Genomic DNA, 144,179 nt, shown 5'->3' on the forward strand with positions numbered 1-144,179 from the left:
TGTTTTCTTTTGAGAGGTATCTATATAAGTTGTTTCCCCATTTCTTAACTGTTTTTTTTTTTCTTGCTGTGTAGTTGTTCAAGTTTCTTAAATATTTTGGATATTCACCTTTTATCAGATGTATGACTTGCAAATATTTTCTCTCAATCTGTAGGTTGTTTCCTTTGCTGTGCAGAGCTTTTTAGTTTGATGCAATCCCATTTGCGTATTTTTGCTATTATTGCCTATGCTTTTGGGGTTAAATTAAAAACTCATTGACCAGATTAATGTCATGTAGGTTTTCCCCTATGTTTTCTTCTAGGAGTTTCACAGTTTCTCATCTTACTTTTAAGTCTTTAATCCATTTGAGGTGACTTTTTGTATATGGTGTGAGATAAGGGTCCAATTTCATATTCAGTTTTCTAAACACCATTTATTGAAGAGATTAACCTTTCTCCATTGTAAATTCTTGGCACTTTTGCCAAAAATCAATTGACCACAGATGTGTGAGATAATTTCTGGACTCTCAATTCTACTCCATTAGTCTAAGTGTCTTGATTTTTGCCAGTACCATGCTGTTTTAATTACTATAGCTTTTTGGTATGGTTTGAAATCAGAGAGTGTGCTGCCTCCAGCTTTGTTCTTTTTGCTCATAACCTATTCAGGTTTTTTGTGGTTCCATATGAAGTTTAGCATTTTTTTTTATTTCTATGAAAAATGACATTGGAATCTGGATAGGGACTACATTGAATCTATAGATTACTTAGCTTTATATTCAGGCAAGGTAAAACAATGGAACAGAGTAGATCATTCTCAAACTCACTCACAAATGAACACGATTTATGACAAGGGTGGTACTGTAGAACAGTGGGAAGAGGAGTGTCTTTCCAAAAAATAAACCTGGGACAATTGGAAACCCAAATGGAAAAAAAAAAAACTTGACCAGAATCTTCTGTCCAATAAAATGCCTATTCCAGGAGACTAGGCCTAAATGCAAAAGGCAAAACAATAAAGCTTTGAGAGGTAATATAGGACAATGTCTTCCCTCAGGGTAGGGAAATAGTTTTTAAATAAGATACAAAACAAAAATCATAAGAGTTATACATTGGGTTTCATAAAAATTAAGAATCCCTGTTCATAAAGAGACACCAATTAAGCAAATGAAAAACAAGCCTTGACTGAAGGAATATATCTCAACATACGTAACTAATAAAGGCCTCTTAACCAGAATGTATAAAGAATGAGTACAAATAACTAAGAAAAAGGCAGACCTTGGGAAATTGGCCAACAGACTTGAATAAGTAATTCTCAAAAGAGGATATCTATGTAGCCAAGAAATATATGGGAAGTGTTTGACTTCACTAGTAACTAAGAAAATGCCAACGAAAACACCATGAAGTATCCTGACCCCACCCATCAGAATGACAAAAATGAAACTGGCTGACAATACCAACTTTTGCAGAAGATAAGGAGCAAAGGGAACCATCACTTAGTCTTGATGAGAGGGTAAACTGTTATATTTCCCTTTGGAACGCATTTAGTCATTATTTACTGAAGTTGAAGGTATGTGAAACCTAAGATCCATGAATTACAAATACATGCAAAATGTCCCCAAAGTCGTAATGTACAGGATCCCATTTATGGGTCTCCCCAGATCGCTCTGGACATTGTCAAGTCCCCAGATCTTGATTGTATAACAACAAAGAAGCCTGCGCTCCTGTCCTAGGAGGAAACATTTCATGTGTAGTTACTGATAAGCAAGACCTTAAGATAACTTAGTCTTCTTTCCGTTCCTGGATTCATTCCCAGACAAAGGTGTTGCCAGGCTCGTACTGTGCGCTAAATTCCCACAGCCCAGCGGCTCTGACTTTTTCGGTAACATTTGTAGGCGGAAGATAGCGTGCGTTTTTCATTTGGTACTCGCCCTTCAGAGAGGACCTAACTGTTCAGGATGCCGCTGGTCTTGTTTCGTAACAACGCTAGATGGAGCTCCTTCTTTTCGTTCCTTCTTGACTCTCGCCAGCAGCGTGGGCCCTGCCGTTTCTCACAACCCTGAGCGGGTGCCCTTGCACTTCCCACAGGACAAGGACGTCGCCGTCCACCACCCAGGAATTAATTCGCGATGTCTTTACTGTGGGGGAGGGTGCAGTGCTCCTTTCCCTCAGGACAGCTAAGAGGCTTAAGGGGTGTTCTAGTCAGCTTCATTCTTCTGCTTCTAGGCAAGCGTGAGATCAAATAATTTCAAACCTACAGTTCACTGCCTTTTCCTTAGAGACCGGAGGGAAGTGGCATCCATGAACTCCCACTTCAGCGACAACCTTGATTATAACCTTCTGAGTAGCAAATATCTCCCCCTAGCATACAAAGAAGAACTCAATACATTTTTATTGTTCACTGAAAAAATAACATTACATCATCGTAGGGAAAAGGAAGAGAATTAGCAGGAGGAATGAGTAAATGATTGGTCTGTAATCCACATGTACTGGGGTCACTCTGCTCCTGACCAGCCTGCACCTCCACCCCCACAAAGCTGATAGTAAATTTCTGATGGGAATAGTCTCCGCTTCAGTGCTGCCTCTGCAAGGCAACCATTCATTCTCAAGTACAGCCTCTATTCATCATCATATCCTCTGCTTTATTTTTCTCATCTATTTATCTGTTCAGTTATTTTCTGTCACTCCACTAGATTGTGAGTTCCCATGCACTTTGTCTATCTAGTTCCAAGCATGGTCCTCATGCCCTGGAATAGTCCTAGGCACATATCGGGTGCTCAGTGTTTGTGGAGTGAATGGTCCTGGGATTCCAAGCTCCATCTGGATCCATTTTGTTTATGGGTCTTCTCCTGCCTGTATATGCTGTCTGCGTTCCACAGTTTGTCAACTTGTCTGTGGAACTGTAGCCCTTCCTTAGGTGCCCCTGAAAAACCTCCCATAGAAGGTGTCTTTGATGTGAAAACCTCCACTGAAAATTTGGGTAGACAGGGAGAGCTACATAGAGGCGACCACATAGTCTAAAGCTCAACATTCCTGTTTCCTGGATGTAACAGTCTCATCTCCCTCCCCATCACTGAGACCATCCATAATGCCCCATCCCGTGGACCCCTCTGGCATCTGAGGGTCTTGCTGTCACCTCTCTCTTTTCATGTCTTTTCCTTTTTTCAACTCTCTTCATGCTTTTATGCTGAATAACTCAATTCAACTCTTCCTAGATCCTTCCCTGAGCCGAGGTTTGCCCATCTAAAACCCAACAATGTACTAGTCAAATGAAAGAGCAGCCTCCCTTAGAAAATCTAAAGTTCAGAGATAGAACAGTGTTTTCTTATAATAGCGCCCCCTTTTCTTTACAACTAAGATGTTCACCAGTTTATCTGATTCTGTTACTTTACCTTTCTGTCCCCCAAAATAATTAGAATAAATACTCAGTGTCCTTCCTATCCTCCAACATTTTTAGCTAGAATAAAAGTGATTTAAAAGATGACAGATGGAGACCTTGAGGTAGATAAATAAACCACTAAAAGTCTGGAGCCTAAGGCTAAGTGTAGAAGTGGAGAGAGACAGGGAAATTTGCCCTTACCTTGCCTTGACGATTGCCTAAGACGTAGGTGGGGTGTCTGTATTTATCAGACTAAGATCTTTATTCATAGGTGGGAGGAGTTGAAAAGAGTCATCATGTAGATTCTTGAATTTTCTTTGCTTCCCATAAGCCTCCTCTGGCCTTTTATATGTGTTAAGTAAAACTAGCTGCTGAAACAGATACACCTAGAATCTCAGAGATTTAATAAGGTTTATTTTCTATTCACATCAGAGTCCAAGATACATTGTATGGCCTTCCATGTGAACATTCAGAGGCCCAGGCCCCTTCTACCTTGTGGTTCCTCTTCCTCTTCATCCTCTCAGTAGTGGGCAGTTAGGGAAAGAGACCGTGGGAAATACATCTGCTTCTTACCCACTTGGCCATTTACAAAGCTCTTCTGCTTACATTTTATTGGATGAACCAATTAATTGGCCCATATATGTGTAAAGGTTGATAAAGTTGGGAAATGTAGCCCCTGACTGGCTAGGAAGACAATGGCAGTCAGATAGCTATGTCTGTCACACCCCTGAAGGCAAATTTTCATCTGGAGATTAGTCTCACCTCATCGGACTTCTTACCTTTTCTAGCATCATTTTTCATTGTTTTAAGCGTGAGACCTCTCTCCATCCCGTATAAACCCCCCAAATGCTTTCCTTTCTCCCAGACTTGCACCCCACTTAACACCTTTCTTCTCCCTGAAAAAGTTCATTTATTTGTAGGGGGACGTCTATACATTGACCTGTTTCTGGACTCTAGTCTTTCTCTCATTGGCCAAGACTGTGTCTCTCTGTTTCTGACGCCTCTTCATGAATGCACTGTCGCAGTCTCAGGAGTCCTCAGGACTCAGAGAATCCTGATTCCCCCCGCTCAGTCAGGGGCTACATTTCCCAGCCTCCCCTATCCATACACCCACTTATGGCTAGTTGGGCGATGTGACTGATTCTTACCAATGGAATGTGAGCAGAAGAGTTCTGTAAAAACCCACATAGTTATGAAGCAGATGTGGCTGGACGCAGTGGCTTACACCTGTAATCCCAGCACTTTGGGAGGCCGAGGCGGGCGGATCACCTGAGGCCAGGAGTTTGAGACCAGCCTGGCCAACGCGGTGAAACCCCGTCTCTACAAAAAATACAAAAATTAGCCAGGCGTGGTGGCGCATGCCTGTAGTCCCAGCTACTCATGAGGCTGAGGCGGAAGAATCGCTTGATCCCAGAGGCGGAAGAATCTCTTGAACCGAGGAGGTGGAAGAAACGCTTGAACCGAGGGGGCGGAGGTTGCAGTGAGCTGAGATCGCGCTACTGCCCTCCAGCTTGGGCGACAGAGGGAGACTCGGTCTCAAAAAAAAAAAAAAAAAAAAAAAAAAGGACAGAAGGAGATGTACCTTCTCCATAGTCACTTTCCCATCTTCCAGCCGCTGTGAGGAAGAAGCCGCTAGGTAGAAGGGCGGGGGTCTGAATGGTCACATGGGCCATGCTAGAGCCATGGCCTGCTGCCCCACTTTCACCAGGGTGGCTTCACAGAATGGCATCGGATATAAGAAAGTTAGCCTCTGACACCACCTCATCTCCTTTCTGACTTCTGCTCTCTCATCTGGCCACTGTCCCCTGTTTTTCTAGATTAACCACTAAAACCTTAAGATATGAGCCTTTCAAAATTGTTTCTTTAATAAAAGACTTGAAATTGGAAAAGACTTCAAAACTCATTCATGATATGGAATTATAGGCACTGGGATAGGGAGGAAGATAAAAATATTTTTGAAAAAGGTACTGGCCATAGCCTCTTAAATCTCCTACAGTGATCAATATCTATCATTTATTGACATTACCATACACTATGCTAAGTACTACTACATGCTTTAATTGAATTTTTTTCTACAAACTTATAAGGTTGATTTAATGTTTGTCTTCTCTAACCTTTGGACATCTGAAATGAGTATTATTGCTGGGAAATCTGCCAAGCTGCCTCTCTCTTCTTTCTTTACTTGGTTTAAGACATCTGCTTATTTTCCTCAGGCATCATAGTTGCATTCTTTTCTCTCCATTCCACTGAACTATAAACTAGTGTTTGAGAACATCTCTGTCTGCCACCTATCTGCCTACCTATCTAGTTCTCTGTTCATGTTCAAAGGGATTTGAGGCAGTCTTCTTATACATATTTATAAATCCCACAGAATTTAACTGAGCCACTTTTCCATAGAATATGCTTAATAACCATATATTTGAATAATGGATGAATTCCAATTTTCTAAGTTTTACATTCAAACTACTCCTGTAGTTACTAAACCTAACTGGGTATCAGAATCAAGTAGGAGAATTTATTGCTATATCAAGATTTCTGAGGTTGGGTTTTAGAAATCTTTATTTTTAACTACCACCCCAAGAGATTCTGAAGCAGCCAGCTTGTTTCCAGCCTGCAGACTGGCATTTGAAAACCAATGGACCACTTTATCGTTCCTCACCCCAGAATCCTATAATATCTCTTCTTCCCTCCAGTATCCATCCTGCCCTAGACTTCTCTTAGCAACCAAAAACCAGTAACTGAATCGGTTTATCCCGAGATTCTCACCATGAAACAAAGATATGTTCCCAAAGTCTTCAGTAAATAGCTCTACTGGACATCAAAATGTTCCCCTACCAATCAGTTCTTACCTGCAAACAGGTGACTATTTCTACAACTCAAATAAAAACCTGAGATCTATTTCCAGGATACTTTTCACCATATTGCTTGTTTTGCCCAGTGAGAGACTCTTTCAAGTCCCCACACTGAGCTTTGCCTCTAAGCTATCCTTCATATCTACTTAGTGTTTGGGAATCCCACATTCTCAGATGACCTGATTCTGCTGTTTTCTCATGCTGATCCCACCTGCAACATACTCTTCTGGGGAGCTTTTTGTAAAGAAGCTTTTAAAGTAGAACAAGCAGATTCAAGAAAACTGCCATCTGGTTTCCACACTGCAGATGCCCACATGAGCCTGGAAAAATCTAGCTGGGGAGGAGGTGGAAGATCCTGTGGGCTGGCTGGTAAAGGAAGAAATGAGAAGGGGACTTTTTTCTCCCTTCATGTTCCTACAGTTGGACCTAATCACCATAATTTGAGAGAGAGAGAGAGAGAGAGAATGATCACTATTAGGTGAAGAGTGTGGAACATCTAAAGGCTTAAGACAACAACCTTATTTTTATATTCTATAGTCTAGAGACACACATTGTATGGCCACCTTCATAGCTCTTTAGAGATCCCCAAGAATGGAATTCTTATCTAATCATTCCCATTTTTTTTTCCCTCTTGCTTTTGCTTTCTGGCCAAACTCCTGGTGTGACTAAAGGAACAAGATTTTCCAGTTATATGTATGCATGTATATACCATTTTAATTATATATATATATGTATATATGAAATATGGGATTATTTTCTACATTTGCAAAGACAAAGTAGAAGTTAGACGATTAAAACTTAGTTTGATTTCTAAAATTTAGAGTTTTAGAGGTAAATGAAATCCTAGCGATTATCCAATCCAGCCAGGCCTTTTGTAGGGGATAAAGTTGAAACTCAGAGAGACGAGTACATACTTGTTAGGTAGGATTTGATACGTGGTGGCCTCAGTGATGGGCCCCTCAGATCTCTCTTAAAGTAGGAAGATCGTTGCTCTGCCACTGCGAGGGCAGTTGGCAGACAACGTTCAACTGTCAGCCTCCTTAGGGTTCGCCTCAGCTGCAGAGAGTAGCCTCGCCCAGGATCAGGCGCTCCCTGGGGTAGTCCATACACAACAACTGATTGAGGTGAGAGTATAAAGGCCCAACATTTTGACCTAATGAGGGACACCTTTATGGGCCTTTCTATCTCCCAAGCTCCCTGTGGGGTTGGCTGAGGCTATCAGGCAGTCAGTGGGCCTGCTTCGTGGCTTGACTTCTCCCTGTGCTTTCCTCCCTAACCCCCACCCAGTGTTGATTGCAAGAGCACTACTCAATAAACTACTTGCACACCAACCTTTATCTTAGAGAGTGCTTCCCAAGGAACCCAACCTGGAATAAGAACCAAAATAAAAATTGTGTCTCCTAGCTTCTGCTAAAATGTTCGTGCTAGAAGTATGTGTGTGTGTGTGTGTGTATGTGTGTGTGGGTGTATACATATTCGTGTGTTTGTATGACTTTGTGTCTGCATGCATTCCCTGTCTCCATATTTCCCAAGAAACTTCCCATTTTGGGGGTGGAACTATATCTCTTATTTTTCTCCATCATTCACTGCTAGGCTTTTGCCTCTCTAGCAAGATGGTGGTCATCTGGTCTAAACGAATGATTCCTGTTGCTTAGCTCAGCTTGTACAAGATTAATAGCCACCTCACATCCTAGCAGTGAATGAGTGACTCATTGAGAAAGCAGAGATCACAAGAAGAGAACTGTAAGGATCCCTGTAGTCTTCTAGCTCATCTGCTGACAGTGACCCCAGAAAACTAGTGGATGGTCACCCTCATTGTAGCCAGAATACTCCATCAGACTTCATAAAAAATGCTATATATCTTTATGTTTTCCCCACCTCTACCTCCTTCACGGTTTTGAAATTGCCTGTCCTCTCTATGAGCTAAGGCAGCAGTAGGAAAGCCGTCACTCCTTTGTGCCATCTCAGCTACCAGCCTCTCTCCTGGTTCCTTAACTGCCCCTTGCCTCACCCCAAACAAGCTTGACTATGAGTCAAGGACAATTGCCCCCACACCCCACCAGCTAACCCTGGGCAATACTTCTTACTTTTTCTTTATGCCTTTCCCATTTCACTGAGTATCATTGACTAGCTGAATGATCTCAGATAGTTTGCTTAAGTTCTCTGACCCTCAGTATCCTCATCTGGAAATGTGAATCATGGTACTACCTTGCAGGGTTGCTGTGAGGGCTAAACAAGATCATGGTGTGAAAGGTCAGGGCCCAAAGCTTTGGCCACAGTGGACGTCCAACTCCCGCAGCTCTTCCTTACTGGCAGGGAGTCTCCTGATCCAGTGTGTCTATGCCGTTAAACGTCCTTTCTCAAACACTGTCCTACCCTCTTCCAAACACCCCCTCTTAGCAAAGGAGGAATAATATTCATAATGCTTTCTCCGTTTTCCTAAGTTCAGAAGAAATGCCCAGGTTATATGATCAACTGGAAAATAAACATACATGTACAGCACATTACTTCAAAAAGACCCAAAGTTATCCAGAATTCTATTGTTCTTAAGGGTATCTGTATCAATTATGCACATATAAAATAGCCACACATTTAAAAAATATTCTCACAAATGTGAAAAGGAATTCTAAATGTTTACCACATTTTTAACCACTTTGCTAATTACTTAGCTATTTTCACCTCTGTCTGCTCTTGCTGTTTATTTCCCATAAACATTACATCGAAAGTATATTGACACACAGACATTTTGAAGTCTTCTCATTTTAAGCCATTCTTCCTTGAAGATTTCTCACCACCATCCCCTGTCTACTCCTCTTAAGAATGAAAATATCAGAGGGATAAGGGAGCAAATCATGCAGCTAAAAAGAAAGTTACATATTTGATGAACAAATAGCATTGCTGGGTTATGGAAAAGACAAACTACTACTTTCAAATATGTGGCTGTATTCTATCTCTAGAAGGCCCTGAATCTGTTTTTCAACTGAGAATAATGATGGAAAAGAAGAAAGAGAAAAATACTGAAGAATGAAACTAGAGGGAAATATTTTAAAATTTGCTATGTATTTTTGGAGTAAAATCATAAAACTGAAAGTTGATAAATATGTCAGAGAAGAAAAAGAGCATATTATGAAAGATTTTCCTATGGCCTTGGTAATGCCATCTGCCTTATCAAACATATTTTAATACTGGGACACTTTTATTTTTATTTCTAAGTTATTATCATTATATTATATGTTGGAGAATTTATTTAACAATATCACAGTTATTTTGGATCAAATCCTATCCTCCAAATTTCTAACAGGAACATCAGAAAATAAAGAAATACGATGGTTTTGACAAAATCCACACAATGAGAATATAGGACATCCTTTTCCTATACTACAGAGTTTCAATGCATTTGCTAAGAGGAATGAACATTTATGGAACACTAACTCTGTGCTGAGCACTGTTCTAAGAACTTGCACATATTAGCTCATTTATTTTTCACAAAATTCTTGTGAGCTGGGTACTTCACTTTACAGTTGCCTTACATTTTGTACATTATAGCTTTTCACTTGACAGTAGAAGAAACTGAGGTAGAGATGACTCTGATCTGGCAGGCAGCCATCTCTGCTTCTGTTTTTGACTCTGCCATGACTTGAAACATGACTTTGAGCCTCACAGTTCTGGACTGTTATTTTCTCATCTGTAAGACGGAAATACTTCATCGAATCATCTCAAAGAACTCCTCTTCCTTGAAAACACCCTGATTTGGGGCTTCTGTGTTTTGTTCCTAGAAAACTACATTTTGGAATTCCTAAAACATTTTTTGTTTTTTTCTTTTAATGAAAAATTAAGACTATTGTATTAAAACCTCAGCATTTGTCAAGGTACAGAATGGTGTTGCCTGCAGAGTTTGTCTTGGGAATGATGAATTAATTTGTTTGTTTATTTTGCCCTATTCTACTATCCAACATTATAATTTACAACTTCTGGGACACTAACTGTATGTTTTTTTTCCCCATAAGTTACTGGGGTACAAGTGGTGTTTGTTTACATGAGTAAGTTCTTTAGTGGTGGTTTGTGAGATTTTGGTGCATCCATCACCGGAGCAGTATACACCGCACCATATTTGTAGTCTTTTATCCCTCGCCTCTCTCCCACTCTTCCCCTCAAGTCCCCAAGGTTCATTGTATCATTCTTATGCCTTTGTATCCTAATAGCTTAGCTCCCACATATCAGTGAGAACATATGATCTTTGGTTTTCCATTCCGGAGTTACGTCACTTAGAATAATAGTCTACAATCTCATCCAAGTCAATGTAAATACTGTTAATTCATTCCTCTTAATGGCTACATAGTATTCCATCATATGTATGTGTATATATATATATATATTCTTTATCCACTCATTGATTTCACAGTTTCTTTATCCACTTGTTGATTGATGGGCATTTGGGTTGGTTCCATGATTTTGCAATTGTGAATTGTGCTGTTATAAACATGCGTGTCCGAGTATCTTTTTCGAATAATGACTTATTTTCCTCTAGATAGATAGCCAGTAGCAGGATTTTGGGATCAAATGGTAGTTCTACTTTTAGTTCTTTAAGGAATCTCCACACTGTTTTCCATAGTGGCTGTACTAGTTTAAATTCCCACCAGGAGTGTAGAAGTGTTCCCTGTTCACCGCATCCACGCCAACATCTACTATTTTTTGATTTTTTGATTGTGGCCATTCTTGCAGCAGTAAGGCAATATCGCATTGTGGTTTTGATTTGCATTTCCCTGATCATTTGTGATTTGAGCATTTTTTCATTTGCTTGTTGGCCATTTGTGTATCTTCTTTTGAGAAATGTCTATTCATGTCCTTATCCCACTAAGGGCTAAGGGATTTTTTTTTTTTTCTTACTGATTTATTTGAGTTTGTTGTAGATTCTGGATATTAGTCCTTTGTCAGATGTATAGATTGTGAAGATTTTCTCCCACTGTGGGTTGTCTGTTTACTCTGTTGACTGTTCCTTTTGCCATGCAAAAGCTCTTTAATTAGGTCCCAGCTATTTATCTTTGTTCCTACTGCATTTGCTTTTGGGTTCTTGGTCATAAAATCCTTGCTTAAGCCAATGTCTAGAAAGGTTTTTTCAATGTTATCTTCTAGAATTTTTATAGTTTCAGGTCTTAGGTTTAAGTCCTTAATCCAGGAAATGATGAATTTATATTTCAAGCAGGAAAGAATAAGAAATTGGGTCAATGTACTTCAAAAGGGAAAATATATATAAAATCTTAGAAGAGGGTGGGAGGTGGAAAATATTTCAAAGATAGGTAAGTGAGGGATAAGGGAGGGGAGTTGAACACCACAACATATTTTTCCTTTGAGAAGACCATCTGCTGAAATTCTGAACATGAGAACAAAGTGGGATTTGAAGGATCTGGAATAAATGAAGTGAAAGAAATGCTGAGAAATCTTTAGACTGAGCAATTTCTAGACAAGTGAAGGGGAGTCATGTGACTTATCCTGCTGGTCCACCCAAAGTATGTGAGTTCTTAGACAGCGAACTATGCTGAGAGCTCTCTGAATGAAAGGATATGATCCAAGGACCACAGCAACAGAGAGCCCCACAGCAAGGGGCTTGGATGGATGTTGAGGAGTGTAGGCATTTGGCACGTAGGAACTGAAATAGGAGCAAAGAGTGTGGATTATATTACACAGAATGAAGCAGCATTTTGTACGAGTAAACTATAGAACATTGAAACTCCTGAAATCCTATACGTCATTTACTTCTCCTGCTTCCTCTCACAGATGAGAACACTGAGGCCCAATAAAGTGAAGGGACTTTACAAAGATTATTGTCCTTGAAACCGATGTATTGAGGATAAAAAGCGGCATGAATTTTAGGAACAGATTTAACGTTCAAAAAATACTCTCTTTTACTCTCTTAAATATAGGAATACATTTTTCTCAAAGAATACACTAAGTAGTAATCCTTGGACCCTTCAGCAATCATTTTGAAGGTTATAGTATTAATTTATCATGTCTTCTAAACTGCCAATGTGTTTTCCTTATGTAAGGAATTATGAATCAGCTTAATTAACAAGCTTATCTTTATTGTTTTTATAATGCCTAATTTAGGGTAACAGTAAAAACAAAACTATTTTAAAACACAAGAATTAAAGCAACAGAAAAACATTTATTTTAAAAATCTACCAAACACAAAAACCTTCCCTAGAAGAAAGCAGCAATGATACAAGGGCCTGAGAAGCTGAAGAAAAGGAAAAGAAAATCTACCAATGGTTATTTTTAGCAGTTGTAGTTTTAAAATTTTATGTGGCTAAAGTTAAAAAGTAATCCATCAGAATGGAAATTGATTAATCACCAAAAAATAAAGAATGAAATGGTTTGTGTTTTCAGTGACTTAAAGAATGTTTTAATCTAGCTGCCAGATCTACAACCTACTATAGTTCTTCACGTCTCATGTTTTCAAAAATGGCCAAATCTGTAAAGAGAAGAATAAAAAATGCTTTGAAAGCATTTTTTTATAATCAGAAAGTTAGATCTCAAGCGAGGCCCCAGAGTCTATCTCCAATAGCCAGTGTAGAGTCTATGACATGGGTCTAAGGGATGGAGCTGGGGCGTCTTTCATTTCCTCTTCTATCTTAAATCAGACTGTCTCTAACATTTGGTCCTTGCCTTTGCAAGAGGAGCCAGTTTCCATCCCTGGTTTTTGGCTCCTGATTCTTCATGAGGGCTCTTGAAATTACATGCTCCAGGCACTGTAAGAAGGCCAGGAATGAAGGGCTTTGGAACAGAAAAGGGGCCTTTGTGTTTGCCTTAGTTTGTTCCTGCTGCTGTAACAAAATACCCGAGACTGGATAATTCATAAACAGCAGATATTTATTTCCCATGGTTTTGAAGGCTGGAAGTCCAGAATCAAGTGCCAGCAGGTTCCATGTCTGCAGAGAGTCTGGTCTCTGCTTCTAAGATGGCGTCTTAATGCCACATCCTCTGCAGGGAATAAACACTGTGTCCTCACAGGGCAGAAGGGATAGAAAGGCAAAAAGTACTAAACACTGTGTGAAGCCTCCTTTCATAAAGACCTTAATTCCATTAACAACTGAGGAGTCCTCATGACCTAATCTCTTCCTAAATGCTCCACCTCTTAATACTATGGCTTTGGGGGATTAAGTTTCTACATGAATTTTGGAGGAGACAGAAACATTCAAACAACAGCAGCCTTCTTTCCCTTTGATTGAAGAAAGAAACTAGCAGTCCAGTGGCCTCTGGCATGCAGAGCCTGTGGGCAGCATCTGCTCCCGTGGAGAGGAGAGGAGGGAAGATGTCATGGCTGACATTCTTTTTGTCCCTTGAGGCTGCTCTTCACTGCGCTGATATTTCCCCTGGTCAGGCCAAAAGCAAAGAGCTGACCACAGTCAGCTGAACAATGGAAGGAGGTCTCTCCTGATGGCTTTGAGGACCCAAGTGGAATGAGTATCATAGGCAAATGCTCTAAGTTGGGATTTGGGCCATTTCAGAGAATCAGCTACCTCTTGCACATATCCTTTTTGAGAGCGGCCTTAAGTGCCACGTTACCCCATCTGTAGCTGCCCAGTGGCTCTTGGGGCCATTCAGACAACAGCTATCCCTGCAGTCAAACTCTTTCCTATTTGAGAAGAGGGTCCAGACATACTGAAGAGTAGTTTTGAGTTTATCCTTTGCAGGGCTTACTGAGAATGTCAAAATTATTTGGGAACTGGCCTGGAGAGTTTACAGCTAAGAGTTTTAGTAAAGATTTCTCCTTCAAATTCATCTCTTTGTCTCTACCATAGGTTTTTTCAGCTACCAGTGTTTCTCCTCTGGATTACTGTGACACTCTTAATTATCTTATTGCCTCAAAGCCCTTCTCTTCTGTACCACCTGAAGAATGTTCTGGAATCACAGATCTGCCTCCTGCGCTCATAGTCTTGCACTTCCTACCCCTTGTTTTCTGCTCAGCATCAATGCCCTCTAGAATCTGGCTCTCTTCATCACCTCCTGTTCCTACTTCTCACCTCGCCACATGGGCCAGCCTTTCCCCATTTGATTTTCTGGCACATAGTGCAGACTTGTTTTCAGATGTTAGGCCTGATGTCACCTCCTGTGGGACAACTGACTCCCTCCATCTGGGTTGAGCATCCCTTTCCAGTAGACTTCGCTGTGCGCACGTTCATTTCCCTCACCAGAGTGTGAGCTCCTGGAGGCCAAGCGCTGTGTCTTACTCTCAAGTCCCCAGAGCCTGGTCCAAGACTTGACACTTGCAACAGCTCAACCCATGTTTGGGGAATGAATGAAGGGTGTCAGTGACTCTGACAACCAGAGAGGAAGAACTGCCTGCCACTCGTAGCTAGATCTTGCTGCTTCTTCCATTTTCCTTTCTTCGCTGAGGTTGAATATGCCAAGATTCCCCAGTACCCCTCGGCAGCCAGGAGGAGGGTGAGGAGAGGGGAGCTTTTGTTCCTCCTCCAGATGGCTGAAGCTGGGATGGAGCCCAGCAGCTGTGTTTGGGTGGAAGGCGAGAGGGCAGATGGCCTGGTGTCTGTCTGCAGACAGCCTGAGAGGCTACAGCCCTGGTGCAAGGCACTCTTTGCGGTGAACTCCACAGGGCAGTGGTGGCATAGAGCAAACGCCAGGGCAGGGCACTGTGCTAGCATTCACCGATCAACAATGGCTGGTGTGATCTTGAGGCAGCAAAAAGAGAATCCTTTATGCGCGAGACCCTCATGTTTCTGGTGGTGGCTTTTAACGTTTCAATCTAAACAAAGCCTTTTCTATATGAAAACTCTCTTAATTACTATCATTTAAACATTGGTTTAATACAAGCAAGCCTCATTAGGTTTCGATTTTGTTTTCTGCAAATTTTGGCAGCTGTTGAATTATTCACCCAACCAATGCTGGTGGTGGTGGGGGCAGCTGGCAGAGGAGGGAGGGGTCTTCATGCATTGCTGAAAATATTTAGAACCAGAATATGATAACGGGCCTAATAATTTGTACTAGGACAGTAGTCACATGCTTAGACCCCAAGGTGCTCACTGATGTCCTCCTATCATCGGGAAATTCTTTCTCTTTTTTCTTTCTTTCTTTTTTTTTTTTTTTTTTTTAAAAAAAAACAAGATCCTTGGAGGACCAGAGTGAGAGCTAGAATCAACATTGCTACCACCTTTCTGACTGCTCCTTCTCTCTTGATCCAAAGCCAGTCATTCCAAAAGGCAAGGCACAATGTCATACCTGTGTTCTGAGGATATATGGGTGGCTCCTTAAGATGACAATTTGTAATGAACACATTTATGAAATAAATTCCAAATCCAAGATTCTGTAATCATTCATTTTGATAATCTTTTTCCTAAACATTCAAGCTAAAATGTGACTTAAAATCACATTTTAGTTTCTGCACATACTAAAATCGAGCATTTGAAAGATGTGATGTCATGGTGCTGTCACATTGCATAGGTATAAACTATCTTCCCCCCAAAATGATTTTTTTTATTATCATACTTTAAGTTCTGGGGTACATGTGCACAACATGCAGGTTTGTTACATAGGTATACATGGAATATTATGCAACCATAAAAAGGGATGAGTTTACGTCCTTTGCAGGGACATGGATGAAACTGGAAACCATCATTCTCAGCAAAGTAACACAAGAAGAGAACACCAACAACAATTCTTAACAACAATAAGAAATTAAAATCTATTGAGAATTCACTGGGGGCATCCTGGTGAGGAAAGTGGAATTGTCTTCTTTCCTGCCCTCTCCCCCAAAATACACATTCCCACATATCACGGGGAGAGAACCCCAGCATTAGAATATTCCTGATTCTTTAAGACATCTGTTAACAAAACAGTTGTGGCCAGAGGGTTCCTGGATTTCCTTCTTGTGCCTGACACGTTGGCATCCCCTCACCAAGGGTTCCTGGCTGCCAGGTAGGCTTTGCCTGAATTGACCAACATGGCAGCCAGGAGCCACATGAGGTGACTAAAATAAAAATGCAAACTAAGTAAAATTAAATATGTTAAATTTTCAGTGCCTCAGGCACACTAGTCACATTTCAAGTCACATTTCATGCGCCTCTCAGGAGGCGCAAGCGGCTACCGGCTACTGTATCAGACAGCACACATATAGAGCATTTTCATTATCACAGAAAGTTCTATCAGACAGCGCCGCTTAAGACTCACTAGGCAATTCACTCCAGTATCAATTCAGGCTTGGTTGATTTTATGATTAAATTGATTCGTTGTTTGAATTTATTAATCAGTTCAGTTGGAATAACTGTGCACTTAGGCAGCTGTTGAGATGACAGAAGTGATTTGTTCCATAAAATGTTAATGGCAAGAGTGCAAGTATGAACAATAGTAATAGCTGACATTTATTGAGCACTTATGCTTCAGGCACTGTGCTAAAGACTTAACCTGCGTTATCTCACAATCTTGGCAACAACTTTATTATTATCCCAACTTAACAGGAGGGAAAAATTAATAGCAGAGGTTGAAAGGGTCTTTAGCATTTATCTCTTTGACCATCTCAGTTGACAAAGCTCAGACTCTGAAATCAGAGTGCCTGAATTTGATTGAGTGGCCTTGGGCAAGTAACTTAATCTCGTTGTGCCTCAGTTTTCTCATCTGTAAACAGAGAAAATAGTAGGCCCTAGCCGATAGATTATGGTGAAGTTTCAACATGAACAGTTCATGTCAAGTACTAAGAACACAGTGAGTGTTAACTGCTTTGATGATTTATTATAGGTGAGGAAAATCCAAGGAGATTAATGCCCAAGGTCACATAGTCAATAAAAGCGCAGTACTCTTTCCATTATACAAACTCTTCTTGCATATAAGTCACATTGTGCCCTCCTTCCTTATCTCCACAAGCTTTCACTAGCTTGGCCCCTTTTATCTTAATCACTTGGCAGCCAACTGCTAGTATGATGAGTGACATCAGCACTTTTGCCTTGGCAAAGTCTGCGATGATTGTCCCATGGAGGCAGCCAATTTCCAGAGCTTTCTGGCTTGGTGACATGTGGAGAATAACCTAGATGATCTCCAAGGTCCCTGTCACTCCCAACATTCTCAGATGATTTAAACTAAGAAAGCAAAAGCAGGTTTCCCTATTAGGTAAAAGAGAACACATCTTTTGACCCAGTTGTCTGGATCTTAAGCTTTTTGTTTTATTTTTTCTTTCTTTTTTTTTTCTTCTTTTTTAGGAGAAAAATAGTTGAGAAAAAAAAAATTAGTTCACTAGACTAGCAATATCATGGTGGTCACTTACACAGCACTTTTTATTTGTATGGAGCCTCAGTTACCCACATGTGGGTTAGGGTGGTCCTGATGCCAGGCACTGCCTGAGATACTCTTTTTTGGTTCACCCTTGTGCTGACCCAAGGTGCTCACATTAGAGTACTTGGTTTTCTTAAGAGGATGTCAACTCACTGAGGGTTCATGTGATTGGATCTGTCTGTTCCTACCTGAAAATTTGAGGACTGAAGAGAAAAATTCTCTTTAATCTCAGCACCAGGAATGGCTGCACAACTCTTGAGCAGCTGATTGGTTTTTATCTTACAGACACTGAATACATAATTCATAGTATTTTTCTGATCTTGTTGGCTGCTATAGCCAAATTTGCAACCTGTTTCTAGCAATATGGCACGTATTTGGTACACAACACCTACCCCTGGTAGCTTTTTCATATTTTTTCCTATCGTCATTTCAATTCTTCAATTATTTTCAGCACTACGCAGGATATAGGATATAAATAATAAAGGTAATCTTTGGTCCCATTTCAGGACCTGGAAAAAGCCCCAGGCATCCCAGTCTATTCATTTTTCTCCAAAGGGCTTAGGTCTTCTCATTTTTTAATTGCACAAAAAAATATAAATTGTGGACACCACAGATGCTATTGTTTCCTGTGGTGTGGTGAAGTGTTGCACATCACGTTGTTCTATAGGAGAGGGGTAAGACAAAAAGGTACTGGTTATAAAAAAGAAAAAGGCAAAAGGGGGATCCAAAATATAAAGGAAAGAATTAGAATTGAGGGGGTTAGCTTGGAGACACTGGAGATAAATTTGCCTGCATGACTGTTTTTCCATGAGCCAATCTTCAGCACTCATCAGCTCCATCTGGCACAGGTACCCAGGGAGGCCTTCTGCAGTGCAAGTTTTAAAATCTACTTTAAGCTTCTATGGCAGTAATTCTCAAGCTATTTGCATACAGATCACTGTAATTCTTATCAAAATTATTTCAATTCGGTAGATCTTGGATGGGGCCTAAGATTCTGCATTTTTAACAAAGTTCCAGGTGATGGAGATGCTATCAGTTCAAGATCCACACTTTGAATATCAAGAATCTACAGGTCTTATATGGCAGCAGTTGGCAATTGGGGATTTCTGGACTCACAATCTTCTGGGTCCAAGCCATCTTTTCCAGTCTTGCTAGTGAAGATCTTGAGGCTTAAAGTCAGCATTACTTGGATTTCCATACATAGATGATCATAATGTAAAATAGTGCAGCCACTTTGGAAAACAGCCTGCCAGTTCCTCAGAATGTTAAACATAGAGCTATCATATGACCCAGCAGTTCTACTCCTAGGTATATACCTAGGAGTAATGAAAGCATATGTTTCTGAATACACCTGTACACAAATGCTTATAGCCGCATTAATTCATAATAGCTCAAAAGTGGGAATAGCCCAAATGTCCACAAACCGATGAATGGATAAAACTATGGGTTATCCATACCAGAGAATATTTTTCAACGATAAAAAGGAATGAATTACTGATAGATGCCACAACATGGATGAATCCTGAAAACACTATGCTAAGCCAAAGAAGCCAGTCATAAACAGCCAGGTGTTATATGATTCAATTTATGTGAAATACCCAGAACAGGCAAATCTATAGAGACAGAAAGGAAATTAATGGTTGCCAGGGGCTTGAGGGAGGTGGAATGGGGAGTGACTGCAAATGTGTACAAGGTTTTTTTTCGGGATGATGAGAATGTTCTAAAATTAGATTGTAGTGATGGTTGCACACCTCTATAAATATTAAAAACCACTGAATTGTACACTTAAAGTGGGTGAATTTTATGTGTGAATTATATCTCAAAGCTGGTAAAAGTCTTATAGAGGTAGAGGGGTACAGAGCATATCTTAAGAAAGCCCTGCATCCACTGCCTTCTATCCAAGCAGTAGTTCTCTGCCCTATCTGGGGGTTCATGCTTCCCCTTCTTGTTGGGAAACCCTATGCCTCATTATATGCTCTCTCAGGTCTTGGTGATGTATCTATATTTAAAGCAATCTCACCCAGATTTTTTGAGTGTGCTAGAATATTGGGTTATTAAAAATAGGCTGTGAAACCTCAGAAAAATTTGAAAATTTTAATGTTCTAATTTTAATTTCTAATTAAATGAACACTTCATCTGATGTTGCAACAGAGTGCACCCTTCGTACTGTCAGTAGTGTTGTGACAACAAGACTGAGTTAGAAAAGTTATGGAAGCTCAGGTCAATTGACTTTTCCTGTTTTGCTTATAAGACCTCAGTTCCCACTTAAAGCCCATAAATATCTGCAAAACCAAACCAGCGAGAACATTGCTCAAACTTTGCTTTTAGAAGAACAATAATTTTCTTTCATGTAATAAATACGGGCATTTCCTCTTCTGTATCTGTTCTCAAAAAGCTGATGCTATATTATTTACTGATAAATAAAATTTGGAAATCTGCATCAGACCTAGTGGATATCAATACCATTAATTTAAAGGTGGATTTTCTGTCATAAATATACATTTTAAAATGTAAATAAAATTAATAATTTGTGCTTGCACTTTAATGGATTTACCACAATACAAAAATATCCTCAGCTGATGGGGATTTTTTTGACAATGCTAGCTCTGCATGTGAATGGAGAAGCTCATTTCTTACAGGGTGTGATTGGCAACTGGCCAATTGCCCTCTCCTTTCCCATCTTCTGCCCACCCTTTCCCAACAGTCTCCATGGACCATGACTGAAGTTACACAGTTAAAGGTTGAGTTATTTCGCTGGCTTAGTTATTCCTCTACTGATCTTTTTAAAAAATACAAACATCCTTGGGAGAAGCATATTTAACACTTTTGAACCACCAATACCTTGGCTAAATAGATTCCTTATCAGATATTTTCACCGTGGTAACTCAGAGCAGCACTTAGCAAAAAGGGAACCAGAGGCCTGGCACATCCCCCAGGGTCATCATTACTTAGTTCAGAGCCTTAGTTTCTTTATTTACAAAAAGAGAACAATGGGCCAGGCTCAGAGGCTCATGTCTGTAATACCAGGACTTTGGGAAGCTGAAGGAGAAGGATCATTTGAGCCTAGGAATTTGAGACCAGCCTGGGCAACATAGTAAGACCCTGTCTCTACAAAACAAATCTTTAAAAAATGAGCTGGGTGTGGTGATGTACACCCATAGTCCTAGTTATTTAGGTGGCTGAGGCAGGAGAATCACTTGAGCCCAGAAGTTCTCTAGGCTGCAGTCAGTCATGATCGTGCCATTGTACTCCAGCCTGGGTGACAGAGCAAGGCTCTGTCTCAAACAAAACAAAACAAAAAACCCGGATATAAAAATGTTTAATAAAATTTAAGCACATCCAATTTGACATTATATAAAAAGAGTAGTACTTTATAACAAAGTCAGGCTTACAAGCGGCTTACTCTCTAAAAACAGCCTTCTTCCTTCCCGATAGATTGTAAGTCTGTGTTTGTAAAGTCATGATTCTCTACTCTTGGTTACTACTGCATCTATCAACTTGGGGAGAAATGTGTTAGAGACAAAATAAAATGGTTTTAATCTTAAAAGAAAAGAGAGAACAATGGTGGTGGTAACATCTGCCTTGCCAGCCTCCCAGGTAGAATCACAGGTGGTGAGTCAGACGACTGTGAGTTTACAAACATGCAACACAGCAGCATTTGATGAACCTTCATGATGTGCTGGATGCTGTTTAGGGACCCAAATAGACCATTTCACTGCAACTGCATGCAGATCTGAAAGCTCCTGTTTTCTACATGCTTCCTGTGGAAAACACAAAATGGGTTAGATTTTTTCCCCAATCTCTTGTAAAAAATTTTCAATCGGATATAGAAGTTGAAAGAAATTGACAGTGGGGCCGGGCGCGGTGGCTCAAGCCTGTAATCCCAGCACTTTGGGAGGCCAAGACGGGCGGATCACAAGGTCAGGAGATCGAGACCATCCTGGCTAACACGGTGAAACCCCGTCTCTACTAAAAAAATACAAAAAAACTAGCCGGGTGAGGTGGCAGGCGCCTGTAGTCCCAGCTACTCGGGAGGCTGAGGCAGGAGAATGGCCTAAACCCGGGAGGCGGAGCTGGCAGTGAGCTGGGTTCCGGCCACTGCACTCCAGCCTGGGTGACAGAGAGAGACTCCGTCTCAAAAAAAAAAAAAAAAAGAAATTGACAGTGAGCACACCTATATCTACCACCTAGATTCTACAATTAACATCTTATAATATTTGTTTTATCATGCTTCTCTCCATCTATTTAGGATTTAAAAAATTGTTTTTCATCTTTTTGCCTTATGTGATACTTATTAAGATAATTTATTCAACATCAACATGTTCAAAGAAGGAAACCAAATAAGGTTTTTTGCATTGGTGAGGGCATCCCACTTGGGTCTATTATGTCTAATAAAAACCTTAACTGCCAATTCTCCTCACCATCTTCCAAAAAAAAAAAAAAATGTACAGTTTCATATTTAGGTAAGAACCCAAAGGAAGGAAACAGGAGGATTATTTTTGCTTTTGTTTTTGTTTAAGCACCATTGACATGAACAGACAGGGAGAATGTACTTTTTTTTTTTCAAAAAAAAAGAAAAAGGAAAGAGAAAGACTGGGTTGTTATTAAATAAGATAGGCTGGGCGCAGTGGCTTACGCCTGTAATCCCAGCACTTTGGGAGGCCGAGGCGGGCAGATCACCTGAGGTTGGGAGTTCGAGACCAGCCTGACCAACATGGAGAAACCCTGTCTCTACTAAAAATATAAAATTAGCCAGGCGTGGTGGCATCTGCCTGTAATCCCAGCTACTTGGGAGGCTGAGGCAGGAGAATTGCTTAAACCTGGGAGGTGGAGGTTGCGGTGAGCCAAGATCATGCCATTGTACTCCAGCCTGGGCAACAAGAGTGAAACTCCAACTCCAAATAAATAAATAAAATAAAAGTAAAAAATAAAAGCCGTAAGATAAAACAAATACTACAAAAAAAAGTTTAAACAGCTCTCATTGCTGGTTTCAGTTGTGTGCTCTATACCTGAAGAAATGCCCAAGGAAAAAAATATGATCTTAAAACCAAATAAAGATTCATCTCCCTGAGGGGCCAAAGGTTTCTGTATCAAAGGCAGAGAAGGCACTGGAATACTATAATCTGGAACAGAAGCTTTTTGGAAGATAATAATAAACACCTTGCAATAGTACTGAATTGCATGTTCCAAATGTAGTCATTCAAGTCTCCTTTCACTGTACTTGCCTCAGCATATTAATAGTTTTCTTTAAACTAACTTGTCTTTTACTTAGATACATATATTTTAAAAAGAGATCTTATATCATGAGTAGAAAACCAGGAGTATTTGCCATAAACAGAAACTAACTTTGAAAATTAGTGCCATGCAAACCAAACAATGTTGTTAACTTTTAGCTCCATCCTGGGGCTTGACAAAAGCTCTGAACCTGGGCCTGTTCTCTGCTTAAAAAAGAAAAATAGCAAGATAGGCAAGAATTAGAGAACTGTTAAAACATTCAAGTGGAAACTCTTCTTGATTTAAGTAGAAGGACTGAAAGATAATTTAAAATAATAAGTTTCTTAGTATGTGATTCAGGGTAATATAAAATCAAGTCCTTGTACTATTTTGTGTACCATCATGGTATACAACCCAGACCGGGTTTCCGTCTCAAGAAACAAGAAAAAGAAATACAAATGAAACAGACTAAAAAACAAAAAGACTGGAAATAAAGAAAAAAAGAAAAATCGATGAAATAGAAATGGAGGTAGAAACAAAATAGGAATAACAAAAAAAATTGTTTTAGTGGAAAGATGAATAAAATTGATAAATTCTGACTACACAATTAAGAAAAAAAACCACAAATTACCTATATCAGGAACTTTAAAAGAGGTATAACTACAGATCCTAAATTTTGAAAACAAAATGTCAAATAATTTTACAACATTGTTGAAATGAACAAATTCCTTAAGAAATGCAAATTATTTAAACTGATGCAAGAGGAAATAGGAAAAATAAGTAATCCTATATTGATTTTAAAACTGAATCGGTAATTAAAAGCCTGCCCCACCCCAGAAAACAGAACAAAACTGTACGCTTGGATGGCTTTGTTGATAAATTTTTCTGAATACTTAAGGGAAAATTAATATACTTTTCAAGAAGGACGAGGAAACAATTCAAAATTTGGGGGGTTTATGAGGCCAGCATAATTCTAATATCAAAAACTGCCAAGGACATTCTAAGAAAGGACTATTATAGGCCACTATGTTTTAAAAGTAAAGACATTACCATCCCAAACAAGATAACATTAATACATGGAATCTATTGATAAAGAAATGAGATTATACATTGACCAAGTGAAGTTTTAAGAAACTACAAGACTTATTTATTATTCAAAAATTGATCAAAGTAATTCACCAAATTAACAAAATAAGAGAGAAAAATCATAGTATCACTTCAATAAATGCAGAAAAAACATTTGACAAAATTCAAGTTATACATGATAAAAGCTCTTAGTAAACTAGGATAAGACGGGAACTTCCTTAATCTGATCAAGAGTACCTGTAAAATTCTTAAGGTTAACATTACATAAATGGTAAAATATTGATCTCCTTACCCCCAAGGCCAGAAATAAGACAAGAATGCCCACTATCACCACTGGTATTAAGCATTATGTCGGAGGAAATAGCTAGTTCATTAAGGCAAGAAAAATATACATATAAAGGTTGGAAATGAAGAAGTGACACTGTTTTTAATCAGACAATATAGTGGAATGTACATAGATTTATCGAGTAACCTTGCTAAATTGAATTATTCAATAGTGTGAAGATGTCAATTCTTCCCAAATTGACCTACAGATTCAATGAAATTCCAATCACAATTCTAGTAGATTTTTTTGTGGAAATTCATAATATTTTTATGGAAATGCAAATAATTAAGACAACCCTGAAGAAAAACACAAAGTTGAAGGATTTACACAACCAAATTTCAAGATTTGCTATAAAGCTACAGTGATTCATACAGTGGTACTGGCCTGAGGACAGGCAAATACATCAACAAAATAAACTAGAAAGCCTAGAAATATACCCACATACATACAGTTACTTGATATGTGATAACAACACAAAGGCAAAAAATGAATCTTTTCAGTAATGGTTTCATAGCAATTGTATATCCATATAGAAAAAAAACACTTTGCCTTCTACATCAGACACAAAATATTATTTTAAGAATGATAGTAAAAATCACATGTGAAGGACGACAAAATAAAGCTTCTAGAAGAAACACAGAATAATATCTTCATGAACTTGGATTAAGCAGAGATTAAATAGGACCCAAAAAGCACTAACTGTAAAATGTTAATTAATTGGACATCACTAAAATTAAGAACTTCTACTCATCAAAAGTCAGACACCATTAAAGGAGTGAAAAGGCAAACCATAGCCTGAGAGAAAATATTTGGAATACATGCATCCAACAAAAGACTTACATCCAGAATGTATGAAGAATTCCTATAAATCGATAAGAAAAAAGACCAACACCTAAATAATAAATGAGCAAATAAATTAGTTGGTGTGGTGGCACACAAGCACCTGTAGTTCTAGCTACTCGGGAGTCAGAAGCAAGAGGATCACTTGAGCCAGGAGTTTTAGGCTGTAGTGAGCTATGACTGTTCCACTGCACTCCAGCCTGGGCAACAGAGTAAGATCCTGTCTCTAAAAATGAAGAAACAAGAAAGGTCAAAAGACATGAAGAGACACATGGCAAAGGAGGATATTCAAATACCTAACTGTCTAACAAAGCTATGGGAAAGTGCTTAACATTATTACTCATAAGGGAAATAGAAATTAAAACCACAATGAAATAACACTATATACTCATCAGAATGGCTAAATTTAAAGACTGATGATACAAACTACTGATTAAGATATCAAGCAACTGAAACTCTCATATTGATGGTGACAGTATAAATGCCTACAAGTCCTGGGAAGTTATTTGGCATTATATAGCAATGTTAATACATAACTATCTTTTGACCCTGCGATCCCACTCTTAAGTGTATATCCAAGAGAAATGAAGCCTGTGTCTACTAGAAGACATGTACAAGAATGTTCATAGCAGCTTTCTTTGTAATAACCAAAAATTGGGAACAATTCAAATGTCCACCAACAGAAAAACAGGTAAATAAATCCTGGCCTATTTATACAATGAAGTACTACACAGTAATGAAAAATACACAGAATGACATATGTGACTCTCACAAATATTAAACTTAGCAAAAGAACCCAGACACAATAGAGTACATACTCTATGATGTCATTTATGTGAAAGTCAAGAAGAGGAAAATGGTGTACTTCATTTCATCACAATTCATCTCAAATGTACACAAAAGTTACATGTATAGAGTACATAAAAATAAGAGAATCTCTGTTCTTTTAGTAAATAGACATTATCAAAAGGATCAATTCCATTAACCCTTCTGAATGCCTGTCTTATAATCTAATCACTGTTTAGCTGGGAAGACTGGGTAGGAGCATGATGTTCTTGGAAATTTATAAAAAGCCAAAAAAAAAAAAAAAAAAAAAAGGGGGCCCTCAGCAGTACATTACATATCAGATCCCTGTTGTGAAATAATGTTTTAAGATAACCACTGGGTGCCCACCCCAAACCAGGATTTTCCTGCAGCTCTTCCTCCCACTCCAGCTTGTGGGGAGTTCAGTGCACTTTGTCTCAGGGTAGGAACTACACAGCAGAGAGGGAGAGAAGCTGTTTTAGGTCTAAATGCCTTAAGCCACAGCAGGGACCAGAAAGAGCACAGGATACAGGACAAAAGATTTCAAAGAACACATAATGGCTCAGAGCCAGTTTTACCCACCCTCCAAACTAGCTCTACGTAATTCCTGGATTAATGGCAGAAGAGGACTGGAGAGAAGTATAAAAAGCTGGGCCCCTGAAGAGGTCCCCCTACCATTCTCCCACCTCCCACACTCTCTCCCTCTCACCCCTTCCCTGCCTTCCGTGGGGGTGGAAGGAGGAGTGACAGAAACCCAACTAGGTTTGAGGAATCCACGTGCAGAGGGCATCTATTCTTGCTTTCCAAGCAGAATCTGGGGGGTGGTAAGATTCCCCGGTTGATCCTGCACTAGCAGGACACAGGGGTGACCAGTAAAGATGGTTCTATGGGGTGTCCCAGATGAGGGGCCTAAAGCAGCCTCATAGAATTCCCGCATACTCACAAGCAGAGATGGGAGATACATGGAAAAGTAGACAAAAAAGTTGGCTGAGAGAATAAAAAAGAGCCACACTTGGGGAGGCCCAGATGTCCGAAGTGGGGATGGATAACAGCACACCTATGGACTGAACAGGAGAGAAAATGCTGTGAATCTTAGCAGATGCCAGCCTCACAGATGATTCCCAAGAGCCAGATGTCCTTTCCCAAAGCTGTGACATAAGCCTCCTGGAACCTAGCCACAAACTCAGGGAGAAAAGGGAACCCTGAATTGGCTGAGATTAAGTTTCTGCCACCAGGCAGGATGAAAGCTAAAATATGAATTCAGTTGTCAAAGAAAAACAAAGAAAAGTATTTCTTCCGCAATCGGGAATGTATCCTGGGGTTTCTACACCTTATGCTTTTCTAGAGTGTGAGTGTTTGGGCTGTGGGTACTCCAATCGTCTGCTCATTCTGCTCTCATAAGCAGCACAACAAGGCTATATGGAGACTCTGGATTTCCCTGTGCAAAACCCATTCTACTTCTAGCTATAAGGCAGTGTGAAGCAGCAGAAGAATGGGGGAGGTGGCCTCATTCACTTTTAGAATATGTGACAAAAAATTTATATACATATGCACATTCTCAGATTTCCTCTCCAAGTCCGTTCAAGTGGATTCTGCCTTTGCCCGTTCAATATTAACCATTTTAGTGCCACCCGTAAGAGAATTCTGCCTTTGCCAGAGAGGGTCTCCTGAGGTTTGTCTACAGAAGTATTGAGAGGGCCAGGGAAAAGGTAGAAGATGAAGGAAGTACCATTATAGTCTTGGGAAAGAGAGTTGGGGGTGGGAGGGTTATATGTGTTCAAGGTGTGAATGAAGTACCCAAACACTGATGGCTGCAATTTCAATTCATAGAGTTTTTAATAGTAAGCAATAGCACACCATCCACTCTGGTGGATTTAAACTGAACTGTCAAAAGGGTTTTGAGTAGCTCACAGGAATGGCAAGAAAGCAAGAGAACTGGGTTTGGAGCGATCTATGTCCAGAATGATCCTAAAACCTCACCCCAGGACTTCTCTGGGAAGGATGCTGCCAGTACTGCCGCTTGGCCCACTGAGTCACAAGATTATCACAGGGCTTCTCTCAGGTCTGCTGCTTTCCTTCACTAACTTTGGTTCCAAGTGTGGGGCAGGTGTGTCTGAGAGGCTAAGCCTAGGTCATTTACCTGAGATCTGGGAACATGTGTGATTGTTATTTTTCAGCTCTGTGGTGTGTGGTGGTGTAAGATACAAAAGAAGGGAGAATGTCCCCAAACATCAGATGAGGTCATGGGCAAGAAAGCCAGAAAGATGGCTCTTGTCTATTACTGAGGCTAATAGCCTCATAAACCTGTGGGCACAAGTTTGTTCTTTAGTATTTGTTGAATACAGATTCCATGTTCCTTTTCCTGCACTACTGAATCGCAATCTAGGAGAACGGGGTCCTGAAACTGGCATTTTAAAAACCAGCACTTCAAATGATTTTTATGTGCCTCAAGCTTTTATATACACCATCATCAGCCCATGGGTATAGCTAACAATCACTCTAAAAATCACCATATTTTGAAAGCATTCACATCCTGGGAAATAAAGTATAACTCTCTACAGGTGGTTGTAGAGTCTATGGCTTTAGAGTGTAACAGGCATTGGATTAGTTCCAATTTTACCCTGTATCAAGTTCTGCAATTTTAGAAAAGTTGCTTTTTCTCTGATATGGCTTGAATCTATCTCCTAAAGTTCATGTGTTGGAAATTTAACCTCCAATGCAACAGTGTTGGGAAGTGGGACCTTTAAGAGGTGATTAGGTCATGAAGGCTCTGTGCTCATGAATGGATTAATATCGTTATCTAAGGAGTGGGTTTGTTATCATAAGAGTGAGTGTTATAAAAGTGAGTTAATTCTTGCTTTCTCTCTTTCTCTTTCGCCCTGTCTCACCCTCTTTCATTTTGCCATGGGATGATGCAGCAAGAAGGCCCTCACCAGATGCCAGTACTGTGATCGTGGACTTTTCCACTTCCAAAATTGTGAGAAATAAAGTTATTTCCTTTATAAATTACCCAGTCTGTGATATTCTATTACAGCAATACAAAACAGACTAAGACAATCTGAACCTTAGTTACACCACCTGTAAAATGGGATAACAATAATATAAACCAATTAAGGAAGGATAGGCTATGCTGCTGAAACAAACAGCTTGACGTCTTGATGGCTTAACATAGTAAAGGTTTATCTCTTTTTAATAAATTGTTTTTAGAGTAGCTTTAGGTTCAAAGCAAAATTTAGTAGAAGGTACAGAGGTTTCCTAACAACCCTGGCCCTGAACATGTATAGTCTTCCCAATTATCAACATCTCACTAGAATGGTACCTTTATTACAATTGATAAACCTACATTAACACATCATTATCGCCCAGAGTCCATAGTTTACAATATAATTAATTTTTGCTTTAGTACATTCTATGTGTTTGGACAAATGTATAATGACATATACCTACCACTATAGTATCATACAGAGCAGTTTCACTGCCCTAAATACCCTCTGTGGTCCACATGTTTATCTCTCCCTGCTCCCTAACCACTAGCAACCACTGATTTTTTCACTGTCTCCATAGTTTTGCCTTTTCCAGAATGTCTTATAGCTGGAATTATACAGTATACAGCCATTTTGGATTGACTTCTTTTCACTTAATAATGTGCATTTAAGTTTCCTTCATGTTTTTTCATGGCTCACATCCTTTTAGCACTGAATAATATTCCATCATTTGGATGTACCACAGTTTATCCTTTCACGTACTGAAGGACATCTTTGTTGCTTCCACATTGGCAATTATGTATAAAGCTGCTATAAATATCCATGTACAGGTTCTTGAAGGGATATAAACTTTCATTTCCTTTGGGTAGATACCAAGCAGCATGATTGCTGGATCATACGGTAACAGTATGTTTAGTTTTGTAAGAAACTGCTAAACTGTCTTCTAATGTGGCTGTGCCATTTTGCATTTCCAGGAGCAATGAATGAGGTTCCTGTGGCTCTACATCCTTGCCAGCATTTGGTGTTATCAATTGTCTGGACTTTGCCCATTCTAATAGGTGCATAGTGGTATTTAATTATTGTTTTAATTTGTATTTTTCTAATGATATATGATGTATAGCATTTTGTCATATGCTTATTTGGCCTCTGTATATCTTCTTTGGTGACATGTCTGTTAAGGTCTTTGACCCATTTTGTAATTGGGTTGTTTGAGTTCTGATGTTGAGTTTTAAGAGTTCTTTTACATTTTGGATGATAGTCTTTTATCTGTCTTTTGCAAGTATAGTCTCCTAGTTTGAGGCTTATCTTCTCATTTTCTTCAATTGTCTTTCACAGAGCAGAAGTTTCAAATGTTAACAATGTCCAGCTTATCTAATTCTTTATTTCATGAATTTTGCCTTTGGTGTTGCAAAGTCATTACCGTATCCAAATTCATCTAGATTTTCACCTACATTACCTTCTAGGAGTTTTTTATTTTTGCATTTTATATTTAGGTCTATAATTCATTTTCTGTTAATTTTTATAAGAGTGTAAGGTTTTTGTCTAGATTTTTTGCATGTGGATGTCCAATTATTTGAACATCATTTGTTGAAAAGACTGTCTTTTCTCCATTGTATTGTCTTCGCTCCTTTTTCAAAGATCAGTTGACTACATTTATGTGGATCTATCTTTGAGTTCTCCATTCTGTTTTATTGATCTGTTTGTCTATTCTTTGCTAATACCACGTTGTCTTGATCACTGTAGCTTTACAATAAGTATTAAAGTCAGTATCATTTCTCTGACTTTGTTTTTTTCCTTCAATATTGAATTGGCTATTTGGAATCTGTTGCTTCTCAATGTAAATTTTAGAATTAGTTTGTCAATATCCACAAAATAACTTGCTGGGATTTTTATTTCAATCGTGCTGAATCTATGGATCAAGTTGGAAAGAACTGACATCAACATTTTTACAATATTGAGTTTTCCTAGCCATGAACATGAAATATTTCTACATTTACTTAATTCCTCCTTGATTTCTTTCATCAAAGCTTTGCAGTTTTTCTCATATAAGCTTTTCACATATTTTATTAGATTTAAACCTAAGTATTTCATTTTGGGGGGTGCTAATATAAATGGTAGTGTGTTTTAGCTTCAAATTCCACTTGTTCATTGTTATTATATAGAAAAACTATTGACTTTTGTCTATTAACCTTGTATTCAGCAAAACTGCTATACTCATTTTTTAGTTCCAGGAGATTTTTTTGTTGATCCTTTAAATTTTCTACATAGCAAATTACATAATCTGTAAACAAAGACAGTTTTATTTCTTTCTTCGTAGTCTTTATACCTTTTATTTTCTCCTCTTGTCTTATTGTATTAGCTAGGACCTCAAGTATGATGTTGAAAAGGAGAGGTGAAAGGGTGTATTCTTAGCTTATTCCTGATCTTAGCAGGAATCTTTGTTTCCCAGCATTGAATATGATGTTTGCTGTGGGATTTTGTAGATATTCCATATTAAGTTGAGGAAGTTCTCTTCTATTTCTAGATTACTGAGAGTTTTTATAAGTGAGTGCTGGATGTTGTCAAATGCTTTACCTGCATCAATTGGTATGTTTGTGTGATTTTTCTTCTTTAGTTTGTTGATGTGATGGATTACATTAATTGATTTTCAAATGTTGAACCAGGCTTGCACACTTGGAATAAATACTCCTTGGTTGTGGTGTATGATTCTTTTTGCTGGATTCTATTTGCTAATATATTATTGAGAATTTTTGTATCTATGCTCATGAGAAATACTGGTCTATAGTTTTGTTTCTTTGCAATGTCTTTATCTGGTTTTGGTATTGGATAATGCTGGCCTCATAGAATAAGGTGGGAAGTAGTCCCTCTGCTTCTATTTTCTGCAAAATATTGTAGAATTGGTATAATTTATTCTTAAATTTTTGGTAGAATTTACCAGTGAACTCATCTGGACCTGTTTGTTTCTGTTTTGGAAGGTTAATAATAATAATAATTATCATTATTATTATTTGAGACAGAGTCTTTGTTGCCCAGGCTGGAGTACAGTGGTGCCATCTTGGCTCACTGCAACCTCTGCATCCCAGATTCAAGCGATTCTCATGCCTCAGCCTCCCAAGTAGCTGGAATTACAGGAATGTGCCACCACTCGCTGCTAATTTTTGTATTTTTAGAACAGACAGATTTTCGCCATATTGCCCAGGTTGGTCTGCAACACGTGGCCTCAGGTGATCTGCCTACCTCAGCCTCCCAAAGTACTGGAATTACAGGTGTGAGCCACTGGACCTGACCTGGAAGGTTATTAATTATTGATTCAAATTTTAAATATATATATATTCATATAGACACACATATATTGTATGTGTATATATACATATATACATATAAATATCTATATACACACACAGACATATATATATGCTTATTCAGATTGTCTATTTCTTCTTGTGTGTGTATTTTGGCCACTCGAGTCTATCATTGAGTTGGTACATTTAATCTAGGTTATCACATTTATAAGCATAGAGTTGTTCTCATAGTTCTTCTTTATCGTCCTTTTAATATCCATGGGAACTATAATAATATTCCCTCTTTCATTTTTGGTATTAGTAATTTGTATGATATCTCTTTTTTTATTTGCTAATATGGCTAGAGACTTCTCAATTTTGTTCATCTTCTCAAAAAACAAGCTTTCAGTTTTGTTAATTGTCTCACTTGATTTCTTCTTTTCCATTTAATTGATTTCTGCTCTAATTTTTATTATTTCTTTTCTGCTTACTTTGGATTTCTATTGCTCTTCTTTTTCTAGTTCCCTAAAGTGGAAGTTTAGATTATTTATTTTCGTTCTTTCTTCTTTTCTAATATATGCCTTCAATGCTATACATTTTCCTCTAAGCACTGCTTTTGTTGCATCCCACAAATCTTGATGAGTTGTGTTTTCATTTTCATTTACTTCAAAGTATTTTAAAATTCCTCTTGTGATTTCTTCTTTGACCCATGTGTTATTTAGAAGTATGTTGTTTAATCTCTAAGTATTTCAGTATTTTCTATCTATGTTTCTGTTACAGATTTCTAGTTTAATTCTATTGTGTTATGAGAAGACATTGTACAATATGTATTCTTTCATATTTGTTAAATCATGTTTTATGCCCCGAAATGTGGTCTCTCTTAGAAAATGTTCCATGTGAGCTTGAGAAGTATGTGTACTGTGTTGTTCTTGGATGATGTAGTCTACAGAGGCCCTTATATCCATTTGATAGTGTTGTTGAGTTGGACTAGTTCTTGCTGATTTTCTGCCTGTTGGATCTGTCCATTTCCTTTACAGATTGTTCATTATAAGTGTATAGAAATGCAATTGAGTTTTGTTTGTTACTTTGCTGAACTCAGTTATTAGTTCTAACAGCATTTTTAAGAAATCTTTAGGGCTTTCTACATATAAGATTATATCACCTGTGTCAGTGATAATTTTACTTCTTCCTTTCCAGTTTGGATGCCTTTTATTTCTTTTTCTTGCCTAATTGCTCTTGCTGAACTTCCAGTATGCTGTTGAATAGAATGATAAAAGTGGATATACTTATTTTGTTCCTGATCTTAGAGGAGAAGCTTTAAGTCTTTCATCATTGAGTATGATGTGTATTGTGAATTTTTCACATACGACTTTCATATGTTGAGAATTTTACATATGTTTCATAATTTTTCCTCCTATTCCTACATTGTGGAATGTTTTTATCCGGAAAGGGTGTTGCATTTTGTCAAGTGCTTTTTCTTTATCAGTTGAAATGATCATGTGACTTTTTCTTCATTTTGTTAATGTGGTATACTACATTCTGTGGAAGTCACATCAGCCAAGGGGGAAGGGACTTGCAACAATGCTGGGAAATGCAACAGCAATGGCTTCTTCTTTGTCTGCATCTCTGAGATCAGAAGAGCACCAATCCACGATATTTGAGAACAGAATCCTTTTAGCCCAACCTGGCTTCTGCAAGCTGTTTGCAGGCTGTTCCAGGAACATGTGCACAGCTGCTTGTCCCAGAGCTGAGGCATGGGGGATGGGTAACTGCTCCTCTGCTAAGAGTAGAAATTGACTGAAATTAACCAGCATTTACCATCCAAGCCTTCCCCTGAAAGTTATAAGTCTTCGGTAGACTCCTGAGTTCTAAAACCATTACATTAGCCAGATTCTGCCAGTGCCTTGGTGTTTAGGTGAGAAGACACGTTCCTGGTGCTTTCTACAGTGCCATCCTGCCATAATCATCCTCCACAGTTCTATTAGCTTTTTCTCACATATTTCAATTCCCTGCTGTGAGGCACATACTCACTGAGGATTGACGACCCTTTTATCAGTATGTAATTCCTCTCTTTATCCCTGATAACTTTCCTTCGTCTGTAGTCCATTCTGTCTGAAATTAATATATAGCTATTCTTGTTTTCTTTTGATTAATGTTAATGTGTTATATCTTTCTTCAACTCTTTATTTTTTATTCTTAATTGTTCTAACAGCTTGTTCAAAATAATAACAGAAACAATGTATTCATATATACATGTTTATGTATAAGTGAAATGAATAACAACATGATAAAAGGAATGTGAGAGAGGAATTACAAATATTTTGTTACTATAAGGTACTTGCACTACAGAAGTATAGTGTAATTTAAAAGTAGACTTGGATTTGTTATAAATGTCTACTGCAAACTCTAGGGCAACCATAAATAAAAGTAAAAAAAAAAAAAAAAGGAACTATTTGTCCCTGTTTGCAGATGACATGATTGTATATTTAGAAAACCCCATTGTCTCAGCCCAAGATCTCCTTAAGCTGATAAGCAACTTCAGTGAAGTCTCAGGATACAAAATCAATGTGCAAAAATCACAAGCATTCTTATACACCAGTAACAGACAAACAGAGAGCCAAATCATGAATGAACTCCCATTCACGTTAGCTTCAAAGAGAATAAAATACCTAGGAATCCAACTTACAAGGGATGTAAAGGCCCTCTTCAAGGAGAACTACAAACCACTGTGCAGTGGAATAAAAGAGGACACAAACAAATGGAAGAACATACCATGCTCATGGATAGGAAGAATCAATATTGTGAAAATGGCCATACTGCCCAAGGTAATTTATAGATTCAATGCCATCCCCATTACGCTACCAATGACTTTCTTCACAGAATTGGAAAAAACTGCTTTAAAGTTCATATGGAACCAAAAAAGAGCCTGCATTGCCAAGACAATCCTAAGCCAAAAGAGCAAAGCTGGAAGCATCACACTGACTTCAAACTACACTACAAGGCTACAGTAACCAAAACAGCACGATACTGGTACCAAAACAGAAATATAGACCAATGGAACAGAACAGAGCCCTCAGAAATAATACCACACATCTACAGCCATCTGATCTTTGACAAACCTGACAAAAACAAGAAATGGGGAAAGGATTCCCTATTTAATAAATGGTGCTGGGAAAATTGGCTATCAGTAAGTAGAAAGCTGAAACTGGATCCTTTCCTTACTCCTTATACGAAAATTAATTCAAGATGGATTAGAGACTTAAATGTTAGACCTAAAACCATACAAACCCTAGAAGAAAACCTAGGTAATACCTTTCAAGACATAGGCATGGGCAAGGACTTCATGTCTAAAACACCAAAAGCAACAGAAACAAAAGCCAAAATTGACAAATGGGAGCTAATTAAACTAGAGAGCTTCTGCACAGCAAAAGAAACTACCATCAGAGTGAACAGGCAACCTAGAGAATGGGAGAAAATTTTTACAATCTACTCATCTGACAAAGGGCTAATATCCAGAACTACAAAGAACTCAAACAAATTTACAAGAAAAAAACAAACAACCCCATCAAAAAATGGGCAAAGGATATGAACAGACACTTCTCAAAAGAAGACATTCATACAGCCAACAGACACATGAAAAAAGGCTTATCATCACTCACCATCAGAGAAATGCAAATCAAAACCACAATGAGATACCATCTCACACCAGTCAGAATGGCAATCATTAATAAATCAGGAAACAACAGGTGCTGGAGAGGATGTGGAGAAATAGGAACACTTTTACACTGTTGGTGGGACTGTAAACTAGTTCAACCATTGTGGAAAACAGTGTGGCGATTCCTCAAGGATCTAGAACTAGAAATACCATTTGACCCAGCCATCCCATTACTGGGTATATACCCAAAGGATTATAAATCATGCTGCTATAAAAACACATGCACACGTATATTTATAGCGGCACTATTCACAATAGCAAAGACTTGGAATCAACCCAAATGTCCATCAGTGACAGACTGGATTAAGAAAATGTGGCACATATACACCATGGAATACTATACAGCCGTTAAAAAGGATGAGTTTGTGTCCTTTGTAGGGACATGGATGCAGCTGGAAACCATCATTCTCAGCAAACTATCACAAGAACAGAAAACCAAACACCGCATGTTCTCACTCATAGGTGGGAATTGAACAATGAGATCACTTGGACTCGGGAAGGGGAACATCACGCACTGGGGCCTATTGTGGGGAGGGGGGAGGGGGGAGGGATAGCATTAGGAATTATACCTAATGTAAATGACGAGTTAATGGGTGCAGCACACCAACATGGCACATGTATACATATGTAACAAACCTGCACATTGTGCACATGTACCCTAGAACTTAACGTATAAGAATAAAAAAAAAAATCACCATCCATTTCGATCCCCTAGTACTTTTAAAGCTAGGCTTTTAGAAATAATGTGCAATTAAATTATTTAACTTGTGAAGAACCTTTATTCAAATGGCCATGTATAAAAGGCACTATTAAAAGCACAGTTGCCCAGGGTTTAAAAAAAAAGAACTACAAATGATATGTTGATAAAAGAGATAAAGTGCTATTAAAACCACAAAAGGCAGCAAAAGTGTGAAAGACAAAAATAAAAGCAAAAATCAAGGGCAACAAATAGAAAACATCACAAATACGTTAGATGTTGATGCAGTTATATCAATAATGACTGTGAATATCAGTCATGTAAATGCACTGCCTTAGACAGTTTGGGGTGCTGTAAAAAATTCTTACATACGGTAGCTTACAAACAACAGAAATGTATTTCTCACAGTTCCAGAGGCTGTAAGTGTGAGATGAGTGCCCGCGTACTTGGGTCCAAGTGCGGGCCCCCTTTCAGGGTGCAGACTGCCAACTTTTTGTTGTATCCTCTCATGACAGAAAGAGAGAAGGAGCACAAAGTGGCTGAAGATAGGTGGCTTTCCTGGGCAGCTGTCTTTGATCATTTGAGCTCCTTTAATTGGGCCACGAGTTGGAGTTATTTGCCTTTAGTGTATGAAGAAGAGAAGGAGTGAGAGAGAGCAAAAAGCACTGTAGGCTATTGCAAGGCCAGGCTGGAAGGGGTTCATAACTCATGTCTATATTTCATCTGTCAGAAGTCTTTTATATGACCCAATCTGACAGCAAAGGAGTCTGGAAATGTCATGAAACACACGGATTTGAGAGAACACTGATGGTTTTCACCACACCATCTGATAGGACTTGTGTGAGAACTAAGTGAGTAACATGTATAAAGCACCCACAAATATTTTATTCTTTTATTTAGATTTTCTTGGTTTTGTTTTTTGTATTTTTTGTATGTTTTTAACGGGGAGGATGCCAGATGACAGAGTATTTATAGCTTTATTTAACGCAAATAAAATGTGTACATGAGCTGTCTATTAATTTTTCTTGCTGTGCAGCCTGGCAGTGGGACTAGTGACTCTGGTGGGCTGCCGGGCTAGTCTCTCCACAGTGGCTTTAATTGTTCTTGGAGAAACGTGTTGAGCAATCTCAGCACAGTAAGATTTGTTGCATATCAGCAGCACTTTCAGCTCTTTGACATTTTGGAACAGGAATTTTTGGAAGCCACTGGGGAGCACGTGCTTTGCTTCTTTTCGCTTCCCACAACCAGTGTTGGGGGTCAAGGTCTTGCCTTTGATTTTTCTCCACATCCTGTTTTCAATACCTCTGGGTTGCTGCTATGTGGGTACATTTAATTTTGATATGTCAGTCTGACTGGTGAAGGATAAACTTCTTGGTCCATTTTTGATGATCTTGGGCTTCACGAGGGGTCTAACGGTAGCCATGGTGTCAAGAATGAGATGGCTTTCACCTCTATAGGCAACACCCAGGAAGAGAGGGGAAGATAATTTCTTTTTAACTTTTGATATAAAATTAATAGATCTTCACTATAGAAAAATTAAATAGTATACATAAGCAAAAGAATAAAACAAAAGTCCCCAACAATCTCAACCTCTAAAGATAATACCTATTAAAACATGAATCTTTTTTCTTTTACAAAAATAAGATTTTATTATGCATATAATATTAGAAGCTTTCTTTTTAAAATTATCGTTTACTGTGGTATAACTCCCTTGTGTTATTATATTCTTTTATAGATCATCCTTTTCAATAACTATGAAGTAGTGAGTCTTACAGGTGTACTATAATAGTCAAACACTTTACCAAATGTTGGGCATCCTTACTATTTTAATTAACACTGTGGTGAATATTTTGTGCTAAATCCTTGCACATCCTCAGCTCTTCCTTTATTAACATGGGTTTTTTTCTACTTCATTTGGCTCTCTGTGTTTGAGCTGGGCATACATAGCAGAGAATGACTGGCTGGTCATGCTGGTCACTTAACCAACCATGCAGATTGGAACTGGTGGAACAAGTTGGGTTTATTGCTGTAAAAACCAGTCAACCATAGCTTTGACTTTTAGAATTATTACCATTCCCTGGAGATTATGCCCCAACTCAAACCTTCTCTGGCATACATATTGCAAGAACTGCCTCATGCATTATCTCATATTCTTAAGAGAATACACTGTCATCTTTGCCTGAGTCAAGAGGAGGCCCTGGCAGCATGGTCTATGTTACTATTTATAAAGCATGTTTTATACATGCTAGAGGGTGCCAAATGTATTAAGTCAATGAAAGTCATTTGCACAATGCATATGGGATCAGGATATAAAATGATTTGAAGTCCTTTTTTGGTACAGAGAATATTTTTATGTTATATAAAATCTACAGATCAGCTTGCAAACAGAATTTTTAAAAATCTGGCAAAAATGTTTTTGTAAGGACCATTCCCCTTCTCTTGGATCTTTTTTTAATACTCACCTTTGATTAAATAAATTAAATACTCAGACAGCAGTTAGTAAAACCCTTAAATGATTGTGCCACCAACCACTATTTTAAAAACATCTCAGCTCCTTGGTTGCCTACATTGCCTACACAGGATAGAGTCCCAACCCTTTAGCACTTGCAGTTTCTGTATCCTTTCAAGTCTGGTCCCAAACCTCCCTTTGCAACTTTATCTCTGCCTGTCAATCCTTTCTTAGTGTCCACTATGGATTATAACACTTTACATCACGATTGGTTTAAAACTATCTTTCCCTCTCTATAACTTCTTTTTTTTTTATTAACCATAATATCCTGTCCCTCTCCTCTGCCTACATCTAAGAACCTTATACCTGAAATACAGTAAGTAATCAACAAATGTTTGCTACTAATAATAGCTAACAAGATAAGAATGGCTAGCATTACTATGTTCTAAGACCTTTGCTTATGTTATCTCATTTAATCCTCACAACTTTATGAGAGTGACACTATTATTATCCCCATTTTATAGATGAGGGAACTAAGGCACAGAGGTTAATCAACTTGGCCAAGATTCTAACAACAGATGACAGAACTGGGATTTGAACCTAGGCAGTAGTAAAGCTCCAAAATCCTGGTTCTTAACCTACACTAAATGAAATTCATTGCAAAATGAAAAGTATTCACCATGTCATTGGGACAGAGACCACATGAAGGGGAGCAGTATAGTTTTTTTGATAGATGCACAGCTCCACAGATGGACTATTTTGGTTTAAATTCTGTTTTTACAATGAGCAGCTTTGTGAGTTTGGAAAATTTAAATTTTACTTAAATTTTCTAAGCCTTGTTTCCCCATGCATTAAGTGTGAAGAATAGCAGCCCCAATCTGATAAGATCATAGTGAACATTAAATAACATAATCAATACTGTGTACATATAGATATTATTACCAGCTCAAAGACCTGAATTTATTGCTTTTTGCTGTCTTGGAGTGAATATTCCAAATGCTTTGGCAAACAGGTCATTCGTTCCCCAGTCACCTGCTTCATGCACAAATCTGTGCATGTGTGTATATTGGTCACACGCACAGGTGAAATGAACATGGAATTACAAGATTCCTAATTCAACTAGATGGCCTTCCAAAGTGCATTCTGCGCTAGTTATATTTGTTAGGGCTTTTCAGGGAATCAATAAACAGTGCTTCAGTGTCACAACACAACAGCTCTTGGAGACATTCTGGTTTCAACATTCCTTGAATCAAAGATCAAGGCCTTTCCTAGCCCTTAGGCAGTCATGAGAATTTAGAATTAGAGAAAAGATTGGAGCTCCATCCAGAATCTAGAAAAACACCCTCCCTTCAACTGATCCACTATGACACCAGCACCCAGCATCCAGCCCACAAGCCTGGCTAAGCTTGACTTTCCAGAGACTAAACTCTCATTGGGTTCTTCTCCTATCAGGAGGGAGCTGGATGGGATTTGCCCATGACCTCATATGTACTCTTGTTATATTTCTAGTGGGTCCAGGCAGCTGTGCCCTGAAAATACAGCTCTGACTAGAGGAAATATGATCTCTTTTCTTTCATCACCCATGCTGCAAGCTAAAGCTGAAGGTAAACTGAACTTCTGAAAAGGAAAAGAAGAAATCATCCAGCCCAATTCAGAAGAATGCTGGGAGAGAGAGAAAGGCAGAGTAAACAGTTTTTAAAGGCAAGGCAGCAATAGACCATGGCAATGATCACAGTGGATAAATGCAGAGCCCCCAGCCTACACAGATGGGGAGCTCACCTCCTGCACCCCCAACTGCAGGCAGGACAGTTGCTAAACAGCCTTAAATTCAGTCTGATACTAGTCAGGCTCTACTGATGAGAAAGGGCTTGGAGCATATCTTAAGCTGCCTGGGGTCATATGAGTCAGCTGTACTTTCAGAGGAAGTGGTCACTGGGAGGGGAATATAGAATCATAGATGTTAGTGTTGGAAGGAATTTACTCAGTTCTGCCCCCTCATTTTGCCCGGGGAGGAACCAAGGGTCATATCAGAGTGAGTCCACTTGCCCAACATCACAAAGTGAATTTAGAGCAGAGCATGACTGTTAATCCATCGTCCTATTCTGTCCCTTTCCTCCTGACACCTTCCCCCTCCTGCAGCTCATGTGTGGCCCTTCCATCCTGCCCTCTAGTCAAGCCTTTATCATAATGCAGGCTGCATATTGGAGCTGTGCCACCCCGTGTGCTGCAGAGTGGAGGAGAACACATGACAGCAATACATAGGAAATGTCATGGCGTCTGTTTTTCCTTCCACTTGTGGAAATTAACTTCATTTTGGATCCCATATATGGGGTTAATTTTCCACCCAAAGGAGAGACTACAGAGCTCCCAGATCAAAGACAAGAACTGAGGGCTACATCACTCAGGGAGCTTTTCCTAAGCAAGCAGACGGAGGTACCAAATATGTTTCCAAACACTGGACACATTTTCTTTTGTTACATATGACTAATGCTTATCAACATTTTCTTAGCAAGAAAAGAAAGAGAATCAATGTCAGAATGCTTCTAGTAACTTTCATCGAGTACTTATTGTTTGCCAGGTAGTTTTATTTCATCCTCAACAACACCATTTAAGGAAAAAAAAAAAAAAAAAGGAAATAGAAGCACAAAGGGATTAAGTAACTTTCCCAAAGCCATGCAATTAGTAGTCTGACTCCAGGACTTGATTCTTCATCATGCTTTCAACTCTCTTGTAAGACTGCATATAATTCTTGCTTTAAAGCATAGATTTAGTCATTCTCTTCAAATTTCTATTCACTTCGTGAAGTCTTAAGTAAAGAACCCCTCTTGTTATTACTATTGATCAATAGCTGAACTAAATCTAACAGTTCAGATGCTGGTGTTCTATTGATTTGCAGTTCTCACAAAATGTTCCTTTGACAAGACTTCTTTCTGTTTAAATGTGCTACAGGCTATGTAACCAATGTTAGCATGTCGGTATATTTCCTTCCAGTCATTTTCTTTTTTTTCTAATATGATAAAAACCACAACCACATTCAATTTCTTGACTGCTCCTTTACCATTTTTTAATGAATAAATAAATAAATAACGTTTCATTGAGTAGCTCTTACATTATAAGCTTATGATGATACAAAAGTAGGGCACATAAAACCTTGTGATGAGATGTTTGGGCTGTTTCAAAATTCCTTATGTTATCCACAACTGCAATACATTATTATTTATTTACTAGATATATTTTATTCCAGGTTAACAGAGATTTTATTCTCTGAAGGAGGCTCAAAGCAGCGTTTGGGTGTTTATGAGTTCAGGTGGGAAGAGTTGAAGGAATGCATCTGGGTCATGAGCCAACCCAGAAGTCTCAGTAAGTTCAGTGAGCAACATGAAAGGCCTGCGTACGTCAGAAGCAGCAACAGAAGCAGTTGCCACACCAACCAAGAGAATAAGTTCAAGAAATTTCAGAAAGCCCGAAACATCACTAGGTCTCAATGTCCCAAGTAAAGAGAAAACTCTATTTCAGGAACACTGACTACCAATCCACACGGAAGCAGTTTTTCTGGAAGTGAGATAACAGTTGTGTTTTCCAGATTACTCAGGGCATTCTTAGCTCTTTGTGATCAACAAAATTGACAGCATGCATGCACATCCACACAATCCAGAAGTGATCACTTTCTGCTCATTCATGTAACTGAGGTGGGAGACCTTGGGATGATGAGGCAGAAAGGCCCAGATTAGGATCTCAGCTTTACCTCTTCCGGCAATATGACTGTTAGTTAACATGACTATTTCTCAGTTTTCTCACATGTAAAATGGGAATCCCATTTAAGAGAATGAGTAAATAAATGAATTTTAAAAAATAAAAACAACAAAACATTACATAAATGTCAGCTCTTAGATATTGTTAGAAAGCACATAGAAATGCTGACTATTTTATAATCCTTATCCATCTTGGAGGCTTAGGGTGGAAGTGGTTACATAAGTATTTTATACTCATTTAATAGGGTAGGTTGAGATTTTTCAATGGGAGATATTGATAAATGTTTTATTTCCCCTGCTGTAGGAGTCTCTTTTGAGACTCCTATCTCCCCCCCCCCGACCCCCCAGACATCCTAGTGGTATTCGAAGTCCAAGCAGTGGTGTCTCCAGAGCCCTGAGCAGCTTTTCTGTTGCTAGGCCCCAGGAAGGCCCCCTGCCTTCCTATTGGGTGATATGCTAGCCCACTTTTGTCCAGTTACTTATCTACAGGGTCTCTGTAGACATTTGAGCTTGTGCTCTTCCATTCTGGGCAGTCATGATTGAAGCTTGACATTCTCATTTCATTGTTCATCCACACAGTAAATTCAGTTACCAAATTTTTTGGTTCCATTTTTTCAGTTGAGTGTCTCCTTTCTATTCTTACTGCTGCTGCTAAATTCCGTCCACATTACCTCTTGCTTTACCTGTTGCTATCACGGATTTGCCCTTCCTGCTTCAAGTTTTCCTTTCTTCAGTCCCTCCTACAGATCACTGGAAGATGGATTATATTCCTAAAATTATGTCACATTTTTGCCTCAAAACAATTTATTGTCTCCATATTCCTTTATGAATTAAATACAAACTTTCCAACATGATAGTTAAGGCCCTTTATACAACATCCATGTAGCAGAAACCAATAATTTGTTCTCTCCCCCTCCTTAATAATAGATACGCTTTCCTTTGCTGAATGTTAGCCAGACACTTGGCTGCTCTGAACAAGGACTGCATTTCCCAGCCTCTGTTTTAGTCAGGTATAATCACGTGACTTAATTCTGCCAATGAGATGTGAGTAGAAGGGACATGTGCAACTTCTGGGAAGTGCCTTATGGAGAAGATTCCTGTCTTCTGCTCTCCCTTCTTCTTCCTGCTGCCTGGAATGCAGAAGTGGTGGCTGCATGAGTCTTAAACTATAATGTGGAAGCCACATGCTGAGGATGACAGAGCAATGGCATAGCAGGAGCCTGTTCCCTGGCCCCATGTGTCACTGCACCAAACTGGTGTCCACTTGTCTGGAGCAGTAAGACCAAACATCCACACTGAGGTTTGCAGTGGGAGAAAGGAGTGTTTTTATTTGCAGGGCATCAAGCAAGGAGAATCGGGCAGCTCATGAACCTAAATATACTTTGACTCTGTGGTTAATAAATCTTAGCAATTCTGTTTTGCAAATGAGGAAACTAAAGCCCAGAATAAACAGTATTATTTCAGGAAATTGTGCCTCATTACTAGATATTATCTAAAGATTTTCATCATAACCAGTTTCCTGCATCCACGAGGGTCTTATTTCCCCTATAATCATTCAATATTTCTCAAAATATGGTCTGTAAAAGACTATAGACTTAAGATATGGATCTGGGGCCCTATATTTTATGTCTATGAATTAGACTCTCTGGGAATGGGATTCTGAAATCTACATTACAAATAAACTTCTCCAATGATTTTACACACACTGAAGTCTGAAAACCTCAACTATGCTGTAATTAACAAACATTAATCCAGAAGACCTCAGCTCTTGACTAGGCACCAGAAACTCCCATGGAAGTTGAATTGCCCTATTATTGGGCCTCAAATTCTGAGGCAGCAGCTTTGGGGACTACTTCATTCCACTCTCATCTAGGACTCAACCATTCACATTGAAAGTATTGGAACTTTAGAGGACTACATATTTGGATAAAATATTCATATTTTAAATGATCACACAGGGCACTGAATAGTGTGTTCTACTAGGCCATCCTGCTGTGGAAGAAAGAAAGTTGGAATACTACATTTAGGGAAGATTTTTCACGGGATTATGTGTATTTCCCAAAAAACTACCAGAAAAACCTGTTGATCAAGCAAGGCTAAGCTTTTCATCCTCTTGTGGAAAGAGAAAACACCACCTTGGCAAAATCTTGGTTGTGTCTCAAAAGGGGAAAGTCGGGAGAGGATATTTATAGTATTTTAGTACCTGGGATGGATGACTTTTATGGCAAGTCTTGCAAGGCAGGAAACTAGGATTGGGCAGAGTTTATAATACAATATCTTTGGGTTGTTGGGCACAGTGAGGAGAGGGTATAGAAGTGAGTATTGATGAACAAGCTGTTACTCTTGGTAAGTCAGTCATTTAATTGGTTCTCAGTCAGCCTCTGGGAACAAGAATTTCCTGGAGCAAGTAGGTAAGTTATTTGGTCTGGTCCTAGGATTGTTGAACACAGAAGAAAAGTATGCTTATTTCCATTCTAATTGAAATAAAAAATATTTGTGCTGAAGCCTCAATTATCCCTAAAAGTCTATTTTCTGGAATTTTACTTTCTGCAAGCACTATGGTAGAAATAACATTTGTATTTTATTTAACAGTTTACAGAAAGAAAACACACACTTCGTGTTTTTTGATACAACCTGTGAGGTAGTAAAACCAGGTGATTTAAAATGCCCAGTTTACAGGTGAAGAAATTAAAACTCAGAGAAATTATGTAATTTGCCTGAAAAGTAAAGTGTTTTATATAGGAATTGTGTCCTGGTATTCAGACTCCAGTATTCATACCCTTTAACAGTACCACGAATAGGTTTGATTATGTCACAATGTGTTTTGTTGTTATTGTTGTTTTGTTGTTATTGTTGTTTTTTTTTTTTAATGTTGCAGAATCTGGGGAGAGTTCTTTAAGCTTGATTAATGTAATTTGGTTATAGGAATGCCGAAAGGAATTCATTATAACTTGGCCACAACTACAAACTTCCAGAATCATGGATCCTAGAGAAGAAACTATAATGGGCCAAGAGTAGAGCAATAATTAGCTAAGTATAAATCAACCAAGAAATAAGAAATAAACGATGACTTCCTGAGTGCAAAAGGCACTGTCTACTTAGTCCTGGTTGCTACCAGCTTGTTAATACAGACAACCTAGAATCAAGTACTGTGAATTCCAAATTATTAACTCCTACAAACTGAAATGTGTTTTTTGAGTATGCAAAGGCCCCCAAGGCTGACCAGGAAGTTATAAAGTTTTTCAAGTAGAAACTTAGTGGTGGGGCTTAATGAGCCATGTCACTTCCATTAATGAAATGAAATATGCCACATTTCCAAATCTCCCTTTAAATTGCAAATCCATCTAAATGGGTCATTTCAGATAAACAAATGCCACAATTTCCCTCTGGATTGGAAAGTACAGTCTATGATGATCTGGGGAAAAAGCCCACGAAGTCAAATAAGGGAATATATCAGAGATATAGTAGATGTAACATACATAATGAACTATATCTTGGAAACTGAATGTCCAAACAGGTTAAGTAAATATCCACTGCCACTTGAAGGGAGAAAGAAATAAATTGTCCCATGTGCTTTTCCCAAGCAGGGCTCATACTCTAAATCAGAGTCTCCCAACTCTCATTGTATTTTACAATCACCAGGAAAGCTTTGAAGATTCCTGATATTCAGGCTTTACCCCAGACCAAGTGGGTTTTAAAACTCCCCAGGTGATTCCATTGTGTTACTAGAATTGAGAACAAGTGGCCTAAATCAGTGGTCCTCAAAGTGCAGTCCCCAGACCAGCAGCATTGCCATCACCGAGAAACTTGTTAGAAATGCAAATTCTCTGACCAGACACCAGCCCCTCTGAATCAGAAATTCTGGGGCTGGGACCTAGCAATCTGCGTTTTAACAAGCCCTCTAGGTGATGCTGGCATATGTTGAAGCACTTTTGATAAGTACTTCTCTAAATAAAAGGGCAGTGTTCCTCCACCTGCAGCTTAAGAGAACATAAGCCTGACCTGCCCCAAACACTGTTTGGGACATGTGGTTTTTGTCTGAAGACAGATGCCACTATTGACACAACACCCAGGCCTCTGGCTTTAAAGTAAACTGTGAAGTGCCATGTTATCTATAAAGTGTGGAGCTTAAAGGTGGAAGGGAACAACAGAAATCCCTGGCCCCAATTCCAAGGCTGATCTTATGAGGCAGGCTAGTCCCAAATAGTGCACCTACCGGGGCCACGGTCAACATTTGGGGTTTGCCTCCCAGCACACCCTTTCTTCTGACTATAGGGCCAGATTTTTGTTGATGAATCCATCCTCTCCCACTTTTAGTCCCCTTGGTGGGTCCCATGAGCGAGGTTGTAAGGTACATGGATGTGCTTTGGTCAAGGAATAGACCAAGGCCAATATCCAGGCATGCATGACTCAGCGAGTTTGGCAAGCAGGCACACACCTCCGCTTGTTATATAATCTATTTGTGTAAGCTCATCCTTTGCTCTAAGTCACAAAGGTATAATTGCCCTGCTAATGCTGTACAGGGACTCTTGGAGCTCAGCTAGGTTCAACATGGCTTAACATGGTGGGTGTGCTGGTGCCCAGAGAAAGAGAGAGCGAGCCAAAGTTGTCTGTCTTGCAGACGGACAGAAGGAAGCCACACAGCTCAGTGCGCTGGTGCCCAAAAAGAGACAGCTAAGCTGCTGATCCTGAAGGCAAGGGAGAGCTGGCCATGCAGCTGCAGGCGTGGGGGGCTGTAGGAGTCACAGTGTCAGAGCAAACAGCTGAGATAAAGGTGGACAATGTGAATAAGCTGCTGAGAGACCTACTGCTGAATGAAACCACATTCACCTGCCTATGCCCCCACCGAGTGTTCTTTCTGCTCATCCACCCACTCCCCTCGGACTTCAGCATGGGCCGAACCCAGACCCCAGGACCTGACAGAGGCCAATCGGGGAAAGGCTGTGAGGACTGCAGGCCCGCCTTTTTCTCTACTCCATCTCCTGCCATCCTCCTAGGCAACACCAGAATCACACTGGATGGCCATCTGATTCATTGGTCATGAATATTCTGAGTTTCTTCGTTCCCGATGACCTTCCCTTATACTCCATCTCACCCATTCCTGCCCACAGATCTTTAAATTCATGAATTCAAGTATCCTTTCTTTGGTCCTCAGCCTTCTCTCTTTTCAGTGTTTTTGCTTGGATACTCTTGTTTCAACTCTTTTTTGACCTCGCAAGCCCTTCTCATCTATTGTCCCTCACCTTCTTCCTCTATTGCTCCTCTTAATAAATGAATGCCCCCAGTCAATGGTAGGGAATAGAGAATGCATATGTTTTAGATCTTAAAGCACTCTTCCTGTAATTGTTACTTAAAATTCATCATTCTCTGCAAATCCCTGCCACCCTGCTATGATGGATAAAGTGTCCTTTCTGCCATCAAAGGCAAAGGTCCCCGTTTGTGCTCTGGTCCCTCTCTCCAACCATCTTCTAAGAAACCTTATGCTACTTGTTATCTGCCCTTATTTCCTCCTACCTTTTCAGTCTCATTCTAGCAACTGGGTCCTTCTCATCATCTGTTAAACACGTTCTGACAATTCTGATCTTAAACTGGATTTTTCCCTGTATCTCCTCCATCACTATTCTCTTCTCACCTTTCTGGCTCAATCTCCCCATGAGATTTGTCTACATTTCCTTTCTCAACTGATTCATCATTTGTTCCTTAGGACTTTCTGAACTGATATCTGTCTCTACCACACTAATGTGTCCAATAATATCAGTGTGGTTCAATTTAGTAGACATTCTTCGGTCCTCATTGTCATTGACTTATTAGAAGAATTTGACACACTAACCATGCCCTTCCTCCACTTCCTTCTTTAATACCCCCAACTGTTAACCCCAACTAGAAGATAAACTTCATGAAAACAAAGGCCTTGTCTGACTTGTACCTGCTGTATCTACATCCTAGAACAGTTCTGGCACTGTTCTATGAACAAATGAATCAATCAACTACGTAAATACTCATTTCATCTTAGTACATGAGGGAAAGTACAACATGAAAAGAAGGATAATAGAGGAATCTAAATTCATATTAGGAAGTGGCTTATGGGTCAGGAAGGCTTCTCCTGGTTTCCATGAACTACATGCTCTGACTTTTCTTTCTGTATGTCTGTCCTGTCATTTCCAATCTCCTTTGCCAGATGCTTTCCCCTTCTCTCTCCCTAATGTTTCATCATTCCTCAAGAATTGTCTCCAGACCCTCTTCTCACACTACATTTCCTCTCTAGGTAACTTCATCACTGTCACTGATGCCTTTACAACACTTCCTAGTTAGATGTCTCCAGTCTAGTCCTTCCTTCTGAGCTCCAGACCCATACAGCCAATATACCCCTGCCTGCCCAATGTCTAACAACCACCTCAAATGCAACATATCCAAAATTAAGACACAAACCAGTGCTTTCCAGTCCTCTATATTTGCTTCTTTTTCATGCTGTCTGTCTTAGCAAGTGATACCACATTATGCCTAGTTACTCATACCTAAAACTTATAAACATGAAGGAAAGTAAATGTGGAAAAGAACACAGTAGAGGGATCTAACCTTATATTACTTTTACTATCTTGGAATCAAGTATAATGATTTTAGACATTTCTGTAACAGGGATACTATCTTTCTTGGACTCATTCTTTTTTCCCTACATACTAGATATAGGTAATCTCGATTATAGTTCACATGTACAATTTTCTTTTTCAAATGTTTGTTTTAGCTGAAGTTATTAATTGCCTCTTTTTTTGACTCACTAGCTAGGTCTTCTCATACCTCTACTAGCTCTGTAAAACATTTCTAAATACAACATTTTTATTTTATTATAAATTAATAATTTATAATTATATATATTATGGGTTACAAACTAATATTATGATTTATGAATACAATGTGGAATAATTAAGTCTAGCTAATCAACATATCCGTTACCTCACTTATTATTTTTCCTGTTGAGAACACTTGAAATTTACTCTCAGCAATTTTGAAATGTACAATACACTATTAAATATATTCACCATGTTGTGCAACAGGTCACAAAATAAAACCTCATTCCTTCTGTCTGAAATTTTGTATCATTTGACCATGATCCCTTTACTTCTCCCACTCTCTAGCCTCTGTAACCACCATGCTACCCTCTGCTTCTGTGAGTTTGACTGTTTCTGTTTTAGATTCCACATATAACTGAGATCTTTCTGTGCCTGGCTTATTTCACTCAGGATAATGTTGTCCAGTTCATCCATGTTGTCACAAATGAGAGAATTCCCTTCTTTTTAAAGGCTCAATAATGTTCAATTGTATATATAAACCATATTTTCTTTATTCATTTATCTGTTGATGGACACAGATTGATTCCATAACTTGGCTATTATGAATAGTGCCGTAATGAACATGAGAATACAGACATCTCTTTGACAAACTGATTTCAAATATTTTGGGTAAATATCATTTCATGCATTAAGTGGAATTGCTGGATCATATGGTAATTCTATATTTAGTTTTTTGAGGACCCTCCATAAAGTTTTCCATAATGGCGGTACTAATTTACATTAACAGTGTAGAAGGGTTCTCTTTTCTCCACATGAACTCATTGTTTTAATTGTATTTTATTTTAAATGTTGAGGTTGAGAAATTTGCCACCATTCTGATCTCTAACACTTATGTGACATGCTTTTTCTCTGAAAGATTTTGAACTCCTTGATTTAGCTTTGGAGATCTTAAATTTTATGATGATGTGCCTTGATACATATTTTCTGTGCATTTCTGAGACCCTTTCAATCTGGAAACTTAGGTCTTTCAGTTCTGAAAATACTTCCTATATTATTATTATTAGAATTTTATATATTAATATAATTTTCTCTTTACTATTTTTAAATTATCTCTTTCTGCATCTAAAGTCTTGGGGCTTTTTGCATCATCTCTTTTTCCTCTAAGTTTTGGCTTTCTGTTTAATTTTGATCTCTCTCTTCTATACCAGAGGCTTTTCTTAAAGGCTGATCATCCTTGGATACCATAATTCAGCTTAAGCCATAATGTGTGTTTGGGTGGAACTTGTTGGTGGGTGGGCTTTAGTGTAGGGCAACTGCATGGCCATCTTGCTTTCTCACAGAGACATTCATTTGTCAGTTTCTGGGTAATTTCTCTGTTCAGTTTCTCCAGAAAGGATCCTCTGATCTCCTTCCTGGGTATGGTCTACAAGTTTCCTTTGACTTCCTGGAGCTGGTGATTGGGAGTTTCTGTGGTTGTACTTTTCAGTTAGCAGACTCACTTAATTTTCTTCTAATTCTGTGCCTTGGTTCCTAAATACAGTACCCTTCTAGCTCAATCTCTCCAGGGACTCTAACTTTTGTCTACTGTGAGGTTACCAGAGGGATAGTCTAGTTGAGATAGTAGGGGGAGGTCCAACTACTGCTTATACAGATCTTCAATTGCAATGCTTACAACCCTGTGCTCTACTTCTGCCTTTAGTGATAATGTATGCCTCCCATTCTGGAGCTTCTTCAGGGTCCCATGTGGTCACCCAGCTTGCTCTTCCTTGGTCTGTCTCTCTACAGGTGCTTAGGTTTGACTTGCATCCACTCTGCTAAGCCTCTTCCCACCTCTTCATTTGCTTTCTATCTTCATACTTGATGGTTCAAAGTCACCAAGGACTTTTGGTTTTACTTAAAATGGAGGTTCGCATTCCTTTGTTTTGTTCTATTCTAGTAATTTAGGGGGCAGTTTTTGAAAGAAGAAAGGCAGAAAGGGCTTTGCTTTACTCAGCAATCTTGAAACAAGAAGTCCTCACTTCTCCATTTTTGACTTCAGCAACTGGGTTAGATGTATCTGGCATTTGTCAAAATGAAGAAAGCTAAGAATAAAATAGGTTTGGAAAGAACCACCAAATTTTTTTTGGTCATGTTGATTTTAAGATGCCTTTTAGATATTTTAATTGGAGATACTGAGTAGAAAGTTGGATATAATGAATTTGGAGTTCCAGAAAGAAAGGACATAGACTCTATTTAAATAGAGTCACAGAATCAAATGTGATTACCCAGACAATCTGTACAGATAGTGGCGGGAAGAAAGTGCAGGCCCAGCATATAAACATCAAGCAAAGAAGGAGATATCAGCAAAGAAGACCGAGAAGGCACTGTTGGTGAGAGAGGCAGAAAATCCGGTGAGTGCAATATCTTGGAGGCCTAGAAAGAAAAGTGTTTGAAGGAGTTCAACCATATACTGTAAGAGTGAAATAGGATATAAACAGAGAGGTGGCCATTGCATCTGCCAACATAGAGGTTATTGGTGACCTTGACCAAGCAGCCTCACAGAGCAATGGTATCCAGAGAAGCTTGAAAGGAGTGGCCTGAGAAGAGAATATGAGTGAAGATGTGAGACCACAACTGTAGATGACATGCTCACCAACTCTCCTGCTATGTATGCCTTGTTCATCATTAAATCTTTAGCAACTAGCAACCACACATAAAATATATGTGGATCCACTGAAAGAATGAATCTGCTCCAAGTGTTCCTACAGTGCTAGGATCTTTTCTAAAGCATGTTCTTCCATTGTCTCCCACCCTAGTTTTTCTGCCTTAAGCACCGTCATTATCCCCTCTTTTGTGCAGACTTACCCCAATCTAATTTTCTTCTTTCCATTAAAACCAATCTCAAAAAGCAAGCAAGCAAGCAGGGGACCTAATTAAGAGCAAAAATAATATGATTATAACTGAGTAACTTACTAACTCATCTTGGCAAAATAAACAGAGAATTAAAATTCAACTTAGGATGGTGGTGCTATTATTTTAAAATGTCAACTCAAAATTTTTATGATATTTTGATTACATATATTAGTCAAACAATAGTGAAAGAAGAGGGAAAAAACTTGATCTCTAGAAAGAATCCAAGATCAGTCATCTGCATTTCAGTGTGGCTACATGTAAGGGATGACATGACTAAAGTTGCAGAAAATCTGTGCCAGAGAAACATCATATTAATGGTAATTAGAGTCAGCTCTTCATATATCTTCGGGTTCTGCATCCACAGATTCAACCAGTTGCCAATATGGCCAACCACAGATTGAAAATATTTGGAAAAAAAATTTAAGATAATACAACAGAAAAAAATTTAAAAACCCATATAGTATAACAACTGTTATATGCAATATTTGCATTATATTAGGTATTATAAATAATCTAGAGATGACTTAAAGTATGCATGAAGCTAGGCATAGGTTATATGTAAATACTACACCATTTTATATAAGGAACTTGAGTATCCACAGATTTTGGTACAGGGAGGGGATGTCATGGGGTGGGGGGAAGGAGGTCCTAGAACCATTCCCCAGCAGATACCAAAGAATGACTGTATACCTGATATGTAAAAAGGACTGACATTTGGGCAGAAATTTTGGCATCTGATCTTTCTTAGAAGCTAACACAATCCCCTTAGAGAGAAATGGCAGTGAGTGACTGGATATTGGCATGACAGGGTTCCTGTCCTTCCCATGACCTCCAGGTTCAGGGTGGCTTTACTAATTCCTGCGTTTCTTTTGTCCATAGTATTTTATGTCCTATAGAAATCCAGCCTTGCTTGAATATAAAATTTAGGTAACCTGACTCTTAGACAATAAGATAAGACATTAGTGCTCAGTGGGGCTCAAACCTCCATTATGTGCATTGTTGGGGTGATGGGAGGTGGTAGAAATAGGAAGCCGTTGGTGAAGAAAATGTAATGTTGTATTAGTCCATTCTCACACTGCTGATAAAAGTGAAACTGGGTAATTTATAAAGGAAAGGGTTTTAATTCATTCACAGTTCTGCAGGACTGAGGAGGCTTCAGGAAACTTACAGTCAGTCATAGCAGAAGGGGAAGCAAACATGTCTTTCTTCATATGGCAGCAGCAAGGAGAAGTGCAGAGTGAAGGTGGGAAAAAGCCCCTTATAAAACAATCAGATCTCGTGAGAACTCACTCACTATCATGAGAACAGCATGGAGGTAATCACCCCCATGATTCAATTACCTTCCACTGGGTCTTTTCCATGACTTATGGGGACTATGGGAACTCCAGTTCATGATGAGGTTTGGGTGGGATCACAGAGCCAAACCATATCAAATGTGTATACTTAAGACATCGTCATGAGATTCTTCCTGTGACCAATATCTCTTGCCTGGCTTCTAGTGCAAAGCTACTGGGTAGTCATTGCCCATTTAAAAAAATCTCAGGAATTTTAAAGTTTGTCCCGAATTGTGGCAACAAAAAAACTTGGTGTCTCACTAAAAGGACTTTAGAATTCATCCAAAAAATTTTTGAAGGAATGTAGGAAAGGAAGGTGGAGACTCTTAAACTTGAAATAAAACCTCTAACACAGCACTGTCCATTATTAAGACACATGTGTAACTTTAAATTTTCTAGAAGGCTCATTAAAAAGAGCAAAAAGAAATTAATTTTAACAATATGAAATTAATTTTAACAGGTGAAATTAATTTTAACAATATACTTAATTCACTATATTCAAAGCATTATCATTTCAACATGTAATCAATTCTAAAAAATCTTGGAGCTATCTGACATTTAGTGTGTGTGCTAAGTCTTTGAAATACAGCATATGCTATACTCTTCCAGTACATGCCAATTGGAACCAGCTACATTTCAGCTTAATATAGTCAGTGGCTATTGTTTCAGCCATATTAAGTCATTCCTTTTCAAAGGGAAGCAAAAGTTGTGACTATAATCTGTGAGCTTCAAAAGGTCACAAATTGGTTTACCCAAACCATTCAAATGCAAAGCAAGTTTGTTTGGCAACAGGAATTGCACCGCTCAGCTGAGAACGTTCTGTAGCCTGCTGGACAGAGGCCTTTGGGGCCTGTGAATGGAAACAGGCTTTCTGCCTGAAAGACCAACTCCCATTAGCTATGAAGTCTTGGGCATTTTCCTTTCCCAATGCATCTAGTATTTTTCCTCACTTTACAAATTAAGACTTTATTTTCCGGATGTCCAACATGTCTCATGTAGCAACTAAGATGCGTTTATGAGCCTTTTGGGAATCTCTGGAATTTACATGGAATTCCATTGATGGTGTGATGATATGTAAAACAGAATGAACTCTATGTGCTCTGTCGCATGGATAGGCCTGAACCCAGTTACAACTAATTTCTGCATTAATTGAACTTGAATTCAAATAACATATTCCTTTGTCTCACAATACATTAGGTTTCTAGAGATTACAAATGCATTAGCAAGATGGCCTAATTCATTCTTGCTCTGTAGACTGGTTGTTTTGGTAAATAACCAGTTTTATCTGTGTTTGCTTTATTCAGTGAGCTAGAGCTTGTTTCTCCTAAGAGAGACCTGATTGAAGGCAGGCAGGAGGGCAGGCTCCCACTACAGACCAGCTGGCTTCCCAGGTCTAAGACCCTCCTACATTCTGTGAGGCACTGTCTTTCATGCTGTTCACAAATTGGTCCAAGAGGCATTCTTGAAGATTAAAATTCACACAGAAACAGCATGTTTGGCTTTCAGAGGATCAGCCATGTCATTTTTATGTCTGCACGAAGGATGGTAACTCAAAATTTTCCGAGCTGGGCCAACTCTGCAAACAAATGACCTGCATGTTGTCAAATCACCAGCTCAGGCCAAGGCGGATACTCACTGTGCCTGGCCCATCCGACTCCCAGCAGTCCTCTCCAGCAAGCTTGTCACACTTCTGAAAGGTGACATTTTAGCAGTCTGTTTATAAAACTGCCAAAGGAACATTTATCATGAGGTGCAAACAAAACAGGCACAGGAGAGAAATGTTTTGCACCACATTTCCCAGAATTCTGAACATGTCTCCTAAACACTCTGAGACACCTGTGGTTAACCTGTGCCGTAAGTATCAGAAGCAAGTATCAGAAGAATACATGGACCAGGTGTGGTGGCTCATTCCTGTAATCCCAACATTTTGGGAGACAACGGCGGGAGGATTGCTTGAAGCCAGGAGTTCAAGGCCAGCCTGGGCAACAAAGCAAAACCCCCATTTCTAAACAAATTAGCTGGGCATGGTGGCATGTGCCTGTAGTCCCAACTACTTGGGAGGTTGAGGTAGGAGGATACGCTTGAGCCCAGGAGTTTCAGGCTGCAGTGAGCTGTGATTGCACCACTGTGCTTCAGCCCAGGCAATGGATCAGGACTCTGTATTAGTCAGTTCTCACACTGCTAATAAAGACATACCTGAGACTGGGTAATTTATAAAGAAAAAGAGGCTTAATGGACTCACAGTTCCACATGGCTGACGAGGCCTCACAATCATGGTAGAAGGCAAAGGAGGAGAAAGGCACGTCTTACATGGCTACAGGCAAGAGGGAACTTGTGTAGGGCAAGTCCCCTCTATAAAACCATCAGATCTCATGACACTTATTCACTGTCACGAGAACAGCATGGGAGCCTTCTCCCCACCATGATTCAATTACCTCCCACAGCATCCCTCCTGTGACATATGTGAATTATGGGAGGTAAAATTCAAGATGAGATTTGGGTGGGGACACAGTCAAACCATATCACAAAACAAAACAAAACAAAACAAAAAACCCATATGTCCTGTAATGTACACACATTCTGAAGTGAAAACAAGCTGGGAAGTCCAGTATGGCTAAGAGTGTCAGAATCCTACACAACTGTGTTCAAGAGATTATTAAAAGAATATACTGAGGGGACATTTTTCTTATTATAGCAGAGGTGACATGAGTTCAAGAGGTCAAGGAATTGCTGAGTTAAAATACTCTTGACTGACTGTATTAGCCCCTAGCATTATATTAAAATTTGACAAGCCACTCATGATTGGAAAGCAAATAGACACTTGCTTCAACCCGATGGCTATAAATCAATCACTCACCAGGAGCAGTAGCCACTGACACACAGACATAAGAGTATTATGCAGTTTTCTTTAGTGATTTACCCAGCTTGATGTCTGCCTACTTGTTTGAACATCTTTGGGGAAATACCAGAATTGGAAGTTAATGTATTGAAGAAGCTACCATCAGAACATTATTCACTAAGTGAGAAAACCTGAAAATAATCAGAAAGATCTGGCTGCAGGCATTGATGCCAGACAAATATAGAGCCTGCTTCTCACTTCCCTGGAGGTCACAGGCCAGGCCATCCATGACACATTTGGGGAGTTAGGGAAATAAACTCTGACGGACCAAACAGTCTTGTGTTGTACCACTCAAACCCAGAAGGGTGTAGAGCTAAAAGGTGCTCTGAACACCTAAGGATGCCCCCAACACTAACCTCAGTTAAATGTATACGACGGGGGTGTCCGATCTTTTGGTTTCCCTGGGCCACGTTGAAAGAAGTAGAATTGTCTTGGACCACACATAAAATACACTAACACTAACAATAGCTAATGAGCTAAAAAAATAATAATAAAATCACAAAAAACCCTCATAATGTTTTAAGAATATTTATACATTTATGTTGGGCTGCATTCAAAAGATCTCATAATGTTTTAAGAAAGTTGATACATTTGTGTTGGGCCACATTCAAAGCCATCCTGGGCCCCATGTGGCCTGTGGGCCACAAGTTGGACAAGCTTGATCTATGGACAAGGCACAGACCTTATCTGTCCTAGATCTAGTGCTGGACTAGATGCCATTCCATCTCTCTTTGTCCGTCTTTGTCTTCTCCCCCTTCCCTCCCCTCTCTCTCCCCCTTCCCGCTTCCTGCACAGCAGATTGAAATAGAGAAGTAAGGGCTGGGTCAGAGGTAGGTGTTAGACGATTTTCATGGTGTCCTGCAAAAGAATAGAGCAACGTCTTGGCCCCTATCAATTAAAAGGCATTTTGAGGAGCCACTTTCTGGCTTGAGTAGGAGGTGGGTAAGGGACTGAAAGTAAGTCTCACACTGATATATTTGTTTAGGTGACTTCCTCTTTCCTAGGTTACGGGCATCTTGAAGGCAGGAGCCACATCTTAAGATTGACTTTTAAAACAACATGTATTTTTATTTTCCAATTGTGAAAGAAATACATACTCATTGTAGAAAAAAACTGAAACACATTTTTTAAAATCTCATTTTACACCTAGCTTTTAGAATGGTGTCTGGAACATAACAGGCACTCAATAAAACTGTGTTGGAGAGGGAGGAAGAAGGGAAAGTGACATCAATCTCCTCATTAAAATGCACATAATTCAGCAGTGACCATGTGGGGGACAGTGAGTCAGGAGGTGCTAAAGATGCACTGTGTGGTACAGGAGCACAGGTTGCCTGCAGCTCTGGCTGCTGCCTCTAATCTCAGAGGTTTATCGGGGGTAGATGTGAATTTACCAGACAATAAGGACCTGGGATTACTTAGCTGGAAAAAAGAAGCCTTGGAAACAATTTAAAATTAGTATGGTAATAGTATTTCCATTATACAAAGTCATACGTGCTTCTGAGAGACAAATGGAAAAATGTGAATGAATCCCCTAGAGTTCCAGTCCTGTTGATATTTTGGCACATTCTCTCCAAGCACGTTTTCTAGATGTTACGCTTTTGTCATTGTTCTTTTCCGTCACTGGGATCATGCTCAATCCATGAGGGGTCATGGCCCATCTCTGGTCATGAAACCTATGTGGTAGGTCTAACTAGCATGGAAAAAGACAAATTGGAAGAGCATATAAAATGCTAAAATGTACTGTCCCCAGGATAGGCAAGCATTGTCTTATGCAACCTTTGTTTCAGTGATAAAATATGTATGGGTGTCCTGGGTCAAGATGCAAAAACAACCATTTACCCTGGTTGTAGTCAAAAGGTTTGAGAAACAGTGTACAATATTTTCTTTCTGCTTGTTCCCCTGACTAATTTAATTTAAAAAATGCTTCTGTACTATTGCATTTTAATGACAATATCATTGTTAGTAGTCTAGTAAGTCATTAAGTTGATGTACTGTAACTTACCTAGCACTTCCCCTCTTGCTGGGCACTTATTTCATTTCACAATTATAAATAATATGGAAATAAAAAAATATTTTTACACAGTTTTTTTTTCACTTATAAAACTAGATTCCAAAAAATGAAATGATTATATCAAAAGATATCATTTTCTGTGTAACAGAGATGAAATTTAATAGGCTACATAACTGGGAAATGCAGTTTGTAAATTTCTTTCCTTTCTGTAACTGAATTTAACTAGCTCCTACTTCCCTGTTTCTCCTCATTAGCAGAAAACTTAATCTCATCACTTCGAGATAAATTAGTCCCTCTGGTTTAAAATTCTGTTTGTTCTTGGTAATTACTCCATCAATTTAGGATTCTTGCTCCTCTCTGCAGCTTTCCCAGGTGAAGCCCTCAGATGGGTACAAATCTGGTCCAAAGTTACCTACTGGCCTTGCTAACCTCCCCTGATGTGTACCCAGTTCTACCAGTTCTTGGGCATCACTCCATTCCTGTTTCATCATTTCTGCCAGTCATTGTCAATCCAGTCTACACAGTCTGCCTTCTCCTGGCCCTGCCCAAGACTTCTCTAGCCTGCTGACCTTAGCTGCACTGCTGTCCCCCTTCTGGGAGCACAGAAGCTCTCAGTTATTTCCCTTGACCCATCCAGGGAGTATAGGGTGCTGTGAAGCTAGCCACGGTTCATCTGCTTCAGTATCTCCACAGCTATCACTACTCTGACATTCAGGTGCATGGATTTTCCACGATGCTTGCTCCTTTCCAGGCTTCTCCTGGGAAGCCAGGGAATGATATCTTCTGCTGTAGGATCCTTGTAAATTTATCTGAAGGATTTTCATTTCCCCAGGTTGTGCCAGCCGTGGAGGTGTATAGCTTGCCTCTCCCTTTAAGAAAGTGACTTGTCATTCAGATGCAAGAATGTCATTAGCTGACAGGCCCTAGCTATGTGTTTCTTCAGGTTCTTCCTCAGCTTTTGAGCTGAGGCCACACTCTTCCCAGGCAGGGCCCAGTCAACAATTGAGCAGAGCGGGGATCCTCAGGTATTGCTATTTCTGCCCCAACAAAGAACTCTTACTCTAAGAGGCTTTCTTGGCTCCAGAGTTCCAAGGAGTGGGCAGAGACAGTCAGATCTGGATTGCAGTTGTAGACAGTCCCTGCTCAACCCTCCCCTTTCATCTATCGCAGGTACCCTGCCCTGACACTTATCTCACCCCATAAACTTCTTGCACTCCTAACTCCATCCCAAGGGCCCAAGTGACACAAAGGCCCTTTTCCCCAGAGCCATGGGCCCTATGCCCCTTCCCAGAAACTATCTGCATTTAAACCTTGATTACTTCACTCGAATTCTCCCTTTGCTATCATTAGTCAAGGATATGTTTCCCTTTGGTGAGAAAGTGGATTTGACCTCATCTCCCCTTCATATGCCATAAATCCCTGCTCCCATCGCTGCCAGGCACTCACCTCACCGAGCATCTCTGCATGCTGGGCAAGTGCTGGGGACTTTCCCTCATATTCAGAGTCTTTGGAACCACCATCTCCATTCTACAGATGTAGGATATTAGATTCAAAGTCCCTGAGGTCCTATGTAGATCGTTCCTGAAGAACAAGTGCAAAGTGAAGCACAGAGAACCCAGCTAGTGGGAAGAAGCTCTGATTTTGTCTTTATTTATTTATTTATTTATTTTGCTTGCATTCACCTAACCATTGGCTGGCTAGTGGTATGTAATTTACATGACTATTAATTGTAATATTAAGAGAAAACAAATTTCTAAAGCTTCATAGAGTCATGAGAGCTCTTGATGGAACATTTCTTCAGGGCAGCCCAGAAAGTACTGCTTATAAAAGGTCTTGGGGAAATGCTAATCATCATAATAACTTTGATAAAATGTCTGAAAAGATGTGGTTTACATGGGACACAAAGGAGTTTAATCCATGTTTGAGTTAATGAATGAATTTTTATATATAGAATATAGGATATAGAAAATTTAATAACAAAGTAAAGAAGCCCAAAGGTTTTCACCTGGCCCAGTATCTGTGACTTCTACAACTACGAGATGAGGATGTTCGTGATGGACTGAGATATACTAGTACTAAGTAAACCCCAAGGAATTCTCGGAAACTGGTTCTTTTGTGCAGATGACCTATCAGTTGTAGAGGAAACTGAAGGGAAACAAAGCAGACAGTCTTGGGCTGGGAGCACAGAGCTGGTATTCATGGGTCGAAGCAGGTCTCTCTGAGGCCAGGCTGTGCACACAACAGCTGTTTATGGTCTACGCAGCATTCAGCTGGTGACATGCATCCTAGAACAGTCCCTCTCAAAATTTAATGTGCATACAAATTAAAGGGGCATCTTGTTAATAAGCAGATTCTGATTCTGTAGGTCTGGGTCGGAGGCCTGAGACTCTACATTTCAATAAGCTCTAAGGTGACGCCATGGACACTGCTAGTTCATTGGACATAGTTTGAGTTCCAAAGGATACAGAATATGCTCAGACAGCTTCATGCTTAATGCCAGAGGCACAGACACTGTTTGAATAATTTATTCCCCCCCATCCCCAGCCCTCACTTTCAAAGATTCCTTTGGAGTTTCTTGTTAAGGAAAGTTACCAAGAAGCAAACATAAGCCCCTCATAGCCCACTGCAGCATTGTTTCTGTGAAACCATCATCTCTCCCAGCCTAAGACAAGTATTTCCTAAGTAGGAGATATATGCCCACAAAACGATTTTATTTGATAGAAAGACATGGCATTAAATGACCTTGAATCAATAAGGATATTACTTCCTTTCCAGTTCTCTTTCCATCCTCCTAAGTATGTCAAAGAGAAAGTCTCTTAGGTGCTAGTATGTCTTTGAATGCTTGCTCCTCTCCTTGTGATTGGTTGCTAACGACAGAAAACCCAACTAAAAATGCCCTAAATAAATGAAATAGCCTAGACGGTGGAGGAGGTGCTCAGGCTGGTCATCTCATCTGGCTCTGGAGCCTCCAAAATATTGGCCTTACTCTTGGGCTAGAAGTAACTCTTCCAATTGGCTGTGGCAGCTCCAGGGCTTGCACTTATACTCAACATTGGCTAACAGATATTTTGAACTCCTAAATAAAGAAGGTTAGTTGTTTAAGAGACATCACCTGCTACTCAGTTCCTGTGGGTTGTAGTCTGGTGGGTTCTCATCCTAGACTGGATTAGAATCACATGAAAGTTTTAACAAAGCAAATGTCTGGGTTCCACCCTCCAAAGACTATAAATGGTTTCCCGGGGGGTCTGTGTGTTAGCATTTTTAAAAAGCTTCACAGGCTATTCTAACATATAGCCAAGGTGAGAACCACTGTTGAGACCTCTGAGAAATTATTTTGAAATGGAAATGAACAGGAATTTAGTTTGGCCCCATTGCTGCGGCCATCTTGTAATTAAGCAGTTTAGCTTCAAAACACATTTTTCAAACTTTTTTTCCCCTTTTTCTCTTTTCTCCCTAGTCTCAAGATGTAGCCTTGAAGTAAACTGCAAAAACCTCTTTTTTTCTTCTTAGTCTTAAAATATAGCCTTTAAGTATACTTTGCTTCACATCACTCCATCTCCCACCATACACTCTTACACCATGCACATTTATCTAACTACATGCTTGTTACGAAGATTCAAGGGAAATCTTGTGACAAACCAGGCACGGAGAGCTAGCTCTGAAATTCCAGAGATGATCTCAAGGTGATTAGTCTACAGCTCAGCCACTGCTGAGATGACGCCAGCACATGCTCCAGGTGGACCATGACTCAAGACAGCCCCCAGAACAAGGCACACAGGCCTCACACCCAGCACCACCCCCACATGCCACACTCTCCAACTTCTTCTTTTAAGCCCCTCTCCCCAGTCTAAAGTTTGAAATGTTTATTTTAAGGGATGAGCCTGGCCATTTCTCCAACAGCTAGCTTTTGGAATAAAGTCACTTTCCTTTCACTGCATCTCGTCTTTGTTCATTTGGCTTTACAAGCAGTGATCAGCCAAGTTTGCTTTTGGTTACAATCTCAAAAATTATAACTTGTCTTATGTATCTACTATCAATCCAGTTAAGAAGAATTTAAAGATGTGCACTGCTGTTCAGAGACCAAAGGGGCAAAGGCATTACTTTAGTAAATACAATACATTTAGAAAATACTGTTTTCCAAGTAGTGTTCGCATAATAAATTTACAAGCACAATTAAAAATGCAAGATGTAGGGGTGGAGCAAGATGGCCGAATAGGAACAGCTCCAGTCTCCAACTCCCAGCGTGAGCGACACAGAAGACCGGTGATTTCTGCATTTTCAACTGAGGTACTGGGTTCATCTCACTAGGGAGTGCTGGACAATCGGTGCTGGTCAGCTGCTGCACCCCGACCAGCAAGAGCTGAAGCAGGGTGAGGCATCGCCTCACCTGGGAAGCGCAAGGGGAAAGGGAATCCCTTTTCCTAGCCAGGGGAACTGAGACACACAACACCTGGAAAATCAGGTAACTCCCACCCCAATACTGCGCTTTAAGCAAACAGGCACACCAGGAGATTATATCCCACGCCTGGCCGGGAGGGTCCCACGCCCACGGAGCCTCCCTCATTGCTAGCACAGCAGTCTGCCATCTAACTGCAAGGCAGCAGCGAGGCTGGGAGAGGGGCGTCCGCCATTGCTGAGGCTTAAGTAAGTAAACAAAGCGGCTGGGAAACTCGAACTGGGTGGAGCTCACAGCAGCTCAAGGAAACCTGCCTGTCTCTGTAGACTCCACCTCTGGGGACAGGGCACAGATAAACAACAACAAAAGCAGCAGAAACCTCTGCAGACGCAAACTACTCTGTCTGACAGCTTTGAAGAGAGCAGTGGATCTCCCAACAAGGAGGTTGAGATCTGAGAAGGGACAGACTGCCTGCTCAAGTGGGTCCCTGACCCCTGAGTAGCCTAACTGGGAGACATCCCCCACTAGGGGCAGTCTGACACCCCACACCTCACAGGGTGGAGTACGCCCCTGAGAGGAAGCCTCCAAAGTAAGAATCAGACAGGTACACTCACTGTTCAGCAATATTCTATCTTCTGCAGCCTCTGCTGCTGACACCCAGGCAAACAGGGTCTGGAGTAGACCTCAAGCAATCTCCAACAGACCTACAGCTGAGGGTCCTGACTGTTAGAAGGAAAACTATCAAACAGGAAGGACACCTACACCAAAACCCCATCAGTACGTCACCATCATCATCAAAGACCAGAGGCAGATAAAACCACAAAGATGGGGAAAAAGCAGGGCAGAAAAGCTGGAAATTCAAAAAATAAGAGTGCATCTCCCCCGACAAAGGAGCGCAGCTCATCGCCAGCAACGGATCAAAGCTTGACGGAGAATGACTTTGATGAGATGAGAGAAGAAGTCTCCAGTCCATCAAACTTCTCAGAGCTAAAGGAGGATTTACGTACCCAGCGCAAAGAAACTAAAAATCTTGAAAAAAAAGTGGAAGAATTGATGGCTAGAGTAATTAATGCAGAGAAGGTTATAAACGAAATGAAAGAGATGAAAACCATGACACGAGAAATACGTGACAAATGCACAAGCTTCAGTAACCGACTCGATCAACTGGAAGAAAGAGTATCAGCGATTGAGGATCAAATGAACGAAATGAAGCGAGAAGAGAAACCAAAAGAAAAAAGAAGAAAAAGAAATGAACAAATCCTGCAAGAAGTATGGGATTTTGTAAAAAGATCAAATCTACATCTGATTGGGGTGCCTGAAAGTGAGGGGGAAAATGGAACCAAGTTGGAAAACACTCTTCAGGATATCATCCAGGAGAACTTCCCCAACCTAGTAGGGCAGGCCAACATTCAAATCCAGGAAATACAGAGAACGCCACAAAGATACTCCTCGAGAAGAGCAACTCCAAGACACATAATTGCCAGATTCACCAAAGTTGAAATGAAGGAAAAAATCTTAAGGGCAGCCAGAGAGAAAGGTCGGGTTACCCACAAAGGGAAGCCCATCAGACTAAGAGCAGATCTCTTGGCAGAAACTCTACAAGTCAGAAGAGAGTGGGGGCCAATATTCAACATTCTTAAAGAAAAGAATTTTAAACCCAGAATTTCATATCCAGCCAAACTAAGTTTCATAAGTGAAGGAGAAATAAAATCCTTTACAGATAAGCAAATGCTTAGAGATTTTGTCACCACTAGGCCTGCCTTACAAGAGACCCTGAAGGAAGTGCTAAACATGGAAAGGAACAACCAGTACCAGCCATTGCAAAAACAAGCCAAAATGTAAAGACCATCGAGGCTAGGAAGAAACTGCATCAACTAACGAGCAAAATAACCAGTTAATATCATAATGGCAGGATCAAGTTCACACATAACAATATTAACCTTAAATGTAAATGGACTAAATGCTCCAATTAAAAGACACAGACTGGCAAACTGGATAAAGAATCAAGACCCATCAGTCTGCTGTATTCAGGAGACCCATCTCACAAGCAGAGACATACACAGGCTCAAAATAAAGGGATGGAGGAAGATTTACCAAGCAAATGGAGAACACAAAAAAGCAGGGGTTGCAATACTAGTCTCTGATAAAACAGACTTTAAACCATCAAAGATCAAAAGAGACAAAGAAGGCCATTACATAATGGTAAAGGGATCAATTCAACAGGAAGAGCTAACTATCCTAAATATATATGCACCCAATACAGGAGCACCCAGATTCATAAAGCAAGTCCTTAGAGACTTACAAAGAGACTTAGACTCCCATACAACAATAATGGGAGACTTCAACACTCCACTGTCAACATTAGACAGATCAACGAGACAGAAAGTTAACAAGGATATCCAGAAATTGAACTCATCTCTGCAGCAAGCAGACCTAATAGACATCTATAGAACTCTCCACCCCAAATCAACAGAATATACATTCTTCTCAGCACCACATCGCACTTATTCCAAAATTGACCACATAATTGGAAGTAAAGCACTCCTCAGCAAATGTACAAGAACAGAAATTATAACAAACTGTCTCTCAGACCACAGTGCAATCAAACTAGAACTCAGGACTAAGAAACTCAATCAAAACCGCTCAACTACATGGAAACTGAACAACCTGCTCCTGAATGACTACTGGGTACATAACAAAATGAAGGCAGAAATAAAGATGTTCTTTGAAACCAATGAGAACAAAGATACAACATACCAGAATCTCTGGGACACATTTAAAGCAGTGTGTAGAGGGAAATTTATAGCACTAAATGCCCACAAGAGAAAGCAGGAAAGATCTAAAATTGACACTCTAACATCACAATTAAAAGAACTAGAGAAGCAAGAGCAAACACATTCAAAAGCTAGCAGAAGGCAAGACATAACTAAGATCAGAGCAGAACTGAAGGAGATAGAGACACAAAAAACCCTCCAAAAAATCAATGAATCCAGTAGTTGGTTTTTTGAAAAGATCAACAAAATTGACAGACTGCTAGCAAGACTAATAAAGAAGAAAAGAGAGAGGAATCAAATAGACGCAATAAAAAATGATAAAGGGGATATCACCACCGACCCCACAGAAATACAAACTACCATCAGAGAATACTATAAACACCTCTACGCAAATAAACCAGAAAATCTAGAAGAAATGGATAATTTCCTGGACACTTACACTCTTCCAAGACTAAACCAGGAAGAAGTTGAATCCCTGAATAGACCAATAGCAGGCTCTGAAATTGAGGCAATAATTAATAGCCTACCAACCAAGAAAAGTTCAGGACCAGATGGATTCACAGCTGAATTCTACCAGAGGTACAAGGAGGAGCTGGTACCATTCCTTCTGAAACTATTCCAATCAATAGAAAAAGAGAGAATCCTCCCTAACTCATTTTATGAGGCCAACGTCATCCTGATACCAAAGCCTGGCAGAGACACAACAAAAAAAGAGAATTTTAGACCAATATCCCTGATGAACATCGATGCAAAAATCCTCAATAAAATACTGGCAAACCGGATTCAGCAGCACATCAAAAAGCTTATCCACCATGATCAAGTGGGCTTCATCCCTGGGATGCAAGGCTGGTTCAACATTCACAAATCAATAAACAAAATCCAGCATATAAACAGAACCAAAGACAAGAACCACATCATTATCTCAATAGATGCAGAAAAGGCTTTTGACAAAATTCAACAGCCCTTCATGCTAAAAACGCTCAAGAAATTCGGTATTGATGGAACGTACCTCAAAATCATAAGAGCTATTTATGACAAACCCACAGCCAATATCATACTGAATGGGCAAAAACTGGAAAAATTCCCTATGAAAACTGGCACAAGACAGGGATGCCCTCTCTCACCATTCCTATTCAACATAGTGTTGGAAGTTCTGGCTAGGGCAATCAGGCAAGAGAAAGAAATCAAGGGTATTCAGTTAGGAAAAGAAGAAGTCAAATTGTCCCTCTTTGCAGATGACATGATTGTATATTTAGAAAACCCATGGTCTCAGCCCAAAATCTCCTTAAGCTGATAAGCAACTTCAGCAAAGTCTCAGGATACAAAATTAATGTGCAAAAATCACAAGCATTCTTATACACCAGTAACAGACAAACAGAGAGCCAAATCAGGAATGAACTTCCATTCACAATTGCTTCAAAGAGAATAAAATACCTAGGAATCCAACTTACAAGGGATGTAAAGGACCTCTTCAAGGAGAACTACAAACCACTGCTCAGTGAAATCAAAGAGGACACAAACAAATGGAAGAACATACCATGCTCATGGATAGGAAGAATCAATATCGTGAAAATGGCCATACTGCCCAAGGTTATTTATAGATTCAATGCCATCCCCATCAAGCTACCAATGACTTTCTTCACAGAATTGGAAAAAACTGCTTTAAAGTTCATATGGAACCAAAAAAGAGCCCACATCTCCAAGATAATCCTAAGTCAAAAGAACAAAGCTGGAGGCATCATGCTACCTGACTTCAAACTATACTACAAGGCTACAGTAACGAAAACAGCATGGTACTGGTACCAAAACAGAGATATAGACCAATGGAACAGAACAGAGTCCTCAGAAATAATACCACACATCTACATCCATCTGATCTTTGACAAACCTGACAAAAACAAGAAATGGGGAAAGGATTCCCTATTTAATAAATGGTGCTGGGAAAATTGGCTAGCCATAAGTAGAAAGCTAAAACTGGATCCTTTCCTTACTCCTTATACAAAAATTAATTCAAGATGGATTAGAGACTTAAATGTTAGACCTAATACCATAAAAACCCTAGAGGACAACCTAGGTAGTACCATTCAGGACATAGGCATGGGCAAAGACTTCATGTCTAAAACACCAAAAGCAACGGAAACAAAAGCCAAAATTGACAAATGGGATCTAATTAAACTAGAGAGCTTCTGCACAGCAAAAGAAACTACCATCAGAGTGAACAGGCAACCTACAGAATGGGAGAAAATTTTTGCAATCTACTCATCTGACAAAGGGCTAATATCCAGAACCTACAAAGAACTCAAACAAATTTACAAGAAAAAAACAAACAACCCCATCAAAAAGTGGGCAAAGGATATGAACAGACATTTCTCAAAAGAAGACATTCATACAGCCAACAGACACATGAAAAAATGCTCATCATCACTGGCCATCAGAGAAATGCAAATCAAAACCACAATGAGATACCATCTCACACCAGTTAGAATGGCGATCATTAAAAAGTCAGGAAACAACAGGTGCTGGAGAGGATGTGGAGAAATAGGAACACTTTTACACTGTTGGTGGGATTGTAAACTAGTTCAACCATTATGGAAAACAGTATGGCAATTCCTCAAGGATCTAGAACTAGATGTACCATATGACCCAGCCATCCCATTACTGGGTATATACCCAAAGGATTATAAATCATGCTGCTATAAAAACACATGCACATGTATGTTTATTGTGGCACTATTCACAATAGCAAAGACTTGGAATCAACCCAAATGTCCATCAGTGACAGATTGGATTAAGAAAATGTGGCACATATACACCATGGAATACTATGCAGCCATAAAAAAGGATGAGTTTGTGTCCTTTGTAGGGACATGGATGCAGCTGGAAACCATCATTCTTAGCAAACTATCACAAGAACAGAAAACCAAACACCGCATGTTCTCACTCATAGGTGGGAACTGAACAATGAGATCACTTGGACTCAGGAAGGGGGACATCACACACTGGGGCCTATCATGGGGAGGGGGGAGCGGGGAGGGATTGCATTGGGAGTTATACCTGATGTAAATGACGAGTTGATGGGTGCTGATGAGTTGATGGGTGCAGCACAGCAACATGGCACAAGTATACATATGTAACAAACCTGCACGTTATGCACATGCACCCTAGAACTTAAAGTATAATAATAATAAAAAAAATGCAAGGTGTTAATGTTAGATTATGATATCTCTTATGCGTGCTTTGGAAAAAAAATGTGTGCACTAAAGCTTAGAGTATTTAAAAGCTATTTTTAAAAGTTAATGTACATTTTCTTATATTCTTGTTGATATAAAAATATTAACCTAGGGGTGTACAGCTTCAAACCTCAGATGCTCATCTGTTCCAGATTTAGCTAAGTGTTTGAAGATGAGTATAGTCACTGAGATCTAGAGTCATCATGGTTTCAACATGTAATCACCGTCAAATTCATGTGAAAGATCATATATTTGTACATGGGTGATTTTATGCTGCTTATGGCATTTATAAAATAAGGTACCTCACTCTTCACTATTCAATAGTATGATCAATGCAACAATCCCACAGTACTATGGGGTTGCTAATCTACTTCCATATTTCCTCCACGTGAAATTTTATTGGTAGCTTTAGTCTTCCTTTTGTGTCATGGGAGTGTTGACATTTTTAATCCAACTACCTTGTAGCATACATGAATGTTAACAAAGGTACTTTGAGGGTTTCTCTGTAAGAGTTAAGGGTGAAATGCCAAGGAAGGCTCACAACATGGAAGTAATCCCGGCAAGGATAGAATGAAACTCCTGCAATTCTGAAAGGTGCCTGATTTGCTAAGAAGGTTCCTAAAATGGCTCTGGTGCTGGACAAAGAATCAACAATTTGTTGTAGATGAATAGAAGAGAATGTGTGACCATCATTTGCCCTATTTTCCCATCCTGCTCACATTGTTAGTTCAACAAATGCTTATCAAGCACCAATATATGCCAAGCCCAGACACTGAGGTAATGAATGCAAGCATAGAGATCTCCACTGGAGGCCCAAGTCAGGTCAGAAGACAAGACTTTGTCTCTAACTAGACAGCTCTTAGGGGAATGAGGTTGACATCCAGTTCAAGGAGGACTAAATGTGCCATAAATAGACATGGTTACTCTAACACAGAAGGCCTACTGGGGATCATGACAAGCAAGTAAATCTTAATTTGGAAGGATAAAGGTCCTTTAGAGGGTGTCAGAGTAATTTTTCTCCTGGAGTGAATTCATATATCTGGACTACCTCTGCTCCAGCCCTCAAGACCTTGACTCACATTTTTTCTCCTCCCCTTGCCCTTCTGACCACCACCACTCCTCATGCCATCCCCTGGCATAACCTTTGCCTACCGTCACTAAACCACCATCTGCTCCTGACTGCTTGTCCTATCTGGACCTTATTGCAGGAGCCCATATCCTTGGTATGATCCTCAAAATTTATATCATTATTACAAGCCATTAACATTGACACTTTAATATTCCAGAATCATCTCTGAATTTTACTTATTTTACTTTTATATTCCATACTGAAAAAAAAAGCTTCACCTAGAAATTTTGCTTAAAGAATTAAAGTATAGATAGAAAGATAATTCATAATTTAAGTCATTAGTATTTCTCAACACAACTGTAATAAGTTCATGTAAGATTCTATGTCATGATGCCCAAACACTTGGATTTTGAGCTAACAAATAATATGACTATACAGTATCAACAATGTTTATACTACAGAGGGAGAAGGGTATATTATATAACCTTATTTCAAATGGTAAAACAAGCATCTGAGCCTGGCATCATTTCAAGTGTGAGAGCAAGCATTGGTGCTTGCTAACTAGTCAAGTTGTGTACATGTTTCAAGCGACTGCTACTTTTATTCCAGGCTTGCTTTTTGACAAGTGTCCATTTAAATGTATGTCTGAATTTGATTTTTTTTTCTTTGCTACTTACCAAAAACAATGCTCTTGAACACCAGTACAGAAAGAGTGAGGCCTGACATGTTCTCCCTTTAATTTGTCAGTATTGATGATTTTATGGTTAGACCTGTGTGCAGAGAAAATAAAGGGAGAAAGTCATGCAAAACAAATTATTACCTGTCAAACTCTTTTTTTTTTTTTAATTTAACATTAGAGATTATAGCCCCAACAAATGGATTTTTTTCCCTCCCTACTTAAAAGCACTCTCTTCTGATTGATATTTAATGCTTACAGTGACCACACGGGACATGTATTGTTTGCAGCCATGTAAGCTGCCTTCATTTAAAGGGTTCAATATAAAAGCCCAGAAGGATGATTCATTTATTTAGTTGCCTTTGGTCAAAACTGAAACAGTTCCTGGGCACTTTAAAGGAATATTGATCATTCAGCCCACTATGCTATTTGCAGAAAGGCAGATGAAACCACTTTGTGCCTTTCATAAAAATCCTTTCAATTAGAGTTGAAAGAGCTTTATTTACAACTGCCAATGCTGCCTTTTATGTCTCTGCTTTACTTTCTGCAGAGATAATCTTTGTTCCATCATGTCTTTTAAAAGTGTAGCTCACAGTGACTAATGATAAAACTCATGAGGAAATATGGGACTCCACGGGGGACAGTTTCAGTTCCTTCTTGAGATTGTCATTAGGGCTGTTCCCAAATACTCCATACACATGGTAGGATTGCACCTCTCCGCCCGCAGGAGGTTAGGAGTCGTCATAGGACTTGCTCTGACAGAGAGGGGTACATGCAAATGATGTGTGTCACTTCCAGACAGGTTTAAAAGCCAGTGTGTACATGGCCATATTCTCTTTTCCCACTGCCGTGACAACCTGCCATGGTCTAGAGAGCAGCTTCTTCAGCCCAAGTCCCAGAGAGAAGACATAAAGCAGTGGAACAAAGCTCCTGCTGGCACTTGATGGACAATGGCACAATTGTACACCTTTGCTGTTTCAAACCATCGAGATTTAGGGGCCAAGTCCCAAGGAGAAACTGTCTTGTAAGTGTCGATTAGAAGGAAAATTTCTTTAGCGGTCACAATAACCACATGAGAGCATTGTCTTTTGTATAAATTGAATAAATAAGCTAAAATTCTGTATTTATATAATGATTGACCCAGTCCCTTCTCCCTCCCAGCATTATTTTTATTTTTAAATAGGAAAAATCATGTGACCTTTTGGGACACAAACTGCCGTTGCCACTTTCATTTTGAGATGTATTTCTTTAATGGCAATTTTATTACTAAAGAACATGTGCCCCCCGCAAAAGAAACGACCATCAGAGTGAATAGGCAACCTACAGGATGGAAGAAAATTTTTGCAATCTACCCATCTGACAAAGGGCTAATATCCAGAACCTACAAAGAACTTAAACAAATTTACAAGAAAAAAACAAACCCATCAAAAAGTGGGCAAAGGATATGAACAGACACTTCTCAAAAGAAGACATTTATGCAGCCAACAGACACATGAAAAAAGGCTCATCATCACGGATCATCAGAGAAACACGAATCAAAACCACAATGAGATACCATCTCACACCAGTTAGAGTGGCGATCATTAAAAAGTCAGGAAACAACAGGTGCTGGAGAGGATGTGGAGAAATAGGAACGCTTTTGCACTGTTAGTGGGAGTGTAAACTAGTTCAGCCATTGTGGAAGACAGTGTAGTGAATCCTCAAGGATCTAGAACTAGAAATACCATTTGACCTAGCAATCCCATTACTGGGTATATACCCAAAGGATTATAAATCATGCTACTATAAAGACACATGCACATGTGTGTTTATTGCGGCACTATTCACAATAGCAAAGACTTGAAACCAATCCAAATGTCCATCAATGATAGACTGGATTAAGAAAATGTGGCACATATACACCATGGAATACTATGCAACCATAAAAAAGGATGAGTTCATGTCCTTTGTGGGGACATGGATGCAGCTGGAAACCATCATTCTGAGCAAACTATTACAAGGACAGAAAACCAAACACCGCATGTTCTCACTCATAGGTGGGAATTGCACAATGAGAACACATGGACACAGGGTGGGGAACATCACACTCTGAGGCCTGTTATGGGGTGAGGTGAGCGGGGATGGATAGCATTAGGATAAATACCTAATGTAAATGATGAGTTAATGGATACAGCTAACCAGCATGGCACATGTATACCTATCTAACAAACCTGCAAGTCGTGCACATGTTCCCTAGAACTTAAAGCATAATTTTTTAATAAAAAGAACATGTGCCCCTGAACAAGCCACTTAATTTCTCTAGGCCTCAGTTCCCCTGCACATGGAGAAGGAAGGAACTGGAGTAGACACACCAGACTTCCTTCCTGTGGTCTCCTACAATATGTTAGCTCATTCGGGCTTTTAAAACAACATACCATAAACCAGGTGTCTTATAAACAACAGAAATGTATTTCTCATAGCTCTGGACACTGGGGAGTGTAAAGCCAAGGCACAAGCAGTTTCAGTGTCTGGTGAGAGCTGCTTCCTCACAGACAGCTATCTTCTCCTTGTAACCTGTCCTGGCTGAAGGGGCGAGGATCACTACAGACTCTTTCATAAGGGCACTAATCCCATCCATGAGGGCCCCCCCGACCTTTGTGACCTAATCACCTCCCAAAGGGCCCACCTCCTAATACCATCACCTTGGGAGTTAGGATTTCCACACAGGAATTTTGAAGGAACATAAACACTCAGTTAAGCAGTAGCATTCTGTGTTTAATACGTAGTTCACAGAAATTAACAGAAAATTAAATGAAACTTAAAACTCAAATCTTTTAGCTCTTCTTCCAGTTCCCGAAAAGTGTTGTTAAAGCTTATAGCAATTTTGTTATGAGACTATATCTTCCTATGAGAGAGAAGCCTAAAGTGAAAAAAGGAGAATTTTCGAAGAAATGAAAGAGTTTAGGAAAATTTTGGTTTTGATTCGTTGTTGTTGTTCATTGGTGTGTGTGTATGTGTGTGTGTGAGTGTGTGTGTGTGTGATGGAGTATGTCTCTGTTGCCCAGGCTGGAGTGCAGTGGCATGATCTAGGCTCACTGCAACCTCCGCCTCCTGGTTTCAAGCAATTCTCCTGCCTCAGCTTCCCAAGTCGCTGGGATTATAGGTGCCCGCCACCATGCTCGGCTAATTTTTTGTAGTTTTTTAGTAGAGACAGGGTTTTGCCATGTTGGCCAGGCTGGTCTTGAACCCCTGACCTCAGGCGATTCACCCACATTGGCCTCCTAAAGTGCTGGGATTATAGGTGTGAGCCACTGTGCCTAGCCTTGTTTTGTTTTTTAAATGAACTTTTGATTCAAGTATACACCTACATACGAAAAAATGCACAAATCAAAAGTGAAGAGCTTGGAGAATTTTCTCAAAGTGAAATACATTCTTGTAACCAGCACCCCGAGCAAGAAACAACATAATCAACACCCAGAAACCCTCCTCACACCACCCCTTGACAAAAAGGCTGTCACCATGCTGACTTTCTCTAGGCTGACTTCTAATGGCAGAGATTAGTTTTGCTACTTTTTAACTTCATTGTTGAATATCAGATGTACTCTTGCATCTTCCTTGTTTAGTTAACAATGGATTTATCCATATTTTTGCATGAAATCACAGTTTGGTCCTTGTCATTGCTATACAATATTCTGCTGTGAGACTTTATTAAAATTTAGTCACTCTACCGTGATGAACACTGGGATGTTTTCAGGTCCGGGCTACTACTAATAGTAGACATTTTAAGCATTTGGTTAATATTTCGTCCCCTACATTTTCAAATTGAGGGTTCAGGGGATAGATATCTTTAGACCTAAGTAAGAGGACCTAGCTCTGTGGCAAAGATTGCATGTTGGAGTATCTCCCTAGGGTTGAAGGAGAGAAAGCAGTTCTAAAGTCCCAGGCAGGAAAAGGAGAGAGGAGAAAAGGAGAAAAGGAGGGAGGAAAAGAAGGAAAGGGGGAAGCAGCAGCAGCTCTGTGGAGCCAGAGGATTCAGTACTGGTAAATTCTTCTCCTTCTAGCTAGGAGATGCCATTGTCCTTTTAGTTTAATCCTTTGAACCAGCAAGCTATACTGTGTGGAATTCCCTACGAAGCATTTTTCTGAAGCATCATTGTTATATCAATGTAGCGAGTCAGCAAAGATGGTAGATGCTTAGAAGGAAAAATTTTTTTTAGACTTGCTATTGAAAGTTGAAGTAATTGGGCCAGGTGCAGTGGTTCACACTTGTAGTCCTAGCACTTTGGGAGGCCAAGGTGGGCAGATCACTTGAGGCCAGGAGTTCAAGACCAACCTGGGCAACATGGTGAAACCCCTTTTCTACTAAAAATACAAAAATTAGCCAGGTGTAGTAGCATGTGCCTGTAATTCCACCTGCTCAAGAGGCTGAGGCATGAGAATTGCTTGAAACTGGGAGGTAGAGGTTGCAGTGAGCCAAGATCATGCCACTGCACTCCAGCCTGGGTGACACAGTGAGACTCCGTCAAAAAAATAAAAAATAAAGAAAGAAAAAGAAAAGAAAGAAAGAAAGAAAGAAAGAAAGAAAGAAAGAAAGAAAGAAAGAAAGAAAGAAAGAAAATTGAAGTAATCTTGAGCACAAATACAGTATGTCAATTACTAAATGAAAATTGCATTAAAATTCATAATGGAGAGGGAGAGTGAGCAATTGCCAGTTCACCTGCTCCCATTTTTGACAGATCTTGAAACATCCCCCATCCCCAACTTTGACTGTGTAATCCTATTTTAAAGATAGCAACTGATCCTTAAGCATGACTTTGCCCTCTTCTTTTCTTTATAAAACCGTGAAATTAGGAGAGAATAAATAAGAGGTCGTATGCCCATAAGCTTGTCAGTTCAAACAGTAATACTTGTTTTTATTACTGAATGTGGGGCTTTTTTTTTCTTTGCCTTCTAGAATGCCAAAGCCTGCTGTCATATAACCCATACCATTTCACCCTGAATATCCAATATCCAGCCCCTCCCTTCAGTTGTGTTTCTCTTTATGCATGTTTTGGTGAGTTAACCCACTAGTTATTGGCGGGAAGAAAGCAGTTGAGTTGTTTAGATAATGTAACTTGTTGACACACACACACAAAAAAAAGCCGAACTCTAAAATATTTAAAAAGGTTTATTCTGAGCCAAATCTGAGTGACCATAACCCAGGGCATAGTCCCAAGAGGTCTTGAGACCATGTTTCCAAGGTGGTTGGGTTACAGCTTGCTTTTATACATTTTAGGGAGACAGAAGTTACAGGTGAAAACATAAATCAACAAATCAATACATATAAGGTATACACTGGTTTAGCCTGGAAAAGTGGGGCATCTCAAAGGTAGAGAAGGAAGGTGGTGCTTACAGGTCGTTGGTGGATTCAAAGATTTTCTGATTGGCAATTAGTTGAAAGAGGTCAGCATTGCCTAAATGGTTGAAGTCAGCAGAAAGAAATGTTTAAGTTAAGATAAGGGGGAAAGGTGGTTGTGGAAGCCAATGTTCTTGCTATGTAGATGAAGCCTCTGAATAGCAGGCTTCAGAGACAGTAGATGGCAAAGTCTCTTTTCAAACCCTAAAAGTTATCAGACTCTCAGGCAAATCTCTCCTGGATCAGGAAAAGACCTAGAAAGGGAAGGAGGTTCTCTACAGAATGCAAATTTCTGTCTCAAGCAACAGCTTTGAGGACCATTTCAAAATATGTGAATGAAATATATTTTGGGGTAAAATACTTTGATTTCCTTCAGAGTCTGCTATCTACCATGTGATACTGTACCTGAGGGAGGTGTGAATTTGGTTTTGTATTGCCACAGAGAGTCTGTGTTGTCAGTCTTATGATCTCTGTTTTAATGTTAATGCCAGTTAGTTGTGCCTAAATTCCCGGCAAAGGGAGGGAGTTATAACATACCTCCCTTCCCCTCATAGCCTGAACTAGCTTTTCAGGTTTCTTTGGGACTCCCTTGGCCAAGAAGGAGGTCCATTCAGTCTGTTGGGAGCCTTAGATTTTTTTTTTTTTTTTTGGTTATATCTGCCTATTAACATTGACCAAAAAAGAGCCAAACTCTGTAAAATATTTAAAGAGATTTATTCTGAGCCAAATATGAGTGACCACGGCCCAGGGCACCATCCCAAGACATGTGCCCTGGGTCATGGTCACTCATATTTGGCTCAGAATAAATCTCTTTAAATATTTTACAGAGTTTGACTTTTTTTCAATCAACAAACTTAGTGAATACTTAATATACATTCTCTCTAATCCTCCGCACAATTTTGGGTGTTATCATCTCTGTTTTGCAAATGAGAAAACTGAGGCTCAGTGAGGTTAAGACCTGTGTTTATAAAACTCAAGATCATTATTTAAATATGTCCTTGTCTTTCATCTTTCTACCTGGAATATGTCTGTGCTGAGACTTACATTCTCAACGCAAAGTTATAGAGATGTATTAAATGGTGCCTCGTACCCTTAGAGTACTCATTCTTATTGGGAGGTTATTTTGCCCCCCAGGGGACATTTTGCAATGTCTGAAGACAACTGAAATGAGGAAGGTACTATTAGCATCTACTGGATAGAGGTCAGGAATGATGTCAAATATCTTCCAACACACTGGCAGCCCCACACAGCAAAGAATTACTCATCCCAGAATGTCAATAGTGCCAAGCTTGAGAAACCTGCCTTGCAGTGTGTTTGTGCATCATAATGGTGTTTATTAAGCCTATGAGAGTGTTGAATTGTATTTGAAGGTGGCAATGAGGAATAGTTGAAAATATATCAGGAATCAGAAGCTCTGTGTTCTAGTTCTAGATCCAGGACTAACAAAACCTCAATTTCCCTGTGAGTAAATTGGTGACAATAGTATCTGTATTATCTACTTATTAATTCATCAAATTTTTATGTATTACCTTCTATGCATGAGGCAGTACTCTAGAAATGGAGTGTGCAACAAGGAAGAAAACAGGCATCATCTCTGCCTTCAAGCAGCTTAGCGGAAAACAGATAAGTAGAACTATGGGGTACTGTGGAGCACTCTGGTAACCTAGCAAAGAGACACCTAATTTAGTATTGTATAGTCAGAGAAGTAACCTCTTAGCTGACAATCAGGAAAAAGAAGTTAGGCAAGCAAAGGAGAAGGAGAAAAAGTAGAGGATAGGACAGTGTTCACAAAAGCACAGGTGAGAAAGAGCATAGAACAATCCAGGAACTGAAAAAATACGCAGTATGACCAGACAGTAGAATGTGAAGGGAGGAAAGAGATGTGCCCGGGGAGGAAAGCAAAGGTCACCTCTTGGGGGGTTTTGTGGGTCAGCCTAAGGAGGATGGAGGCAAAGGGAAAAAAAAGGAAAGGTTTTAAAAGCAGGGAGCTGGCATGATCAGATTTGAGTTTTAGAAAACCATTTAGGCTTCACGGTGGAGAATGGATTCTAGAGCCTGTGAGACCAGTTGGAAGTTTGTTACTGCTATCTCAGCAAGAGGTCATGGTAGCCCACAACTCAGGTAGAGGCAATGGGATAGATAGAAGCGAATGCATATGAAAGAAGTTCAATCAATTCTTACTGCTGAGGTGTTGACAATGTTGACAAGATATCCCTGTCTTAGAGCAGCAAAGTTTCCAGAACAAGGGATGACTGCCACTGCTGTGTCTGAAAGCTGGACGTATCTCCAGTCCACGCATCAGGTTGGATTCTGTGCAGGCCTGTGTCTTTGCATCATTAGAGTGAAGTTTTGTGCTGTCTGAATAGCAGGACCTAGGTCACATGTCCACACTCAAGCTGCAAGGGATGTTGGTAAAGTGAGTCTCTGGCATCTCCTTGAGAAGAATGCCCTAAACTTAGAAAGGATGCTTCAAGAAGAAAGGCAAATATGCCCCTACAGTAGACACGGAGAGTGATTTGCTAGAACCTATTTAGAAAGCAAACCTGAAAATACCTTACAAATTAAAAATATTCTTTCTCCTAAAAACCCCACTTCTTGGAACCTATGCCCTAGAAGTAAAATTATCCATACTTAAGAACATATGTGCATTGAGATATTATGATAGCATTGTTCTTTGGGCAAAAATTTAGTAAGAAAGTGAATGTCTTTCAATGAGAAAGAGTTGAGTAAATTGTGCTGCATCTGTGCCACTAAATATGTACTCAACCTAAAAAAAAACTGAGTTGGAGTTAAACCCAGTTGGGACTGGGACTCTGAAAATCTGAGAGGGACATGCTGAGCTACTTAAAAAAAAATCTCCTTATATGTAGCATAGATCTTGATGTGTACCATCTCTCTGGGAATGAGGTGAGAGGGGTCTTCTTAGTAACACTGGCTCATCCCTCCTCCTCATTCAACACTCTGCTCCAGATTCAAATTGCTGCAAGTCTAGCTCATAACTGTTGTTTCACTTAGGAACACATGCTACCCAGATAGGCTGGCCCACCGATGATCTCAAAGTTACCAAGCTTCAGTTTACTCAGCTTCCCATGGAAGTCTGGCTCCTGGCCTTGAATCTATTCTCCATCACAATTGGGCCAAGTGGGCTCTGTGACTCAGCCCCATCCTGCAGGAAGCAAAGTAGCAGAGAAGCACCTGAAATAAATTCCTGTATCTGAGCTAAAAACGCCTCTTCCTAGAATTCCTGGGTAAAAGCTTAATTGTATAATAACAGCTTGGTGGTCTGTCTCAATCTGCTCAGGCTACAGCAACAAAATACCATAGAGTGGGTAGTTGATACAACAGATATTTATTTCTCACAGTTCTGGTGGCTGGAAGCCTAAGATCAAGGTGCAGACAGATTCAGTTCCTGGTGAGGGCCCTCTTCCCTGTTTGCACATGGTTGTCCTCACATGGTGGGGGTGGGGAGTGTGCTCTGGTTTCTTCCCCTTTTTATAAGGGCACTAATCCTATCATGGGGAATCTGCCTTTGTGGCCTCATCTAAACCTATCTACCAAAGGCTACGTCTTCAAATACTATCACATTGAAGGATAGAGCTTCAACATGTGAATTTGGAGGACACAAATATTTATGTCTCTGAGGCATTACAGCACGGTCATTAAGAAGACAGGCTCTGGAGCCAGACTAAATCCTGGTTCTGCCACTCACCAGCCATGTGACCTTGGGCCAATTACTTAGCCTTTGTGTGCTCCAGTCTCATATATAAAATGGGATAGGAACAGTACTATCTCATAAGGTTGTTATGAGGCTAGGTTAGTTAACACATAATACATCTATAGAGCATGTCTCAGACATACAAAGAGCTCAATGAATGTTATCATCATCATTCCCTTCTGGATCCAGGTATGTCTCAAATTAATCTCTTCTCAGAATACTCAACCTGCAGGTACCCAGGTACCCCAGCAGCTTTCTTTCTCTCCCAGCCTTTGGTAGAAACTCCCAGTTCAAAAACTAAACAAAGCTGTATTTATTATACAAACAATATTACAGTAATGGGGATTTATAAAGGACATGGCTGAAATTCCTGGGGGTGGGAGAGCAAGGGAGGGATTTTAGAAGTTCACTACAGCCACCCCAGTTCGGAGGGTGCTCTACCCCAGTAGCGTTCTGTACTTGCAATGTTGCTATTTTCCATTTTCTAAAGCTTTATTTAACCATTGTAATTTGTGGCTTTCTCCACGACTAAGTATAGAGCAAAACATAATAATGCAAACTGGCTCATGCTGAGCTGAAATGAGTAGTGTTCTCTCACCAAATCCTCTTGTGAGCTTTAATAACTTCTTTAATTTCTCCGTTATTTTCCAATATTGTATACCTATTCTAGAAGTACTCATTTTGTCTTTCCTAAACCAGCTTTCCTCTGCTGGGAAAATGACCAAATTATTTGACTCCTGTCCTCCTTCCACACCTCTAGTTTTTGGTTTTTCAGCTTCCATTCTGGGGTTTACAACCAATTTAGCAGTTGTTGATCATGGTGAAAGTGTATAACTGAGTCAGTACTGGAGATGAAATGTCAGAACATGTCAGAACAGTTCATGAGAGGGAAATCATTTTCAGGACAAGGGGAGAGAGAATGGGCAAGACTGTACATATGCATTGTACTTGCTTGTGGGTAATGGAGTGGACTCCAATGTAGAGCGAACTTGGGTCATTTTCTTTGATCCCCTGACACACTATTCCTTTTTTAAAAAATTAAAGATTAGTCTCTAACAGAAGGTAGGGAAGTTTCTTGTCTAGACTGAGTTGTGGAGACTACATTTAGACTATAAGCTCTTAGAAATAGCAAAATATTAATGCGGAGTTTGTCATGGGAACTCGGAAAATATGAATTAAAATCTAGGGACAGAAAGAAAGAACCATGCTTAAAAAAGATAGTGGGTTGATCAGTGACTACTTACGGCTGCTCTCACAGATTACGTGTAGTAGCCATGTCCTTTTCTGTATTTAGATTTTCCTACCAAAAGATGACTGTGGACATTTCAGAGTACCAATATGAGAAGGGTGAGTAACTTGAGCTGAAGTTTAGGATGAAAGGAGCAGGAGAAACCTGGCTCCTTGCTGGGATGCACAGGGCTTTGGAGTACCTTCAGGAGAGTCTGAGATGCCCCTCTACCCACATTCCTGCCAGACCCAGTTGCTTACATTTCCTTGAGCACTCTGTGTGCTTCAGCTCCTCTGTGCCTGAAGCATCTCTCCTTTGCACTTACTGCTCCCACCCAAACCCAATTCAAATAATGCCAAGTCTTCTCCAGCTAGAATTAATCCCTCCTCCCCTGCATTCTCATAGCCTGTCTTATCCTGCTCAGTTCTAATGATGCTCCTAAAAGCAGACCCTGAGTAAAGGATTTGGGTATGAGAATTTATTCAGGAGAAGATCCCAGGAAACACTGTGAGGGAGTAGGAAGTGAGACCAAGAATGGAGAAAAAGCCAAAAAAAGAGTGCTTTAATGTGCAGATTGCTGCTCTGAGCAAAGAGGGCTCAGCACCATTGGGAATGCTCTGAGAGTCTGAGTGGAACATGCTCAGTGTCCTACTGAAGAGCAAGGAATTTGCCACCTTCATCGGTGGTGAGTTGTTCTGGAGACTAAGTCTCTGGCACTTACAATCTGCCTATAAGGCACTGAGCTGCTCTAAAGCTAAAGAATGCCTTCAGGTCAAAAAATGCTAGAAGCGATAGCCTCTAGGGGACTTCCCACCTATGAAGGGAAGGGGGTGGTTAAGGGGATTGGAACTTGACAAGGACATCCTGCTATAACGATTGCCTTTGAAGGCAGAGAACAAACTTTACTCATCTTTATATATCCAAAGTATTCAACCTGCAGCCTTATCCCAAGGAGGTGCTTAATAACTTAAGTAAGTGAGGTTGGTTCACACTTAACACATCTGATGAACCAATGGTACATTCAACACGTGTATTTCGAAATGCCTATTATGTGCCAGCGAGTTCTCAAACAAGCCTTGTCTCTGTTCTTTAGAAGCTGACAGTCTCACAGCAAAGTCAAGCAATCAGCAAATAATTACGATGTGGGGGGACAGGTATATTAACCGATCTTGTCAATGTATGTTTCACCCCTTGATACTACCACTATAGCACAAAACCTATCATTTAATTTTCAGCAGATTAGATTTTTATTTTCAAAGAAAGGAGAGTTTATTTCTCCTATAGAGGATACGGACAGGTATAATATTGATGACATTGTTTTTGGTATGATTTCTGGGTTAATGAACATGGATTTGAAATAGCCTACTGTTGACTGGAAGCCTTACTGATAACATAAACAGTTGATTAACATGTATTTTGTATATGGTATATATTATATACTGTATTCTTACAAAGAAGCTAGAGAAAATAAAATTTTATCAGTAAACTTTTATTAAGATAGAGAAAACACATTTAATATACATTTATAGTACATTATTGTACTGTATTTATTAATACCATAAGTTTATGTTATCTGTTTATAAGATGAATTATCTGTCTGCAGCAGTGGGCAAACAGAGCTGCAGACCTCCATCTTATACCAAGTGATTCAACTTTTTTGTAATGTCATGACCTCTCTGTGCTTCTTGGGGACACTTCCAGTATCACTAGTGGCATTTCATATGAGTCCCATGGTATTATTCAAGATTTACAGTATGCACTCAACAAAATGAAAAATATGCGACAACCACAAAAGATCACTTTTTTACTGTGATACACAATTTACTGGAAAGGTGAACTGCTCACGTAGAGATGATTAGCATCACATGATGTTTTAAGTGGACACACGCAACACTTGTGCTCACCATGACAGCAATAGGAAATGGCAATGAAATTATTACAGTAGTATAGTATGTGCTACAATTAATTTTAGGTAGTTATAATTTAATACTGCATCTTTTTGTTTGCTTACATTTCTCCTGACTAAAAATGACATCATGTACAGTCTATGTAAGTTTTGATAAATTTTAATATTTTATAATATATTTATGTATATTTTATAGTAATACATGACAAAATATACTAGTATCTACAAATATTTTATGCATTCATACCATGCCTAATTTTTCTTAATTTTAAAAATATTTCTAGGCTACATAATTCATCTGCAAGTTTCTTCAAATTGTTGCAAACCTCCAAAAAATTGTCCAATATATTTATTGAAAAAAATTTGTGTGTAAGTGGACCCCTGCAATTCAAACACATATTGTTCAAGGGTCAGCTGCACCTTACCTACCGAGGAGCAAAAATAAGAATTACACCAACACTTCCTCAGAAACTAGGCAAGCAAGAATAAAATAAATTGTTGAGTGTTGAGAGAAAAAACTGCCAAACTAGAATTCTTTACCCTGCAAAATTATCTTTTAAAAGTGAAAGAGAAATAAAGGCTTTCTCAGAGAAACAAAAACTAAGGGAATCTGTTGTCAGTAGACATGTCTTACAAGAAATGTTAAAAATAAGTTCTTCAGAGAGAAGGAAAATAATGTAAGTCAGAAACTTGGATCTACCTGAAGAAAAGAAGAACTTCAGAGAAGAAATAAGTGAAAGTAAAATAAACATTTTATTTTTCTTATTCTTTTTTTTCCTTCTTCTTCCTTTTTTTTTTTTTTTTTTTTATTTGAGACGGAGTCTCGCTCTGTCCCCAGGCTGGAGTTCAGTGGCGTGATCTTGGCTCACTGCAACCTCCACCTCCTGGGTTCAAGCGAGTCTCCTGCCTCAGCCTCCTAAGTAGCCGGGATTACAGGCACCCGCCACCACGCCTGGCTAATTTTTTTTTTTTTTTTTTTTTTGTATTTTTAGTAGAGACAGGGTTTCACAATGTTGGCCAGGACGGTCTCCACCTTTTAACCTGGTGATTCGCCTGCCTCGGCTTCCCAAATGCTGGGATTACAGGCGTAAGCCAACTTGCCCAGCCTATTTTTCTTATTCATAATTGATCTAACAGTTAGTTCAAAATAATAACAGCAACAATGTGTTCAATTATATGCCAGTATATAAGTAAAATGACAGCAGTGGGCCGGGCACAGTGGCTCACGCCTGTGATCCCAGCACTTTGGGAGGCCGAGGCAGGCGGATCACGAGATCAGGAGATCGAGACCATCCTGGCTAACGTGGTGAAACCCCGTCTCTACTAAAAATACAAAAAATTAGTCAAGCGTGGTGGCGGGCACGTGTAGTCCCAGCTACTCCGGAGGCCGAGGCAGGAGAATGGCGTAAACCCGGGAAGTGGAGCTTGCAGTGAGCCGAGATTGCTGCCAAGGCACTGTGCAGCCCGGGCGACAGAGTGAGACTCCGTCTCCAAAAAACAAACAAACAAACAAAAAAGACAGCAGTGATACAAGAGGCAGGAGGCAAGAATTACAAGTATTTTGTTATTATAAGATATTAAAATTCAAAAATTAGCCAGGCATGATGATGCATGCCTGTAGACCCAGGTACTTAGGAGGCTGAGGCAGGAGGATTGATTGAGTCTGGGAGGTTAGTGGAGGTTGTAGTGAGCCATGATTGCACCACTGAACTCCAGCCTGGGTGACAGAACCAGATCCTTTCTCAAAAAACAAAAATAGTTATTCACACTATCCATGAATTGGTATAATGTTATTTGATAAAAGTATAATGTATATGCTAAGAAGGGGAAAAATAGAATTATATAAAATGCTCAATTAAAGCCATAAGAGGTAGAAAAGAGAGGAAGATAAAAATAGAAACAAAGAACAAGAGAAATTAATAGAAAATTGTAATAAATATGGTGGATATAATCACTTTAAATGTCAATGGTCTACCTACACTAATTAAAAGACAAAGATCCTCAGAGTGGATAGAAAAAAGGACCCAACTATATGTTGCCTATAAGAAACCCACTTAAAATATAAAGATACATGTAGATTAGAAGTAAATAGAGAAAGATAAACCATGCTAACGCTAATCAAAAGAAGGAGGAGTTGCTATATTAACTTCAGAAGGAGCAGACTTCAGAGCAAGGAAAGGTATTAGGGATAAAAAGGGGCACTGCATAATGATAAAAGGATCAATACTTCACAAAGACATAATGATCTTTAATGTGTATGTGTCTAACAACCAAATGTCAAATACCTGAGGCAAAAACTGATAGAAATGCAAGAGAAATAGATGAGTCTGCTATTGTAGTTGGAAACCTTAACACCCATCTATCAGAAGTGGACAAATCAAGCAGGTAGAAAATTAGTCAGGATATAGTTGAACTCAACATCACCATGAATCAACGGGGTATAATGGACATCTACAGACTACAGTTATACGTCACTTAACAACGGGAATATGTTCTGAGAAATACATCGCTAGGCAATTTCATCACTGTGCAAACATCATAGAGTATACTTATGCAAACATAGATGGTACAGCCTAATATACCCCTACATTATATGGTGTAGCCTATTGCTGCTGGGCTACAAATCCATAGAGCATGTTACTGTACAGAACACTGTAGGCAACTGTCAGACAATGATAAGCATTTGTGTGTCTAAACATACTTAAACATAGAAAAGCAATGTGTTGTGCTATGATATTACAACATCACTAAGTGATAGGAATTTTTCAGCTCCATTATAATCTGATGGGACCACTGTCATATATGTGGTCCCTTGCTGACCAAAACATCATTATGAGGGGAATGACAGTACTTCTATGGGACATAAAACACACCATAACAAATTTAAAAGATGAGAAATCATACAACTTCTACTCTCAGATCACAATGAAATTAAACTAAAATCAATAACAGAAAGATGACTGAAATCCAAAATACTTGGGGATTAAACAACACACTTCCAAATAATACATGGGTCAAAGAAGAAATCTTAAGAGAAATTTTAAAACATTTTGAACTAAATGAAAATTAAAATAAAACATCAAAATGTGTAAGATGCAGCAAAAGCAGTGCTTAAAGGAAAATTTATTGAATTGGACACACATATTAGAAAATAACAAATACGTAATAAAGGACTGTTATATTAAATATACAAAGAACTCTTAAAACTCAACAATAGAAAAATAACAACCTTATTAAAAAGTGGACAAAAACCTGAACAGACCCCTAATCAGAGAAGATAGACATATATGTAAATAGTCTGTTCCATATATATGGAAAGTGAACATATATAAAGATGTTCATCATATTTCATAACAAAGTTACAAATTAAAACAAATATTAGAATGGCTAAAATACAAAACAAAACACTGACAACACCAAATGCTGGTGAGGATGTGGAACAACAGGAACTCTCATTTATTGCTGGTAGGAATGCATAATGGTACAGCCATATTGGAAGACAGTTTGGCAGTTTCTTATAAAACTAAACATATTCTTACCCAAAGATCCAAAAATCACACTCCTCAGTATTTACTCAACGGAATTGGCAACTCCACACAAAAACCAGCACGTGGATGTTTATAGCAGCTTTGTTCATAATTGCCAAAAATTGGAAATAACCAAAATGTTTTTTATAGGTGAATGGATATCAACTGTGGTATATCCTCATTGAGAAATATTATTCATATCTAAATAAATTATCGAGTTATCAAGCCATGAAAAACGTTGAGGCAACTTAAATGCATGTTACTAAGTGAAAGAAACCAATCTGAAAGGCTACATACTGTATAATTCCAACTATATGACATTCCAGAAAAGGCAAAACTCTGGGGACAGTTAAAAGATCAGTGGTTGCCAGGGTTGAGGAGGGAGGGCAACGCAGAGCATGGCAGAATTTTATGGCAATGAAACAATTCTGAATGATACTACAGCAGTAGACACTGATAAACATCATCATAGATTTAACAAAACCCCTAGAAATATAACACCAAGAGTGAACCCTAATGTAAATTATGAGCTTTTGGTGCTAATGATGCATCAGTGTAGGTTCATTGATGGTAATGAATGTATCTCTATGGTAGGGGATGTTGATAGTGGAGGAGGTTGTGGGACAGGGGGATATGGCAACTTTCTGTACTTTCTGCTCAATTTTTCTATGAACCTAAAACTGTTTTAAAAATTAAATTGTATTAATTAAAAAAATAATGTCTTTGATTGAATTGTTAGAAACACAAACCTATATTTTGCCAAATTAAAAATAATTCTTTTTTGTACCATAGTATAACTAATTAACTTTCGGGTGACATAATTTGACATGAGAATTCATGGTGCCTTTTTACATTTATATTTAAACTAAATATAATTCAATAAAGTACTTATTATGGATTCTACTGCCACTCACTTTGACAAGTACTATTGAGAAATATTAACCTTAAAATACATAGTTCAGAGATGCTAGATCATCTTTATTCATGAAATTATGTTCCCAGAAACAGTCTAGATTTCATTTACACAATTTGTGCTGCCCTGCATTTCATTTCCACATTTGTATTCTCTGCCTCCCCTCCTAAGCATCCTAAGCGCTCACATAACGGTATATGATTTGCAATATACATAGAGAATGTTCCTAAATTGCTTTGGATTTTAAGCTCAAAGTGTATATTGCTAGGTAATTGTTAAACTTTTTACTATATTATTCCAAATACCAGTAATAATTGTTTTCCCAGTCTTATCTATCAACAAAAGAAATTTTATCCACAGAGAGATTAGGGAACTGCATGATCACCTTCTGCCAGGCTCTGTATGAAGAGAGTAGTGAATTTAGGGGCCAGTCCTCGCCTAACATCTCTTTAGATTCAGAGGACATTTCACTGACACTGCTGCCTTCTCCTGCAGCTTACCCTGAACACACACATATTTCTCAAGTGGGATCAAGACTTTTTGTTTTGTTTTTGTCTTTCTTCTCCCTACTTTGTCTTTATTGAGCATGTATTATGGGTGTAATAAAAACATTTTTTAAAGTGGTAGGATGTTTGCTTGTTTGAAAAGCTTCTAGATGAGAGCTCTAACACAGGAATTCTTAACTGCTTTTTCTCTACTCTCCCCTTAAGCAGCCTGGGGAAGCCTATGACAGCTTCCCAGTAGCACATCCCCTCTAGAAGGAGAAATGCCTGCTGATGTGAATAGAATGTCAGTCTGGGTCACACTGTGAACTGAGTTGGGGCGGTAAATGGATAGACAAATGCACAAAGGAAAGGAAAGTGGTAAATGTTCATTATGAACCTCATGAAGCGAATGAGAAGCTTCAGGTGCAGTGCCTGTTGCCTTAGTACAACACATGCCCTTTCAGGTGACCAAGCCCATCTTTTTCATCATGTGAGCATTTCAATCAGGACGTTTTAAACATTAAACTTCCCCACTTTCCATAAGGCTGGTTTAATTTGCAGACCCTGACAGATGACATTTCTCACAGTGTGTCCCTCCCTGTTGGGGGTGGCACAGGACTCCAGGCCTAGCATCATCAAAGCCCTGCCAGAGGCTTATGGCTTAAGCGCATCAGAATGACCTGTCCCTGCCATTTGGCGGGGCCCCAGGGCATTTGGGGGCAACACAGGAATTCACAATGAGAAAGTTACTTGTGGCCTCTGTTGGAGATCCTTTCAATTAAAGCTTTTAACATTTTTCACAAGCAACCCCCAGGGATTCATTCTCATCACCAGCTTTGATGGATGGCAGGCTAACATAGCAAATGACTCACCCAGCTCACTGCAAACACTATCAAAACCCATACACTCTTCCTTCTCCAAAAAGCCCTGTAGGCTCCTGACAGGCCAGATCAAGAAGCTCTAAGAAAAGTTAGTTTTACTTAAATAAATGCTGCTTTCAGCAAACATTGCTCATCGCTTGAATTTTTTGTCTTTGAATCATTTAAAAAATGAGGTGGACAATGTCCTGTAGTCTCATAATAGATGGCACGTTCTCTTCATAGACTGGGCAGCAATCTGGTATCAGGAAGCAAAACAGGCGTGATTAAAATTCCAGTCCTGCTACTGACTGTGTGACTTTAGGCAAGTTGCTTAATTTCTCTACACTCCTATTCCTTCATCTCTGCAATGGGGCTAATAATACTTACCTTATAGTTTTCATTCTGATTCAAAGGAGGGACCTCGTCTGTACCCAAGGTATTGTTTCTTTTATTCATGGGTCTACATATGAAGAACAGTATGTATGCATGATGTATGTATCTATCCATGTATACCCACACATATGTATACATACACATAACACCTAACATCTAAGACCTGAATAATTGCATACAAATATTTCAGATTTTCGGTTTCTCTTGGAAATAAATCAGAAGATCTGGCAACGTGAGGTTGAGTTTGATTGGCAGCTGTCCCTCAAGTCATGGCAGGTACACATGGTCCCACGACTTCGTTTAGTTTGTGAACAGCCTGTTGCCTTTGGTCATTTGACTGTGCCATTTTCTGTCTGCATCAGCCCCTATACCACAGGTCTTAATGGCAAGAACTCTTCAGAAAAGCAGAAGCAAACTCCAGTCAAATAGATTGGGGGTGGGTAGGCTGGGAGTTACTTTCAATGAGGGGCCTCCTTTGTCTTTCACCTTGTTGAAGAGTTAAACTTGGAAGAGAGGAATTCAGAAAAGATGGGTCAATTTTTTTAATCAAGAATTTTTTGGGGCACAGCCCTGGTCAAGAAGGCCCTCTGCCTTTCTTCACAGCTGCCAGGCTGAGCAGATGGTTTTGCAGGAAGTGGGAATAAAGCTATGGGTCCCAAACATATTTCGGCAGTAACAGTGCTTCTCCTTGTGGGCACTATCCATCCTTAGGGAGTGTATTAACTTGTCAGAGTTTTTTTGGTTGTCACAGTGGTCGGGAGGACACCACTTGCATTTGGTAGGCAGGACTAAGGTGGTAGAGTCCCTGCAATGTGCAGAAAAAATCCTCACAATAAAGGATTTGCTGCATGCCCCACAAATTTTGGACATCCTGCCAGATATTTGTATATTTATAATTATCATATTAATAATTATCTGAAAAACATACTTACAATTGTCTTAACTAAAATCCAACCCCATTATGCATACAGTGTTTTCAAACAGTCTTAAAAAGCACTGAATTTTCTAGGAGTTCAGGCATGGTATAAAGTGAGGAAAGAGTGTACTTTCTTTGTTCAGAAATTTACTAAGAGCTGGTTTCCAGTTCAGAAACTAGCTGAAGCTATCACTGTTTAAGGTATTCTGGCCGACCATCCAGCCAGTGGAGTCAGTCTGCCTGTGTAGATGCCTCATTCAGCATGTTTTTACCTGTGGTTGCAAATGTCTGACTATTTCATTAGCAATAATATAGAGTGTGCTGCAGTGGAGAACTGTGCACCATCTACAGGACACTCCTCCAGGTTATCTGGTTCTAATTCCATGGGGACTATGCTATAATTTTGTAAAATATAGATAACTGACAGCAATGCAAAATAATTTTTGTCTGCAGACATGCAAATTCTGACCTATCTGGTAAATATTCAATTGACCTCTCTACCCTACTATTAAAGAAGTTAGTTTTGCCTTCATTTATACATTCATTTCAATATTCCTGATCTATAAATGTGTCCATTATTTGGTTACTCTCTTAAACAGGTTATAACATTTGCCTGGTTCCTCATTTTGAGTTAATTAAAATATACAACATATGCTCATTTTTATATCTGGGTGAGAGTCATGATTTTATCTTTTTTAAAAACATTATCTTTTAATGGTAGTCTTGTCTCAACATTTGCAAATTGAGATACATATCTTATTAAAAATGACTTTCTATTTTGTTCTCCTGTTATAACAGGATGTTATATTTATTTTTAAATGCATCATATATAAATTCCATTCTGGTATACTAAAAGGGGTGTTCAAATATTTGTTATAAAAGGGAGCGTGGGACCTGACAGGGTTTAGAATCACAGATTCCATCAGAAATTCTCTGAACAAACCCACATATGTAACTGATGAGTTGGGTCATTATTTTTCCCAGTCAGACAGAAAGATTCAGAGCTCCAAGTAATTTACAGCAACCACGGGGCTGTGAATTGTTTTGGGAACTTCTCACCTTTCCCCCAAGTCCAGCTTCATTTAGGTAGGACAATTACAAAATAGCTATTTATGAGTACCACTGACCTAAACTTCTTCCCCCATCATCAAATGCCAAGGCTATTCCATACAAATGGCATTGTCATCTGGTCACCTTAGGTAATGTCAGAAAAGATTAAATGAAGACATTTTATCTTACTTCCCCTTCTCTGATTCACAGTATTTAATCCCAAGATGAGAACACCCCAGAGTGTTCATTCTCCACATCACATACAGGGAAGCCAGCCCTGACTTGCAGCCCTATAGTAAGTCTTACGACCAACTATTCTAATACATTCATATGTTGCCACATTTTAGAATCCAAAAGGAATAGGATTTCAGGCTGAAATTTCTTTAACTCAGAAAGAAACAATAAACCAGCTCACCCATCTTGGTACCATTTCACCCCTAGCTGCTGGCTGGGAATGGTCTCAGCTGACAATGATGAATGAAAGAGAAAATAGATCCACTCACGGTTGTATACTACTAAAATATCCTTATTTCAAGATATCACCATACTTTTTACTTAATAAACACATTTACCCCCAAAAAAGTACAGAAAACTTGGCAAATAAAAATAAACTTTAGAAAATTTGCAAGCCTGGCTTATATATTGCTTTATTTAGAGGATAATTCTCACATTTTTTTCCTTCCACCTACCAAAAGGAACATGCATAATAAATGAAACTAAGCTTGGCAGGAAACCCATCAATAAGGTTAATTTAAAGTGTAGGCAGAATAGCAAATCTCCATATGGCTATCAAGGGGTTTGTTCTTGTTTCAAAACCAATTGACTTCCAAACAATGGAATATGCCTTTCTGAAGAAACCAGATAGAAGGAAATCCCAGCCACCTAAACATCCACATCCCCATCATGATAATACAGCTCCTGGGAATTCATTTTTAGGGTCACTTAAAATATAAGAACAAGGCTGTTTGGCTTCAAACTCTGGCTTCCTCACAAGCTTTATGATGTGGGTTAGATTAAGTCTCAGTTCCCTCACCAAGAAAATAAGGAGAATATACAATGCTGTGTAACGTTACATATTATACACATAGTTCAGGTAACTGCATTAGATAATCCATAAAAATGTTTAACCATGTGCCTGGTATTATTGTAATTGTGAAATATTTAAGACTTGATTTTTTCAATGATGTAAGTTGATGATAGGGTGAGTGCTGTAACAGGGAGAGTACCATTTTGGAGATTAATGATTTGAAAAGAACAGCCCCTTCAAAGAGAGGATCAGGAGATAAGACCTGGGCAAATGGTAGGCACTTTTGTTTTATAGCGTGAATGAATTTGGTTCTCTTTTCTAAGGGTTTACTCTTTTCTTGGCCCAAGTCCTCCACCAAAAACTATACTAGGGGATGGCCCTGAGTCACAATGAAAACAAGACAACTTTCCTGTTGATTCCATTTGGAGTTAAGTATGCACACACAACACAAAAAATGGGAAACTTGGGAAATGAAGGCTTTAAATGTCTGCAGTAGTGAGGTGTTAATACTGGTTTTTTGGTAACTAGTGATACTATATGTTGCTATGGAGTTTCAGTTATTACAGGGCAAATGGTGTCTGAAGATGTTAGTTGAGTCTAGGGATATCTTTTCAATAAATGAAACTCACTCAAGGCACACAGAATTTGTGCTTTTTCAGAGTGGATTAAAGGCAAGTTGCAGACCCCTGGGTATAGTATGATACCATTTTTAAAAATTATTTTGTAAAAAAAAAAAAAAAAAAGAAAGGACAAAAATAATATCACAAATGTGTGCGTGTGTGTGTGGTATATGTCTAAGCATAGAAATTAAGTCTAGATGGAGACCCATCAAATTTTAAATGTGGTTTTACCCATGGGAAGATGAATGGTGAAGATGAAACTGACATCAAAGAGGAGGCAATTCCTTCTTTAAATTATGTTGCTTTATAAACAGTTAAGCAGCATGTACTACTTCTACAAAAGGAAGGAAGGAAAGGAATAAGGAATGGAGGAATGGAGTACTTAAGTTGTCCTTTTTCCCCTTTTGTTTCCTCTCTAAGGTCTCTTCCAGCTCTAAAAGTTTGAATCTATGTGTAAAGAAAAAAAAAAAACTGTAAGAATACAAATGACTATCAAGGGTATATTCACAAAGGCAACCTTTACAGTATGTTCATTGCCAGTACAGATTTATTCCATTTAAGTCTGCTGTTGGAACTGACCCTAGAACAAAAATTGTCTTCCAAAACATTAAAAAACAAACAAACAAACAAAAAAGATTGGGAATGGTGGCTCACACTTGTAATCCCAGCATTTTCAGAAGCCAAGACAGGAGCATTGCTTGAGCCCGGGACTTCAAGACCAGCCTGGACAAAGTAGTGAGACCTCATCTATACCAAAAAAAAGAAAAAAAAAAAAAAAAGAAAGAAAGAAAAAAGAAAAAAAAATTAGCTGGGTGTGGTGATGTAGTCCCAGCTACTCAGGAGGCTGAGGTGAAAAGATTGCTTGAGCCCGGGAGGTCCAGACTGCAGTGAGCCTAGATCATGCCACTCCAGCCTGGGTTACAGAGTGAGACCTTGTCTCAAAACAAACAAAAAAAGAAAATTATACTCAACATAGTTTTGCTTCAGCACCTTTGAGTTTATTAATTGGAATGTGGCAATCTCTAAAAGATATAGAGGATCATATTAAACAAGTCAGAATCCATCGCCCAAAATGCTTCCACCCTTCCCATCTCAACCAGGTAAAGCCCTACTCAACACCATTGATTAAATTCCTAGCTGTAGAATTCAAAAGTCATGAGTTTTTATTGTAACTTTGCTGCTTAACTGATTACCTCAGGCAAGTTAATTAACTTCTCAAAGCTTCAATTTCCTAGTCCATAAAATGAAGAGAATTAAAGCCTGAGCGATCAGGCAAGAAAAAGAAATAAAAGGCATCCAAATGAGAAAGGAAGAAGTAAAATGATCTGTTTGCAGATGACATAATGTTATCTGTACAATGTCCTAAAGATACCATATACACCAAATAAATAAATAAATAAAGCCTTATTGGAACTAGTACACTAATTCAGCAAAGTTGCAGTACACAAAATCAACATACAGAAATCAGCTGCATTTCTAAACATTAACAATAAGCCAAAAAAAAATAAGAACATTTCACTTCCAGTAACATTAAAAAGAATAAAATACTTAGAAATAAACGTAACCAAGGAGATGAAAGACTTGTGCACTGAAAACTATAAAACAGTGCTGAAATAAATTAAGGAAGATACAAATAAAAGAAAAGATATCTTATGTTCATGGATTGGAGGACTTTATATATATATATATATTTTTTAGATGGAGTCTCGCTCTATTGGCAGACTGGAGTGCAGTGGTACGATCTTGGCTCACTGCAACCTCTGCCTCCCAGATTCAAGCAATTCGCCTGCCTCAGCCTCCCGAGTAGCTGGGACTACAAGTGCACACCACCACGCCTAGCTAATTTTTGTATTTTTAGTAGAGATGGGGTTTCAACATGTTGGCCAGAATGGTCTCAATCTCTTGACCTTATGATCTGCCTGCTTTGGCCTCCCAAAGTGCTGGGATGACAGTGGGGAGCCACTGTGCCTGACCAAGGAGGACTTAATATTGTTAAGATGTCATACTACTCAAAGTTATCTACAGATTCAATAGAATCCCTATCAAAGTCCCAATGGCATTTTTTGCAGAAATAGAAAAATTTGCCCTAAAATTTATATGGAATCTCAAGGGAACCTCAATAACCAAAACAATTTTGAAAAAGAACAAAGATGGAGAACTCCCACTTCCTGATTTCAAAACATTACAAAGCTTCAGAAATCAAAATAATGTGGTACTGGCATAACACAAATGGACCAATAGAATGGAATAGTAGCTCAGAAACAAACTCTCATATATATGGCCAAATAATTTTCAACAAGGTTGCCAACACCCCTCAATGGGGAAGAAAAAAAATCTGTTCAACAAATGGTGTGGGGAAAACTGGATATCTGCATGCAAAAGAATGAAGTTGGGTCCTTATACCACGTACAGAAAATTAACTCAAAATGGATTAAAAACATAAATTTAAGACCTAAAATTGTAAAATTACCAGAAGAAAACATAGGGGAAAATATCTGTGACATTGAACTTGACAATGATTTCTTGGATATGAAAAATGATTTCTTGGATACAACAGAAGTATAGGCAACAAAAGCAAAAATTAGGCAAATAAAACTATATCAAACTTAAAAATTTCTGTGCATCAAACAACACAATCAACATAGTGAAAAGGTAACCTACAGAATGGTAGAAAATATTAGCAAATCATATCTCTGATAAGGAATTAATATATAGAATTTATAAAGAACTTCTATAACTCAACAACAAAATAATCAAATAACTCTTAGAAAATGGGCAAAAGACCTGAATAGATGGTTTTCTAAATATGATATGACACTCAAATGGCTAATATATGAAAAGATGCTCAGCAGCACTAATTACCAGAAAAATGCAAATCAAAACCACAATGAGATATCACTTTACACTCATTTGCATGGCTGCTGTCAAAAAACAGAAAATAACAAGTGTTGGTGAGGCTGTGGAGAAATTGGATCCCTTGGGCACTGTTGGTGGGAATGTGAAATGTACAATCACTATGGAAAACAGTATGGAGGTTGTCAACAATGTAAAAATAGAACTACCATATGATCCAGCAACTTCCTTTCTAGATATACACCCAAAATAATTGAAAGCAGTATCTTGAAAAGGTATTTACACACCCATGTTCATAGCAGCATTATTCACATAGGCCAAAAAGTGAAAGTAACCCATGTATTCCATTCATTGATGAATAAATGGATAAACAAAATGTGGTATATACAAACAATGGAATATTATTCAGCCTTAAAAAGAAAGGAAATCCTGTTACATGCTACAACATGGATGAACCTTGAAGACATTATACTAAGTGAAATAAGCCAGTCACTCACAAACAAAAATACAGTAGGACTCCACTGATCTCTGGTATCTAAAGTAGCCAAATTCATAGAAACAAAGTAAAATGGTAGCTACCAGGGGCTCAGGGGAGATGAAAAGGGGAGTTGTTATTTAATGGTTATAAAGTGTCAAATTTGAAAGATGAAAAAGTTCTGAACATCTATTTCACAACAATGTAAATATACTTAACACTATTATGCCATGCAATTAAAAATGCTTAAAATAGTAAATCTTACACAACATCTTTTTAACACAACAACAAAAAAAGAAGAAAGTTAAATGAGGTGCATGTGAAGGACTTAGGAGGGTGCTTGGCATGTAACAAATGTACATTAAATACTAGCTAGTAGCTATTAATGGGATTATCAAATGCTACCCTTCCAAGACAATTCCTTCCCTTCCATCCTCTCCTCAGCCTTTTCCCCACAGACACAATGTTATTTTCCAATCTGTACTTATATTCTGTCCTGTTTTATAGCTTACACTTTTGTACTGTCAATGCAGGAAGAGTGGATTATTCACCATTGGGTTCCCTCCTGGGTCCTACCTGGTGACATGCATATAGTAGGTCCTCACTTATTTAGAAGTTACATTTTTTTCTCTTTTCACTATAAGTACTGTACATCATTAATATAGAAAATGTGGACAATAGTAAAATAGAAAATGGGGGAAAAAATCATCCCAAATCCTACCACTTGAAAGCAATCAGAGTTAATTTTTTTTTTCAGTAAATACTTCTTGAATTAAACACTTAAAATAAGATGCTAACTTGCCTTAAAAGGAAGGTAGGGTATGGACATAAGTTTGGAAATTATCTTCCTTGGGGGTATTTCAGGGTAGGATGAGGCACCTGGTAGCCAAGAGCTTGATGGGGAAGTTGAAATAAAGGAGATCATATAACTATGATAACACAAATGTAGTTCTTTTATTCAGTATATAATGTGTGTAAGTCAGAGATTATTTACCTAATTAATGAGGGAACCAGCAGGATGATAAAGCTGATTCAAAAGAAGATACACAAGATGAATACATACTTAGAAAGAAATAAGATGTTGAAACCACCAAGTTCCAAAGGTAGATATGAAACAAAGCAAAAACAAAAGCAATACAACTATAGCCTCTACGGTTATCTGTTCTACTCAACAAAAATGATTCGCATCCTCTAGTAGACCAAATCACATGCAACTTAGTTAGTTAATATCTAACTTAGGGGAACTGGATGCAAATCAATAGCCAATTGTGCCAGACAAAGTTCCTGTCCTACAGTGTCACAGGACCTGGGGTAGACCTATTGGACAGCTCTCCACTATGACATTGAAAGGCACACAGTCATTCATCCTCTTGCCTTACTTCTGAAGTTTTGATAATTTTTCTATACTGGGAGCCTCAAGTTATTGAATAATTATTACTAACAAATATCAAACATTTATCATGGACCAGGATTGTGCTAAATGCTTTCCATGCAATATCTCACTGAATTCTCACCACAACCCTGGAAGTAGTACTATCATTATCTGCTTTTATAGACTCTTCAATAGAAGTCTCAGAAAGGTCATTTCCCAGAGGTTATACGGGTGAGAAAGTAGCAACCCAGCCTCAGTTTCAGCCCTGTCTACCCATCCCTAATTATTAATACAACAGGAGTCTCCACGGTGGGATGGAGGCACTGCAGAGACGACATGAGAGAAGGCATTAGGGCGTAGAGAAAAAAGAGTAGAACTTCCACTGAGAGTGAACTTAAACTGCTATTCTTTATATTCCCCATTACATGTATGATTTAAGATGTATATATTAATATATGAGGGTATCTTAGTTCAGTCCTGCTACTATAACAAAATTCCACAGACTGGGTAATTTATAAACAGAGTAAATGTAACTTACAGTTATGGAGGCTGGGAAGTTCAAAATCCAAATGCCCACAGGTTCAGTGTCTGGTGAGGGCCCAGTCTTTACTTCCAACATGGTGCCTTAAATGCTGTCTTTTCCAGAGAAGACAAACACTGTGTCCTCACATAGTGGAAGGGCACAAGAGCACAAACGACCTAGTTAGTTTCCTCTAACACTTTCATAAGGTTCTAATGCCATTGGTGAGGGAGGAACCCTCATAGACTAATCACCTCCTAAAGGCCCTACCTCTTAATACTGTTGCATTGGGGATTAAATTTCAACATTAATTTTGCAGGGGATGTAAACTTTCAAGCCAAAGCACAGAGATACATGGATAAACATACATGTGACAATAAAAAATTCTTGGAGCCTTCTGCTGTAAAGCCTTTAGTTCACTGAGGCTGTGGTTTACTCACATTTTCACATCTGCTACTTGGCATTTCTGACTCACTTCTCTAACCTTACTCATCTTGTTTTCTTAAAACATTTAAGATTTTGATATCCAGCTGTGTGGATTGAGAGCCTCACACCTCTTCCTTGCAGTGCGAGGCAGATAGAGCATTTTCATTTCTAGAGAGATTAGGAGATGCTGGGAGGCAGCATTGTTATCCTTCTGTGCCCTGGCTGGGAAGTCCTGGGGAAGGCAAATCCGCTTTCCCATTCCTTTTTGTCCCTGGCTCTGGGCTTTGTGAGGGTGGAGGGAAGAGAGGTTTACCATGAAATAGAGAGTGGTTTACACAACATGATTCTCAAATTTTTACACAATGCTTTCAGAAATCACATTGGTGGGTGGCTGAAGTGATCTGAAGATGAAAGAAGGGAAATAGCTCAGGTCCTAGCCTTGGAAAAACCAAAGAGCAATGCAGGCTTGATACAGAGTCCACAGGAATTAAGGAGATTTGTTTCTGAAGCAAACTGCCAGGATTCTCCCCAGTGCCAAACAGAGGAAATGCTTGGCATTTCTGGAGCAAAGCACTCCAAGTGTGCTGTAACATCAGTATTATTGGGCATTTTTTGAAATTACTAGTTACACTTGGTTGAATAAATGCTCCTAAATGCAATTAATGTATTATATGTTAACTTCATGGATGAGCTAAGAAAAATACTCATTATCTTGTCTCTCTAAGAGATACTACAAAGCAATATGCACATACTGAGAGGCTTTGTGTTGTTGCCACAGTTGTAGGAGACAAACAAGGAGAGACCAGAGCTCCCTGGCCCAGCTAGGGAGGTCCCTTCAGCTCCCCAACACCCACACACAGACTGCCTCATGCACAGCCCTTGCCCCAACTTGGAAGCCCCCGTTGAGAAGCTGTGTTTGGTTAAGTTGGGAAGTGCAGCCTCCTGCCTGGTCCCAAATGCACCCCCAAAAGCAGATGACCTTCATGGACCTGCCCAAAGGTGGATGATAGCATAAAAGTAGAGTCTGATCCCAGGAAAAAAGGAGGAAGCCTCCAGAAATAGTGTGGCTTTGACTCTCAACCTCCCACTGCAGCTCTCCTCAAAACAATCCTCATCGTTTTTTTTAGAAGGATGAGATAAGCTCACCAGATAATTTCCTCTGGGCTTCCCTCTTCAGGATTATAAGGAGACTCCAGAGTGGATTGTGGGTACTGAGTCTCAGCTCCCCTTTGCAGAGAAGCTTTTCCATTTGCTTGACAATTCATTGTGCCAGGTACTGTACTTAGAAGGCTTCACTCCTTTGCATAGCCACTAGCAGTGGCTTGTACTACCTCCTTGTGAGGTCCCTTGTCAGCAGCATAGCATAATTTGGGGGATTGTTAGCTATGTAGAACCTCACCTGGCCCAAACTCTACTGAAATAGAATATGCATCTGAATTAGATTCTTCAGGTGATTTGGAAATGCATTCGTTGGGAAGCACTGATTTGAACTGTTTGAGAAATTAAACTTTATTTAACGGATCTGAGATCAAATTCCAGCTCCACCACTTGTGTGACTTCAGCAGAACCACCCAGCTAAACCACTCTTGAATTTTTCTTTTTTTTCCTGAGACGGAGTCTCGCTCTGTCCCCCAGGTTGGAGTGCAGTGGCGCAATCTTGGCTCACTGCAACCTCTGCCTCCTAGGTTCAAGCTATTATCCTGCCTCTGCCTCCTGAGTAGCTCGGACTACAGATGTCCACCACCATGCCCGGCTAATTTTTGTATTTTTAGTAGATACGGGGTTTCACCATGTTGGCCAAGATGGCCTTGATCTCCTGACCTCGTGATCCACCCACCTCAGCCTCCCAAAGTGCTGGGATTACAGGCATGAGCCACTGCGCCTGGCCTGAATTCTTGACTTGCAGAAACTATGTGAAATAATAAATATTTATTACTGTTTTAAGTTACTGCAGTATAGGATTATTGGTTATGGCACAATAGGCAATTAATATGCCCACTATAGTAGCCAAATATATATACAGCCTTTCCCAATAAAATTTTTCATACCTAAGATCAATTAAAAGAAATAAAAAGAAGGAAATAAAATTCTCTTTCACTGGCACTTGATAAAGCATTCCAACAGTTACAGAAAAGCATAAAGCACACAGGTCCAAGATAAGAAATGTTAGCAGAGGGGACATATCCTTTCCATGTCCCCTTAGTTTTCCATCGAAGGGTTTGATTAACCACTCCATTCAGGGAGGGTTCCCTTAGCGTTTTCTTCCAGGAGCATCTTTATGTCCCTTCACACTCTCATCCCTGGGGGAGCCAACTTAACGGAATGCTGCATTTGGGAGAAAAGACTGAGAATACTCAGTTCTGTCTGGTCCTCCCAGCTACAGAGGGAGGCCGACTCTGCAACTTCACACATAAGCTTATGGAAATGGCCCCTGCAGGGAAGGCCTGCAGTGGTCCAGCACATCCAGAGAATCTGTGCAGGGTCTTAAATTGAGTAGAGTGTTAGGACCCATGTGTTCACATGCTTAAGCCATGTCATCCAAGCCAGCTTTTATCGGTAGCAACATGTCACTTTGATTTTTTGATTTGGGGTTTTAAATTTAAGTCTTTAATCCATCTTGAGTTAATTTTTGTATATGGTGTAAGGAAGTGAAACAATTTCAATTTTCTGCATATGTGTATCAGGTCTCTTTAAACTGTTTTCTCAACTAATCCTAATTCATTCCCATGAGGTACATCATTGTCCCCATTATGTAAAGTAAGAAACTGAGATCCATAAGTGTACATTCATTCTTTCAACAAATACTTATTGCGTGCCAATAATGTACCAGGAACTGCTCCAGACAATACATCAAAGTGATGCCTCTAGGTGAATAAGCTTGCCTAAGTCACAAAGTGGTAAGAAAGAAAGGAGCCTGGACTCAACTTCCGACTGACTCACCCTGCACTTTCCTGAGCAGCTGACTGTCACACAGCTGGGAGGTTCAGGCCAGTACAGACCAGGCACCAGGCAAAAGGTTTCATGTTTCATCTTTCATTCAACCCTCAGCCTTCAGGGGGCGCTAGTCACATTGCATCATTCTACCTGAATATGTCCCCAGAGTTGAGCAAGCCCTGCCTTTTCTGTCACTGCCATTTTACAGATGGGGAAACCAAGGCACATGGACGGTCCTAGGATCACAGAAACAGCAGGTGCCTGCCAAGCTTCAGGCTGTTTTGTAATCTTTGTGAGGACAAGATGTCCATTTCTGTGTAGGCCATTGCTGTATATGCTACAGGTATTTGAGTCACAGTAAACGATGGCTGAGCAGTGCCTGGCAGGGCCCTCCTGAGGGAGTCAGTGACCTTAGGAACCAGGGCGGGTAGCGAGTCTCATAGTTGTGGGTTCCAAGCAGATGCCAACCCTAAGCATGTGGTGATTGTGCATCTTCATGATTATATTTAGCTTGTATTGCATCACACACCAAACCAAACCTATTAAAACATAGTGTCTGCATCTAAAGAACTAACAATATGAAAAAACAGGGAGAAAATGATGTGTACCAGGAGGAAGGGAGTGAGTTTTTCCTTCCCATGCTGTTTCCAGGTTTGCACTGAGAACTGATATCAGATACGGAATCAATACTTAATGCTTTTTGTTTTTACTACCCAGTAGCTTCAGTGGAAAGACATGGCCTGATAATCTGGACCTCTGTCCACTGATTGCTTGGGTACATCAACACGTGAATGGCCAGCAGCCTTGATCAGGCAGGACCCCAGCCTCATTCACAAAGTTTGGAACTCTGGATCTGGATGTGCATCAGAAGGACCCAGAGAGCTTGTTAAAGCATGAATTGCTGAGCCTCATCCACCGAGTTTCTAATTCTTTGCCTTTCTAACAAGATCCCACTTTATGCTGATGCTGTCCATCCAGGGACCATGCTTTCAGAACCCCTGGTATCCAACAAGGTAGTTCTTTGGATGCTAGAATGGGCCCAAATCCAAGAAATATGACTGTTGAGCAATAAAGAGCAAGAGTGGGGAGGGTGGGGCGGGTAGTCGGGGAAGAGTTTCCTAATATTTTGTAGAGAAAATGGGTTGGCATAGACATTGTAGTTTGTACATGCATTGACTATTTCTGGATGGTTGCAAAGAAAATGTGAATATAGTTCTCTCTCAGTATATGTAAGGGATTGTTTCGAGGACCCCGCATGTATACTGAAATCCACACACTCTTCAAGTCTCGCAGTTGGCCCTGCAGAACCCTATTATACCAAAAGTCAGCCTTGTATACGCTCACATTTCTAATCCCACAAATGCTGTATTTTTGATGCGCTCAGTCTGGGTGAAAAAACATATAAGTAGATTCACACAGTTCAAACCATGTTATTCAAGGGTCTACTGTAATTGCTGCCTCAGGGGACCGAGGGATAGGGGAGTGCTATGTTGGTTGTTCTGTGGGTCCTGCCCCAACCCCACATCACCCCAGATCACATTCCTGCCCTCCTCTCTGCCCTGTTCAGAGTGTCCCCCAAAGCCTCCATCACCCTTTTTCCTTGGGGTTGACTTCCTCTTGGGTTTGACCAATGGGATGCACCAGCAAAATATCTGAGAGTGAGAAAGACGAGCGATTCCTTCCATGCTTCCTCCCTGCTTTGGTGCCATGTCTCACAATAGCTGTGTCTGTCTACAACTAGGTCCTCCAAGGCTCTGACTCTCACTGGGCTCCACTAACGCTCTTTCCTTCCTCAGGCTGTTGCCAGTCTCTGGGGCCTCCACATCTCTTGTTTTTTCCCCTTAACCCTGCACCTCTGTAAGCAGTCCGTTCAGTAAAGGCTCTTAATTTGAAGCTTCTGGAGGTAAATTTGGTTTTCTGCTAGGATCCTGATGGATAGGGGTGGGAAACTTACTATTTGCTGTCTATCCTTTTGTATCATTTAAACACTTTGACACCAGGTGTGGTGGCTCACATCTGTAACCCCAGCACTTTGGGAGGCTGAGATGGGAGGATTGCTTGAGGCAGAGAGTCAAGACCAGCCTGGGCAACATAAAAAGACTCTATCACAAAAAAAAAAAAAAAAAAAAAAAAAAAGAAACCTGGGATGTAGTCCTGGCTACTCTAGAGGCTGAGGTAGGAGGATTGTTTGAGGCCAGGAGTTTGAAGCTGCATGAGCTATGATCATGCCACTACACTCCAGCCTGCATAACAGAGCAAGACCCTGTCTCTAAGAAAACACAATAAATATTTTGCCATGTGTTTGGAATATCTGTTTGAAAAATATAAATAATAAAAACTAAATAGTGGAAATGCAAATTCGATCTCAAATAATCTAGAACAGTAAGTTTCAAAGAGAATCACTGGAGAGTTGGTTTTCTTCAGCACTTAATGTGCCTTCATCTTGTTTGGCTTTAGTCTGATGCCAATCATGAGTTGTTATTTATCTTCTCATGTTTCAGCCTGTCAGTACAGCTAAACTGAAAACTCCGGGAAGACAAGAACCATAGCTGATGCCTCTTTGCAGTGCACATAGTGTCTAGGTAGCCAGGGCATAATATGGTAGAAAGAAATTTTTTAGTATTACACAGACTGAATTCAAATTACATCTATACCATTTGCTTGTTTTGATTATTCCAGACACCTGTCTCTCCTGGGTACCTTAGGGGACTCATAATATCACAGAAAATGTTTACACTGTTTGGGCATGGCCTCTTGAATGCCATAAATATTAAAACTTTAATGTCATTTCATGACCCTGAGAAGTAAACCATTAAACTCTTAGTTGTTTTCGTACCGGTATCTGTGCAACATCCGCCCTTACCCCATGCCTGAGCTGTACCCAATCTCTGGCTGGAGTAGGAGGGGAACAGGAGCCAAACATTGGAAAAGGCTTGTACCTAAGGCATGAAACTTAGATGACACAAAAATTGTAAATAATGATTTTGAAAGCTTAACATCTATTTAGCAAGAATAATGATTTAAAGTGGGAAGCTGCCAGATGGTGCGCACTGTTAATAATGCCCATCTGTGAGCCCTATCATGAATTATAAAATTGATTTGGAGAAGAACATCTCCTGCTGTTTACCCCAGGTGCCAAAAATGTCTCTTTATAGCTCAAAGGGTCAGGAATGTGTGAGGCAGGCTGAGGTGCACATTGCTTAATAGTATATGATATTTTTACATAATAATAGAAAACAACAAGAAAAGAATGCTATATTTTTAAGGTTATAAGATATTTGTGGCATCCAGGAGACCATGTCGGAACTTTCTGCTTCACACGCAAGCCTGCTTCCAGGAGCATGGAAGAGCCTGACGGTAGGAAGGACTTCTTCCTCCAGTGTTGGATCTGAATAACTCCTGACCTTCTGCCTCAGGTCTGGTGGCCCCAGCTTATCTGAGTCTCTTGATCCTCATCTGGGATCCTGATGAGGGCTTCAGGTTCTCTCGCATTACAGGTCAGTTTGCTGCTGCTTCTCCACTTTGCCCCTGCAAACGCTCCATCCCACTGATGTCACAGCTGCAGATAATGAGTTTTCCGACCTTCCCCCTTGGGACCAGGTCAGACTGACGACACCCACCTGGATTTTCTGACTGAAAAGGGAACTAGACCCTGAGCAAGTTACTTATGCCTTGAAGGCCCAGTATCTCAGTATCTTCATCTGTAATGATACATCACAGAGGAGTTCCTGTAAAGATTGATGTAAAGTGGTCAGTGGAGGCTGGTAATGAGACTAGAGTAAACCAAACCTAAACCACAGCTCCAAGACGGTCCACTAGCTCTGACCCACACCCCCAGCACACTCTTTCCTTTGCTTTCTGTCTCACCTGCAGTGAATGCCCTCTTCCTACTCCCCACAAAGCCCTAAGTCAACACTTTCCCTGTGAAGCCTCTAAACCATCCTCCCCCACCACGGTCTTTCCTCCCCAGAATTGCTGTGGGTATAATGTCCACATGATTAGATATTGCCTTATGCTGTTCTCAGCTATTCTCCTGTGTTTATCTTGCCTCTGATATAGATTACAAAACCCTATGAGAGCCATGCCTTCTATGTCTTTGCACATTCTCCCATGATGTGTCTTATATAGAGTTGGGGAGACAGAGGGAGTTTAATTATTCCTATTCCTGCGTAATGTATCTTGTCCTGTATCAGCAATTCTTAACCCTCACAGTGCATCAGAATCACCTGGGGAACTTTGCAATATACTAATTCTCAGGCCTCCTCCCAGGGATCCGGTTTCCATTGGTCTGGAACAGAGCCCACCTATGGTTGCTTGTTTAGAAGCTCCCCAAATGATTCTAATGTGATATGCAGCTAAGAGCAAGCACCACTGCACCATATTAGCCAGGATTACTTTGTCCTCAGCTGTACTTAATTCCCTACACCATGTCAATTTGTCTTCTGGCTGCACTTTCTCCATTTAAAAATCTCAAGTTATATCTTACAAGTTAAGTTACAATCCTCAGCTACTTTCTGATATAATACACAAGAAATCATCTTTAGGCAAGTGAATACTTTCTGCCATTACCTCATTGGGCAGAGAATCAAGTGGTAAAAAACCCAGCTGAGTAATCCGCTTCAAGATGAGACTCTCATTAATCAATGATCCCTTCTGCAAGCACCTGTGTGAAGCCAGCAGTCACTATTTGTGACTTCCTTCCCACAAATGTATCAGACAGGAGAGCCAGCAAACAATGACTAAAGCTGTGCTTATGTATTGGGGTGACCTATAAGTTATAAGAGAAAAGGAAAAGGAGCACAAAGCAAAGATGATGAATTAATGAGGCTGATATGACAAAATGAGTTAATGGCAAATATGTAAAAGTGAATTCATGAGACTTTGATGGTGTTTACAAGTTTCATTTCTTTTGAATATCTCAATGAATTCAATATCTTCTGAAAAACTTTAAAAAACATTATCCTTTGATGACTTTCTGCTAACGACAGGAAAAGCAACCTTGAGGAACATTATTCTTATTTGCCTCTTTTTGGCTTTCTACACTTTTAATTACTAGGTGAAGTAAAACCATGAGGTGAAAGGAAAATAACCCAACAATCCACAGAACTCTTCAGCAGCCAAGGTGCTTTTAAATGCAAATTTTTATAAGATTGTTAAAACAAAGAAAAGAAGGAAACTGTGAAGACAAATACCCACAAATTTGTCTTCAAATTATAATATTTTTCAAGGTTTTCCAAGAGGCACCAATGAGTTTTTAAATATTCTGTCAGATTCATTTTCTCCACAGTCACTTTAAAAAGAGCTCCGTTTACCTGCTTACAACGAAGAGAGCTTTTATACCTTTTTATAAACCATGGAGCTGCTTTACTGAGGATCTACCACTTCAACTTTTTCTCTATAGTGTACAGTTAAACTAGATTCTAGAATTCAATAATTTACTTCTGCATCTACCCACTCATTCTTTTCATGACCAAAATTTTTATTATTCATGAATCTTTGGTATTGAACAGGTTACTTTTTTACTTGGAAATCATTGCATGACATTTTAAAAAATAAAATTTGCCATTTTTTTCTTCTTGATAATTCAACAGAGAGGCCCACTGGGTGATACGTGCAGTATATATATTTTTGCATATTTTAATTCCTCCTGCTAAAATATGAACAGAGGCCAAGGATCACCAACAATAGAAAAATCCTCCAATACACAAGAAAGTGACACCGGAACAAATATGCAGACTATGGGAATGTATACGAATGACATAATGAAGTGAGAAAAAGAAAGTATAGAAACAATTATAATTTATATCCTATGGGAGAAAAGAGAAGTCGTTTGTATTTACTAACCAAGTCAAGCCTAGGAAAAAAGATACTTTCCAATAATAAGGAAAAGCTCATAGAAATTTAAACTATGATAGCCAAAATAAAAATCTCAGTGATTATTATCACTAAAAATGAGATGAAAAAGTCAAGGGCAGAATGATAAAGTCAAGAAAATCTACTATAAGTAGAACAAAAAGTAGCAAAGAAATGAAATAAAAGAGAGAAAGAAAAGTAATAACCAAGGAGGTCCAACAGTCACCTGTAATCCAGAAAGGGAAAATGAGGGATGTGTGGGGCTGAGATGGAGGAAATTGTAGACATTTTTCAGAACTTAAGGATGTGAGTTTTGGATGGAAAGGGATGGATCCTGGAAAGTCCATCACGGTGAGAAAAAGAAAAAAGACCCAAACTAAGGTTGATCATTTAAAAATTCTAGAACACCAGGGACAAGAAAAGATCATAAAGCTTTTGGTGATTATTTCAAAATAGACTTCAGCTTTCTCAGCAGCAACACTAGATAGTAGAAGACAATGGGGGCCCCGGCACAATGTTGGCTCACGCCTGTAATCCCAGCAGTTTGGGAGGCTGAGGTGGGTGGATCACTTGAAGTCAGGAGTTCAAGACCAGCCTAGCCAACATGGTGAAACCCCATCTCTACTAAAAATATAAAAATTAGCTGGGCAAGGTGCAACACACCTGTAGTCCCAGCTACTCAGGAGTCTAAGGCAAGAGAATCACTTGAACCTGGGAGGTGGATGTTGCAGTGAGCCGAGATCATGCCACTGCACCCCAGCCTCGGCAACAGAAAAACAAAAAAGAAGATAATGGATAAAAACCATAAAAATTCTAAGAGTACTCAAAAATTTAACTCTTATCCATCCTTTCTTAGGAAAGCATCAAAGAATACAGATACCAGCAAAAATAGAAAATAAACTAAGAAATACAAAGTCATTGAGTGGAAGAAACAAGGGATTCTTCATAAAAGAATGGCGATAGGAAGTCCCAGAAAGTTGCTCCCTATCCTTGCCAACACTTGATATTGTCAGTTTTTTGCTTTTTGTTCTGTTTTTATCCTCGCCATCCAGTTGGTGTGTACTGGCATCTCATTATGGTTTGTTATTTGCATTTTTCTGATAACTAATGGTGCTAGGCACACTTTCATTTGTTTATTGACCCCTTGGACATCTTCTTTATGCCTGTTCAAGCCTTTTGCCCATCTTTCAAATGTTACTGTCTCCGTTTTCTTATTGATTTGTAAGAATTCTTGTATATCTTCTGGATATAGGTCCTCTGTCAGGCTTGCCCCATACTCTGTTAAAGGTATATGCTTTTTTCAAAGTGTGAATTATTAGTCTTTTCCTTTATGGTTAATACTTTTAAATATTCTGTTAATATCGGAGTTTTCATTTCCAAATTGAGAATATTCTGAACATGCTTTTTGTAACGTTTTAAAAATTTACCATTGTATCACAAAGCATTTGACATCATCATATTTCTGAAAGAACACTTTTTAAAATAGCTACATATTATTTCCATTATATGGATGTATTATTCCTTAAATAACACTTACTGTTGTACATTCAGATTGTTTTAGAGCATTCCTTAAATAAAATTATAAAATTAACAAGTGTGCTATAAATTGAAAACCTAAGATTTTTAAATGCAAGTTTGACTGTTTCCAATCTTCATTACCCAGTGAGTATATATTGAGTACCTAATGTTTCCTCCGCATTGTGCTGGAGATTCTGGAGGATATAAGAGAACACATAAGGTGGGCCCTGTCCTTAAGGAGGTGACAATATATTTGGGGGTCCCAAATGTCACCTGTTTAGCAATTCCTTAAGGAATAATTGATAACTAACTGTTAATAGCTATATTTGAAATAGGAAGAAAGTTAGGGGAAAGCAAGATGGGGGTGTACTAAAATAGTTGGCTTCAAGCAAGAAATGGGTCTTGAAGGGTCTTCATATGTTGGGGTTGAGTACTTCGCAGAGTGGGGACTGCATGATCAAAGGTGTGGAATCAGAAGGAGTAAGCAGGGCATATCCGAAGGGCAGAAAGGAGTTGCTCTAGATTGAAAGTTAGGGTAGATGTGGACCAATTGAAGGAAATAAGAATGGATAAGTAAGATGAAACCACATTAATGAGGGCTTTAACATGAGGAATTTGGATCCAATCCCATAGGCAATAGGCTCACTGCAGCTGGGGGTGAGGTGGCAGGGAGCCAGGCCATTGAATGGCAGTTTCCATAACAGCCTTCAGGTGAGTGGGAGGGTAGGCAGAGTGCAGTTAGAAGACAAATTAAAATGGATAGGAATTGTCCAAAAGGCAGGTGATGTTATCTTCAAGATTTACAGATAATACAATTTTTTAATGAAACAGAAAACTAGACATTTACTCCATAGTCTCTTGTTTGTCTCTAAATAATATCTTGGGTTTTTTAAAGTGATATTTCAAAAACAAAGTATCTTGACAATCATTATTAGAGCCACTAACAATTGTTCTCTCTAAAAGGAAAAAAAAAAAAACTTTCTATACACAGGAATAGTGTGATTCTATCACTATTTGGCAGTAAAAGGGAAATAGAATTCATTGTACAGTGGTTTGGGGTTTTACTTACATGGAGAAGCATTAGAACATAGCGGTCTGGGTTCAAATTCCAGCTATGCCATGTTAGAGAAGTCATTTAATCTCCCTGAACCTCACTTTCCTCTCTTGCAAAATGGGTATAACAATAATTAGAAAAATGCTTGGCACATAATAAATGTTAACTATGATTATCCTGGTCTCTGAGGTAGATGTTATCATTTTTGTAGATTAATTGATCAAAAGATTGGCTACATAGAGATAATTAATATTGGAAAAATACTGTCATTTATTATAGTGGTAAACAAGGGGTTAAAAGTTGTTGTAAGAAATAAGTAATGAACAATGGGAACTTTCATCAAAACCACTAAGGACAAAGTACCATTCCTTGGCTCTGCATCTATTATAACCATAGTATTATTAATAGTAATAAAGTGCTTGGTTTCTATAGAGCCTAAGACTTGGAAACAAAGCCAAGCGACATATGTATATATTTATTTAATTGTGGGAGACCCAGCAACATTTGGCGGCAGGCGCAGTGCTCCACTCAGTGGGATGAAATGCGTGCTTCACGCCAGCTTCTTTAGAGGGACTGTTATTCATCACAGCTGTAATGTTCCCTTCAGAGAGCTCCCACCGGAATGGAAAAGGCGCACTGGCAATTTATATACAAAAGCCAACCCACGTTTGGCTTTGAGAATTCACTGGGAAAACTGTATGCAGTCTGTTAGTTATTCACGGACATGCTCTGATTTCTGATGGAAGTGCTGTGGTTTCATTTTGTTATCATCACAGTAAAATTAGAAAGCAGCAAAGAAAAATTAAAGGACTAGCATGTAGACATCTTCTAGCTGACAAAATGTTATATGGTAAGTTTTCAGAGTTCAGTGGCCGTGTAAAAATAGTCAAAATTGGCACAGCCCTGTGTTTGGAGTGTGCACCCTGGCATTTGCCCGTACTATCCAGCCCTGCCCCCACATCCCCTTGATGAAGTTACATAGTTACCCTCTTCCCTAGGAACATGGAACAAGCCTGCAGAGACACAGCAACACCCTGCCTCTCAAAACAGTGCCATTTATGTGAAATATATTGGGACATCTCTTAACATCTAAGGAATATAAATTTCTTTACAGTTGAGTCTGGATTCAAAAGGACTAATATCTACAGTTAATCTTGCAGCTAGAATAGTTCTCTACCACTTATTGGAATAGGTGTCTAACTCCAAGATTTCTTTCCAAATAATATATTATTTCACATCGCCAGAGGTGTGATCTACTATTGTAAAAGCACATTCACATCTACCAACACATCTGATCTTCATAAGAAATGTGAGAGGGAGACAAGGCAGGTACCACAATACCCATATTACAGACGAGGACACTGAAGTCCAGGAAGATTCACTAATTTGCGCCAAATCTCACAACTAGGAGGGGCAAATCCAGTGACCAGTAAAGGGTTCTGTCCAATACTTTATACCACTTTCCTGAAATGGTTTTTATTTTGCAAGAGAAATAGGGCTTCATCTCCTGCAATGATGAGTTAAATCTCAATTTATTTAAATGACAAAGAATAAAAATAAGTAGTTTCCTTTAGTCCCAGCCAGAAAAGCAAGCATAATACTGGATTGTTTAAGTATGAAATATATGAGAATGTGATGCTGTCATTTTGTTGGTTGCTTTTTTCCCCCCACAAAATCAGTTCTGTACTCATTTTAGTTCAACTAGCATTGGACTGAGCAACCACTATATAGCAACCGATATGTTCTGGCTCTTGTCCCAACAGTCCTTTGTGGAGACAGACAAGTAAATAGATAACACCTCACAGTATTCTGAGTCCTATGATCGACAAGTATGCACCGGCTGCTAGGAGAGCCCAGGGGAGGCAGTGTCAATTAAGAAAGGCTTTCTGCAGGGGGAGACATCTAAGATTAGTTGGGAAGGATGAGTAGGACTTCTTCAAACAACGAAGGGTGGAAGGAAATTCCAGGCAAGTTCAGAGATGTGGAGATTGGAGACAGCAAGAATAAACACAGTTTCTGCCAAGGGGCACAGTTTCTGGAAAGTAGGGGGGAGGGCCATTTTAAAGGGGAATGGCATGTAATCATAATAATCACTACTGCTCACATAGTGCTTGCCACGTGCCAAGCTATATTCTAAGCACTTTACGTATACAAATGCATTTAATCCTCACAGCCACCCTGGGAGGTAGGCGAAATTATCACCCCCAATTGCAACAAAGAATTGAGGCACAAAAATGCGAAGCAACTTGGTCAGTATTTCATGGCCCGTGCTTTCAACAGTGTGCTATTAGACTATCTTTCAAAAATGTGTGTGTGTGTGCATGTGTGTGAAAGAGAGAACATGAAAAAGCTCCAAAGACAGAAAGAAAGATGACCAAAGTTTGGGGAAACATATAAATTTTGGAAAAAATTAAACCAATGGATGGGCTTTATTCTAGAGAAGAGGGCTGAGAAGGCAGCATGAAGAAAATGGGTCTCAGTAATATTAAGGAGCCTGTATGTTAAACTCAAGTAAGAATTTTCTGCTGATTAGAAGTAAGCTAAGTCAGACGCACGTCACTCAGGGAAGCTGCCAACTCTACTTCCTGTGGGTTGTGCTCCTTGGAAATGTTTTGAATTGGTCTGAATCCTGCCAGCTGACTTGAGCAGGATGTGAAAAAGACACACAAGTTTGTTGGAATGTGTAAACTCTTTGAGTGCACATGTTCGATAAATATTAATTGATGGCAAACCAAATTTAGTGCTACAGCTAAGATCAGTAGCATTAATTGAGAACACTTCTCATGTTATGCTTAGTTGTTATGTTTCATGGCCAATAGGTAAAAATTCTATGAGGAAAGTTTTGCATTTTCTATCTTCTCTTTCTTAAGGACTTTGGTAGAGATAAGCTATCACTGGTTATTAAGAAGTTCAATGTTCAATTTGTAATCCACTTCTGGCAAGGTGAAAAGAACTTTGTGATATTAGTTTAATTACTAATCTTGTCGCCATTTCATCTTGTTTTTTCAGTGCTTATTTCCTTCCCATATTCACTATTTAAAAATCAATTATTGCAGTATATGTATCTTTGAAAATGACCACAAAGTCTTTTGAAATAAGGTAGGGTATAATTAAATACACATGTAAACCAGATGTTACTTGGACCAATTACTTGCAGATTAGGTAAAAATTAGTTTATTCCCAACCTCAGGACTTCAAAGTATCCCCACGATTTCTACACTCCTGTGGGCCATGTCAGTTCAGCCCTATTTATTCATTTTTTAAGTTCATTCTTTCAACAAGTATTTACTGACCTCCTACTACATCGCAGGCATTATTATAGGTAATAACAACACAATGGTGCAAAACACAGGCAAGTTCCTGTTCTGGCAGAATTTAAATTCCAGTGGGTGAGAGGCAAACAAACGAAAGTGAGGAATTCAATGCAAGAAAAGAGATTTTCAGATAGTGAAAAGTTTGATGAGGAAAGTGAAACAGGATCCTGTGAGGTCCTGAGACGTAGTGAATTTCCTCTTGGGGGTTAGGGAAGTCTTCCCTGGAAGGTGGCTGCTGGCTGAGGCCTGAATGGCCAGCTTGGCAGCCTGTAGATCTGGAGGAGGGGTTTCTGGCAAAGGGAACCACCAGGGCCAAAGCTTTGAGGTCAGGCTGAGCTGGGCACATTTCAAAGGCAAGGGAGGCCTGAGTGGCTGAGATTAGTTGCACTCAGGAGAGAAGGGGTAGCTATGAGGGGTGAGCAGCCAGAAGGGGCCAGATCCTACAGGGCTTTGTAACCAGGAGAAGGAGGTGGACGTTTCTTCTAAGTGGGAGTCCTAAGGTATCTGACTGCTGATTTTTAAGAGGTCAGTGTTTCTGTTTTGTGGAGAAAAGGTTGAACAGAAGCAGAAATGAAAGCAGAATACCCATTAGGAGGTTCTTGCGCTGAGAGCGAGGCTGCTTGAACTATGAGGTACTGGACATTCAGGCAGAAGTAGACAGAGGCAGTTTCCATTGTAGGGATACTAAGAGAGGCAAACCTCCCTCCTCAATCCCCCACCTACTCCCTCTGATGGCTTCTGCAAGAAACTCAATTGAACCAACTGGAATGTTTGGAATTTACAAAAGATTTGCAGGGCCTTGGGGAGGGGTTCACTTTGGCGAACATGTGGGTATCTTGGATACTGCCCCCTTTGTCTCATTCTGCCCTTTTTAAGGGTCCCTGGTGCCTACCCATGGCCCTCCCCTCTATGCGAATCCTCTAACATATGTAATCCTGTCCGCACAACCAGCTTCCTCCAAGGGAGCAGCCCCTGTGCATCAGTGTCAGTTTCAGATCATTGCAAGCGTATTAACTCACACGGAAATCCACCCACATTCCACATTAAATATTATTTACATGAGTTGACTTGTGGCTGACTGGATGATACGGTATTATGGTTTGCAGATATTTAATTAGGCATTTATCTTTATTTTATGATTTACTTTTCTGTTGCTGTAATCTATATATATTTTTTCAGACCTCCAACATTTTGTAGGCCGTTACAAAGCTCATGTCCCCCATGTCTGTGGGGCCTAATGATTCAAACAGCCGTGACCAGGCCTGCCTGTGTGGCCCAGCCTCGCTGGCATTCTAGTGAATAACATCATCTCCATCTCACTGCACAGAAGTATGAACTGCGGTGTCAGCAGGTTTCCATGACACCACCCGCAATGTAGAGCACACATCTCTCCCACACTCCGCTGGTTACCAGGCCCTGGCAGTGCAGACCGGGCCTCCTGGGCTGCCTTCCTCCCTCTGGCTCGCAGGTTCCTCTTCACTCCCACGCTCTGCTCCCCAGACCTCCGGCCCAGAAGGTGCGACCCAGAGCCTGAGGCAGGAGAAATTTCGAGGCAGAGACTGGATCTGAGGGTGAGGTCCAGGCCAGGCTAGAGAGAAAACACTGTGAGAAAGGACTGAGGCCCCCACATGCTGGAATCTTGTGGAAAGAGGTGAAGGCAAAGCTGGGGATCAGAGAGAAAAGAGGGAGCAGGAGCACAGTGAGGAAATGAGGTGAGGAAATAGCTGGGAAGACAGACATGTATCTGGAAGATTCCAGAAGAGGTCATTTCATCCAGCCTTGCTCCAGCAGTTGTGTTTCAGCAGCCACACGGGACACCTGGCCTTTCCTCTGTGACATCGTTCTCCATCCATCCAGCACCTCTTGGAGATCACAAGGGGCTCTCTACATGAGGAGACTTTGAAACTAAGAAACAGATTTGGGTGTTGCACATGTTTGCTCTGGAGCCACATTGCTTGGGCTCAAATCCCAGATCCATGGCTTCATCACCTGTGAACCTTGGGCACATTTCCCCACATGCCTGTCTCAGTTTCCTCAGCTGTGAAATGGAGTGGTAATAGTTCCTACTTTTACCGAGTCATTGTGACATTTCTTGTGAAAGGCCTAGCATACAAAAAGCACTCCATAAATGTTTAGCTATTATTATTTCAAGGAATTGTAAAAACAGGATCACAAAATTGTGGAATATCATTAATGTTACATTTAACAAATTATACCCTTTAATTCAAAAAATGCAATGGCATATAACTATGATATTTACAGGTAATATAGAAGTTAGGGTTTTTTTCTATATAACTAATTTATAGCACCCTAGAGGTAGGATGCTTCAATCATGGGACATGAGTTTAGAGTTGAATGAGAAGCATCTGTGTTTTGACCGTATTTATAACCTCATTTGGAAGCAACGTTAAAAGCCTAAATTTGAAGTCCTTTGTAAATGTTTGTCTCCAAGCCAAATGCTTTTCCTGGTCCCCTTCCTGACTCCTGCTCCCACCCCCGGGTTCATATCTTAAAATGATTAGGGCAGAAAAGTGTGAAGGAGTTGGAATAGACTCTACTTCCTGTCTCTCTGATTTTACAATTAGATTAACAGGGCATAAGGCCTTTACCTCTACAACTGGATGATTTATAGGTTTATATATATTACACACACAGACACAGACACACACACACACACACACACACACACACACACACAGAGAAAGAGACAGACAGAGAGAGATATTCAGCTTAAGATGTCAGTATGGATCCTTCTGCAATTCATGAGCATGATGATGAGGTATCACACCTATGTGTGAGATGTGCCTCCCTCAAACCTTCTTCCTACAGGTTGGCACTTTGCCCACCTGATATGAGAAAAGAAAGTCAATGTAGAAGGAGAGGTAATGCAAGGCTAAAACTCACTTGTTCTGTAAACAACTGAAGGCAAGCCAGTCTTTGGGTAGATGAAAGCCTGCAGGTGCTAGCCAAAAGAGAAGGGTGGGGAGGACAGGTAAACTTTCCGTACCTCACAATTTTGGTTTTACTCATTATATGCCCAATAGAAGCTATGTGTAATACAAGTAAAAAATGAATGACTTTCTACCAAATGGCACTCTTCATGGCTGCAAACGTGACCCTAAACTACAGCAGTCTATAATGTGGCAGACTCAAGAGGGACACGAAGTCAACACTGCCCCATGGTTTCCCCTGGAAACACCAATGCCATGCATGAAGGGCTTTGTGGCTGCTAACCCAGGGAACATTGCTTGCGGAACTTGAAAAACAGGAGCCTTACCAGCTCTCAGGGAAGCTCAGATGAAAAGTCTACCTAGAGTACAGCAGACTGGCTGACCTTTCAAAGCCTCTTTTATCCTCGAGAGTCTGTGGTTTTGAAGTAGTGTTGAGTATTTTTTAACTTTCTCTCAAGAAGTGTCAGTAAGTAGATGAAAAATAAGGTCTGCTTCCGCATGAATGCACTAATTCCCCTATGCCTTTTTAAAGATTTTTTAAAATAGAGAAATTTTATAGCCGCATAATAAGTAATAATAATCCAAACATGATGAAAAATTTAAATTTGTCTGCTTTGCAGATCTAAGAGTTCAAAATTGCTATGAAGACATATTTTGGGGGGGATACTATTTTATAAACATGGGAGACAAGTCATTGTTGTTCTGCACATAGTAGGAAGACAGCACTTTTTTTGAGTGAGTTTTTTTTTTGTTGTTTTTTATTTTTTGTTTTTGAGATGGAGTCTCGCTCTGTCGCCCAGGCTCCAGGCTGGAGTGCAGTGGCATGATCTCCGCTCACTGCAACCTCTGCCTCCCAGGTTCAAGCAATTCTCCTGCCTCAGCTTTCCATGTAGCTGGGACTACAGGTGCCAGCCACCACACACAGCTAATTTTTGTATTTTTAGTAGAGATGGGGTTTCACCATGTTGGTCAGGCTGGTCTCGAACTCCTGACCTCAAGTGATCTGCCTGCCTGAGCCCCCCAAAGTGCTGGGATTACTGGCATGAACTACCATGCCCAGATTTTTGAGTGAGTTTCTAAGAAAGTTTTTCATGTCTTCATGTTAATTATTTTGGAGGAAGTAAAGTCATTGGATAATGATGATAACTTTTAAAAATAGCGAGTATTTATTAAATTCAGTCTATCTCAGTTATCTATTGCTATGTAACAGGCCACAAAATTTAGTTGCTTAAGACAATATTTTATTATTTCTTAGGGTTTTATGGATTGATTGGGCTCAGCTGGAAGGTTCTTCTATTCCACATGGTGTCTACTGAGACTGGAATGTACAAGATAGCTGTCTAGTACCTCAGTTGGCCTGGATAAAAGAGCTTGGGTTTGGTTGGACATTTCTATCTTTCTCTTTCCAGGTGGTCTCTCCAATAGGACAACCTAATCTCTCTATGTGGTGGTTCAGGGCTCTAAGAGCAAACGTCCAAGGAGGATAAACCCCTATTTACAAGCACTTATTAAGACTCTGCTTCCATACCATTTGCTAGAATCTCAATGGTCAAAGCCAGCTACTCAGCCAAGTCCAGAGTCAATGGGAGAGGGAACTACATAAGGACTTAAATACTGGAAGGCATGGCTCATTGGGGTCATGTCACAGTGTAACAGGCAACCACACAAATTATACACCACATCTTGGATTGAGCACTTTACATCCATTTATCTTCTTTAAAAATCAAAACAATCCTATGAAGTGGATACTATTTACAATTTTCATTCTAAATAGATACAGAAAGGTTAGGTTACTTGAACAAAGTCATACTAGTATATCAGGGGAAACAGCCCCCAATATTTCAACGTAGGTTCTTTTCTATTTTCCCTAATTGTTGGCTGGTCTGAGAAATAAAGGGAAAGAGTACAAAAGAGAGAAATTTTAAAGCTGGGTGTCCAGGGGATACATCACATGTCGGCAGGTTCCGCAATGCCCCCTGAGCTATAAAACGGGCAAGTTTTTATCAGCAATTTTCAAAGGGGACGGAGTGTATGAATAGGGTGTGGGTCCCAGAGATCGCATGCTTCAAGGGCAACAAAAGATCACAAGGCAGAAGGTCAGGGCAAATCACAAGGTCAGGGCAAAACTAGAATTACTAACGAAGTTCCATGTCCTGCTGTGCATGCATTGTCACTACTAAACATCTTAACAGGGTTCAAGAGCAGAGAACCGGTTTGACTAGAATTCACCAGGCTGGAATTTCCTAATCCTAGCAAGCCTGGGGTCACTGCAGGAGGTCAGGGTGGGTTTTATCCCTTATCTGCAAATGCATAAGGCAGACACCCCCAGAGAGGCAATTTTAGAGGCCCTCCCTGGGAATGCATTCTTTTCCCAGGGCTGTTAATTATTAATATTCCTTTCTGGGGAAAGACTTCAGCGATATTTCTCTTACCCGATTTTGGCAATAAGAGAAATATGGCTCTGTCCTGCCTGACTCCCAGGCAGTCAGACCTAATGGTTATCTCCCTTGTTCCCTGAACATCGCTGTTATCCTGTTCTTTTTTCAAGGTGCCCAGATTTCATATTGTTCAAACACACATGCTTTATGAACAATTTGTGTAGTTAATGCAATCATCATGGGTCCCGAAGTGACATACATCCTCCACTTACAAAGATGATGGGATTAAGAGATTAAAGTAAAGACAGGCATAGGAAATTATAGGAGTACTGATTGGGGAAGTGATAAATGTCCATGAAATCTTCACAATTTATGTTCTTCTGTCACAGCTTCAGCAGGTTCCTCCATTCAGGGTCCCTGACTTCCCACAACACTAGCAAAAAGGGGCAGAGCTGGGATTAAATCCAAGCCATCTAATCGCATAGCCTGAACTCAAAAATCTGAAGACACAAGTGCAAGAATAGGAAATTATTAAGTTCTAGAAGTAAATGATATTCCAGAAATACTGAGGTAATAATTGGTTTCAGAATTTACACATTCTATAACAATTATAATATTTTTGTCCTACTCTTTTGAAGAGAGGGCTAAAAGCATTGTGAATCACAGAGGCAAGAGTGGTAGCTTGACCTGGGTGACAATTGTACTTCTCCTTATTCATTGAGTCACTCAATGTCTTAATTTCCTCAACTATAAAATGAGAATAGTAATAATATCTAACTTGCAAGTCCGTGATAAGGTTAAGTTAGTGAATACAGTGAGCATAAAGTACCTAAAATATTCTTGATGCACAGAAGGTGCTCACGGCCATGTGTGAGGGTGCCTGGTAGATGGAGCTGAGCATGGTAGGACACATGGGAAGCCAGTCTCAGGGGATTCATGACCTCCTCCATTAGCTCTCTGGAGGATGATTAGGGTGCTGAGTTTAAACTACAGGACAGGCTATTACCCCTGCCCATGGGTGGGAATCATGGGTCAGAGCAGGGTGGGAGAAATTCCTAGTTTGTGACACCTCACTCTAGGAACACTGGAAAAATAGACTCCATAGTTCCTGGAAGACTTATAACTGCTATCACCACAGAACTAGTCTAAGTAACCCATCCCAGCTCAATCAGGCTGTATTATCTGCAAATTTAATCTGGATCTAAAAATGTTTCAGGACACTTCCCAAATTTGGCATGTACTCACTCAGTAAGAATCAATTATCTAGTTCTCTTTACCTTCCAGCAGAAAAACTGTTTTGATGTTAGTGAAGATGTGGGAAAGGGAGGAAAGAAAAAGCAATTTGTCATGGATAACTTTCCAAACCTTAGTTTCCATTGTCTGGTTATGCCAGCTGCTGTCTGCTGGTTTTGAGGCAATTTATAGCTGGAAGAAACGGGACTCCACATTTCTTCGTTTGGGGTCTGAATGATGGCTTTTTCCATGATATTGTAGTCACAGTTCTATACATGAGTTATGGAAACCACAATAAATAAAAGGATAAATCCCTCACAGCCACAATACCATGGGTAAAAGGATAAATCCCTCACTGCGTTCTCTTATCTACAAAGCAGTTGGGAGTGGGGAGGAGGCCATTTACCCCAAAGCAATAAAATGAGGGTGGGAGATGTGCCTGTGTCAGAAATGGCAGCTGGAAGCATGCTTTGCTGAAATGCTCTCAGATGCAAATACGTTATTATACAAATCTTTCTTCCCCAGTTGCAGAAGGACAAACTGAGACAGGATGATACAGGAGAAACCCTCGATCTTCAGGGCAAGCCCTTTTAAGACCTGCTCATTCCACGTATGTCCCTGGTAGCATATTGCCCAAACACTGCTCTCCAAGGACTCAAGGAAACTTTCCCCGAAGCTTTGTTTTTGGAGTTTTTAAAGGTAGTTTTCCATAATTCATTAAATGTGTTCTTTCTCACGATCTCACATGCTTGAGTAATTCCTGAGTGCAGCACCTCAATGCTGTGGTACAGTTTCTGTTTCATTAGCTGTGTAAACTCACATAAGTTCCTCTACCTCTTTAATCTCAGTTTCATCATCTGTAAAATGGACATAATGGCCCCTATGTCACAGTGTTATTGTGGGAGTGACATGAAGTCATTTGCACCCTCTTTCCTCTCACCTTTCTCCCGGACTCTATCAGTTCTGCATCCCACATGTCTCTAGGATGGATTCCCTTTTCTCCATTGTCCTGCTGACACATCATCTTTCACCTGGACCCTAGCAGGACCCTCCATCCCCCTGCCACAGATGCCAGAGGGATTTTTCAGAATGCACACTGACTCTCCTCCACCCAAAGTTCTTTGCTCACCCTCATTGGCCCTAGGCTAAGGTCCAAACTGGAGCAGAACACCCATGGCTCGGTGATCCCACCCTAAGGATCCCCCCACCACCGGCTTTGGCCTCCATCCACCTCACTCTCCACATACAGTTTCCCACGTCACATAGCAAATGACAGCATTTGCTTTTCCACCAAACTCTCTGCCTCTCTTTGTCTCTCTCTTTTTCAAGTCTACTGGGTCTTTACACAAGTTACCTTCTCTGCACAGGGGGCTCTAGCTCCTTTTTGCCACCCAGAACATTCCCATGCACTCTTCAATACTCGGCACAAGAATCATCTTGTCCACAAAGTTTCCTTCTCCGTCTCCCAGGAAGACATGGGCTCCCCCTTCTTTGCACAACACCTCCTGCCTCCATGCGGGCACTTTTCATTTCATTGTGTTACAGTCTACCCCACCTTGCTGTCGGCTGCAGCAACTGTCTTTGTAGCCTCAGGGTACTGCACAGGTCTGCAGAGAAGAACGACTCAAAATACGTTGGCCTAAAGGAACTAATAAATGCAAAGTGTTCTTCCTTTTAAGTGATGACTTTCCTATCTCCCTCCCTCCTGTCTCAAGAAGTCAAACTCACTTTCAGGAACAATGACAAACTGCATGGATCTAGCTCAACTCAAAGCAGACAAGACAGGGAGGAGCCATTATTTTCAGCACAAGCAAAATAACAGGGGGACTCAAAATGATAAGAAATACAATGCTTAATTCTCATAACATTTATTTTGTCAATGACACTCCATCTATTTCAAGAAAGTATCTGGGGGTAGTTCATAAATATTAAAGCATCTTTAAAACATGACAAGTTAAAGAAATAAAACGCAGAACAAAAATATTTTAAACGGAGCAAAGAATGAGATGCCTCAGTCTCCTGGAATATTAGTGGTCTATAAGAGTGGGGCTGGGGAAGAGGAAGGAATGTGCCCTTGACTGCTCTGGTAGATTCTTTAGAAGTGAGAGCATCCACGAGTGGTATGGCCTTTGAGGCGGGAACAAAAGCTACTTATGAGATAGCAGAATTGAGAATCCAAAAGATGGTTACAACTGTGTGGCCACACGTGCAGTGGACAAAGCTGAGATTTTTGGTTTAAGTTTTTGTATGGAAATTGTATTTTAGGCACATCTTTGTCCTTGGAAGGCTTTTAGTGACCTAGGTTTATTTCTGAACAAACACATTCCCTCATATTCTTCTCCTGGTTTAAAAATTTGTCTCTTAATTATAATTGAAAATACAATAAAAAGGGAATCCAAGCAGTACTTCCTTCCTTTGATTAGGTAATTCCTAGGACTTCTAGTCCTGGAAAGAGATGAGGCACTTGGAGGCTCGGGAGCCAGCTCTGTGAGCAGGTTTGATGCAGCAGCGTGGCACAGTGAGGACGTCTCTCGGGTCATGCACCCTCTTTCCTACTTGTGCCTCTGCAATGGTGTTATCAGGGCTTCGATCTCAGCATTTCAAGGAAAAAAGAAAATTATTTGAATGGGCAGCTTTACAGTTTATGCAGAAAAGAAATTGGAAGCTGAAGGATGACGTCGAAAACTACCACAGGACGCCGGGCGCGGTGGCTCAAGCCTGTAATCCCAGCACTTTGGGAGGCCGAGACGGTGGCTCAAGCCTGTAATCCCAGCACTTTGGGAGGCCGAGACGGGCGGATCACGAGGTCAGGAGATCAAGACCATCCTGGCTAACACGGTGAAACCCCGTCTGTACTAAAAAATACAAAAAAACTAGCCGGGTGAGGTGGCGGGCGCCTGTAGTCCCAGCTACTTGGGAGGCTGAGACAGGAGAATGGCGTGAACCCGGGAGGCGGAGCTTGCAGTGAGCCGAGATCCGGCCACTGCACTACAGCCCTGGCGACAGAGAGAGACTCCGTCTCAAAAAAAAAAAAAAAAAAAAAAAAGAAAAAAGAAAACTAAGAAAACTACCACAAGAGCAATAGACTCCACTCTGTAATAAAACGAAACAACACACTGATGTATGCAAAAGCACAGATGAACCTTAAAAGCATCAGGCTAAGTGAAAGAAGCCAGCCACGAGAGATTACACACTGCATGACTCCGTTTATATGATATTCTGGAAAAGGTAAAGCATAGAGACAGAAATCAGATCAGGGATGGGGATGAGGAGAGGGGATTTGCTAGAAAGGGATGCAAAGGAATTCAGTGGGTGATGGAGCTGTTCTGTGTCTTGATTGTGGCATTATTACAAGACTGTTATTACAGTTTTATTGTATTGAATTTTACTGTATGAAAATCATACCGCAATAAACCTCAGTTACATACACACACTCAGGACAGTCCAGCTGGAGATTATTGGAATCAGGGTCTGTGGAGGTGTCTGGGAAATGGCCACTTGGATTTTGCCTGTGTTATCCATTAAAACTCTGTGGCAGATTTTGTCTGGAAAAAGAGTTCTGCTGCTAAAAACACTTGGAAACCACAGGATAAGATGAATGCCAGTGAGGGGCAGCCGAGGTTTCTTAAGAGAGCAATGCCTGTCTTCATTGTTGTTGTTGTTTTTACATGTATCTTACTAGGAGACAGAAACCAGAAGAGGAATAAAAAAAGACTATGTGTAATTACTTGCCCTGAGTAACCCCACAAGTGTTTTCTTTCCTTACAATTTAGTCTTAATAAGGACTCTGCACTCTCTAAATTTAGGACCAATGGTATGGAAGCCTTCTATTTTTGCCAGCTTGGAAGAGTCACCTAAATGATGCCCCTCAGGGTAAAGAGGTGCAAGTCAGCGACGCCTTTGTTAACCCCAGACAAGCCCTTGATGGGCTTTACCGGCCCCCAAACAGCAACCATAGTAGAGCAATAAGAGGACTTTGGAAAGTTTTGCAAGCTGGGAAACTTGCTGAATAAATCATCTCCGAAGCTGCAGTTTGTCCCCAGGAACCAGACGGCTCTCCTGAATTCAGGACTGTGTAATGCTTCCATCTGAATGCCCTTCAGTGGAGCCAGCCTCACCCTTTCACCTGCCCCCCTCCCCCCGCTCATTATTGGTTTTCGCTTGAATTCCTTACAGGTTCCTGACTGAGCCCTGTAGGTGTTAAAGTTTATGAAAACAGTTAGTTTGCTAACAAATATTTGGACTAAGGGTATTGATTAGAAGATGTGAAATTCTTTCTTTCCAGCTTCTGTAATTCATGTCAAATGTTCAGATCGTTGTGTGCTCCATTGTCCTCAGAAGTCCAGACCTGCCCTGTCACCCATCCGCACCTGGACTCTCACCCCATGATAAGAGCTTCTCTCTGTTGCTAGTTCCTGGATGCTTCATCACCCTTTATTAGTTTCCTAATCCTGCCCACATTTAAGTAAATAATCCTCTCATTGCATTGTCTTCAGTTAAACCCTTTGATTGTTTCATCTAATTTCTGTTAGGATAGTGACCATCACAACCCCCTACCCAAATCCTACAATAAGTTCTCCGAGTCCTAATGATCAAATCCAAACTCCTTTATGCCCTTCCTCCCTGACTTCATCTCCTGCCACTCTCTCCCTGTCCAGTAAGTTCCATTCTGTTCCAACTTTTTCCCGTCTGGGGCAGTTTGCATCAGTGTTCCCCACTCTAGATTGTTCTCTATATGCTGGTGTGGCTGTCTCATTCTCATTGTCATCGTGCCAGGTCAGATGTCACCTCTTCAGAAAGGCCTCTCCTGGCTACTTGACATAAAATAACCCTCCTCCCTAGACCCTCTCCAGCCATTCCACTACTCTAGGGTACTTTTTTTTTTTTAAAAAAAAAAAAAAGCTTTTATCAATATCTGAAATTACATAGATTGTATTTGCAAACACATTTGTTGTCTGTCTTTGTTCCACACTAACCTAAGCTCCAAGGAGGCTAGGACTTTATCTTATTTACCACTGTATGGTCAGAGTTACTGGAAAAAGAGTTTATGGCACTCTCAAACTGAGTCAAAGGAGTTTAATAAAGGAATAATTTAGAAAGATGAGGGCAACAGGAGATAGGGCAATACTCTGGAGCTAGTAACATCAGGGTCATCAGAGTGTTTGCCTGAATTCTGAGAGGACTGTCTGGCGGGCAACAGCTGCTGGTAACAAACCCATAGCAAACTGGCAGGGAGGTACGTTCACTGGTCACTCTCTTCCTTCTCATTGTCCCAACCTCTTGCCACAGGTCCCCATTATCCAACAGGAAGTTGGAGGGCAAAAGACTCGATGCAGCCCATACCAGTTGGCCTCCTGGGACACAGCAGAGGGTAAACAGCTGAGCACCTCTCAAGGAGCATAGCATCATCTTCACTAGGCTCAAGACAAAGCTCAGCACCAGGCCCACCATAGTTTCTAGCCTCAGGGGCACCATTCACCCAGATTTGTGCAAAATGGTGGCTGTGCCTGGCAGTAGGGTATCAGAGAAGGAGACATAGAATGAATCCATGAGTTTCATGGGTTTGGCCCTGGTTTCTAGCTACTGGCTGGGGGGACATTCACTCCCTCCCTAACACAGGGCAATCAGGACAAATGAAGGTTCCCTCCCCAGTGGGCTTCCTGAAAGAGTTCCCAAGACCTCAGCCATTGCCCTGTAAGACGGACAGAGAGAATTCCTATGACTGGTAGACGCATACATTCTGTGCTAAGGACATTTCTGAAGTTGAAGAACAATCTCTATTTATGTGCAGCATGGAAACCAGAGCTTGTTTTGCATTGTGTTTGGAGGCAGAGAGGAATCAGGTAGCAGGCTGGCACTCTTCTGATTTTTTCATGGGCTACAGAGCTCTCCAGGCTTTGTGGGGGTAGGAACAAAATAATCCATCTACAGGATTAGTGGCTGAATGGGGAAGAAGGCAAGTCATTACACACTATGCCATCAACTTGTAGCAAGGTGTAGAGTTACCATGGCGACATGTATGGGGTAGGTATATCTAAGTGGATTATTAATCATAAATCTCCCTTGAGTGCCTACTAGGTATGGGAATGGTGAGAATTCACAGCAATGTGAAGACAGATGTCTTCCCTTTAAAAATAAGCAATGAGAGGAGCTATAGATGCAAGATTGAGAAGCAATTACAAGGGGACATGTTATAATACTAAGAGTGAAGTGGGAGCCACTTGTCAGAAGAGTTTGAACATAAGGCTGGAGAATAATATGATGTGATGAAAATTGCTGCCAGAACAATCTTCCTCACTTCCTCAGTGTAGGACAGGTTGAAAGAGGAGGTGGCCTGGGATGGCTGTGAAAATGAAGAAGCTGGAACAGACGGGACAGACTGCCAGAATGTACAGCCCAGCCATCCTGAGTATGCCTGATGGCTAGGCTGTGTCATCCCATAAATACAACTGAGCTATAAACAGCTGTGAGCTCTCTGTGGCTGTGTTTACCTAGTAAATTTAATTTCCCAACACATCTTTATATTTGATCCATCCTATGCTATTTGGATGAAATAATGTCATTGCTTTCAATTACTTTGCATTACTTTTGTTACAAAAGGAAAATGAATCCCCAGCACGTGTTAATTTCTGGTACGAATTCTGGTTCCTTGTAGAGGAAGCTGCTGCATACTTGTTGACTGATGACACACTGATCAATAAAAAAATAATAATAAAACCAGTGAGTACATGTCCTCTGGGGGCCTTTTAACTTCAAGACTATAATGCAGAAACTTGTTCTTTTTTACCATAAACCACCCTGAGGCACCAGTTGACAGCAGACTGAGAAGTTTACCTTCTATGTGAAATTTGCATTTGAAAGGAGGAGCTTTCTTTATTCAATATTTATGGAGCCTTTCCCAAGTGCCAGGCTCTGTGTTAGCTATCAAGGATACAAAGATGGCTAAGATGTGGCAGAACCCCCTCAAGTAGCTCACAGCCTAGGTGAAGGGGGGCAGATAGAGCAATGCTTGACAGCGAGAATTACAGGGTGTAGGAGGCCCTAACAGGAGAAGCTGCTGACCTAGACTGGGGTTAGGGTTGGTCAGGGAAAGGGTTGTGGGCGTCTCCCACTTGCCTCTCCAGGCCCACACTCCATGCTCCACACTGCCCTGTGCCCTGGGGGCTGACTGCAGGGACTGCCTCAATGGGTTCCTGTGCCTGCTGCTTCTAGTTGGATTTGGCCAATGGGGAGCTAGAGCAAAGATGAGCTAAAGGAAGGAGAAGAAGGCTGAGGTGTTAATTCTCCGGAATCCCTCCTTTCAGGATCATTGTAGATGGGCTGTATCCCCTACTGAAGGATGCAGCTCTGGTCAAGTGGCCCTTTCCTCTGACTCCTTCTCTGGGTCCTAGTAACCTTCTCTCCCCTGGTGCTTTCCAGCCTCTCAGATGGTCACAGGACTACTAGCCATCGAATTCAGTGCCATCGCTTTTTTGTTTCCTTAAACCCTGCTCTCACCTTTATAACTAGTCCCTTTAACAGGCTCCTCAGTTACCCAGTGATAATGTGCCATGCCTTTCCTGTGGAATCACAGGATGTGACCATCCTGTGGATGGTCAGAGAAGCTTTCCAGGGAGAAGTGATGTCCAAACCGAGGATGGAATAACAAGGTGTTATTTAGGTAGAAAAGTGGAAAGGGTTCAGTCAGAAGCAACAAGAAGCCAGTAGAGGGAAGAGATCATGGGGTGTTCCAGCAGCCAGGACATGATCCTTGAACCCTCCTTCTCCTTTACCCCCAACATCCACCTGGACACCAAGTCCTGTCCATGCTACTTCCTCACTATCATCCAAGCTGCCCACTTCTTTCCACCTCTGCCATCCTCTGGATTTCTCACCTCTCTTACTACACCAGCTTTGCAGTCATTCTCACACTCCTGCTGAAACCCCTTCACTGTCTCTTCATAAGCTTCAGGGTAAAGGTGAACTCCTCAGCATGGTCCTCACAGCCCTGCCCACTGCCCTTGGGCCCAGCCTCCTGCACTTGCTGCCACAACTCTGCCTCATCAACCCACCTCCCCCAATTTGTTCTCTAGGCTCACTCTGCTCATCCCATAGAACAAACAAGTAGCGCAAGAGTAAAGAGCACAGGCTTTGAAATCAGACCAAGGATGGTGCTGCACAAGGGCAGGTGCTTTGTTTTGCTCACTTCCCTAGTGTCCGGACAGTGCCTGGCACACAGCAGATGCTCAAGAAAATTTGTGCAATGAATAAAATCCCAGTTCCACCAAATACTAACTGTATGGCTGTGAACACATTAGGTCATCTCTCTATGCCTTAATTACCTTTACTATAAAATGTGGAATAATAATAGCAATTAACACAGAGATTGGTGTGATAATTACATGAGATAATACATATAAGAAGACCACTTGGACTATAGTAAGCTCTCAATGTGTAGTGCAAACGTAAAAAGCCCTGGCCAATTCTAAATGAAGAATTTCCTCCTAGAATTGTATTTCTTTTCCCTTAGCTTTCGAAGTACAGATGGGTACTTTATCCATCAGACACAATGCCTGGGGCCCATGGAAATGTTTTATTTCTTTTAAAATTAGAAGCAAAAGGAATATAATAAAAATGAGTATGTAATAATAAACACAGCCTGGATTATATTCACTGTTATACCAATGTGGTTACAAAGCATAATATCATTTGTTTTGTTTCGATGGAAGAAAGACCCCATGAAAAGTTATAATGTGTTCCTGTTTCTTTCCATCATCCTATTCTTATTATTCCAATGGATAATATGATTTAAAACTTTATACATTAAGCTGCTACTGTAGATCAGACACTGCCCTATAAAGAACAAAATCTAGAAAAAAGTGGGAGGGGCTCTCTGTGTTTGGGGCGCTCATCAGGCACAGTATTAGATAATAGAGAGGCAAAGAAGGAGGGTGATAAAGAGATGCAGTAATCCAGAGAGAAGTATTGTTTCCTCAAAAAGTCGATGATGTGGGTGGCTAGGAAGTTCCCAACACATGATCCCAGCATGATGAACTCTGTGTATCAAGAGGAAGGTGACACAGCACTATGGCATCATATCATTTTTCCAAGTCGGGAGCATGAAGCTGAAAAATATTTTTTACTGACAAGACGTGGAGGAGTAGAGTCATGGTTTTCCTTCTTGGCATTTGTAATGTATCATGTCAGAATTCATCTTGATTTTGCTGAATACCCAATAAATAAGCTCTGAAAGAAGAATAGTAGTAATGTGTAAAACGTGAAGACATCAGTAGGTCGTTACTACATGAGTACCCGATAAAATTTCAGCCATTTGGACAAAGAGGAAAATAGAAGGAAATTATCAGAATTTTGCAATAAATGTTCTGTCAACTTGGGGATGGAGTGCCATCAAAATCTAGCTGAGTTTTTCTATGAGTAATGGAATTGTGAGTTATTTTGAATTTTGTTTAATTTTATTTTTTCTTCTCTCTCTATTTTTTGTTTTTATAACCAACACCTGCAGATTTTGTCTCTAAAGGTCAATATAGTTTTTTGAACTCAGTTATAAAAAAATAATGTCACATATTGAGGAACTGAAAGCTGGACATAAGCTAAGTTTTATCAATACAAGATTGATTAAATACATTATAGTGTAGCCTTAAACAGACATTAAAAATTATTATTTAGTCAGGATTTATTGATGTAAATGACATTCACAATACGGTGTTGAATATAATGTACTAAAAGAGTACATATTACATAATTTTCTTTTTTAAAAAATTAAAAATATCTTTTTAAGGCCAAGAAAGACACACATTAAAATATCCGTAACAATTTCGAGGTGTTGGAAATAGAGGTCATTTTAACTTTTTCTTTATATCTTTCTTTCTAGTCTTCTTTACAAACAAAAATGTAAAAAACTACGTGTATGTGTTTTTTCTAAGAAACATTTTCCCTGAACAACATTTATCTAACTGAAATTCATGTGATTTTGAAAGAAGGAACAACAATGAAAATGCCATTGCCACAAATTCAACAACTCCAAGATGTACCGTATTTCCCAACCAACCTGCTTCTCCCTCCTGCTTGACTTTTTGGGACCATCCTTGAACTCACAAACCCAGACATTTGTTTCCCAAACAGAGTTGTAGTCAGTTGCAATGACTATAAAGACCACATGGCAAAAGTGAGGTTATATTTAGGATGGGCTGAGGGGCCAGGCAGGGGGAAGAGCATGAACAATGGCATTTAAGAATATGCACATAGTCACTGAAAAACTGTGAGGAAACACAAGTGGATGAGCGGAGAGTTTGTGAAGCGTATAGTAGGAAGTAAGATAAAGTGGGCCAGATTAGAGGGTCTTAAATACCAGGCTGAGGGGTCTTCAGTTTATCCAGGAAATGATGGGGCCATTGAGCTTTTGAGCAATAAAATGACTAGAGGTAATTGGAATCTTTGAAAGACTCATCTGAAGGCAGAAAGCAAAAAGATCAGTTTTACTGCTGCTGTTCATATCTGGGATGAGAAGAGCCTGGATTAAAATAATTAAAATAGCAGCAGTGGCAGAAGAAAAAGGGACAAATGAAAGACTCCCAAAGGAAATAAAATATCTACAATTTGGATTCAAGATGTCCACCTACCAGGGATACACCTACAGGCTTGTCCAATCTCTGGGAAGAGACACTTCCTGACCTCTCAGATATACAGCTGACACTCTATCATCCAACAGAGGGGACAACTGTGACACTGGCCATCGATCCATCAGGCAGGTCTCACTGAGGTAAGTCATTGCCCACAGTCACAAGCACATTTGTCCAGGCACAGCTCAGAACATCCCAGTGAGCAGGTATTACTGGTGTGTTCTCCTCCTACCCAATTTAAAGATGAGGAAAATCTTGGCCAGGAACATTGAAATGACTTGTTAAAAGCCTCACAGCTATTAAGTGGCAAAGCTAGAACCAGGGAGGAAAATAAACTATTGCACACCCATGGTGGATTAGGCAATGGCTGCTCATACACTTTACTGGGATTAATCCTCACAGTAACCCTAGGTGCTGTTATTATCCCCATTTTGTAGATGAGGACACCGAGGCTTATGGAGCTTAAGAATCCCTCCCAAAGCAGGCAAAGAGATTCAGGATTGGAATTCATGTCTGTGTGATTTGGAAGCCCTGTGCTGTAGTCCACTGCTATACAACAGATCACTCAAGGACAGAGGAGAAAGTGAAAGACCACCAAGGGCAATGATCCAGCCCCAGTCCAAATTACTGGAGTAAATGAGCCTAGAAATTTCAATTCACTCGTCAGTATGTATAAGGATGGAGTCTGTTTTCCCGCTAATCAGCCTTGCAGTTTGGCCCAGACCTGTCTCCTAGCAGCTTTCTCTCCTCCAAGCCACATACAGGCCTGTGAACAAATACTCAGTGGTGCCTGGAGTCACAGAAGGGCTCGACTTTCTTGATTGTGACAGAGAGGAACTCAGTGTTAGCAAACTGAAAGCAGAAATCCCAACTGCCAGAGAGATCCTTACACTTTGTACAATGCCTGTTTCCTTAAAAACCAAGCAGTCCTAACTAACCGTCTGTTGTGACTCATTGCCAGAACGTTCTTTGGACAGACAGAGCTCAGAAGCTTCCAACAAAAAGTAAGATCAGCCCTTTGGAACAGCTTTTTCTCCCTTACGGGTGGAAACTTCTGAACAGAAAGCTTTAGGGTCAGGTTTCACTGGGACCTTAAAGATAATTTCTTCACTGTGGAGAGATCAGTGGATGAAGAAAAACCAGAGGCCTGGAAGATGCCATGGGGGTTCTGCTCATCCTTTTCCTGGTTTCGCTCCTTTGCTACCTTGCAGGGGAGGGACAAAAACCTAAAAACAGAGTTTGTTAGGACCCTATTGTTTAGGTTTACACTGAAGTAAGACATTTGTTCCATATCTTACCTACATTTACCTAGTTTCCTAGAAATTCCTTTCATGATCCCACAGTCTAGCCACCCCAAAAAGTAAAAACTAACCTCAGGTAAAATTTATATGAATGAAATGAATCTGGGTAGCAAAAGGTATTCTGTCCTAGCCTGTGAGGGTTTTGTATTCCTGATACACCCAGCCATGTATACACTGTCCACATTTGTCTACAATTTTCCCATAAACCTCCCAAGGAATGATCTGTAACCTCCACAAATAAATACCATTTTCTCTACCAAAAAAACTTAGCTGGGCATGGCGGCGGGCGCCTGTAGTCCCAGCTACTCGGGAGGCTGAGGCGGGAGACTGGCGTGAACCGGGGAGGCGGAGCTTGCACTGAGTCGAGATCGTGCCACTGCACTCCAGCCTGGGCCACAGAGCGAGACTCTGTCTCAAAACAAAACAAACAAACAAAAAACACAAAAAAACACACAAAAACACACACAAAAAAAACATTTTTTCACATCATACCTCTGATTTGGCACTCATATCCACACAGACACATGGAGAGACCAGAGAACATTGAAAAAAAAATGTGTGCCTTTAAGAGAACGTTGTTGCTGCTTAATATTGCTGTGCATATTCCTCTCTCTCTCTCCAGCAGCTTTGTCAAGTCCCTGAGGGTAGAAACCATGCCCTGTGCATCTTAGAGCCTCCACATAGAGTCTAGCTTGTGGTAGGTGAATAGGTTAGAAGATACAGGTCAGCTCAGAGAGCAGGTCAGGGAGACAGCCAGGAGGAAGCAATGCCAAACACAAAGGAACATCTAAAATCTGAGAATAGGCCACTTCTGCAGTGCCCATGATAACGCTGAGTTGGATCTGATTTTGCCACTGAGTTCCAGTGGTACAGGCATAAAGCCCAAAGCGGTGTCAGGTGGCGGCCACAGGGAGATGAGGCAGCAGCCGGTTGGCAACTTCTGAACTGGCCGGAGTGAAAGGGGAGATGATTCAAAGGGAATCTCAACTGTCGCTCCAAGACCTGATATGCCTTGGAAACAATTCGGTGAAGCTTCAACAATTACCAGAAGTCCTCAGCCCTTTGGTTGTGGGTGGCACTGATCTATGACACAGCCTCTAAGTCCTGGCAGGCTTTGAGAGGGCAGAAAGGACACTGCCTGTGCAGAGATTTCTATATTTAAGATGGTTGTCTCAGCCTCTGATTTGGAAACACTTTGTCGTAGCTAAACCATGAGTGCTTGTCTATGGGGTTGTTTCTTTGCAGTTGACACCCTACATTGAAAAAGTCACTTTTTGTTCTTTATTTCAAGAGGTAGCCCATCTGGATATTATCCATGTTTGTAGTAGTAATATAAAACAGAAGGATTGTTTAATTTATAGTTCAGCAAAGAAGCTGGGGGTCACTGATGCTGGCTTCGAAATAGAGATTATTTTGAAGAGTACATGCTTGTTGCAAAAACATGCAGCATCTTATATGATGGTTAGTGGTAAGAGAACTAGAATTTCTATAATGGAGGGGTTTAAGGTACTCATATGTTTGGAAATAGAGAAGGAGGCTGGAAGCTGCTTTTACACGGTAACTTTCACAATATTGAGAAAATCTCAATTTTCTATACCAAGAGTGGCGTGAAGACTAAAGTCCCCCGAACTACAATCATCATCCCTTCTACCCCTGAGTTGTCATTGCTTTTGGTTTAATCCTGCATTTCATCATGATTCTCAATCTTTTCCCACTCCTTCCAAGGAAAGCCTTGTTTAGTTTTGGCATTTTACTCTGAAATGTTCATTTCGACCTATGATTTATGTAGCAATATGGGTTATTGTTGACTCCTCTCTTTTGAACCTACCCTCTGTGGGTTCTCCCACAGTCACAGCCTAAAACCAGGACCCCATCATCTCTCTGCCAGACCGTTGTAAAGACCTCCTGCCCTCCTTCTCATTCATCCTGTTGCTTGATGGACTTTCTTAATGCATATTTGAGTGTCACTCTCCTTCCTTAACAGTTCTCTTCAGTATCCAATCTGACTTCCTTAGCATGACATCTCTAGGCTTTTATGACCTGACCCTTGCCTACCATTCTTATAAAAATGAAAATAGTTCTTTCTGTTGTTGCAGAGGTTAATAATGTAATGAAGGCCTTTGTAACGGGTCTCCATGATTAGGGATTACTGAACCCTCTGCAGCACTTTGTAGCTACCCCCCAGTGACTTCTGCTTCCAGGGAGCAATCTCTGGTCAAGAAATAATGACCACCACTGGAATCTGTCAAAAAATGAACTCTCTTAGGCTTTTCCCAAAGACAGTCGTATAAGGGAGGGTGAGTTCAAATCAGGGCAGGTTACATATGGCATTCCTTTCCCAGGTAAATATCTTTACCATGGCAGCTGACAAAGGTTTACGAATTTTTTTTAGCATTCTGAAAGCTTTGAAGAACTAAAATAGAAATAGCCAATCTAATTACCAGCACTATGCAGAAGCCGTTGACTCAAGGACACGCCTATTAAATGACAAGAGAAATAACTCCTTGTCGACCCAATTGATCCCAGGACTGCTGGGCTGTTGATTCGTGCTAAAAAATTACTGGTGTACTTTACTTTGTACTTCGCAACTGAGGTCTGCTGGGGAATGTTTACTCTTTGGGCTTTGAGATCTCTATTAGTTTATTATTAAAGATGAGTGGGGTTGGTGGCAGGCAAACTTTGACGCTCAGGGGGAGACCCTAGTTGCCCTTAGAACCAGTCAAACTGGAAGAAGCCAGCCTTGGAAAAAGGCTCAAGAAGATGAGATTTGCCTCCTGGGCCCCAGCCTCCCCTTTTGGGGCCCTCCATGGCACCTCATCAGAGTCATATGGTGATAGGGTTAACATAAAGTCATCAGGCCTGGGTTCAAATCCCTTAAGATACATGGCCTAGAGTAGGGAGTGTCAAACTAAGGCCTGAGAGCCAAATCCAGCCTGCCACCTGATTTTATAAATAAAAGTTTTATTGGAACACAGCCATGCTTACTCATTGAGGTGTTGTCTATGACAGCTTTTGTGCTCCAGCAGTAGAGTTGAGTAGCCACAAGACAGACCACACAGCTCTCAAAGATTAAAACATTTTTCACCTGACATTTTACAGAGTTTGTAGATCCCTGGCTTAGAGCTAGTGACTTAATCTCAATTTATTTATCCATAGAATCCTGATAATAATATTTCAAAAGATTTTATGATAACGCTAGTAGGTGTTAAACAAAAATAAATAAGTACACTTGGAAAATGCTAGGTTAAACAAGGATGTGTGCTTTTACTACAGGCTCTCTTGGTTTTTTTTAATTTTTTTTTTTTTTGAGACAGGGTCTTGCTCTGTCACACAGGCTGAAGTGCAGTCACAAGATCATAGCCTTGACCTCTAGGCTCAAGCAATCCTCCTGCCTCCCACTGAGTAGTTGGGACTGCAGGTATGTGCCACTAAGCCCAGCTAATTTTTTCATTTTTATTTTTTATAGAGACGGGGTCTTGCTATGTTGCCCAGGCTGGTTTCAAATTCCTGGTACCAGTTTGTGACACATATTCAAGCAGTCCTCCCACCTTGGCCTCCGAAAGTGCTGGAGTTACAGAGGGGTGAGCCACCACATCTGGACCCTCTCAGAGTCTTTAAGAAGCCAGTCAGGGAATCTGGTAGACATTTCCCAAATTAATTTAAACTTGGAACCCTACTGTCATGAAGAATGTGCAAGAGTTGTCTTCATGCATACATGAGTGTGCTTCAGGGATACACAAAGACTTCCAAGAGATACAGATAGAGTAAAATGAACTGGTTTCCAGTTCTTAATTCCATATGAATTTTTTCATGAAACTGACCCACCGAAGGATCAGCCTGCCTTCCCAATACTGTGGTCTTCTTCCCCTTATAAGAGAGAGTCTGGCTCCACCCTTATCCCAAATCTTACCATAGGGACCTGCACCAAGATCTGATTACTTTGGATTTCCGACTTCTTTAATGATAAATCATGAAGTCCCCAGGGCCCACTGTCTTACACAGATTTTTGTTAAGCCTGAAGGCTTGCATTAATGACGTGTTTGGGGCCTGCTGAGATGCTCTGAATTCAGAATGGCTAAAGTGGTACTGGTTTGTGACACATATTCTTAAGCCTATAACTGGAAAGTTTTCTGATACTACCAAATTTTTCAAGATACATCAAAGAAAACCCTCGGGTGAAAATTCTATGTCATTTATTTTAGATTTGGTCCTCTTTATTCAACAAGCTGCTTAAAACATTTTATCAAGTCATATTATGAAATGTTTATGTCCATTTTGATCCACCCCCACCTGATTTCAAGTTATCAAACATTTCATCTTTTCTACTCCTATTATTAAAAAAGGAATCTTTAGACTTGTAATGAAAAATCTTAGATATTAACTTAAAAATGTGTAAAAGGGTATGTGAGTCCTAAATTCTTTTGTGAGGTAAGTGAGCAAAAAAGTTTGGATACTTGTCTCTTCCAAGACTAGTTTTATCAGCACTCTCTCTGGGAAACACTAAATTAGACAGGTATATGAAGAGGCCCAACCCAATACACAGCAGCTACTTAACAACTATCTGTTCTCTCCTCCTGGTCTCTTCCCCAGCCAGTCTGATCAATACATTCATGCTCTTTCTCCTCTCTCCAAAACACCAACCTTGCTCCCAGCAGAGGGTTGATAAATTAATTTATACTAAGAGATGATTTAATTTAGGGTGCTTGCTTGTAGATCACCCAGCACCAGCAAGTTCACATTCGAGAGAATACAAGCCAATGGAAGAGGCAAGGCAGTACTAGGGAGTTTCTCTGCTCTTGATATCAGGCCGCTGAAAAGGACCGCCTATTTGTACAGCTATTTTTTTTTTCTTTTGCAGGTGATTTTTCACTGGAATGAGCATGCGCTATTTGAGCCCCAAACAGAATGCTTCGCAAGAGCAGTTTCAGGGCTGGGCTCCCGCCCCGTGGACTGTGAGGCTGAGGCTGACAGTAACTTCCGGGGGCCTCAGGAGCACATGCCATCTGAAAGGTCCCATGAGGGCCGTCTACCAGGAACACTTCTGCGCCTTCTCCCGGCACCACCCACGCTCTGCCAGCTTGTGGTATTTGGGGCTGTCTTACTTTCTCAGAAGTTAGAGAACAATCTGGAAGGGCCAATTTTGTGAGTTTTCTCTAATTTCAGAGATGAGATCAGTAGAACGATTAGCAGAGCACAAGAAATTCTGACACATCTACCCTTTTAGGAAAGCCCTGAACAAAAATCAACCCAAGGTGACACTATTCTCACCATTTACCTTCTGAACATCTTTCTGGCCTTGCACTGCCCTGTGTTCAGTTTGTGGTAGGGGCTGCTGCTTCCAGAAAGAAGCCCCCAATCCAGGAGGACTGCCTTCAGGTAACATTCCAAACCACCGTCCCCAGAGAAACCAGGAGGAGTTATTTTCTAAAAGCCTGATTCCCGCACTCAGAGGTCTTTGTATCCCATTATTACTCCTCCTTTAGGCTTTGCTCCCTTCTAAGACTCTGTGTTGAAAAAGCAGCAGTTGAAACTCTGTGTTGAAGAAACAGAAAGAGAAAATACCATTAAAATTGGCTGAAGTAATAGTAATAATAATAATAATAATAATATGTATTGGTTCCAGTATCTGAAACACAGGGGTAATTGGTACATCAAGTCGGGTTTGATCCAACAGCTCCGATAATTCACTGAAATCCTCCCTCCTCCTTGCCACAGCAAAGGATCCACCCTCAGCTCCAGGTGATGTGCGGTTGCAGCCCACCCTGCCCCATGCGCCCTCCACCCCGTGACTACAGCCACTGTGCACCTCACACATTCACACTCCACTGCCCAGAGGAAAAGAGGCTTATCAAATGGAAAAGAAAAAAATTTCTTTCCTAGAAGCCCTAGCCAGCATGTTGTTTCTTATCACCTCAGATTGGCTTATGCACCCATAAACCAATCACTAGGTTAAGTCAACAGGGCTCACCCCTGTTATGAGGATAGAATAAACCCCACCCAAACCAGGCATAGACCCATTCCTTCCCCACCTTGAGACCAACTCCATGCTAAATAGAATACGCCTGGTCATAAGCATTATCCTGACTGACCTTCTGAACTCTTGACTTTTTCCTTGCCATGGCCTTTAAGAAGGAGCCCCATCTTTGTGTCTCCTGACAGATGCCTTGCCTTCTAAACATCTGCTTCTTCTAGATGCAGTACAGGTCATTGATCTCAGACTACTGCCTTGATTGCCAGCCCATCTGGGTTGGAATTTAGTTTTAAGGTGAACAGTATCTAGTTCTCTCCTCTTATTTTTCCCACGGGCTTTTCCCCTGTAACAAAGCCTCGGCATTGGCAATCTTTAGTACAGGAGTGGTTGGGTGGGTAATGGGTCCACAGCCTCAGTTACTCTGACAACTTGGCATAAACGCAAACCATCCCAGTCTGTTCTGAACCAACCCCTTTGAACCCTTCCAGTTAGTTAGCTGCCTGCTTCTAGCTCCAACCCTATAATGAAGTGAAACATTGATGAGAAACATTATCTCCACTATTACATTAAGGGCTTCTTCAATCAAGCTAGCTGTTTGCTTTTCTCTCTAGGCAGCCCAATCAGAGATTAGCTCTAACCAGGGTAGAATGGGAATCAGCCCAAAGTATGGCAAAGATCTGATTTACTGTTCAAGCTCCTCTGGAATCAAGGCAGAAAGTTACAGCAGCCTTAAAAGATCTGATTTACTGTTCAAGCTCCTTTGGAGGCTTAGGTAGACTCCCTTTCTTTCCTGTAGGCATCTGGATTCAGGAACCTCTGCTTTTTTCCATGCCCGCCACACCTGTGTCTACATGGCACACCCTAGTCTGGACCCCACTTCACCCTGACTTCAGTCCTTGGCCACATCAGAGCTCAGTGTGCCATGCTCACAGTTAAGGCTTCCTCTGACCTTGGTAATGGCTTAGCCAGCCCTAGGAACAGCTTGTTTTGTTTGTGCTGCTTCTTTGAGCCACATGACTGATTTGTCATTCAAGGTGCAGTTGCTCTGTTTACCAGCCTTAAAATCTGCCTATCCTTCCCAGCCCTGATCACTGGAAATCTACGTTAAAATAGCTGAGTCCTTTCCCATCTGAGCTCCATGCCTGCCCCTTGACTTTGAAAGAAACCTGCTCTCCCCTGGCGCCCCAGGATTCTGGCAGCTGAAATTCCCTAAACCAGTCCCATGTCTTCCAATCCTACATACTCCTCTTAGGTGAACCCACAGTCCCAGTGAGCGTATCCTGCTTTCCTCCCAGGCCTTTTCTGTTTTCCCTCATAAAAGCCACAACATCTCATTAAAACCTCATGGTCTACTTTCTTCCCCCATGTTGCTATGCTGAAGCTGCCAGGTAGCCTGCTAAAGAAAAACATTTCACCCCTTCCACTTTACATCTAATGTCCAAGTAGTGTTCTTTCCTCTTGCCATTCACATATTTTTAAATCCAGTTTTATCTTTTTCACATGCAACCCACTGCTCAGGGATGCCCGAGCAGTCTACAGAGTGCAAGCTTCAGTCATGAAACTGGGCTCTTGAGATAGAACTCTGGGGGAGAGGCTAGCAGGAAGGGTGGCAGGAATGCATTTTAAAGGACTGAGGCATTGGGGCAGGAGGCAGGAGACAATGTCCATGGAGGACATTAGGTCTGTGCCTAATGCCTGTGACCAGGGCCAGGATTAGAATCAGCCGACTAGACCACTCCTGAACCTTCTCCGCCTGGTGCTCTCTGGGTAGACTAGAAATATTCTTGAACTTGTAGTGAACAGCTGTTTGACCTTCTTCTCGTGTCCCACTTCCCTTCTCCCATAATAGCGAAGATGTAAGAATCAAGACAGAAAGTTACAGTAGCCTTGAAAATAGCCCCCGACAAAAGGCTACCAGCCCCAAATGAACCTAAACCATTTTCCAACATGGTTGTCAGTCAGCATTTACATAGCACTCCACATTTACAGATTGGGGGACTGAGGGCAGTTAGTCATTTATATCAGGACAGAGAACAAGATGAGGGCTGTGGGTCCTGTTTTCAATTCTTCTTAAGATTCTGATTCACTGCCTGAATGAAGAAACCCCAACCCCAACCCCAACTCCTTCAGGTGGAGGCCTCCTGCACAAGGGCAGGCTGAACCCCAAACTTGACATTGGCTGCTCCTGAGTTCTCAGCCCACAGCCAACAGCTTTCTTTTCACAGAACACTTTAGGTCCCCTCTCCTGTCATGAGCCCTAGCAGAGACAATGAATACATCAAACCCTTAACAGGTATGCCAAGCTCTCTTGAACATTCACAGATCAATGCAGTTATGAGCATCTTTGTACTTCCAACTGACTGCTTCATTATTAATGTAAAATTAAACCCATTCTGAGCGCTCACAATCTGGTAAGTGTTCTATAATTGTGTTTACTGATATTGCCTTGATATTGAACACCTGGGAACAGATATAATAAATAAAGGAGGCTGCAAATCTTAGACATGATTACTTTCAAGTTGGAAAGTAGATCTGAATGTGGCTTTGCCAGATGCTTGAGCCACTTAAATTCTCTCAGCCTCAACTTTTGCATCGTAAAACAGGGATAATTATGCCTTCCACCTAGGGTTGTTGTGAAGACAATGAGATAAGATTTGTAAAAGGCCTAACATAACATTTGAAAATATAGCACATCCCCAATAAATAGTAGTTAGTATTAATGTGCTACATTAAGATGGAAGTACAGGATAATCAGAAGATACAGATAAACAGAGCAACTCTTAAAAGCTGTCTTTTTCTTCTTCTATGCGTTTAACAGTATTCATGGAGCACCTACACTGTACCAGATATCATTCTAGAAGCAGAAAATGCAGCAGAGAACAAGACAGGTAAAGCCCCAGCTCTCCTGAAGGTTACCTGTGAATGGCAGGAAGATAATAGAGAAATAATAGTTAATAAAGATGATAATTTCAGATATCCATAAGTGTTGAGAAGAAAATTAAACAGAGTGATATGATAGACTGTGACTGGTGGATTTTAGAAAGAACCTCTGTAAAGGATCATAATTGAGGTAACACCTGCCAGGAGAAGCCGTAGGAGTAGAGAGGGGGCCAGGTGGAGGAAACAAGTGCTCAGGCCTGAGGTGGGATCAAGCCTGGCTGGCCAGGAGAACTCAATGAGGACAATGGTGTCTGGGGTGGTGAGAGAGAAAAGGGACGAGATGAAGTTGAAGGTCTAGGCAGGGGATCTGAATTCTTATCACAGCTCTGCTACTAGCAAGCTGTTTGGCTTTAAATAAAGATTTTAAACTCTTGAAGTCTGTCAGTTTTGCCATCTGAAAAATGAGGGGAAGGGGTTACCCTTGATCATTGTTAAGGTCCTTTCAACTCTGACTATAATATAGACCAAAAGCACTATTACTCTTCCTATGGTGACAACACTGCAGTCAAATATGACTCTCTTACAGATTGTCTAGTCTTGTTTGTAAGTGTCTCTATTGATCTTTAGGAAAGAGTTACCTGTAAAATCAATCAGTCCCCACGATGTAAAATCCTTTATTCTGCTTATTTCGAAGTATCTTTTGGATTAGTTACGGCCAAAAGATCAGCTGGCCATAGATAGTTTTTGGTTCCTGGTGGCAAAATACTAGCAGCTCACAGATGGTCCCAGGAACCTAGTTTTTCAAGTTTATTTTAATCGTTCTGTATTGTGTCTTGACCTTTTTTCAAGCAACTAAAGAATATGTATCAAGTCATACAACGGAGTCTGGGAAAACTTTAAGAAACTTTCTATTTTGTTTGATAGCATCAACTTGCAGAGTAGGTTATTCTGAATAGTCAAAACGAGTGTTAAAACGCTGTTTGTAAATCATTATCATCTTTTTTTAAGTCCTCATGATAGTGATTTTATTAAATTAGTTGCTTTATAAAACATTGCAGATGTCGTAATTGTTAACATAACAATTTACCAAACTGCAGTTAACTGGTGCAGTTTACTGACCATGTTTATAAAGGGAAGGAAATGCCAAAACCCTGGTAGTTGTTCCACTGTGACCTAAGAGAACAACGATTTGTTTTTCAGACACTTAAATTGGCAAATAAAAACAGGTAAAGAGTTTCCCTCCCCCAGCTGAATCACTTCATCAGTAGAAATAGCCTGATAAATTACTTTGCACTCAAGAGATTCCACAACATGTAATGCAATAATGGAGAAATTTACCTCCTTTAGCTTCAAAGTTGGAGGGTTTTGGTCATTTTAATTTTATATCAAACTACTGCTGCAGTTTGATATAAAAACTATGGAGTGAAGATATCAACCACAGTATCTTCACTCTGAGATAAGCAGTCTTCTTCACAATGTATTTGTAATATCATCATGTTCAATTTTAAGACAAAGCAATTTTAATACTAGGTGCACACCACATGCCCTTGCTGCAAAATGGTATTCTTGACAAGTTATGAAGCAGTTCAAGGAGGTATGGTTAAGGCTGTATTACTGAATGATACTGGTAAATACTATACAATTTTTTTGTCATGTTGCAATCTTTTGTTTCCAATTCTGTGACTGCTGCTATGAAATCAGAGAGCAGCAATGACAATATTGTTAGGTTTGTTTTGAACTATGATTTAGTAGCAACTGAAGTTCCCAATTTTAACCCCTTGGCAGCAAGATCCAAGTTCCCTCATTTGCACATTAGCACCTAAGGATCAAGGGGCTAAATAACCAACACAAAAGATACAACTGAACTTCCAGTTGTAGCATTTGGCAGAACTGAAAGGAAAGGAAGTTGTACTACATGTTCAAGGGATTGTGGGCAACATAAAGATGACACCAGGACAGGAGGCTAAGGCAGAAAATTGCTTGAACCCGGGAGGTAGAGGTTGCAGTGAGCCTAGATCACGCAGCTGCACTCCAGCCTGGGAGACAGAGCGAGACTCCGTCTCAAAAACAAAAACAAAACAAAACAAAATGACACCAGGAAAAGATAAAATGTCACATGAATTCTTCATAGTCTTGTACATATCCTCCATCATAACCACCATAATCTGCCAGATCATCTTTCCTGGTGGCTTTTATCCCCCTCCAGGAACCACACCTTTCTTCTTTTTGGTTTTGCTTTGTTTTCAGTGAATTGGTCATCTTTTTCAAGTCATCAGTTTCCAATGAAATACACACATCTCGAACTAAGATTTCAAAAAAAAAAAAAAAAAAAAGGCATCATATAGTGACGTTTCATATTGTATAATTCTATCTTTTAGTAACTTTCCAAACTCTGTAAAATCATCTCTTGAAGATGGGCTCATAGCATCTATTTCATAAACTGTATTATTAACACCAAAAGTTTCCTTTGCTAATTAGAGGTCTGACTCTTCCTGTAATTTATTTAGCCCCAGTTTATCTGCTAATTGTTCTTCTGGTGTTAGCACTTTAGGTTCTTCAGGTTCTTCTAACCTCTTTTTAATTTCTTCTGGCCTTTTCTTCTGTTGCCGTTCTTTCTCTTTTATCTTCTCTGCTGTTTTTCTCTTTTCTGAACTTTTAACCTCTGGTTTTACTTCTGCTGCTTCTTTTTTATGTCATCATCATCATCAGTTATCCTTGACGTCCTCGTCCTAGTCCTCGCCTTCCTAGCGGTCCCCACCTGCAGTGCCGCCACCCCACACCTTCTGCACTGGGTCTTCCACGGAGAATGCGTCCGCCTCTCAGGAGTCGGAGTCTCCCGCCGCTGCCGCCATCTTAAGCCGGGTGTGAGAGTGTATGAGCCGGAGAGCTAGCGAGGAGTTAGCGTGGAGAAGGTGAGTCACTGGGTTTGCTCGATCTTTATCATCTTAAATGTTCAAGCAGGTCTGACTGTAGTGCACGCCTCTTCTCTAGGGATTTAATATGCAGTAGTTGACCACCAGAGCAAATGTACATTTAGGAAAATGACAATTATCCACCATGGTCAACAGTGACATAGATAATTTAAAGTTACCCAACGTGAGAACTGAGTGAAATTCTAAGCCATCAGGTCAAGAAGGTAGGTACTTATTCTGAAATGGCTTTAGTATAACAGATTTGCACTAAAACTGTTCTGGTCAAATGAGTAACTCTCCTGCTTTGTTTTTTACGCACTTACAGCTTCTTGGGTAGACCATTCCAGAACTTAAAAAACAATCTTCCAGTTCTTTCTTATTTCTAACCTAAGTCCTTTACATTGCCTTCTAGGTTATTTCCTCTATTTCTGTCATATATGGAGAAGGGTAAACTGGTGGTTACCCTCAGCACATTACACTTTTTGATATGGTTTGGCTCTATACTCCCACCCAAATCTCATGTAGAGTTGTAATCCCCAGTGTTGGAGGTGGGGTGTGGTGGGAGGTGATTGGATTATGGGAATGGTTTCCAATGGTTTACCACCATCCCCTTGGTGCTGGCTCATGATAGAGTTTTCAGGAGATCTGGTTGTTTAGAAGTGTGTAGCACCTCCCACTACACTTTCTTCCTCCTTCTCTGGCCATGTAAGACGTGTCTGCTTCCCCTTCACCTTCCACCATGATTGTAAGTTTCCTGAGGCCTCCCCAGCCGTGCTTCCTGTACAACCTGTGGAACTGTGAGTCAATTAAACCTCTTACCTTTATAAACTACCTAGTCTCAGGTAGTTCTTCAAAACAATGAGAGAATGGACTGCTACACTTTTAAAATAAATACTAATCTAGGT

At 40.1% G+C, this 144,179-nt stretch overlaps 1 long non-coding RNA gene, 1 other non-coding gene and 1 pseudogene across 2 annotated transcripts; 1 reads left to right on the forward strand and 2 right to left on the reverse strand.

The window, feature by feature from the left end:
• Nucleotides 1-37,110: 37,110 nt before the first annotated feature.
• Nucleotides 37,111-99,657, reverse strand: LOC140713542 (uncharacterized). Its single transcript, XR_012095656.1, has 3 exons — nt 99,503-99,657; nt 70,698-70,790; nt 37,111-37,877 (listed from the first exon to the last, which is right to left on the reverse strand). It is a non-coding gene; the product is annotated as an uncharacterized lncRNA (long non-coding RNA).
• A 16,119-nt stretch (nt 99,658-115,776) lies between these two features.
• LOC119626095 (small nucleolar RNA U13) lies at nt 115,777-115,881 on the forward strand. The gene has a single exon (XR_005242284.1). It is a non-coding gene; the product is annotated as a small nucleolar RNA U13 (small nucleolar RNA).
• Nucleotides 115,882-142,098: 26,217 nt separating this feature from the next.
• LOC119625651 (eukaryotic translation initiation factor 3 subunit J pseudogene) lies at nt 142,099-143,214 on the reverse strand (annotated as a pseudogene).
• Between the last annotated feature and the right edge of the window lie 965 nt (nt 143,215-144,179).

This window comes from Chlorocebus sabaeus, chromosome 15, assembly GCF_047675955.1.
Source record: "Chlorocebus sabaeus isolate Y175 chromosome 15, mChlSab1.0.hap1, whole genome shotgun sequence".
NCBI lineage: Eukaryota > Metazoa > Chordata > Mammalia > Primates > Cercopithecidae > Chlorocebus > Chlorocebus sabaeus.